The sequence below is a fragment of the Chiloscyllium plagiosum genome, unplaced genomic scaffold, assembly GCF_037043375.1.
Source record: "Chiloscyllium plagiosum isolate Xiang-an unplaced genomic scaffold, Cpla_swu_hap1 HiC_scaffold_42, whole genome shotgun sequence".
Lineage (NCBI taxonomy): Eukaryota > Metazoa > Chordata > Chondrichthyes > Orectolobiformes > Hemiscylliidae > Chiloscyllium > Chiloscyllium plagiosum.
Window position 1 is genome coordinate 70,444,287 of NW_028270180.1, and position 144,179 is coordinate 70,588,465.

Below are 144,179 nucleotides of genomic sequence, written 5' to 3' on the forward strand. Positions count from 1 at the left end.
AAAAGACATTCTGGCTATTGAGGGAGTGCAGCATAGATTCACGAGGTCAATTCCTGGAATGGCGGGATTACCTTACACTGAAAGACTGAAGCGACTGGTCTTGTATACCCTTCAGTTTCGAAGACTGAGAGGGGATCTGATTGAGACGTATAAGATTATGAAAGGATTGGACACTCTGGCAGTAGGAAACATATTTCCACTGATGGGTGAGTGCCGAACCAGAGGACACAGCTTAAAAATACGGGGTAGACCATTTAGGACAGAGATGAGGAGAAACTTCTTCACCCAGAGAGTGGTGGCTGTGTGGAATGCTCTGCCCCAGAGGGCAGTGGAGCCCCAGTCTCTGGATTCATTTAAGAAAGAGTTGGATAGAGCTCTCAAAAATAGTGGAATCAAGGGTTATGGAGATAAGGCAGGAACAGGATACTGATTAGGAATGATCAGCCATGATAATATTGAATGGCGGTGCAGACTCGAAGGGCTGAATGGCCTACTCCTGCAGCTATTGTCTATTGTGTGTGTGTGTGTTTGTGGGGGGGGGGGGGGGGGGTAAGGGATTCACTCAGGCATCCATCCTGCTGAGACACCAGTGAATTTACTCATAACCACAAGTTGAAGGATTTTTTTTCTCTTATTATCACCAAGTAATGAACAATGGTATTGGCAGTTCATAAAGTTTTTTGCATATAGAGAACTTAGTTTTGGAAATGTTCACAACATCGTTGAACATGTACAGATTCACACTGGGTAGAGACTTTTATTTCCCTTTATTCATTCATAGGATAAGGGTGTCGCTGACCCGGCAGCATTTACTGCCCATGCCTAATTGCCCAGAGGGCAGGTATGAATCAACCCTATTGCTGTTTATATTGATATTAATCAACACGAATGTCAGACTAGATTAATTATCATCAAACTCAAATCCATTTGATATTCATATATTTACAATCAGTGTTCAATTCACCAAATGTAGCTGAAGGTAATAATCTTCAAGTGATTCGAACAGAGAATACATCTGAATGCTTGTTCAGCAAATTAAAGCCTGTTGTGTTTAGATAGTAATAATTTTAAAAAGTAAGGTGACTTGAGAATAATGGAACAAGTTGATTGTTGGCTATCTGATAATCTTGTCTTAATCTGGAGTTAATTTAGGATTAGTTAACAAATGGTAGGGAATCCCAGCCCCATGGAGTGCACATCCAGTTCCATGTGGGAAAACCAGGACACTTCTTGTATCAGCGACAACCACAAGAACACGGAGGTGACATGGGAAATGTCAGGAACACCAGTTAATCCATGGTTAAAGTACTGCACTCACTCCTAGTCCCCACGTTGATGTGTTCTCACCAGAGAGGGTACAGAGGAGATTGATCAGAATGTTTCCATGATTGGAGAATGTCTGCTCTGAGGAAAGGTTGGATAAGTTGGGGATGATTTCCGAGGAGGATGAGCTGAGATTTAATTGAAGTGATAAGATGCTGAGGAATCCAGATCGAGTGAATAGGAAGGAGCTATTCATAACAGAGAGGGCAGAAACTGGAGGTTTTAGATTGAAACTAATTCTCAGAAAGAAGGGGAGTGGATGGTGGGGAGCAGGAACTCACTGATGGGGTGGTAGAGGCAGTAGCCAGCATCACATTAGAATAAAAGGACAAGGATGTAACTGAAACGCTAGAACATGCAGGGCTATGGACTAAAGTCTGCAGAATGGGATCATTGTGATTTATTTGACATTTTTCCAGAATATTAAACTCAAGTCCAATTTGAGAATTTATGAATATCAGCCGACCTGAATTCCAAAAGTCAGAATAAATTTGTCAGTAAGTTACAGCACAGACCGAGGCCACTTTGTCCATCCTGTATGTGTTGGCTGTAATAGAACGATCCAGACTTTACAGCGTTCTGTACTCACCAATGACAGCAACAATTTCAGACTGTGAACTCTGTCCTCTATGTTGTTATAATCTGTTTTTTCAAAGTATTTCTTTGGCAGCTGCTCACCTTGTTTCCTTGTTTCTTTCCCAGCCCTAACTCCATTCCCTGTGGCCTTGAGGCACTACCATTTCTGCTGTTTAATTTCTCCTGCCTTCCCCCGTGTGACAGAATGTATTTTTGTCCTTGTCTCACCCCCACCTTGCTCACACCCCGTTACATTTCTGATGGTTCCCAGACATCTGTAACTATCACTGCGCCCCCTGGGTCAATGGCACGAGTTTTGAATTCTCTTCCTCCTGAGATAATCAGAAATCTTTCCGGTTGCAGTTTCCCCCAGATTTTATTTTGAAAAAAAAAAGAGCATTTGTGTCAGAGTTAAGTATTTGTGAGCCTTCATCCACAATTCTGAGCACTTAGACATAATCTATGACTCTCCCACAGATGTGCAGGTTTACTGGATTGGCTGTGCTAACATGGCCTGTAGTGTGTAGGTTAGGTGGGTTGGGCTAACCATGGTAAATGTGGGGTTATGGAGGTAGGGTCATTGCAGACTCGATGGACTGAATAGTCTCTTTGTGCACCTCAGAGATCCTGTAATTCTAACTAGTTGTGATTGTCGACACGTTTTCCTCATGCCAGGTTCATTCAGCTCAGGTACACATGCTGCCTTTGTGTTTCTGTGGGTGCTCTCTCACTTCTTTCCTTCTGTTTTACAGCAATTTCACACTGTACGTGAGGGTGAGAATAAATTTGTAAATATAAATACTCCAACCGAAACCCGTACAGGTCAGGACCTGTTTCTGCTGCTGATGTCGCTCACAGGGAACAGGAAAATAAAGATTCAGTCATACATCTTACAAGGACACAGAGGTTTCAATCACCAGGAATGTCTACACAGCTTAAAACCCTTTTCTCAAGAACAAAAGGACGCTGGAGAGACAACCTGGTACAAGTAGGAAGCTTTGTGTCTGTATTTTCAGAGATTTGAGGCTGAAATCATTGGGTTTGAAGCATGTTTCATTGCCCCAGGTCATCAAAAGTGCTATCTCAATGTGCCTCTTTCTTTGTGTCTTTTTGTCTGAGTTAACAATCAGATGGACAGGTCAGTCAGTGTCTGAGTGCTTTTCCAAATCCCTGATCCCAAATCTGCCTCCCCCACAGTCTCAGGTGCCTCACCACTCACTGGGTCACGGAGAAACTCTGCCATTACAATGAGAACTACCTTTGCTGTCAGCTCTCCTCATTCTTCTGCCTAATCCCCACTTCCCTTCATTAAATCCCAGCTGCCTCTAGTCCACCCACATGGACATGTTGAAGAGCATGACAGGAGATTGGATTGAAACTGAGAATTCAATAGCCAGAATGAAATAGGAAGAAATAAATAAATGGGGTTTGTGGATCTCAGGGATACAGACTCCAGGCTGAGTCCTTTGTGGGTATTCCCGCAGTAATACGAGACAACATTCCATGATGAGAGTTAAACCCGTGTGGCAGGAGAGGGAGCCACTGAACATTAGCAGGTTTAGTTCAAACACAGGAGATTTGTTCAGTCAGTAACAGTGTGTTAGACATGGATGTGAAATGAACAGTGAGGGGGAATGTTACCACAAGCTGCAGATGGACAACTTTCATTGGAACAGGAGGAGGCCATTCAGCCCCTCAACCCTGCTCTGCCATTCAGGATGATCATGGCTGATTTGTGGCCTAACTTGCAATTTTCAAAACCCTCCAAACTCATTAATAAACTCCTCTGCAACAGACAAGATCAATATTGAAAAACTAACCATCTGCAAATGCTGGGAAATCAGGAACAAAAACAGACATTGCTGGAAAAAGTCAGCAGATCTGGCAACATCTGTGGAGAGTGAACCTTTGGGTCCAGTGACTGGTCAGGTGACCAGCTGCAGCTGACCATTCTGCCTTTTCTGTAACACTGGAACAGGTTCTGGTGCGAGGGGAATGAGACGGTCAATAACAACTGAGAAAATAGAAGGACGTGCTCAATCAGACTAAAACCCATTTTGGTCTTTCACTTTTAATTCAACTGCAAAAATTATTCCTTCTCATTTCTGAAATAGGATAATAGACCAGAAAACAACTCTACATGTCATTGGTTCGGGAAACTGTTTATTCTGACCTGGTCCAACCGACATGTGAATCCAGACCCTGAATAATGTGGTTGACTCTGAACCATCTCCTGAGCAGTCAGAATGGATGACAAATGCTGCCCCAGCAAGTGATGCCGTGATCCCGTGAACAAACAAAACAAATCCAATCACTGTGGTTACTTGTGAACTCGCTCGTGTTTCATCAAGCTGGATATCGGAGTGAATTGCTTCCCACACTCAGGGTAGGTGAATGGCCTCTCCCCAGTGTGTATTCACTGGAGTACAGTGAGGCTGGATGGTGTACTGAACCCAGTCCCAAAGTGAGAGCTCCTGAGTGGTCTCGCACTGGTCTCCTGTGACTGGGAGAGATATTCACCATCCCAGAGGATACTGGGTAAAGATACCTTCAAGAGGGGTCTCGTGAGAGTAGATCAGGACAAACTGTTCACATTCAGGAAAGAATCAATAATGAGGAGGCACCGATGTAAAGGGATTGATAAAAGAAGTACATGTGACATGAGACAAAATGTTTTCATGCATAAAGTTTATGGTCAGGAATGCACTGCCAAATAGTGTGGTGGAGCCAGGTACAATGAAGAGGATAGAATTGAACAGTCATTGGAAGGGGATGAATGGGAATGTTTATGGGGTAAAGGTAAAGAATGGCATTTGGTGAGGTGATCCTTTGGAGAGCTGATGAGCCAATCAGCCTCTTTTTGTCCTTCTGTGAACATTTCATTCTCAGCCCTCTAAGGAAATATCAGAGCAGGGATTGTGAAGAGGTCAGATTGATTGAGAGTCTCTGTGAACAAAAGTGAGACACCTATACAGAAAGACTTTGGGATGGATTGAATCAAATGTTATAAATTTGCATGGCCCCCAACAGTACAGCCATTACAAATGGGAGTGATCAAGAGAGTGGAATTAGAGCAGCAAATACATCTTAAACATTGATGCAGCTAAAGGGGATGCTGGGTAAAGATACCACAGTTAGTGCTGACTTCATTCCAGATACACCAGCCAGGGAGCACATCCTTCCTGTATCTGTCCTATCGAGCTTTTGAAGAATTTTGTTCATTTCAAGTGTTTCATTTTAGATACTCCAGAGAAGACAGTTTCATGCTCTTCAATCTCTCCTGCCAGGGCAACACTGTCGTCAGAATTCAAGTCACTGGTGTGTGTAACTGGCTGCTTCATGGACTGGAACTGGCAATTGAGACTGTAAGGCTACTGTATAAAATATCTTCAATTGTATTGCCAGATTGACAGAAGCATGAGGGGCTTTAAGAAAAAAAACCAGAACTTATGGGCATTGAGTGTCAGAGCACTTCCTGTTGTGGGGGCATCCTGGTTAGATACAATCTATTGATAATTGTTAGAATTGACTTACATTAGCTCTGTAGAAGTGGTCAGAACATTATAACGGTCATTGGAGAAACTAACAAATTTCCCACGGGTTAAAACTTGTAAATGATAGAATAGGTATGGGTTCTTCTGGTAAAGTGTGCAAAGTTATTCAAAATGTTCCTAATTTACTTTCAGAAACAAGTGAGAGAAAGGCACATTACTGAGGTCATTGCATTAGTCCAAATTTAGAAGTTCAGGAGAACTGAAGGGAGAGCGGGTGTTGGGAGTTGTAATATTGATAGGGAAAAAATGTTTTACAGAGAGAGAGATTTCCCAGATGGGAAACTCAGCTTTAACATCACATCAACTGCAGAGTCATCCAATTGCACAGGTCCAGATCCTTATCGGTAATATGGAAGGAGAACGCAGCATTCTCAGCCCAGACAAATCATTCCCATGTTTTGCTTGTGGTCGAATATTTAACCAGTCATGTGATCTGGGAAGACACCATTATGATGGGACCAGGGCGAGGGTACGCAAAAGTGGGGATTGTGGGAAGGAATTTACCTACCCTTCCCAGTGGACACTCACTGACAGTCACACTGCGGAGAGGCCGCTCACCTGCCTCACGTATGGGAAAGGATTTACTCGATCTTACAATCTGCTGAGACAACAGAGATAGCACAGTGGATTTAGATCCTTCACCTGCTCCATGTGTGTCAAAGGATTCATTCAAATCTCCCATCTGCGGAGACATCAGTGTATTCCCATCGGGGAGAGGCCATTCATCTGCTCAGTGTGTGGGAAAGGATTCACGCAGTGACCTGCTGAAACACCAGCGAGCTCACTCTGGGGAAAGGTCATTCACTTGTTCCCAGTGTGGGAGAAGAGATACACACAAATGCACCACCTGCTGAGACCCCAGTGAGCCCACACAGGGGAGAGACCATTCAGACGGTCAGTGTGTGAGGGGGGATTCAGTGATTCATCCTACCCCCTGAGACCCCAGCAAGCCCACACAGGGGGAGAGGCCAATCATATGGTCAGTATGTGAGAGAGGATTCAGTTATTCATCCTGTCCCCTGAGACCCAAGCGGGTTCACACTGGGTAGAAGCTGTTTCCCTATCTGTGTGACAAAGGATTTGCTGAGTCTTCAACACGACTGAGAGCCCAGTGAGTGCTCACAGGGAAGTGGTCACCCACCTGCTCCGTGTGGGGTAGAGTTCAGACATCACTGCAGGACTCTGATTCTGGAGTTACTGTCCATCAGAATCAGCACAGGACCTTGTATATGACGACACTGTTGGAGTTTTGATGTTGTGGTTGTTCATCACATTAACTGGGCTGGAGTTGACTGAATTTATTTTGCCACTTTCTGAACCTCAGGGTCTCTCTCTGTGCAGTTAGTCTCCACAAACAGCAATGTGACAATAAGCAATGATAATCTGTTTTGATTTAAATTATGATCATAGCACTGCTGCTTCACAGCACCACGTACAAGGTTGGAGTCCAGCCTTGGTCAATGTCGAGTTCCCACATTCTCCCCATGATAGTATGGGTCCCCTCCAGGTGCTTCCTCCCACAATCCAAAGATATGCGGGTTAGGTGGGCCAGTCGTGCTAAGTTGTCCACAGTGTCCAGGAATGTGCAGACTAGGTGGATCAGCCATGGGAAATGCACTGTTGCAGGGATGGAGTGCTCTGGATGGGATGCTCTTCGGATGGTCGGTGGGATTTGATGGGCCAATGCTCTGCTTCCACAGTCGGGATTCTATTCCATGATTGAGGATAAAGGCTACACAGCAAGGTGTCCTTGGAGAAGGAGCATGTGCTGCGTATCAATGCTCTCGATGCTTTGAGATAGAGGTGGGCACCGCAGGGGATACAGTGCTTTATCTCCACCGCTGCCCCCTCCATACAACTCTACTTTGATTTAGTCCCTTCTCACTTTGTCACTTATAATGGTTTGCTTGGCCGCAATGGGCTTTGTTTGGAAATATTCAATTGGTTACACAAATGATTGGTTACTGCTGGTGATGATATGTCTAGATTAGAGTGGTGCTGGAAAAGAACAGCAAGTTAGGCAGGATCCAAGGAGTAGGAAAAGCAACGTTTTGGTAAAAGCCCTTTTCCTGCACCACTCTAATCTAGGCTCTGGCTTCCAGCATCTGTGGTCCTCATTTTTCTCTGCGAGTGATTATATGTTAACCAAAAGCAAAATGGCGTAATGATGATTTTGATGGTGGGAAAGTTACTGTGATAACATTTCTGGGTCGGAGAAATGGGAAAAAAATGCTTCACAGCTCACAGAACGAGAACTGAAAAGCAGTTAAATCAAACCAAAGGTTCAGACAGGGAGGGAATATTTTCCTGGAGTTTGAGTAGCTGGAAAGTGATGGGGTCCGGGAATAGACAGGATTTTGTTTTACAGGAGGTTGAAAGTTTTAAAACTTATATTCAGACAGTTTAATTTATTTTCTTTAATTTTATTTGCTGTGCAAAAAACTTTTACAACATTTTAAAACCAAAATTTACAAACCTTGTGTTAAAGGTCAATGTTAAATAAAATCCATCAAACCATCCCTCACTGAAAAAAAGATGTGGAAGTTCAATCTCCTGGAAGATAGCAGCAGGAGGAGACCATTCAGCCTTTCAATCCTGCTCCACCATTCAATGGGAAACAGCTGACCAGACAGTTCAGTCTCCTGTTCCTGCTGTGTTCCAATCCCCTTTCATAACTTTACCTCGAAGAACTATATCTAAGTCCTCCTTTGGCTTCACTGCCTTTTGTACCAGTGATGTTGCTGTGTTACTGTGTGGGTGTAGGCAGGGGAATTGTGATGGTGCTGCCTCCTGCAGGATGTAATCAGCCTCCCTCATCATCCTGCAGTAACATCAACTGGGTTTTAGCAACTCGAGACAGAAACCGTTTCCAGGATATGGGCATCACTGGCTCAGCCAGTATTTATTCCCCATCTCTCGTTACCATTGAGAAGATGGTAGTGAGCTGCTGTCTTGAACCATTCACAGTCCATTTGGTGCAGATAGACCGACAATGCCGTGAGGAGAGTGCTGCAGGATTTTGACCGAGTGATTCTCTATCTTTGGTTCTTCAAATGCTGGTTAACTTAATCATGATCTGCACATGATTCTGAGATTTCAGTTGCAAATCTTCACCATCTAGCACCCTGTATAAAGGAATATTTACAGATTAGAAATTCAGAACAGACAATGTAGTTTCTCTGGAATATCTTTTTCCCCTTTCTTCCCTCAAAGCTGTAACCCTCCAGCCCACTTACTCTCTCCCACCATTCTGACTCTGCTGCCCCTAATGTACACCTTCCCCATTCTCATGGAGTTGCTGATAAACAGATCCATGCCACCACTTCCCATCCCTGGTTAGACTCTGCACCCTTTCCGGGTTCACTTCCTTTCCCTTCAGTTGCTGCAAGTCAATAATGTAACAGCAGAATGAAACAAAAGGAAACAGAAAGGGAGGTGGCAGATCCTGGACAGAAGAGGAACCTTCAGTCTGGGAGAATGGGTCAGATCCTTCTTCGTTCCCCATTATTTGATTCCCACCATTACAATGAATTGGGAATAGAGAATGGTCCTCCATGGGTGTAGTGACACTTTGACCCCCCAACTGATCAATACTATGAGCAGATGCATTCCTCCTCCAGCCAATCACAGTGTGAAATACTTTTCGCAAAGTATACTTACCCAAAGCACATGCTCCAAAACCCACCCATTTTCTGTACATGGACAGTGCTGGGTTTCCCCACACATGCGTGGTCCCTGCCTCAGGGTTTGTGGGAGTTGTAGTCCCCATGAAGCCACTGGAGCCCTGTCTCTGGGAAGTGATTATAAAGTGTAGGCTGGAGGGTTGTGTGTAGGATCACCATACAGACACACAGAACATATGGACTGTCACTGGGTTTTACTGAGACATCTGCTTCCACAACCTGATTTTTTGATGTAAGGAATATAGATTCAGCCAACTGGGGCGTGGGGTGTTTAATAGGAGGAGCAGGTTTTAAGCAGAGGTGGCTCAATTGTTAGCATTGCTGACTCACAGCGTCAGGGACCTGGATTTGATTCCAGCATTAGGCGACTGTGTGGAGTTTACACGTTCTCCCCGTGTCTGTGCAAGTTTCCTTTGGGTGCTCCAGTTTCATCCCACAGTCCAAAGATGTGCAGGTTAAGTGGATTGGCTATGCTAAATTCCCACAGTGTCCATGAATGTGCAGGTTAAGCCATTAACCATGGGAAATACAGGGAATGGGTGTCTGAATGGGATGCTCATTATAGGGTTGGTGTGGACTCCATGGACGAATACCCTGTTTCTGCACTGTAGGGATTCTATTCTATTCTCATGAAGAATAATGTACCTATCTCAATGTGCTGTGAATCTGGGGAATTACTTATTCAAAATACAGTGGATGCCAGGACAATAAGCAAATTTACTGAAGAGATACAGATGTTAAATTTGCAATGAGATGAAGGGCGAGAGAGGGAGCAGGTGGGAAAAATCCAGCTGAGACCGAGGTGAGCTCAATCATCATGGTATTAAATGGTGGAGCTGGTTCAAAGGGCTGCATTGCCTCTCCTGGGCCCAGGGCTTATCTTTTTACGGTAATAACTGGAAAGCTGAATCCAAAACTCACTACCTTCACCAAAGGAGATTTTCGGAAAAAGCAGGATAGTCAGGTGGATTAGATAGTGAGGAAGTATGTGGGAGATAATGATTTTGCAATTTTAAACTGAGGTGAGTTAAAAATCACACAACAACAGGTTATAGTCCAGCAGGTTTAATTGGATCATGATGAAGGAGCGACATTCCGAAAGCTAGTGTGCTTCCAATTAAACCTGTTGGACTATAACCTGGCGTTGTGTGATTTTAAAAATTTTGTACACCCCAGTCCAACACCAGCATCTCCAAATCATGTGAATGGAGGGGAGACAGTGATGTATGGTTTTAGACTGTGTAGTACATTCACACTGTCCAGAATACTCTGTTGTGAATATCTATCCTGTACTTTATTACAAAGCCAAGGTCTCTGACAATGAAAACCAAAACACCCAGGTAACGTCGCCTCACCTCATAATCTGATAAAAGACTTGTGTTAAGTATGATTGAATTTAGAATACAGTTGGAAAGCGGGAAGATTGAATCCAATCCCAAGATCCTGTGCTTAAACAAAGGAGACTACAATAGGATGAGGCAGGAGTTGGCTAATGTAGACTGGAAGACTTTAGGGTGGGACAGTTGACAGACAGTGGAGGAATATCAAAAAATTTTTCAAACTGCTCAGCAAAAGTATATATCAGTGAAAACAAAGTACTGTAGGAAAAGGAGTAATCTGTCATGGGTGGCTAAGGAAATAAGGGAGTTTATCAAATTGAAATAGAAAGCATACAAATTGGCAAAGACCAAGGAGAAACTAGGAGATTAGAAAAACTTTAAAGATCCACAGAAAGCTAGATGGGATTGAGTAGCTATTCCCAGGGTCAGAATAGCAGTTGACACTGCTAGAGGGGAACCTATTGTGTGGGGAACATATGGCCTCTGTAATTGTTGAAGCACTTAACTGTTACCATAGAGATAATCCTGATCAAGTTCAAACTCACAGCACACTGCAAAAGCTTATAGTCCAACAGGTTTATTTGGAAGTACAACTTGGTGATGTGTGGTTTTTAAACTTTGCCTACCCCAGTCCAACACCAGTTCTTCAACATCAGAATCCTGACAGACAGCCCCACTGAAACTGAAGTGCCTGTCAGATACCTGACTGAGCGACAGGGGTGTGGGGGAGCGGTATGTGATTCCACACAAAGTGTTGAGCTGAACTCGACTTTTTAACTGCCGTTGCTATGGAAATAATATTGAGAGACAGCCTCCATTCAAAACCACAAAGGTATAAGAATGGGAGTGGCACATCGGACAGGCGGGGGGTTACCTGATGCTGCCTGGAGGTGTTTTGCATGTACACTATCAAGGTACCTGCCATGTCTCATCAATAAAGACTCAAAGAAGACCTCTCAGAGTTCTGTACCTAGTTATTCCTATCCAGCAGGGTTGAGGAATATGAGCACACAGCAGTCTTCACAGTGGAGGATACGAAGAACATGCCAGTAATTGATAAAGAGACAAAGGAAGGTGAGGAGCAAGAAACAACCATCATCACGAAAGCGTTAGAACTGGGCAAGCTAATGGAGCTAAAGGTGGACATGTCTCCTTGCTCAGATGAAATCCATCCCAGGGTGCTACCAGAGATAGCAGGAGAAATAGCAAATATACTTGGAGTCAGAGCATCCTATAGCAGAGGCTGGCCCTTTGGCCCAAACTGGCCCATGCCCGCCAAAATGCCCATCACGTGAACCACATTTTCCTGCACTTGGCCCATCTGCTTTTGACCCTTTGCTATCCATGCATTTGTCCAAATATTTTTTACATGTTATTAATGTACCCACCTCAACCACTTCCACTGGCAGCTCAGTCCATATACATACCACCCTCTGTGTAAAACTGTTGCCCCTCAGGTTCCCTTTCATTCTTTCTCCTATAACCTTAAAATGATGCCCTCCAGTCCTTGATTCCCTGGGCAAAAGACTGAGTGCATTCACCTTACCCATGCCTCTCATTGTCTTATAGACTTCGAGAAAAGATTCCTCCCCTGTTTCCTCTGCTCTAAACAAAAAAAAAATCCTTGCTTGTCCAACCTCTTCCTATAACTCAGACCCCTGAGCCCTGGCAAAAATCCTTGTAAATTTCTTCTGCACTTTTTCCCGTTTAATAACTGAAACCTACATTAAATTCATCACATTTCCACTAATTCCCAAAGGCGCTGGAACCGACGTGACAACGCCAATGAATTACAAGCCATGATCGATAATTAACTCCTTTACAACAATCCCGTTTTCATCGTTTGTTCCATGGTGTAGGTATCCTTGTCTCTTTCTGGTTGCTTGGTTAATTAAAACGTTGTCCTCATACAAAACAAATCTGTAGCTTAATTGTTCCTGGGAAATGTGCCATGTTTTTCAGACGTTTAAAAACAAATGAACTCTCTCTCCACAGTCACCACACTAACATGGACTTGGCTGTGTCTCAGTAATGTTTCCAGTCACAGTGATATTTGAAATATTCACCAATGGACAGAATACACACCTTTCCTTCCACATGAAAAGGTCAATGATATCCAGATCGGCACGGAGCAAGTAACTATCAAAACTGAACAGGAAGTTCAATTTGAATTTCTCATCCGCGAATCCGCCATTTCAGTTCCGTACAGAGAAAACAAGATACCGGATGGATCTTTATAAGACAATGATAGTATTAAATTGTAGTTTCCTTGTTGCCCCAAAGCTTTAAATTTCAGTCTCACAAATTCTCTCTCGTTAACCAATCTCCTCACTCCTTTCCTCCACACCCAGTTCTCACACTCTCTCCCCTCTCCTTAGATTCAGCTTCCTAGCTCCTGCCTGCAGGCTAAGAACCAAAAAAAAAGGGGGTGGCACGATGGCACTGCTGTCCCACAGCACTAGGATCCCAGGTTCGATTCCAGCCTTGGGTGACTGTCTGTGTGGAGTTTGCACATTCTCCCCGTGTCTACGTGGGTTTCCTCCGGGTGCTCCGGTTTCCTCCCACAATCCAAAGATGCTCAAGTCAGGTGAATCGGCCATGGGAAATGGGTCTGGGTGGGTTACTCTTCCGACGGTCAGTGTGGACTGGTTGGGCCGAAGGGCCTGTTGCCACACTGTAGGAAATCTAATCTAATCAAGTCTATTCCTCTGAATCAGAGCCTCCTGGGTGTTGGTGAATCCTCCTCCCACCTCCCAGGGTTTCCTTCCTGGTCAGACCCAAACTGATTTTTTTTTCCCAATCTGGAATCTCTTATTTATTTTCCCCACACCGACCCTCTGATAAGAACCATCCTGCACACACTGGCCAAATCATATCTGGTTGAACTAAAATGAACCAAATTAGAACTTTAATTGCAGGCCCATCCTTGATCCTTTCCATAACATTCCTGAATCTTCACACGAGTTCTGATAACGTTCTGCAAAATGCTCCCCCCACTGATACGCCGACCACTTGTCACGATACCAGGGCTGGGACCATTCCCCTGGGTCCTGTTCCCAGAGGAGGAAAGGAGTGAGCTGCTCAATGACAGATTAATCCCACACACCCACAGCCTCCCTCCCTGGCACTGTCCCACCCTGCACATATGCCAACAATTGGCCAGCACTGCGCCCGTGCACTGATTGCCCCTCCTACAGAGCATGCTCCAGATCACATAGGACCCTGGGTGATTGACAGCAGTTGCTGCCCAATAGGGTGGAGGGGGCGGGGCTGGAGGACTGGAGTACTGGGACAATAGGATGGTAAACAATGAATGAATGTGGAGGACACTGGGGGGATGGACAGCTCAGTGAGGGACAGGAGCAGTGCAGCAGCAGGAGGGGATCCTGGACAAACTGAGCAATGGGAGAGTCTGACAGGAGAGAAACTACAGGAAGGTTCTGTTTGGAGGCTCAGGCAGGGACAGTTGGGAGCTTGGGCATGTTTTCCAAACAGCCTCTTCAAAGATGCTGTTACTCAACTTTGAACCCAAACCTCGTGGTTCAGAGGTAAGGACACTACCACTATTTCCTGGTGGGCTAGTGGAATGAAGGGAAGATTTTCTCAATTTCACTCACATGGAAACTCCATGAGCTCCTCCCACTTACTGTCTACGGTGGGGGTGGAGGAGACAAGCAGAACGGAAGGGACTGCCTTTCAAAAGGAACTAACCGGCATTGGTGTTATTAACAAGATTCATGACACAGTCACTAACACAAAGCTGATGTACGTGAACTTTATCCAGAATATTAACACCTATAATTGGGTGACGCAGACCCCAATGTACAGTTAAGTCGTGGATATTAATAACTGCTTTGTTTGTGAGAAATCACCTCTCATGAACATGAGTCATTTTTTTTGAAGATGTAACAAAGAGGATTGATGAGGGCAAAGCGGTGTAAACGATCTACATGGATTTCAGTAAGGTGTTCAACAAGGTTCCCCATGGGAGACTGGTTAGCAAGGTTAGATCTCAAGGAAGATAGAGAGAACTAGCCATTTGGATACAAAACTGGCTCAAAGGTAGAAGACAGAGGGTGGTGGTGGAAGGTTGCTTTTTAGATTGGAGACCTGTGACCAGTGGGGTGTCACAAAGTATTGGTTCTGGATCCACTAATTTTCATCATTTATATAAATGATTTGGATGTGAATATAGGAAGCATTGTTAGGAAGATGACACCAAAATTGCAGGTGTAGTGGACAGTGAAGAGGATTACCTCAGATTACAACAGGATCTTGATCAGAGGGTCAAATGTGCTGAGGACTGGCAGAAAGAGTTTAATTTAGATAAATGTGAGGAGCTGCATATTGGAAAAGCAAATATTAGCAGGGTGTATACACTTAATGGTGAGGTCCTCGGGAGTGCTCCTGAACAAAGAGACCTTGGAATGCAGGTTCATAGTTTCTTGAAAGCAGAATCGCAGGTAGATAGGATAGTGAAGTAGGTGTTTAGTATGCTTTCCTTTATCGGTCAGAGCACTGAGTATAGGAGTTGGGAGGTCATATTGCGGCTCTACAGGACATTGGTTAGGTCAATCTTGGAAGATTGCATGCAATTCTGGTCTCCTTCCTGTCAAAACAATATTGTGAAACGTGAAAAGGGTCAGAAAAGAATTACAAGCATGTTGCCAGGGTTGAAGGATTTGAGCTACAGGGAGAGGCTGAATACACTGTTTTCCCTGGAGCATTAGATGCTAATGGGTGACCTTATAGAGGTTATAAAATCAGTAGGGGCATGGATAGAGTAAATACACAAGGTCTTTTCCCTGTGGTGGGGAGGAGGCACCAGGGGTGTGGGCGACCGAGGCGGGGGGAGAAATCGAGAGGCGAGAGAGACAGTTATTTTATAGATCTGCAACACAACCCTGCTCCTGTTTTTTCCCTGTCCCCTTCAATACCTCTGAAGGGCTCAGAACAAGTGCACAGTCCCTGGAAAATGGAGCTTCAGGGTGGTCAAGTGCTGAAGGTTGCATTTGGGACACTGACCTTTATTGGTCTGTGCACTTATCAATAAAGGGACCTGGGTTCAATTCCACTGTTTGGATTCATGTCTGTGGCCACAGACACGCCTGTCTTTGACCCTGACTACTGGATCCCCTGTCACTACAGCTCTGCCATTCTCCCTCCTCCTGTTCTGTGCAGTGGAGCAGTGTCATGAACCTGGCTGTTGCTGATTTCCCCTGAGAGGCCACCCCACCTGTTGCCCCCTTTATAGAATTCCAAGTGGTGCATAGTATCTGTATGAGAAGGGAATAACCGCTGGGGAGTCCTGCATTTCCTTCCTGAGCCTTTTACTTGATCTGATGGTCACACATTCCCTTTCTGCCTGTGTAACTCTCACCTGCAGTGTGACTAACTCATTAACCATGCTGTCCATAACAATCTCAGCATTGCTCCACAGCGAGTCCATTCTCAGTTCCAGGTCTGAAAAACAGTTTCTCAGTAGCGACAGGTGGGCACACTGCCTGCACACATAGCTGTAAGGGACACTGGAAGCATCCCTTATGTCCCACATTGTGCAAGAGGAGCACACCACGGGTCTGAGGGCTCTTGTAACAACATCTCACTACATTCATCTAGTTACTCCCATTAAGAGAATTTAAATGAGTGAGCAACCTTCCTTCACGTCAAACATGCCCATTATAATAAAAAAAATCTTTAGTTAAGCTGATATGTTGTCCTTTTCTAAACTTAAATACTCCGCAGGTGTCACTGACAAATTGGCTATTCCCATTGGGACTGTGAATTTCTGAAAGGCCTGAAGTAAAACGGAGTTTCAGCTTCACCTTCTCCCTGTCTCACCTCACTCTGTTTACACCCAACTCCAAAACACTCTCATTGATCCAAGTAGCCCTCACAGTGCAGCCCTGTCATTTTCATTGTCTGCTCACACCTACACTGCCCTCAGCCTCCTGTACTGTTACAATGCACCTCAATGGGAGCTCAGGACCAGCATCTCATCTTTCAATTCAGCCCTATGTAACCCCAGAGTCAAAATGGACTTCAGCAGTTTCCGAATGAACAGACAGTTGTCAGAATCTGGAACGTTCCACCTGAAATGGTGCTGGAATTTGAGTCCACAAGGAATTTCAATGAGAAATTTGCAGGGAATTGGAAGTAAGGAGTTTACAGGTTAACATCATAAAGTGGATGATTGAGACTAAATCTGACAGTTCCTGCAAAGAGACGAGGTGTAATATGGATAAATCTGTGCTCTCTCTCAGGTCAATACCTCCTTCCACAGCTACAGGGCCAAGAATTGAACACATACCCAAAGGGTGATCCAACCATGAACTTGAACATCGTTCTGCTTTTGGCTTGACAAAAATATTGAAGATATTTTCCCACAGACAGAACCGATAAATCTTTCTCCTTTCACAGTTAAATGTCAATGATATTCAGATCGTGCTGACTCTGTGGACTGTAGAAACATGCTTTTGAGATCACAGTCTCAATTATTCTCAACTAATATCCTATAAAATAAATTCACAAAAGAAAGCTCATAGTCAGTGCAAGATGAATAGTGAAGGCAAACACTTCTTTTGGTAGGTGTTGGATGCTCCTCTTCAAATCGCACCGCCCCCACCCAGGAAGACGACACGTGCATGCTCCTTGCTGTACCTTGGCCCCAGATAAAGATGGCAGCCATAACCCAGCACCTCTCACTGCCTGAGGCCCAAGCCATCTTCCACTTTGCTGCAAACCAGGGACCAGGAGTTTCTAATTCAGATTAACGACCTGCACAGAGTGTCACTCAACCCTCCTAGTCTACACTGATACATTTAATCCGGTTTCTGCTGCCACTCTCTCCTTTCCCGTTTCCTCCTCCTGCACACACAAAGGGTCATCATGGGTCCAGTGACCCTTCCTCAGAACCGATGGCAACTGGGAAAATTAGAATACCCACAGGAAACAGGCCCTTCGGCCCAACAATTCTACACCCACCCAGACCCATTCCCATTCCGTTTACTCACCATTTCCCCGGACGAATGCACATCCCTGAACACTACGGGAAATTTAGCTGGGCCAATTCTCCTAACCTGCACATCTTTGGACTACAGGAGATAAGGGTTAAAGAGTAAATAATAGGTGGGGACAGAGCCCAAAGAGAGACTGGAACATTTGGAAAGACAAAAGAGTGGATAACGATCCGGCTGGGAGGGCGGAAAGCTGTTAATGGAGGAGACAGGAACCTGGTAGCATCTCAGTAGCGGTGTTGGAAAAGGCGGCTGATGATTTATGTTCTGATGCAAAAAAAAACCCGGAGCATCCAGTTGCCCCCCACTTTAACACACAAGGCTGTTCCCAGGCCAACATCTCTGTCTCATGCTTACTGCAGTGTTCCAGTGAAGCTTGATGCAAGCTGGCAGAACACTTCAGAACATACCAAATGGCCTCCGATTTCAAGGACTGCAATTTCCCCTCCCGTGTATCTCCTCCACTTCCCACACCACTGCCCTTGGCACCCACACCTCCAACTGCAACAAGTATGGAATCCCCCTCGTCCTCAACTTCCACCCAGATACAATGCATCATCGTCTGCCATTTCCACCAACTACAATCAGACCTCACCACCAGAGATATATTTCCCTCCCCACCCATTTCAGCATTCCAGAGACCATTCCCTCTGTGACTTCCTCATTAGATCCATGCGACCCACCAAACTATCCTCCACTCCCAGCACCTTCACTTGCCACCTGTGCCCACACCTCCCCCCTCAACTCCATCCAAGGCACTGCAGGATCCTCCCACATCAAGCAGAGATTTTCCTGCACATCCAATAACACCTCACGTTTTGTGTCCTTTGCTCTCGATGCGGTCTCCTCTACAGTGGGGAGTCAGGATGCCAACTTGTGGAACATTTCAGGGAACATGCACCAACCAACCCCACCGCCTTGTGGCCAACCACTTCAGCTACCCCCCTCTGCCGCCACGCTGCCAAGGACATGCAAATCCTGGGTGTCATCCACCTCAAACTCCGAGCCACCCGACCCCTGGAGGAAGAACACCTCAGCTTCCACCTTGGGACCTTTCAACCACACGGCATCAAGGTTTCCTCATCTCCTCTCCCCCACCTCATCACAGATTCAAGCCTCCAACTCGGCACTGGCCTGTTGAACTGTCCCACCTGTCCATCATCCTTCCCAATTATCCATTCCACCCTCTCACCAATATCCCATCTACTGGATTAGTGGTGCTGGAAGAGCTTAGCAGTTCAGGCAGCATCCAAGGAGCTTTGAAATCGACGTTTCGGGCAAAAGACCTTCATCAGGATTCTGCCTGAACTGCTGTGCTCTTCCAGCACCACTAATCCAGAATCCGGTTTCCAGCATCTGCAGTCATTGTTTTTACTACCCCATCTACATCTACCTAGTCTCTTCCTAGCTCCCTTCCCCCCAACCCCACACACCCCTCCCTATTTATCTCTCAGCCAGCTTCCCCCACTCCCACATTTCTGATGAAGTGTTTATACGCCCAATATGTCGATTCTACTGCTCTTTGGATGCTGCCTGAATTGCTGTGCTTTTCCAGCGCCACGCTTTAAAGCAAGCTGGAAGAACAACACCTCATCTCCCACTCGGGGACACTGCAATCCCATGGCTTCAACATCGAATTCAATAATTTTAGGTCCTGAACTCTCCCACGTTCTAGTTTCTTTGCCCCCTACGTCACATACCAGGCCTTGTTATTACCTAGCCTGCTATTACACACTACCTATGGATAACCACTAACAGTCCCCATAAACAGGTATTTACTCTCCCCCAGCCAGGTTGATATCCACTCCTTTGTCCAACTGCTCCTCTCTCTCTCTCTCTCTCTCTCTCTCTCTTTGGACTCGATCCACACCTATCATTTACTCCTTAACCCCTACCTTCTGCATATAAACCAATAGTTTTTTCTCAGTAAGATCAGTACCTGAGGAAGCGTCACCGGATCCAAAATGAGAACTGATTTCTCTTCACAGATGCTGTCAGATCTGCGAAGCTTTTCCAGTACCTTGAGGTTGTTGTGTGTGATTTACAACATCCGCAGTTCTTTTGGTTTTAATTTACCCCGAATATTTTTTTCAGGTCGAGCAGACTGAAACAGAGTTTATCAACCCTCCCAGTCCACACTAACTCCATCTCTCTCCCAGTCCCTTCACACTCACTGAGACCCCTCCCCCTCACAGTGACACTGCGCTTGCAAAGCTCATGGTCAGGTGTTGGCCCGCTGGACCCACCCCTCATTCACTCCCATTGGCTGGAGGATCACGCCAACTGTCCTACTGGTCTGAAGCTGTGTCAATCAGCCAGGCTCCATTGTGACATAAGTGGTGGGATACTCCCAGATGCATCAGAGGCTGAGGGATGACCTCAAAGGTTTATTAAATCATGAGGGGCATGGGTAGGATAAATAGACAAGGTATCGTCCCTGGGGTGGGGGAGTCCAGAGCGAGAGGGCATAGGTTTAAGATGAGAAGGGAAAGATTTAAAATGGATCTGAGGGGCAATTTCCTTCACACTGGAGTTGGTGCGTGGATGGAATCTTCTCTCGGGAAGTGGGGGAGGTTGGTACAATTATACCATTTGACATCTGGATGGGTACATGAATAGTAAGGGAGTAGAGGGATATGTGCCAAGTGTTGGCAAATGGGACTAGACTAGGTTGGGATATCTGATCGGCATAGACCAGTTTAACCAAAGTGTGTGTTTTCATGCTGTACATGTCTATGGCCCTGCCCTGTGATGAGCTTCATCATTCACAGTGAATGGGACAGTATCTCAGAGCACAGGGGCTGGGGTCTATTCAGCCCAATGGGGCTGTACACGCTCCCTCTGGAGATGGTGCCAGTCAGTCCCAACTCACCTTCCATTTGGACATAGCCCTCCAAATCCTTCCTTTAAAAAGGAAAATTGCAAATTTGTTTTGACAATAACTACTGAATTTGCATCCAGCTGTCGATCAAACTGTTCCAGATGCTCAGAACTTACTGAGTGAAATAATGTTCACGTTTTTACGCTGCATTATTTGCCAGTTACCTGAAAGTAGTTCATAAAAATTGTGACAATGTTAATAATTTCTCATGCTGTCCCTCTGTAACTTAAATTTCCTGGAAACAATTCTGCTCCTCGTTGAAACCTTCTCAGCTCCAAGGAGAATTTTCTGACCTTCTGCTAACTCTCCAGAAAAGAGAAACCGATCTTAATTTTAATTTATTAGTGTCATAGAAATGTACGGCACAGAAACAGACCCCTTTGTCCAACTTGTCCATGCCCACCAGATATCCTAAATTAATCTCATCGCATTTGCCAGGACTTGGCTCATATCCTTCTCAAACTTGCCGAATTACATATCCAATCAGATGCCTTTTAAATGTTGCAATTATACCAGCCTCCACACTTTCTCTGGCAGCTCATTCCATACACATACCATGTTCAGCTTGAAAACATTGCCCCTCACATCCCTTTTAAATCTTTTCCCTCACACCTTAAGCCTGTGCTCTCTGGTTTTGGACCCACCTAACGTGGGAAAAAAGGCCCTGGCTGTTCACCCTAACCATGTCCCTCACCAGTGTATCAACCACTGAGGTCACCTCTCAGCATCCCATGCCCCAGGGAAAACAGCCCCCGTCAATTCAGCCTCTCCCTATATCTCAAACTCTCAACCCTGGCAACATCTTTGTGCATCTTTTCTGAATCCTTTCAAGGTTCACAACATCATTCCTATAGCGGGGAGACCAGGAGTGAAAGCAGAATTTGAGAAGCAGCTGAATCAATGCCCTGTGCAGCCCCAAAATAATGTCGCAACTCCTATACTCAAAACAAAACACCTTCTTCACTAGCCTAACTAAGGTTCCACTTTCAAGGAAGTGTGAATCTGCATTCCAAGGTCTCTTTGTTCAGCAACACTCCCCAGCACTTCCTCATTAAGTGTACAAGCCCTGCTCTGATTTGCTTTTCTAAAATGCAGAACTTCATATTTATCTAAATTTTCCCCATCTGCCATCCCTTAGCCCATTTGAGTGAAGTCCAATTGTACTTCACTCAACCTTCTTCACAGTCCATTACACCTCCAATGTTGGTGTATAGTGTAAACCTACTAACCATACCTCATATATTCACATAGAAATCATTGATAAAAATGACAAAAAGCAGTGGACCCAGCACCCATCCTGACAGCATATTTCTCACACAGTTGTTGGGTTCGGTAAGTTGTTGGCATGGACGGTACGGACTGAAGGGTCTGTTTCCATGTTATACATCTCTATGACCTTCTAGATAATTCTGTATCTAAATAGCTAGTCCTCCCTGTATTCTACAGTCTCAAACTTGTTAACCAGTCTGTTATGTAGAACCTTGTATCTTCCTGGAGTCCGAGTAATTGACTTCCGTATACGAAGCAACGCTGCCTCTCCCTCATCACTTCTTGCCTTTCCAATTACATGTAAATCATGTCCCTGAGAATCACATCCAACAACTTCTCTGCCACTGATTTCAGGCTCACTGGTCTATTGTTCCCTGGCCTTTCCTTCCCACCTTTCTCAAATAATTGCGCCCATCTTCCAACACCTCATCTGTGACTATCAATGACACAAATATCTCAGCGTGGGGTCCAGCAAACACTTCCCTAGCTTCCCACAAAGTTCTGGGTTACACCTGAGCAGGTCCCAGGGATTTATCCACCTTGATACCATTTAAGGCATCCAGTACCCCCCTCCTCGATAATATGGACACTTATCACGTTATCACTATTTATTTCTCCCAACACTCTTGCTGCCACATCCTCTTTCAGTAATAGAATCTCATATACAATCTCTCCCACCTCCTGCTGTTCCACAGACAGCCTTGATAATTTTTGCGGGTACCTATTCTCTGCCTGGTTACTCGTTTGTCCTTAGTGTATTTGTACAATCACTTTGGATTCTCCTTAAACCTATTTCCTAAAGGTATCTCATGTCCCATTTTTACCTTGTGGTTTACCTCGAGTATACTCCTACTGCCCCTACACTCCTCTAGGGAGTCACACAAACCCAGCTGTCTGTACCTGTCATATCCCTCCTTCATTTTCTTGACCAAGCCCTCAATTTCTCTCGACAGGCAGCATTCTCTACACCTACAAGCCTTGGCTTTAACAGGAAAATACAGTCTATGTACTTTTATCGTCGCAGGCCTATGGAGGCAATGGCAGATGAGGACAGAGAAGCAATCATTCCCAGTAAAGAGGTAATGTTGGGAAAGATAACAGCCTAAAGGTACATGGGTCTCCTGGTCCTGATGGAATGCATCCCAGGGGAAAAAAAAGGAGATGGCTGGGAGGGGAGGGGAAATAGCAAATACAACTCGTAATAATTCACTACAATTTGTTGGATTCTGGAATGGTTTTGACAGACTGGAAGCTGCAAATGTGGTGCCACTATTTTTCAAAAAGGACCTGTTACCCTAACTTCTGTAGTGGAGAAAATGCTTGAATCTCTCAAGGAAGTAGTGGTGAGATATCTGGGTAGAAATTGTCTCATTGAGCAGACACAGCATGGATTCATGAAAGGCAGGTCATGTATAACGCATTTACAGGAATTATTTGAAGATACGACGAGCGCATTGGACAAGGGGGACGCGGTGGATGTGGTATATCTGGATTTCCAGCAGGTATTCGACAAGTTGGCACACAAAAGGCTGCTGTGTCTGGTAAAGATGCATGGCATTGTGGGTAATGTATTCTCATTGATACAGGATCGGTTAACCAACAAAAAGTAAATAATGGGGATAAATAGGTGTTTGGATTACTTTTGGCACTACAACGGTTTATAATTTACACAAATGTTTTGGAGTTGAGGACCAAGTGTACCGTGTCAGAGTTCACATTTGATACAAAGATGAGGTAGAGCAATGTCTGTAGAGACCACTGTCAGACTGCACAGGGAGACAGATAGATTAAGTGAGTGTGTAAGGATCTGGCGGATGGAGGACAATGTTGGGAAATATGAGGTTATCCATTTTGGTTGGACTATCAGCAAACTGATGACGTAATGTTGAAAACTTGAAGCATGCTGCTGTACAGATGGAGCTCGGTGTCCTTGTGCATGAATCACAGGAAGTTGGTTTGCAGGTGCAGCAGGTAATTAAGACAGTGAAGGGAATATTGTGCTTCATTGCTAGAGGGATGGTTATGCTTCAGCTGTACAGGGTGCTGGGGAGGCCACACCGAGAGTACTGTGTACAGGTTTGGTCCCCTTACCTTAGCAAGGATGTATTGGCACTGGAGGGAGTACAGAGGAGGTTCACTAGTTTGAGTTGGGAGTTGAGAGGGTTGGCGTATGTGGAGAGATTGAGAAAACTGGTTCTATAGTCATTGTAATTTAGAAGAATGGGAGGTTGGAGATGAAAAAATAAAATTATGAAGGGAGTAGATAAGATAGAATCAGGGAGGTTATTTCCACTGAGGACGGGTGAAACTAGAGCATAACCTCAAAATAAGGGGGAGCAGATTTAGGGCTGAGTTCAGGCAGAGCTTCTTCAGCTAAAGGTTGTGAATCTGTGGAATTCCCTGCCGAGTGCAGCATTTGATGTTACCAACTTGAATGTCTTTAAGGCAAAATGTTGATTTGTGAACAGGAAAAGAATTAAGGGTTATGGTGAGAGAGCAGGAATGTGGAGCTGAGGCCATGAATAGATCAGCCCTGATCTTGTGGATGGCAGAGCAGGCTTGAGGGGCCAGATGGCCTCCTCCTGCTCGCATTCCTTATGTTCTCATGTTCCCACTTTCCAGCCGTCCCTTTCCCCGGGAATAACCTCCCGCAAACAAATTTTGAAAGTGCTTGCCTTGTGCTGTCAAAATTGGCCTTTGTCTAAATTAGAACCTTAACTTTTCGATCTGGTCTATTATTTTCTGTAACTATTTTAAAACTAGGAGAATTATCAGAGAATCCCGACAGTGTGGAATACGACCATTCATCTCAACACATCAACACTGACCCTCAGAGCCGCCGGACCTCCCCCGTAACCTCCCCCATTTCCCAGGGCCACACAACCTACACACCCCTGAACATTATGGGCAATTCAGCCTGGATAATCCACCCAACCTGCACATCCCTGAACATTGTGGCAATTCAGCAAGGATAATCGAACCTACCCAGCATATCTTTGCACTGTGGGAGGAAACCAGAGCACCCAGATTAAACCCACGCAGACAACCCCAATAAGGAGATCATCTTTCCTTATTTCCCAGTTCCACCCAAATAACTTCACTGGACATACTCCCAGGAATGTCCTCCCTAAGCACAACCATAACGCTGTCCCTAATCAAAAATGCCACTCCCCCTCCTCTTGTCCTCCTTTCTATTCTTCCCATAGCATCTAAACCTGGAAACATTAAGCTGCCAGTCCTTTCCATCCCTGAGCCACGTTTCTATAATACCTATGATATCCTAGTGCCATGTTCAAAACCATACCCTGAGCTCATTTGCCTTCCCTGTCAGGCCTCTTGCATTGAAATAAATGCAGTGTAACTGCTAAATCCCACCTTGTTCTGTGCTTTTCCCTTGCCTGCAATGACTATTTGCCTTCTGAACTGTACCAGCCTCAGAGACACCTCTTTTCTCACTATCGATTTGCGATCACATCCACTCCTCGCTGGTTTACTGCCTCCCGAGTAGCATTAACAAATCTCCCTGCCTCGATGATAGACACCTTCCAAATCAGGTAAAATCCATCCTTCTTATGCAGGTCAACTCTACTCCAGATTCACAACATCCTTTCCAGAACAGGGAATTTCGAACTTAAAACAGAATTCCAGAAATGGCTTAATCAATGTCCTGTCCAACCACAATTTGACATCCCAGCTTCTGTACTCAATGCATTGACCAATAAATATAAGCATACCAAACCCCACCTTCACTAGTCTGTCTACCTGCGACTCTACTTTCAAGGAACAATGAACCTGCACTCCATGCCCTCTATGTTCAGTAACATTCCCAAGGACTTTACCATTAAGTGTACAAGTCCTGCCCTGACTTGCCTTTCCAAAATCCAACAGCTTACATTTGTCAAAATTGAACCCAGTCTGCCATTCCTCGCTCCAATGGCCCATCTGGTCAAGATACTGTTGCATTCTGAACTAACCTTCTTCATTGTCCACGACACCTCCAATTTTGGTGTCGTCTGTAAACCCACTGACCATATCTCATATATTCACGTCCAAGTCATTTATTTAAGGACCCAATATCCATTCCTGCAGCACACTGCTGCTCACAGGCCTCCAGTCCGCATAGCAACCCTCCATCACCACTCTCTGCCTCCTACCTTCAAGCCAGTTTTGTATCCAAATGGCTAGTTCTCCCAACATTTCATGTTATCTAACCTTGCTAACCAGTCTGCTTTGTGGAACATCGTTCAGTGTCCATATAGACAACGTCCACAGTCTGCCTTCATCAATCATCTTTGTCACATCTTCAAAAAAACTCAATCAAGTTAGAGAGAGAGAATTTCCCACACACAAAGCCATGTTAACTATCCCTAATCAATCCTCGTCTTTCCAAATACATGTAAATCCTGTCCCTCAGAATCCCTTCCAACAACTTACCTACCACTGACGTTAGGTTGACTGTTCTCTTGTTCCCTGGCCTTTCCTTACCACCTTTTTAAAATAATGGCACCCATCTTCCAACATCTCACCTGTCACAAACAGTGATATAAATACTTCAGGGAGGGGCACTGCCATCACCTTCCTAGCTTTCCACAGATTTCTGGGATACACCTGATCAGGTCCCAGGGATTTAGCCACCTTGCTATTGTTTAAGACATCCAGTACTTCCTCCTCTGTAATATAGACACTTTTCAAGTGATCACTATTTATTTCTCCAAACTCTCTAGACTAGAATAGCATAGTATTTCTCCCACCTCCTGTTGTTCCATAGAGGGCCTTGTCGATCTTTAAGGGATCCTATTCTCTGTCCGGTTATTATTTTATCCTTAATGTATTTGTAGAATCTCTTTGGATTCTCCTTAAACTATTTCCAGAGATATTTCAAGTCCCCTTTTTGCTCTCCTGATTACCCTCGAGTATATTCCTGTAAAAACGTGATCCTGTGCTCCCAATTATTCCGTCTCTGCCATATCTGCTCAGAGCAGAAGCAATTCCACTCAGGACATCCCAGAAAGGTTTCCTCTTTCAAGGACCACATTTCCCTTCCTCTTGATCAACAATGCGCTCCAACGCATATCCTCCACTTCCTGTACCTCCACCTTCCCCCCACCCCTCCAACCACAATAAGAATATAAACCCCCAGTCCTCACCTGCCACCCACTAATCGCCATTAACCTCTGCTATGTCCGCTACCTACAGTCAGACCCCACCACCAGGGATATATCTCCCTCCCCAGCCCTTTCTATCTTCCGCAGAGACCATGGGATCTTTGGTGCTGATGTGCTGCCCCACGGATACCTCAGTCACTCACCCTGCCAAATGGCCTCGTGAGATTATCACTAGATGGATAATCCAGACACCCAGATAACAATCCGGGGCCCAGGGTTTGGATCCTATCATGGCAGAGAGTGGAATATGAATTCAATAAAAATTTGGAAGTAAGAATCTATTAAAGACCATGAATCCATTGTTGATTATTGCGAAAAAATACCCTCATCAGATTCGCTAATATCCTTCAGGGAAGGAATCTGCCATCCTTACCTGGTTTGACCTACATGTGACTCCAGACCCACAGCAATGTGGTTGACTCTTTACTGCCCTTTGGGCCCAGCCAGTGACACCCTCATCCTGTGAATGAATAACAAAGAAGGTCAAGTCTTGGACACAACCATACTATTCTTTTCGATAAGTGATCTCTCAGTAAATTTGCTTCTCAACTCCCGGCTGACTATTGGGGAGTAGGGGTGGGGGGTCAATAGTACCAACCCAATAAGGAGATCATACCTTTCTTATTTCTCAGTTCCACCTGTATAACCTGCCTGGAATACCCTCTTGAAGCCTTGCTGTAATGTTATCCCTAATCAAAAATACCTCTTCCCCTGCTCTGTTGCCCCCTTTCTATCTTTGCTATAGCATCTATACCCTGGAACATTAAGCTGCTGGTCCTATCCATCATTAATTCATGCCTCTGTAATTGCTATAATATCCCAGTGCGATGTTCAAAACCATACCTGAGCTCCTCTATCGGGCCTCCTGCATTGAAATAAATGCAGTGTAACTGCTCATTCTATGCCTTGTCCTTGTCTGCCTTGACTGTTTGACGTCTGAACTGTACCAGCGTCAGGCTTTTCTCTTCCCTCACTCTCTCTCTGGGTTTACCCACATTCCTTCACTGGTTTAATGCCTCCTGAATAGCACTAGCAACTGCTCCCTTCCACTCCCAGTACAATCCATCCTTCTGATGGAGGTCAATTCTACCCCACAAGAAATTCAATGATGATCCAATAATGTGAACTCTTCTATTCCTATGTCATTGATACCAATAAACTATAGCCTCCTCTCAAAATGGTTATTCTCCTCTTTAAGAATATTCTGCTCCCTCTCTGAGACGTCCTTATACAAATATTACACATTCGAATAAAAAACCTTACAATCATCAGGTCATCATAAAAGGATTACATGACACATTGAAGGTTTGGGAGAATGCGATGATTCAAAGGAGAATTTTTAAGCAGCAAATGGGATTGATCTGGAACACAATACTCACACACACAATGCGAATATCCAGGTCCTGATATACTGAGTAATTCAATCAGAGTTTAGCAGAATATTTGCTGAGATTACCATCTGAATGTCCACCTGTAATATCCTGTAATACAAGTTTATATAATCTGTCACTCTCAGTTCAAGGTCGAAACCCACACCATCCCCTCCTCGTGGCCCAGGATGACTGTACATATTACCCTTGAGTACATCAGCAGTCAACTCAGGGGGAAATCTGTGGGTTTCCGGGACATTCCAACTTGAGATCTCATGTGACTGAACAGAGCAGTTCTTTGACACGTTGGAGAAAATGATCCAAGCGTCAGTGAGATATGGGGAACAAGAATTACTTTCTTTTCTTTCATTCCGTGCTGCTGCTCTGCCTCATTAATAAGACATGGGTGTGAAAGGCTAATGCCTAACGATGGGCAAGTTGTCTCCACCCTGACCAATGGGGAGAAAGATCCTCTTAATAACTCCAATGCGTATATCTAAAAAGATAGCAACTCTGTCTGCTTCCCACTGCCCAGTGCTCCCAGTAAATGTTTGGAAGAATGGGAAGGGGGTTATCTCCTAGAAAAGGCATAACTGTAAAGGTCGAAGAAGATTATGAAAAGATAGAGATGCACAGGAGAAGGGGGCAACAAGTTGCCAGATGGGATGTAACTTGGGAAAATGGGAAGTTGCTCATTTTGGAGGAGATAATAAAAGAACAAAGTTTAAATGGTGGAAACTGTAGAAAGCTGCACAACAAAGGGACCATGGGTAATTGTTCAGGAAACACAGAAAGCTACCACACAGTTACAACAGGGAATCAGGAAGGGGAATGGAATGTTTTGTTTCAAAGGTTTTTAGTATTAGAGTTTGGAGTATATACCTGAGAGTAACGTGTGGAAGTTCTGGTGAGACCACCATATCTGCAGTAATGAGAGCAGTTTTGGTCCCTTTAGATAAGGAAATGTGTCACTTTATTGGAGGCATTTCAGGGAAGATTCAATTAGATGATTCCTGGTTTGGATGGATTATCTTTTAAATAAAGGCTGAAAAGGTTGGGACTCGACTCACTGGATTTTGGAGAAAGAGAGGTTATCTCATTGAGACAGATAGGATTCTTAAGAGGTTTGACAGGATAAATACAGAGAGGATGTGTCTGAGGGTAAATACTGAGAGGGGAGTCTGAAACCAGATTCTGAGTCACGGAATCAAGGGTTCTGTTTTGGATTCAAGGTTAAGGCAACACAGACGCGGGTAAGCAGTTTCAGTAGCAATGGAGTGGGGGTGAGGTGATGAAAAGCAACTTTTAAGAGATTGGAATTCCTGCTGTTGTGATTGTGTGGATGTCTGATCAGAAGGTCACCTTGGGGTCAGATATAACAGCAATATTGTGAAGAGTGTCGTTCTGCCTCAGAGAGTTCCCAGTGGGAAGGAGGGGCTCAGGAGAAAGGTAAAGGTAAGACAATGGGTTTAACCGTGACAATGTTTCATTGGAGGAAACTGCAACTAATCGAGTAGTGGGAATGTGGTAAGCCGTTTGGTAACTGAGTAACAGTGGAGTAATGGAGAGGGATGATGGGGAGGGAGAGCTGGGTATCGTCAGCGTACATGTCAAACCTAACACAGCGTTTTTGGATGATATCACCTCCTGGCACTATGTACGTGAGATACAGGAGAGACCAAGGATAGATCGTTGAGGGACACCAAATGCAAGGAATTCAGAAAGTAAAGGGAGAGTGGAGATGGAGCAGGATTTTCCAACAATGGAGAGGTCAAATATTAGTTTTTCACAGAATGGGAGAGAAGGACATAACCAAAAAAGACCAACAGACAGAACAAGGAACAATATCTATGAATTGGCGACGGGAAGTGATGAGGCGGCAGCGGAGGAAAGAGAGTTGGAAAGTGAGTTCAGCGAGATTAGGGTAAAGGATCAAGATGAGCTCTGATAAGGCTTGACAAGAGGTTGGAGAAATTTGTAGGTTTAGGACAAAAACCAAGAACATCACGTGAGGTAGTTTGGCTCAGTGGGCCAGCGGGAGGGAGAGAAGCAGCAGATCGGATTATCTCAGTCTTAGTGACAGAAAAACTCCATGTGCTCCTCACTCGTTGTTGGAAGGGAGGATGGTGGGGGCATGGAATGCGCTGCCTGTGGGAGTGGTAGAGTCAGAATCATTGGTGACCTTTAAGCAGCAATTGGATAGGTACATGGATGGGTGCTTAAGCTAGGACAAATGTTTGGCACAACATCGTGGGCCGAAGGGCCTGTTCTGTGCTGTAATGTTCTATGGAGGAGACAGTATGATGAAAAGTGTTTTACACAGAAACAAAACCAGGGTTAATGATATTTTGATATTTAAAATGAGTGAACAAACATGATGTATTTAGCTTTTATCCAGAATATTAAAACAAACGACTGAATTCCAGGTTCGAATCCCGTCTTGGCAGATGGTGGAATCTGAATTCAAGAAAAATAACAACGTATTAGGAATCTCCTGATCTCCATGAAACCATTGTCAATAGGCAAAAAAATCCTGCCAACCTGACAGTGACCCAGCCAGCTACTCACTGTACTAATCACTGCAAAGTTTCAATAAAGGAATGAAACTGGATGGACCAGTTGGCACCTAACAAAGCACTATAAATTACAACCACAGAATCAGCCCTCTCGATGGTGCAACGTCCTCCTCACTAACATATGGTTTTTGGTGCCAAAATGTGGAGAGCTGTCTGACAGACTAGTCAAGGAACAGCCTGACATACTCATACTCATGGAATCATCCCTTACAAACAATGACCAGACACCACCATCACTATCCCTAGATATCGAGAGTGTGGTGCTGGAAAAGCACAACAGTCAGGCAGCATCCGAGGAACAGGAGAATCGACGTTTCGAGACTAAGCCCTTCATCAGCCTGACCTGCTGGGTTTTTTTCAGCAGCAGACTCTTGACTCTGATCTCCAGCATCTGCAGTCTTCACTTTCTCCTAAAATCTCTGGATATGTCCTGTCCCACTGGCAGAACAGACCAGGCAGAGGTGGTGGCACAGACAGGGAGGATTTGCCCTGGGAGTACGCAGCATTTGGCACTGGAGACCAGAAAGTCTCATGGCTCCTGTTGATCCCACAGCTGATGGATCAGTTCTCCTTCATGTTGAACAACATTTGAAGGAAGCACTGAGGAAGTAAAATGGTGTCAAACGTACTCTGGGTACAGGATTTCAATGTCCACAATCGAGACTAGTTCTGCAACAGAATTCCTGACTGAGCTGGTCAGGTCCTAAAGGATATAGCCGCTCAACTGAGTCTGCAGCGGGTGGTGAGGGAACCAACAAGAGTGTAAAACATACTTGATCTCATTGTTATGAATTGACCAGCTGCAGATACATCTGTCCATGACAGTATCGTTAACAGTGACCATCACACATTCCTTTTGGAGACAAAGTCTTGCCTTAAAGTTGAGAAAAACCTCCATTGTGTTGAGTGGCACTATCACAGTCCTAAACGGGACAGATTTGGAAGAGATGTAGGATCTCAAACTGGGTATCTCTGAGGCACTGTGGGACATCAACAGCAGTCGAACTGTTCTCCAGCACAATCTGTAATCTCATGGGTTTGTAAATCCTGCTCTCACCCATCACAATGGACAGTAAAGGAGGGCATGCCATGAGCAGCACCAGGCAGTCCTAAAAATGAAGTGCCAACCTGGTGAAGCTATCAAACAGGACCATCTGCATTTCAAACAGCATCAGCAGCAAGCAACAGAGCTAAGTGATCCTACATTCAATGGAACAGATAGGAGCTCTGCAGTTCTGCCACACCGAGTTGTGAACGGTGATGGACAATTAAACAACTCACTGGAGGAAGCATCACAGAAATCCCCACCCTTATTAAAGGAGGGGCCTCACACATCCATGCAACAGATAAGATGACAGCATTTGCAGCAACCTGCAGCCAGAAGTGCAAAGTGGGATGATCTATCTTAGCCTTCTCCAGTGGTTTCTAACATCACAGATGTGAGTTTTAAGTCAGTTCGATTCAGTTTGTATAACATCAAGAAATGTTATAAAGGTTAAGTAGTGCAAAGGCTACGGGCCCTGCCAATATTCTGGCAATAATACTGATGGCTTGTGCTCCAGAACTTGCCACCCACCAAGCCTCGTACCGCTCCAGCACTGGCATCTACCGACAATGTGGAACATTGCCCAGGGATGTTCAACACAAAAGCACAGGGCATCCAACCCAGGCAATTTCCATCCATCAGCCCCCACTTGATCAGCAGTCAAGTAAGGAAGATGTCATCAACAGGGCTACTAAGCATCAACTGCTCAGCAACAGCCAGCTGAGCGACACTCATTTTAGGCACCACCAGGGCCACTCAGCTTCCGATTGTGTTACTGCCCTGATTCACAATCTGGCAACCAGCTGAATCCCAGAGGTGAGGTGAGTGTGATAACTCAGTCCCACTCCAAGACCACTATTCCTAGCTGATTCCATCCTTGTCTCTGCTCATATACATTCATCCACCTTGTGTTATCCCCAGACTTCATTTTCCAAACACACTCATAGCCAGGTTCCCACATTCAACCTCCCTATAATCTGAAGAAAGTCTAAATCTCTGCTTGTTGATTCATCAAAAGGCTCCTAATTATCATCAGCAGCATACAGACATAGAGATGTACAGTAAGGAAACAGACCCTTCAGTCCAACCCATCCATGCCGACCAGATATCCCAACCCAATCTAGTCTCACCTGCCAGCACCTGGCGAATATCCTTCAATTTAGAATTCTCACACTTGATTTAATTCATCCCTAGCTCCCTGCACTACACACACTTTGAGACCTCGACAACCCATTTTCTTTAAGAATCCCAACCATTTGTTAATTCATTACTTCACCTGTGTGGCTGTTTCTACTGTTGCTGAAGCAGCATGGTCTGAAATTTGCAGCCAAAACTCAAAGGTCTGCTTTCCACCTTTAAGACATCCCTCAAAACCTGCTTTTTGGCAATGCTTTTGGTCACCTGACCTAATATCTCCATCTCTGGCCTAAAGTTCTCAATAGTACTTTTGTGAAATTATAAGTATGATAACAAAAATACAAACTGTTGCTGATTTGGACATTATTTTCAAATCATCACTGTTGCTGAATGAATAATCTATAATGCCACTTACCCAACCACATTGTAGGAGCACCTTCACCACACAAACTGCAGCTGTACAAGAAAGTCAAACATCATCCTCTCCAAAAGCAACAGGGCTTTGTCATTAATCACTTGAATCTGTGGAAGGAGAAACACAGTTGATGTTTCAGGGAGTGCAAAATCGATTACAGGGAATGAAAATGGTGCAGAATTTGACAGTCAGAACTGGAAGGAAAATACACTTGCTTGTTGGAAAAAAAAAGTTCTTGACTGTCAAAAATCTTCAAGAAAAAAATAATCTGATAATAGAGCAGCACGTGGTCAGCGGCTGGGCTGCAGTGAAAAACTCATTTACAAATGGTCTAAAAAAGTAATAATATAGTAGCAAACAGACCAAAAATATACCTAAGGAAGCCAGATATTGACAAAGTGGTCATGAGGGAACCCAGAGGTGAATCAGAGCAGTATTGGCTGCTGTGATCCCAAAGACTCTCGACGAAAGAAAGGCTGCACATGCGCCTGGCTGCATCTTGCCCCCTACAAAGATGGCGGCTCCGCACGTGTCCAGTGAATCGTTGTCCCGAATAAAGATGGCGGCGCTCACTCAGGCCTGCAGCCGCGCTGAGGCAATTCCCCGTTTACTGCAAACACGGGACTGGGACGTTCACATTTGTGTTTTCCGACGTGCATAATTTGTTTGAAAACCTCTCCGCTCATCCCGCTAGATCATCCAGCTCCGCCCACCGTCCTTTGATTGGTCCGGTGCTGACATCAATCACCCGCGGGTCACTTTGTCGGCTAGAGCATGCGCAGTGTGTCCTGCTTTAGCTGATATGTTGGGTTATGTGATGGGAGAGTTTACTGAGGGTAAGAATTCCCTTTGTGTGAGCTCTGCAGTAGACTTCCTTTATTCATGGAGGGAATTACCTTCCTACTCATGACTGTATAGCTATGATTGATGAATCAACGCCATCTGAATCAGTACATAAACACCCCATTTTCACAACATCTGAAATGTTTAGCACATTGTATCACGGTCTTCTTTGGAATAAAAAAAACATGAAACGGAGCCTCAAGGAATCGGAGCAGGAGTAGGGCATTCATTCCCTTCAGCTTGTTCCCCCATTCTATCAGATCATGGCTGGGCCAACCCAGACCTCAACACCTCTTTTATGCTTGATCCGCATAGCCCTCAACTGCTCAATATTTCAAAAATATATCTGCCCTCTTTCAAAATAATTTGAGATAGAATCATAGATTGCCTACAGTGTAGAAACAGGTTCTTCAGCCCAACAAGCCAGAACAACCCTCTGAAGAGTAACCCAACCATTCCCCTCCCACATTTAACTTTCAAAATTGTTTGGTTGATAAAATTCTTGCCGTTCAATGAGAGAAAAAAATCTTTACTTTTTATAAAATGAATGTTCCCTTATGTAATATCCCCTGGTTTCAGACTTCACTGGTGCTAGAAGATCTAGTCAACATCAACCCTGTCAACCTCCTCAGAATCTTGTTTCCATTATATCACCCCTGCTTATCTATTTTTGATAGGTCAACCCTTTCGTCCTCGAAGCACGTAAGTGAATCTTTTTTGAATGGTCTCTGATGTTGGTTTATCCTTTATTAAATATGGGAGCGAACATTATATACAGAATTGCAAATGAGGACTCAGCAACAGCCAGTGTGGTTAACCAATCCTCAATCCATGCTAATACATTACGCCAATACCATGAGCTCCTAAATTGTGCAATTAACTGTTATGTAGCACCTTATCATTTGCATTTTTAAAATCCAAATACAGAACATCATTGGATTGCCCTTTATCAGCCCTGCTTGTTATCTCCTCAATGAACTGTCGCAAATTTGTCAAATATAGTTTCTCTTTCACAAAACCCAGTCTACCATGTTTAATGATAAGCTTTTCTAAATGTCCTGCAATTTCTTACTTTAATATTTGACTCTGTAGATTCTTTCAGTAGCTTTGCTAAGTATGATTTCCCCTCTCTTAAATCCATGCGGACTCTGTCCAATCCAGTCACTGTTCAGTAAGAAACTTGACTGTACTCCAATGTAGTAAGTAAATTTATCTGGATTTATTTTTAAAAATCGATTACTTATCAATGTTGGACCCATACAATATCAATAAATTAGTGACTCTGAATTTGGGTTATAATGTTTTTTTTTGTTAATTCTTTTTCTACTGTGTTATGCAGACAGCACCAAGTGATCACTCTTAATTGTGGGGAACTTTGAAAATAATGTATTTTAAAAATGACTTCCCAAATTGCTGCCTCATTATTGGGCAAGGAGGATTTTGCATTAAATAGTTTGCAGATAACATTGAACAGATGTTTGCTGCAATTTGGCCAGACTGCAGGTTACACCAAAGTGGCAACTCTGCTCTCAAATTCTTATTTGACACTGCCCAAGGCGATACTGATGGGACTTCACTTTGCCATTCTTGTTCACCAGCTTTATTTCCAGATTTAATCGTAGAATCATTCTAGAGCTTGTAATTTTAGACAACTTCTCTTTTAGGTACATATGTAAATATCATACTGAAATGTTGCACTGAATGGTATCAAATCTGAAATTAGTCTCTAATCTGATAGTAACGTGCTTTGACCATTCTACATATGTATTGTCATAAGTCTATGCCAGTTATTTTTCTGAAGCCTATAATTCCTGATGAAGGGCTTATGCCCGAAACATCAACTCTCCTGCTTCTCGGATGCTGCCTGACTTGCTGTGTTTTTCCTGCATGACACTTTTCGGCTCTGATGTCCAGGTTCTTTGATCATCACTTTCTCCTTTGTGTAGATTAAACCAAGAATAACTTTTGTTGATCAAAGTGCAATAGGAACCAATTCATGAAATTCAGAATCTCACATTTACCTTAACGATGTGAAGGCTAAGACATTACTAAATTATTGTCAGTAATTGAAACCGTGCTGACAAACTTGTGCAGTATCAGTGCCTCACCTTTAGAGTGTTCCCAGATATCGCGCAGCTGCAGTATTTTGTTTTGCACTCAGCTATATGTTGTTCTCACTTGTTTCTTTGTGAAAGATTACAAAATTAACTTCGATGAATGACATTTTGACATCTTTAAGCAATGTTGGGAGAACAAAAATGTCAGTATTTCAAGTGCTGAAAAAGTAAAATAAACTGATAATCAGTAGAAAGGGTTTAAGGTTGATATGGAACAAATTCTGGCAAATGGGATTAGATTAATTTTTGATATCAGGTAAGCATGGGCAAGTCGGACTGAAGAGTCTGATTTTGTGTTGTACATCTGTGACTTTATTCCCTCAATTATTCAAGAAGTTAAATACTTCGAGGAGAAAAAGGAGAATTTATGCAGACAGCACTTGGAATGATGATTGAGGTATATCAAACTCACATTATTTCATAACTTTTTCCTCTGAGTTCTTCAATGAACAAACTTGTTTTATTATCTGAATACATATGTATCATGTGATTTGTTACGCAGAAAATATTTCATTAGGATCTAGTGAACTATTAAGAAGTGCTCATTTTTAAAATTTAGGCAGCTCGATTGTTAAGCAAGAAAACGTTCAATCCCTTCCCACTGTTTTACTCCCACTGAATCATTGCTCTATAAAAGATAACAAGCTTTTTAGCTTTTCTGGGCACTGAATATATTTTCTGGGCACTGAAATCAATTCTGAAGGAAAAACACCTCGTCAGTAATGGAGTAATTGCTTCTGGTCACTCTTCAGGCTATAGAGGCTAGGAAAGAAATGAGTTGGCCAAAGTTAGCAACATCATTTGGATGGACTGTGCTCATTGGGGAAACTTGCAAGATCTGTAGAAGAAACTCCTATTTCAGAGTGTATGCAATAAACCTGAATATTGTTATTTTTTCACAGAGCTTGAGACCTGACTGGAGCAGTAATGAACCTTGTATTGTTTCTTACATTTCCGAGCTTGCAAAATTATTGTTGGTAAATGCAGGTGACTTTATCAAAGCAGATTTCACATGCCCCAGCTAGGAATTTGGTCCCAATTCTGTCAGTCCATCCATTCCTATGGATAAGAGGTATTTTAAATGTGAGCACTCCATTTAACTATTTGAATTGAATACTTCAGTCGTTAAGTCCTTTTGGATTCTTAATTTCTAATTACTCAATGTGATTTTTTGTCCCCCCTGAATTTGCCAAGCACTGGGCAGATCTGGAATATTCCAAATATTTACAATAGATGGATTTACACTATTGAAGGCAAGCTGGTAGATTTGAATACCATTCGGGTAGTCAACAACAATACATAAGTAACTTTATGAATTGCTTACTGTACAACGCAAGCCAAGTACTATTGAAACCACAGATTGTCTCTAAAGGATTCCCAAATCTAAAAAGTGCAATCCAGATATGCTCACTGTCACCATCTGGGAGCAGTCTCTCAAAGTGCTCCCAGAATTTAGAAAGCGCACACACTGCCCTCCAAAGCTAAACCTGCTGTCACAGGCTTCACTCTTATTGTATACAATGATATTTATTGTCCAGTTCTTTAACGTGACAAATGATTTTACAAACAATTTAGAAAATACTTTAAATCCTGAAGAAATGTGGTGTCAGCCCTTTGTAGGGGTGATAGGAAAGTGTGATGTTTGCTTGACCTTTGGCTCTATGTATCAGGCCTAAATGAACCTTTAGGAAAATGTGGGATGTTTCCCACACACTTTGTTTAAAAAAGCAAAGATTTTGCTCTGAGATGTAAATGTTCAATGAGGTTTAATAAAAATCCTTCCAAAAATTGAGAGTTTGACTTCAGCTCCTTTAAAGAGACATGCTCTTGGCCTTCAATTTTGTGACATGTGATCATTCCTTGGTAAAGGTGGCTGTGTGCAACACTGCAGGATGTTGTGCTGAAGTGCCTCATTAGGTGGATGAGCTTTATTACTGCTGTAACTTGGCTAATTTTGAGACAGAATGTCACTTTGAGTAAAATCTTGTTTTTAAACTGAGACGTGCTTGTGTAACTCAAGTGTGGAAACAATGCTCATGTTTGCAATGAACCTTTCACTTTTGGAGATTAGTATTTTTCCGATCTGTTTTGTAAATAAAGTTCACTATAGAAAGCACAGTGCTGGAGAACCGCAGGTCCAGCAGCATCTCTAAGGGGAATTAAACATTGTAAGTTTCACGTCCAGTGACCTTTTCTCCATTCAGACAAAGAGTCAATAATGTAACATTATTTTCTCTTCACCGATGCCCTCAGAACTGCTGAGTTTCTCCAGCACTTTGTTTCTGGGGTTCAGATCTCCAGCACCTACAGTTTATTATTTTGTTATAGATCCTATGATTTAACTTGGGGAGCGAAAGGCAGTAACTGTGATCAACGAGGATAAAATTCTCCAACCACTGAAAACAAACTGGTTCTTTATACTTTGCAAAACACGACTGTAAATAAGAAATGCAAATAAGCTCAGTGCAAGGTCTCATCCCACCGCCCTTGTCTCAAACTTGCTTCTCATCTTTGAGGACTAATCTGTCAGAATTGTGTTTGCTCGCTTCCTTTGAGATCACAGTCCACAAATGTCCCAGTTCTGTGAATTTTAATTTTGTCCATTCTAATCCAACACCAGCACCTGAAAGTCAAGAGTGAGGGAGGAATGCAAAATATAACAACAAAAGAACTAGGAACACGATAAGGCCGTCCTGCCATTCATTAAGATCATGGCTGATCATTTTGTGGGCGCAGAACCATTTACCAACGTTCTCATCATATCCCTTAATCAATTATTTATTTAGTTATTTTTAAAAGAGTTATCTTAGCTTTAAAAATGTTTACTGAACTAGCATCAACTACTTCCCTGGGCCATGAATTCCATAGAGGTTAAGAAGTTTCTTCTTAATTCAGTCTTAAATTTGCTGCCTCTAATCTTGAGGTGATGCCCTCTTATCCTGGCTTCACCAGCCAGTGGAAACATTCTCTCTACTTCTATGTTATCCATTCCATTCATTAGTTTATATGTTTCCCATTCTTCTGAATCCCAATCAATATAATCTCAATCTACTCAGTCTCTGTTAAACCAACCCCCTCAACTCTGGAATCAATCTAGTTAACCTCCTCTGCACCTCCTCTAGTGCCAGTACATCCTTGAGACAGAAACTGCATGCAGTACTCCAGGTGTGGCCTTAACAGCATCCAATATAGCTGGAACATAAACTCTGCTTTTGAACACAATCCCTTCAGCAATGAAGGTCAAAATTCCATTTGCTTTCTGAATTGATTGTTGTACCTGGTAAGGTAACCAACTCCCATTCCTAGACGAGATGGTACAGAGAACACCGAACGGAGATTTCACCACAAAGGTATACAGGAAAGCCACACACATTGACCAAGTCCTGAATTATGAAAGCAACCGCCCGAACACACACAAACGAAGTTGCATCAAGACACTATTCAAAAGGGCCACAACACACTGCAGCACACCAGTACTGCAAAAAGAGGAAGAAGAACACCTCTACAATGTATTCATCAAAAACGGATACCCCCGCAATTTCATCAACGGATACCTAAGAGAAAGACAACGGAACGAGGACATGCGCAACCCAAAGGACTAGCCATACTAGCATACATCAGGAGCATTTCCGAACTGACAGCCACACTACTACTCCCATTCCGACTTATAACTGCACACAAACCAACAGCCACTCTCAGACAACAACTCACCAGAACGAAGGACCCGATACCTAGCATGAGCAAAACTGATGTAGTGTACAAAATCCCATGCAAGGACCGCACAAAACACTACATAGGACAAATGGGAAGACAGCTAGCGATCCGCATCCATGAACATCAACTAGCCACGAAACGACACTACCAACTATCCCTAGTAGCCACACACGCAGACGACAAGCAACATGAATTCGACTGGGACAACACTACAATTATAGGGCAAGCCAAACAGAGAACAGCCAGGAAATTCCTCGTAGCATGGCACTCATCCACAAACTCTATCAACAAGCACATCGACCTGGACCCAATATACCGGCCACTACAGTGGACAGCTGAAACTGACAACCGGAAGCGGAAGGGACAGACCACTATAAACACCGGCAGAAACACCACAGAAGCGCTTCACAGGAGGCTGCCGAGCACTGAGGATGTCACCTAGACAGGGGACGAAACGTTTGCAACGCAAATTTCCAGCACGGCAAATAAAACTACAACAACGAGCACCCGAGCTACAAATCTTGTCCCAAATTTTGAAGTTTCCAGTCTCGACAAGGGCGTGGGTTCGAATCCCACCGCTGCCATTTCTGCTGACAAGCTCCAACGACGGAGCTTCTAAAAATACGATGAGGATCCCAGCTGTTTTGATGTTTAAACAGAATAAAAATGGCTTTGCTTCCCGGGGAATTAACTGTCGTGTGGGGAAGTATCTGTGCTGTCATGATCGTGTTCGCCTCCCGTTTGAAAAATCGCCAGCACCTCTACTGTTGCTTTATGTTCCAGGCATTTTGAATTTTTACTGGAAATGAATGGAGACAGTTACTTCACCGCTGTTGTGAAACAAAGTCTTACGGTGACTCGACTCGTCGTTATTTGGTTTTCTGGCCAATGGGAAAATCGCTCCAATGAATTTCGATGTCATATATTATTGAATTTCTCCCAATTCCTTCAGTTACGTCCTGGAAACATCGGAAGGGGAAGGTAATTTAATCGAGACTGTGATTGGTGAAATTCACTTATTATGGCCAATTCTTATGATGCTCTTTCTTTCTCTCTTTTCAGCATTGTCTGGGAAGTGGAGGTGCACTCAGGCTCCAAAATGTTTGAAAGAGTAGTTTCGAATTGCCCTGTTGGAAGATGTGAGAATACTTTATAACTCATGCCCCCGGACTGTCTCACATTTAGCATTCATGCATCTCTGTGTCTGAAAATGCATGAGGTATGCCAGTTTTGTTTCTGTTCTGTGTTAAATGCTTTCTGTTTTGCGATTCGCTCAATACATTTCGATTTAACAGGGTTTCTGAGGTAACTTCCAGCAGCAAAAATCCTCAGCTGAGGATCTGGGAAAATATCACAGAGTATGGTCAGTCGGAGCTAAAGTAAGGAAGTCGTTCGTTTCTGCAGTGTTTCACAATACTACCTTTCCCGTGAGCAGTCGAACAGACTAAATGATTGTGCCACAGACTGCGATGGCAAACTCCGCTAAAAAGTAATCCTTTAAAGCTGGTGGAAGCAACATGACGTTATTGGGGTACACCGTGGAAAAAGATACTTCGGTGGACCTCGTCCATGCTCACCCCACAGCCAAAATTAAACAAGTCGCGTTCCCCAGCATTTGGCCCCAATCCCTTTAAACGCATGCTATCCAGAAACTCACCAGATTACCTTTGCAATTTTCTGAGTGTAATAGCCTCCTCCAATTCCTCTGGTAGATCATTCCAAACACGCACAATCTTCTTTGTGAGAAATGTGCTCAGGTCCTTTGTCACTTTCAGCCCACTCACCTTAAAGCTATGCTGTCGAGTTTTCAACTCACACCAACTTGGGTAAAACACATAAATACTCAGTTTACCACCCTTCCATAAGGTCATGTCGCAGCTGTTACGCTGAAGGGAAAGTCGTCCCATCCTATTCCACCTCGCCCTACGGTACAAACATTGACGACATCTTTGCCTATATTTTGTCATCACTTTAACGTGTCTTTTTTGTACGTTTTCAAGATGTCAATTACGCTGGACAACAACGAGCTATTGGAAACAGAAAGGTAAAACGGAGAACGGATTCAGCTTTCAGTGCTGGACGCCACTGAGCCGCAGCACGGCCGGCTATTGTTGTTTCTGTAGTGTAGTGGTCATCGCGTCCGCCTAACACACTAAAAGGTCCCCAGTTTGAAACTGGGCAGAAACTGCTTTGTTTTTCAACTGCAGCCTTTTACATGGACAAGAGCTGAGCTTTCTTGCATGCTTTCCCATCTGCAAACCGGCCTTCGAATCTGCTGGAACAAATCTGCTCTCGCAGTGAAATGTAATGCAATTTCATTTCATGACTGTGCAGAGCATTGTAAAGTTTTTTTCCAACCTGGTTCTGATCATATGCCATTCTGTTTGAGAGTGTAGTTACCGCTTTCTGATCGTTCCACGAAAAGCAGTGCCGCATTTGCATTCCTTGAGCAGGCGGCTCAGTTCAAAGACTGGGAAGAAGCTGATGCTCTGGTGTCACAGCGCACCACGAATTCCTGAACTTGTCTGCCTGTCAAATATACCCCAAGGTCGTCTCTGAAAGACCTCATTTGGAAGCTGTCTGTCGTTATTCACCGTGCGAGAATTGGCACCAGAGGTCCTGTCTCATATTTTGGAGCAGTTCGCACGTTAGTGACTCATTCAATCAGCAACAGCAATGAAAGAAATAACACTCTCAGAGGAACCTTTGGACTTGTGCTTTCATAGCGTCGCTATTATTAAGGTTCGTCCCGAGATCTGAGCCATGTTGGAACTGAAACGGAGGAATCGACAGAGAGGCGACAGAGAGGCTACAGAGAGGCTACACGAAAAGCCCGGGCCTCATACGGTTCCACTCCTGCTTCATATTCCGGCCAAGTTGTGTTGTTCACTGTTTTTGCTGAAACCGAACGGAGATTGATATTACATCGCTGGTGTGAAACAAAGTCCTGCAGTAACTTTACTTCTCGTTATTTGGTGTTCTGGCGAATGGGAAAATAATTCCGGTTAGTTGTGATGTCATATGGTCTTACATTTCTCTCATTTCCTTCACTTCTGTCCTGGAGACGTGGGCAGCAGGCACTGCCGCATTGTTGATCGGATGGGCTAACTCATCTAAACGAGACTGTGTTTGGGAATATTCACTTTTCATGGCTCATTCATATTCGGTTCTTTGTTTTCCCTCATTTCAGAGTTTTTCGGGAGGTGACAGTGCACTCAGATTCCAATATATGTTGGGAGCATAATATGGAATTCCTCTGCTGAAGGATCTGGGAGTCGTTTATGGCTGATTGTCCTCGGACTGTCCCCGAGCATTAATGCTTCGAAATCTCTGAAATTGCATTTTAAACAATTTCTCAGCATTTAGCCCCTATCCCACTAAACCCTTCCTATCCAGAAATTCATCCAATTGCCTTTGAAATCTTCTGAGTGTACTAGCCTCCACCACTTCCTCTGGTAGCTGATTCCTTACACGCACAGCCTTCTGTGTGGGAAAGGTGCCTCAAATCCTTTTTATATTTTACCTATTTCACCTTAAACCTATGCTCTCCAGTTTTCAACTCACCGTATATTGCCGAAAGCAAAAACTTAAGTATTCCGTTGACAAACCTTCCTTAAGGTCATGCCTGACGATGAAAGGAAAGTTGTCCCAGCATTTTCAGACTAGTCCTACATTCCAAACTTTGCGCCCCTGACAATTATACTTTGTGAGCAATTTCACGTGATTTTCTTAATATTTCAATGATGCCAGTTACGCTGGAGAACAACCAGCTCCTGGAAACATAAAGATGAAGCGTTGAACGGCTGTAAATTTTAGCACTGGACGACTCTGAAGAGCAGCTACTTGCGGGGATGCTTTCTGTCTTGTGGTGGGTGTTGGGGTCACCTCAAACACATAAACGCCCCGCGTCAAAATCCGGCACGAGTAGCCTTATTCCCGATGGCAGCCTTTCAGACTGACATGAGCAGAGCTTTCTAACGTGCTGTTCATATCAGCAAACGTGACTTTGAATTTTCTTGCTCGTACATGCTCGAGTGGTGAAAAATAATGCAATCCTGTTTCATTACTGGGTGAAACATTGTTACGGTTTTCTCCAACCTGGTTCTGAATATGCACAGATGTGTGCAACACTGATGACCATTCTATTTCAGAGTTGACTTACCGTGCTCTGATCCTTCCACGAAAAGCAGTACCACATTTACTTTCCTTGGGCAGACGGCCCGGTTCAAAGCCAAGGAGCTAAGGTTCCCCGCAAAATTCCTCAGCTGAGGACCTGGGCATGTTTCATGGAGAATGATCAGTGGAGGCAACATTCTGGAAGTCCTCGGTTCTGCAGTGTTGCTAAACACTAAATTGAAGCGCGATTGGATTTTAGTATTCTGAGACATAATTTAAACTGATTGGTAAAATAGGAATTGTTTCCTAATTAGAAACCAACTCAGATTTGTTTCACAGCCAAATGTTACATCTTTCCAATTTTCCAGGGCAAGCTGAGACTGCTAGCTGGTCATCACAGATATTTGTCAGCTGTCAGTTCTGAACAGCATTCACTCTCAGTTAAAGGTGGAGGGCACACCTTCAACGTCATAACACTGTTCTCATCACAAAATCCTGCAGCTTAGAAGCTGTCTTGGGGACAGGGGTTGGATTGCAGCCGTAACCGTATTAAATGTAAAATTTTCACACGGGAAGCGCCGTTCATGAGGGGGGAGTTTCTGTAAGCTGTGTCCCAGGGCTGTGCAGGGAGCTGCAGTGGCCACCTTTTGTTGACAGCGGGGGGACTGGAGAGAGCAGTGTTTGTCCTTATCGTACTCCGTGTGGGGTCAGGAAACACAGAATCATCAATGGTTTGGGTTGCAATTCAATCTTGCCATGGATGTTCCGGTTTAAATGGAGGTAGGGTGGTATTCCCATAGTCTGATCTGGAACAACCCAAGCTCCATACCTGGATGGTCTCAAACTACCAACCTTTATCTTGCAGCCCGCTGCTGCCCGTTTGAGCCACACAGCCTGCCACCAACCAGGCATGCCGATTTCTCTAAAGCAGGAAGGTTAGTGGGGATCTGAACGGCGGTGAACAGCTGGAGCTCTCACTGTCTTCAGAGTCTGTCACCAATTTTCTGCTTTCGTCACCGAGAGTGTCAGAGAGTTTGAGGGGTCTGCAAACACACAGAGGAAAAGGAACATTCACAAACTGGAAATTACCCAGGCCCATCGATGTGACTATGTGACGTACATCACTTGTGGTTCTGGTACTGGGATAATTCAAACCCATGGTTTGACGGAAACTGGAGATTAAATACAGCGCTTCACGATGCTCAGCTCCACTATCTATCATTAAGATACAATGGGTATAGAATCCCTTCCGCGTAACCACTTCATCAAATCCACCCTGTCAATCACTCCAAAATCTTAACGGTTGTATCTAATCGTCAATTTCCTTCAGTTGATAGGAATAATCCATTTTCATCTACATTATCTACACCGATCATCAGCCCATAAGCTCTGTCAAAACTCCCTTCAACTCTCCAATTCGCCAATGTGGTTGATCTGTTCCTCTCAGGGACACTGCCATCCTTCCCAATTTGCGAGGGATCTGCCCCCTCTCAGGTGCCCTGCCATTCTTCCCAATGTGTGGGTGATCGGTCCCCCTCAGGGACACGGCCAACCTTCCCAATGTGCGTGATCGGTCTCTCTCAGGGGCCCTGCCATTCTTCCCAATGTGTGGGTGATCTGCTCCCTCTCAGGGGCCCTGCCATCCTTTCCAATGTGTGGGTGATCTGTCCCCTCTCAGAGACAGGGCCATCCTTCCCAAAGTGTGGGTAATCTGCCCCCTGTCAGAGAACCTGCCATTCTTCGCAATGTGTAGCTGATTTGCCCGCTTTCAAGGACCCTGCCATCCTTCCCATTGTGTCGGTGATCTGCCCTCTCTCAGGGACCCTGCCATCCTTCCCAATGTGTGGGTTATCTGCCCTCTCTCAGGGACCATGCCAGCATTCCCAATATGTTGGTGATCTGCCCCCTCTCAGTGACCCTGCCATCCTTCCCATTGTGAGGGTGATCTGTCCCTCATTCAGGGACCCTGCCATCCTTCCCAATGTGTGGATGATATGTCGCTCTCAGGGGCCCCGCCATCCTTCTCAATGTGCAGGTGATCTGCCCTCCTCAGGCACCCTGCCATCCTTCCCAATATGTGGGTGATCTGTCCCTCTCTCAGTGACCCTGCCATCCTTCCCAATATGTGAGTGATCTGTCCCTCTCTCAGTGACCCTGCCATCCTTCCCATTGTGAGGGTGATCTGTCCCTCTCTCAGTGACCCTGTTATCCATTCCAATGTATGGGTGATCTGTCCCCCTCTTAGTGACACTGCCATCCTTCTCATTGTTTGGGTGATCTGCCCTCTCTCAGGGACCCTGCCATCATTCCCAATGTGTTGGTGATCTGTCCCTCTCTCAGTGACTCTGCATCCTTCCCAATATGTCGGTGAGCTGCCCTTCTCTCAGTGACCCTGCCATCCTTTCCAATGTGTGGGTGATCTGCCCCCTCTCAGGTAAACTGCCATTCTTCCAAATATTTGGGTGACCTGCCCCCTCTCAGGGACACAGGCATCCTTCCAATTGTGTGGCTGATCTGCCTCTGTCAGAGATACTGCCAACCTTTCCAATTGTGTAGATGATCTGTCCCTCTCACGGACCCTGCCATCGTTCCCAATGTGTGAGTAAGCTGCCCGCTCTCAGGTACACTGCCATCTTTCCCAAAGTGTGGGTGATCTACACCCTCTCAGGGACTCTGCCATCCTTCCCAATGTGTGGGTGATCTGCCTCCTCTCAGGGGCACTGCCATCCTTCCCAATGTATGGGTGATCTGCCCCCTCTCATGGACCCTGCCATCCTTCCCAATGTGGGTGATCTGCCCCCTCTCAGGGAACCTGCCAACCTTACCAATGTATGGCTGATCTGCCTCTCTCAGAGATACTGCCAAACTTCCTAATGTGTGGATGATCTGTCCCTCTCATGGACCCTGCCATCGTTCCCAATGTGTGGGTAAGCTGCCCGCTCTCAGGCGCACTGCCATCTTTCCCAAAGTGTGGGTGATCTGTACCCTCTCAGGGAACCTGCCAATCTTCCCAATGTGTGGGTGATCTGCCTTCTCTCAGGGATACTGCCATCCTTCCGAATATGTGGGTGATCTGTCCCCCTCTCAGTGACCCTGCCAACCTTCCCAATGTGTGGGTGATCTGCCCTCTCTCAGGGACACTGCCATCCTTCCGAATATGTGGGTGATCTGCCCCCTCTCATGGATACTGCTCTCCTCCCCAATGTGTGGGTGATGTGCCCCCTCTCATGGACCCTGCCATCCTCTGCAATGTTTGGGTTAATCAGCCCCCCTCAGTGACTCTACCATCCTTCCCGTTGTGTGGGTGTTCTGTCCCCCTCTCAGGGACCCTGCCATCCTTCCCAATCTTTGGGTGAACTGTCCCCTATCAGGGATCCTGCCATCCTTCCCATTGTGTGAGTGATCTGTCCCTCTCAGGGACACTGCTATCCTTCCTAATGTGTGAGTGATTTGTCCTTCTCAGGGACACTGCTATCCTCCCCAATGTGTGCGTGATCGGCCCCCATCTCAGGTACACTACCTTCCTTCACATTGTCTGGGTGATCTGCCCCCTCTCATGGATTCTGCCATTCTTTCCAATGAGTGGATAATCTGCCCCCTCTCAGGCACCCTGCCATCCTTCCAAATGTATGGGTGATCTGCCCCCCCGCCCCCTCAGGGAACCTGCCATCCTTCCCAATGTGTGTGTAATCAGCCCCTCTCAGGGTAACTGCCATCCTTTCCAATGTATGGGTGATCTGTCTCCCTCTCAGTGACCCTGCCATCCTTCCCAATATCAGGGTGATCTGTCCCCCTCTCAGGGACCCTGCCATCCTTCCCGTTGTGTGGGTGATCTGTCCCCTCTCAGGGACCCTGGTATCCTTCCCAATGTTTGGGTGATCTGTCCCCCCCTCTCAGTGACCCTGCCATCCTTCCCAATATGTGGGTGATCTGTCCTCATCTCAGGGATACTGCCATACTTTCCAATGCGTGGATGATCTGTCCCTCTCAGGGACCTGCGATCCTTTCCAATGTATGGGTGATCTGCCCCCTCTCAGTAACCCTGCCATCCATCCCAATGTGTGGGTGGTCTGTCCCCTCTCAGGGACCCTGCCATCCTTCCCAATGTGTGGATAATCTGCCCCTTCTCAGAGACCCTGCGATCCTTCTCAATGTATGGGTGATCTGCCCCCTCTCAGTAACCTTGCAATCCAACCCAATGTGTGGGTGGTCTGTCCCCTCTCAGGGACTCTGCCATCCTTCCCAATGTGTAGGTGGTCTGCCCTCTCTCATGGACCCTGCCATCCTTCCCAATGTGTGGATAAACTGCACCCTCTCAGGGTCCCTGCCATCCTTCCAATTGTGTGGGTGGTGTGTCCCCTCTCAGGGACCCTGCCATCCTTCCCAATGTGTGGGTGATCTGTCCCCTTCTCAGGGACCCTGCCATCCTTCCCAATGTGTGGGTGATCTGCCCCTCTAAGGGACTCTGCCATCCTTCCCAATGTGTGGGTGATCTGCCCCTCTCAGGGGCCCTGCTATCCTTTCCATTGTATGGGTGATCTGCGACCTCTCAGGTACACTGCCATCCTTCCTAATGTGTGGTTTATCCAAAACCTCAGACCAGTTTTGGGATATGGAGTTTGTTGATTTTAGGTGATTCATGATTAAAATTACTGATGATATGCAGTTGGCAATTTATCGCAATTTCCAAAGAATTTATAGAGTTTAAGAATGAATCATTTAACTAATTAAGAAATGAATGATATATGAAGAAAGTATCCCATTGTGACAGTTGGAAATGGTTCACTGCTACAGAAGACAAACTGGCTGTTGGCGAATAATGGGGCAGTCTTGTTATGATTGTAGGTCAGCTTCCTGCTCTCCAATCTATTTCTATATGCTATTCAAATATATATAACATATCCAGGACTGAACCCTGAAATACTCTGCTTCTCAGGCCGGTTTGTTACTGTGTCAATCAAGTATTTGAACCCTCTTGTCTCATGGCTATGTGAAATAGAATCTGGATAGTTAACTACTGGTGTAAGAGCTGATCAACAAAACTGCATGCTCACCATACATAGCAACAAAACTTTTATTAACCTGCACCTATCGAGACCAGGAGTGTGCCATTTGATCAACTGCTCCAGGTAATCATGTGCTCCATAATCAGTGTAAAAACACGCACACAATATTTAAACATAATGAAGCAGGTATACTGTTATACCTTATTAACAGTATAAGTTGCTTAAACAATAATGCAACTTTGCCTGAAATAAAACTTTGCTGTCCCGGTAAAATTGTGTGGTTAAGGAACTCCAACTGACAGTAGTTTGCAAATAGTGAAATTCGCATGTAATATAATTCTTTTGTTTAAAAAAGGTTCGCCTCATGGTATCCTGTCAATTGGTTTGAATTCCCATTTGCTTCACTCATACCCTTTCATGAAGGGAAGCTGCCATCTTCACCTGGTCGGGCCGACATGTGAATACTGAGACATGACAATGTGGTTGATTATTCAATATCCTCGGAATAGTTTGAATGGTTGTTAAATGCTGCCCCAGAAAGGGATGCGATGATCCTGTGAACAAACAAAATCAAAAATCCAATCATTGTCATTCCGTGGGAACTCGCTGGTAATTAATTCACCTGAATGACAGTGCATTTCTTCCCACATTCAGAGCAGGGGAACAGTCTCTCACCAATGTGGACATACTAGTGTGTCTGCAGGTGGGAGTTCTGAATGAATTCCTTGTCACACACAGAGCAGGGGAACAGTCTCTCCCTAGTGTTAACTCACTGGTGTGTCAGTAGGTGGGGTTTTGGAATGAACTTCTCGTCCCATTCAGAGCAGGGGAACAGTCTCTCCTCAGTGTGCTTTCATTGGTGTGTCAACAGGCTGGAGGTCTGAATGAATTCCTTGTCACACACAGAGCAGCAGAACGGAGTGAAGTCACTGCTGAGCCTGGAGGTGAGTGGACTTTATGAATGCTTTCCCTCACTTCGACCAGGTGAACATTTCTCCCTGATCTGACTGTACCAATGTGTTTACAGGTTGGATGGGTAATTGAAAGCCTTCCCACAGTCCCCCCGCCATATCCACAGTTTCATGTCCATATGACATTGGTTTAGTTTCAAAAAGGCACATATTAACATGAAGCCCAGACCATGCAGAATAAGTACAGTTTCTCCTCACTTTAAATGTTCTAAAAGCTAGCACTATTCATTTTATATTAAATGAAGTATCTCTCTTTGATCTTGGGGTGATGTTTGATCTGTCTCTTAACTGCATGTGTCCATTTTATAAAACACTTTAGAATTGACATAATTTTTTTCAATGTTTGAGATAAAGAATAAACTGAAAGGCAGCTTGTGAAATCAGGGGGAATTAATGTAGTAATTTTTGGGTTTGTCTGTAAGGAATAGTGACCATAAAACCTATTAGATTGTTGTTTAATTACCAAAGGATTCACTCATGTTCACCAGGGATGGGAAGCTGTCACCCAGTCAGCACCCTCACCAATGTGAAAGGAGAGAGCACTCGGCAGGGGCTGAGAACAGTCCATTGGCTTTTTATACAGTCAGTGGGAGAGCTTACAGCCTCTGTATAGCGACCTGAAGGGGCTTCTTGTTCGCTGTTTTCTACACTTAATTTTTAATCCAATCAATGTAAAATAAACCATAATTTAAAATAAACCAAAATCAGCAACAAAGTCCAAAACAACGGAATGGGACATGGGAAGCTGTCTAATTTAATCAGAATGTGTTTCTCCGTGTCTGTTAGACACCCTGTGTCCTAAGGGTCCAATAGATCTGGAAGGTATCAAGTCCACTGCTTGTCCCCGCACACTTCATCTCGCTGGATAACCAGGTATCAAGTCCACTGCTTGCCCCCACTCACTTCATCTCGCTGGATAACCAGGCACAGACAAATGAACAGAGAAGAAGCAAATCCTGCCAGGAAAATGAAGGGAAGGCCACAATTGGGTGAGCTATGACTTTGATGAATGGCAGAGTGGACTTGATGGGCCAAGTGGACTCTCATATTCTCCTCTCACTCTTGTTCAGATAGTAACCCGCCTCTCTCACGCTGTGCATTCTGGTTCTACAGATTAGTTTTAACCAAGTGAAGACCCTTCAACATCCCTGTGGCTTCCACCGTGCACAGCTCAGGATCAGGAACATGGAACTGATATGTCACTGAATGTTCGGAAGCTGACCATTCAGGGAACTGCACAGAGGCTAGAACCTGTCACAGTGAATATGTACACTGTCCATGGCCTCCTCCTGACTGCAAACATAACCTGCAGCCCGGATGGAAGGGAAGCTGTTAAAAAGGAATCCTAATCCAACTGTTCACATTTCTGAAAGAATCAAGAATGGTGAGGCACCGATGCAAGGTAATTGGCAACGATGCACATGCGACATTTAGATAAACCATTTTCATTCTGCAAAAGGTTGAGAATAGGAATCCACTGCTAATGGGGCCAGGTACAATGAGGTGAACATTAGATTCCCTACAGAGCGGAAACAGGCCCTTCGCCCCAACAAGTCCACACCAACCCTCCGAAGAGCAACCTACCCAGACCCATTCCCTTACACCTAACACTACGGGCAACTTAGCATGGCCAATTCGCCTAACCTGCACATTTTTGGACAGTGGGAGGAAACCTACGCAGACATGGGGAGAATGTGCAAACTCCACACAGACAGTTGCTCAAGGTGAGAATTGAACCCGGATGGTAGGCGCTGTGAGGTAGCAGTGCTAACCACTCTGCCACCATGCCTTCCTTCAACATCGGAAAAGGAAGAATGGGGAAAAGATAGAAGAAAAGTTTGAGGGAAGAGGATTCTTTGGGGAGCTGATGAGCCAAATCGCTTCCTTTTACACTATAAAACTTCTGTGGTCACTTAATTCTGAGCCAGATAAGGGAAAATCAGAGCAGGTGAAGGAAAGTTTGGTAAAGAGGGCAAATTGAAGGAGTGTCTCAGTGAGTAAAAGTGAATGACAGACGGTTGAGGTTTGGGAATAGAATTCCAAATCTCATGAATTTGCATGGCCCCCAACATTCCAGCAGTTAACAATGGGAATGCTCAAGAGAGTGAAACTGGATGAGCTCAGAAATACATTGATGCAGCTGAAGGGGACGCTGGTTAAAGATACCACAGTTAGTGTTTTTTCATTACAGACACACCAGCCAGGGAGCACATCCTTCCTGTATCGATCCTATTGAGCTCTTTAAAAATTGTATTCATTTCAAGTGTTTCATGTTAAGATACGCTCAGGAAGAGAGCTTCATTCTCCTCAATCTCTCCTGAGAGGGCAATGCTGCTGTTAGAAATCAATTCACTGGCGTATGTTACTGGCTGCTTCATGGATTGGAAGTGGCTACTGAGACTGTCAATTTACTGTATGCTGTATTGTCAGGTTGCCAGCCATGTCAAGTGTTTTCAAAGAAAAAAAACACATTTGGGAAATGAATGTCAGTTGAGGGGCACCCTCTTTTGATACGATCTATTAATAGTTGTTGGAACTGACTTACCTGGCTTTTACCAATTGGTCAAAGAATTATAACTGTCATAGAAGCTGGTATCATGGGTCAAGAAGTGTATGTAATGGAAGAGGTGTCAGTTCTGCTGGTTAAGTGTACAAAGTTGTTTAAAATGTTGCTGACTTACTTTCAGCATCATGATGACAGTAGGACACATAACTGAGGTCATTGCATTGTTCAAGTTTTCCACGTTCAGAGAACTAAAGGGAAAGCTGGAGCTAGGCGTTGTGGGATGAGCTAGGTGTCAGAGGGACAAAAAAAAACAAACGTTGCGATTGATAAAAAAAAACTTAGTTCCACTCAGACTCTGTCCTGCAGTTTTGTCTTTGCTTCTCCAAAGCCTGGGAAATTCACTTCCTTTCAGTGATCCAGCCTCTTTCCAGCTTCTCCCCATTCCCATGGACACACGAAAGCATAGCTCCAGCTTTAAGTTGCTCATTTGAGCCATTGGAGCATGTGCAGAGGCTGGCTGTTTAAAGGAACACTGTCTTCACTGCTGTTCTCATTTAAAGGGATAGAAACAATGTGTGAGACAGACTGATGTCAACATTGAGACCAGAGAAATCAGATCCTGATCAGAAACGAACAATAGAGTAAATTACGAACTGTTCTCAATTCCTCCTGCAATATTATTGCAATAAGGACAGAGATAAACTTGTTTTACTACCAAAGGATTCACGGATGGGAAATTCACATTTGAAAGCGATATGAGAGCCACCCAATTCCACAGGTCCTGATCATTATGGGTAATATGGAAGGGAAAGCAGCATTCCCAGCCCAGAGAAACCATTCCCATGTTGTACGCATGGTTGAGGATTTAACTGGTCATGTGATCTGGGGAGACACCATGATTACAGGACCAGCGTGAGGCTGTGTAAATGTGGGGAAGGAGGGAAGGAATTCACCTACCCCTCCCAGTGGGACACTCACCAACACAGTCACACTGCGGAGAGGCTGCTCACCTGCCTCACGTATTGGAAAGGGTTTACTCGGTCTTGCAATCTGCTGAGGCACCAGAGAGGGCACAGAGGATTGAGAACCTTCATTTGCTCCATGTATGATAAAGGATTCATTCAAATCTCTTCTCATCTGCAAAGACATCAGTGCATTCCCACTGGCGAGAGGCCATTCACCTGTTCAGTGTGTGGGAAAGGGTTTACTCAGTCCTCTGACCAGCTGAAACACCAGAGAACTCACTCAGGGGAAAAGGTCATTCACTTGCTCCCAGTGTGGGATTAGACACACTCAAATGCCGCAGCTGCTGAGACCCCAGTGAGCCCACACAGGGGGAGAGGCCATTCAGATGCTCAGTGTGTGAGAAGGGATTGAGTGATTCATCCCTCCCCCCAGACCCCAGTGAGCCCACACAGGGGGAGAGGCCATTCAGATGCTCAGTGTGTGAGAGGGATTCAGTGATGCATCCTGCCTCCTGAGACCTCAGTAAGACCACACAGAGGAGAGGCCATTCAGATGCTCAGTGTGTGAGAAGGGATTCAGTGATTCATCCTTCCCCCCTGAGACCCCAGCGAGACCACACAGGGGAGAGGCCATTAAAACGCTCAATGTGCAAGGGATTCAGTGATTCATCCGGCCTGCTGATACCACAGCGAGACCACACTAGGTAGAAGCTGTTTACCTCTCTGTGTGACAAGGGATTTGCTGCATCTTCAACAGGACTGAGAGACCAGTAAGTGCACACAGGGAAGTGGTCATCCCCCTTCTCCATGTGGGGTAGAGTTCACACATCACTGCAGGACTCTGATTCTGCAGTTACTGTTCATCAGAGTCAGGACTGGACCTTGTACATGATGACACTGTTGGAGTACTGATGTGTGGCTGTTAATAACATTAACTGGGCTGGAGTTGACTGAATTCATATTGCTACTTTATGAATCTCAGGATGTCTCTCTGGGCATAAGTCTCCACAAACAGCAATGTGACAATGAGCAGGTATCATCTGTTTTGATTTAAATTGTGATTGTAGCACTGCTGCTTCACAGCATCAGGTACAAGCTTGGAGTCCAGCTTTGGCCAACGACCTGTGTGGAGTTCCCACATTCTCCCCATGACAGTGTGGGTCCCCTCCAGGTGCTCTGGTTTCCTCCCACAGTCCAAAGATGTGAAGTTCAGGTGGATCGGTTGTGCTAAATTGTCCACAGGATCCAGGAATGTGCAGACAAGGTGAATAGCCATGGGAAATTCAGTATTACAGGGATAGAGTGCTCTGAGTGTTATGTTCTTCAGATGGTCGGTGGGGTTTGACGGGCCAATGCTCTCCTTCCACACTGTCGGGATTCTATTCTATGATTGAGGATAAAGGCTACACCGCAGGGTGTCCTTGGAGAAGGAGCACGTGGTGTGTGTCAATGGTCTCGATGCCTTTAGATAGAGGTGAGCACTGCAGGGGATACAGTGCTTTATCTCCACCGCTGTCCCATCCCCACAACTTTACTTTGATACAATCTCTTCCCATTCTGTCACTTGTAATGGTTTGCTTGGCCCGTAATGGGCTTTGTTTGGAAATATTCAATTGGTTTACAAATGGTTTACTGCCGGTGATTATATATTAACAAAAACCAAAACGGTGGAATGATGATGTTGATGGTGGGAAGGTTGCTCCGCCGTATGTGATAACACTTCTGTGTAGGAGAAAAAAGAACGCTTCACAGCACAGAGAACGCGAACTGAAAAGCGGTTAAAGCAAAACAAAGGTTCAGAAAGGGAGGGAATGTTTCCCTGGAGTGTGAGTAACTGGGTAGTGATGGTGTACGGGAGTAGACACGATTTTGTTCTAAAGGGCATTTGAAATATTAAAACTTTTATATTTAGATATTCCGTGTCTTTTCTTTTAGATTTATTTATTGTGGAATAAACGTTTACATTTAAAGCAAAACAAAGTCACAAACCTTGTGTGAAAGACCTAAATGTTAAATAAAATCCATCAAACCATCCCTCACTGAACACTGATGTGGAAGTGCAATCGCCTGGAGAATCCCTGCCTTGCCTACTTCTTCCTACCCGGGCAACATGGTTATGTACATACCTGGGAGATAGCAGCAGGAGCAAACCTTTCGATCCTGCTCCAGCATTCATTGGGAAGCAGCTGACCATCCAGCTCAGTCTCCTGTTCCTGCTGTGTTCCAATCCCCTTTGATGATTTTATCTCGAAGAACTATATCTAAGTCCTCCTTTGGCTTCACTGCCTTTTGTTCCAGTTACGTTGCTGTGTTACTGTGTGCGTATAGGCAGGGGTTATGTGATGGTGCTCTTCCTGGAGGATGCACTCAGCGTCCCTCATCATCCTGCAGTAACATCAATTGGGTTTCAGCAACTAGAGATAGAAACCGTTTCCAGGATATGGGCATCACTGGCTCAGCCAGCATTTATTCCCCATTTCTCGTTACCCTTGAGAAGATGGTAGTGAGCTGCTGTCTTGTGCCATTCACAGTCCATTTGGTGCAGATCGACCGATAATGCCGTGAGGGAGAGTGTTGCAGGATTTTGGCCGAGTGATTCTCCATCTTTGGTTCTTCAAACGCTGGTTAACTTTATCATAATCTGCACATGATGTTGAGATTTGAGTCTGCAAATCTTCACCATCTAGCACCCTGTATAAAGGAATATGTACAGATTAGAAATTCAGAGCAGACAATTCTCGTTTCTCTGGAATATTTTTCCTCTTTCTTCCCCCCACTTACTCCCTCCCACAATTCTGACTCTGCTACCCCTAATGTACACCCTCCCCATTCTCACGGGAGTTATTGATAAACCACCACTTCCCGTCCCTGGTTAGACTCTGCACCCTTTCTGGGTTCACTTTCTTTCCCTTCAGTTGCTGCAAGTCAATAATGTAACAGCAGAATGAAACAAAAGGGAACAGAAAGGGAGGTGGCAGATTCTGGACAGAAGAGGAACCTTCAGTCTGGGAGAATGGGTCAGATCCTTCTTTGTTTCCCATTGGTTGATTCCCACTATTACAATGAATTGGGGATGGAGAGTGGTCCTATATGGATGTGGTGACACTTTGACCCCCCAACTGATCAATACTATAAGCAGATGCATTCCTCCACCAGCCAATCACACAGTGTGAAATACTTTCCGCAAAGCATACTTACCCAAAACACATGCTCCAAAGCCCCCCCACATTCTATACATGTACAGTGACGGGTTTCCCAACACAGTATGGGCCCTGCTTCAGGGATTGTGGGAGTTGTAGTCCCCATGAAGCCACTGGAGCCCTGTCTCTGGAAAGAAAATGAAAAGTGTGGACTGGAGGGTGTTGTGTATAGGATCCCCATTCAGACACACAGCACATATGGACTGTCACTGGGTTTTACTGAGACATCTGCTTCCACAACCTGATTTTCTGATTGTAAGGAATATAGATTCAGCCAACTGGGGCATGGGGTGCTTAATAGGAGGAGATGATTTTAAGCAGAGGTGGCTCAATGGTTAGCATTGCTGACTCACAGCGTCAGGGACCTGGATTTGATTCCAGCCTTAGGCGACTGTGTGGAGTTTACACGTTCTCCCCGTGTCTGTGCGAATTTCCTCTGGTTGCTCCAGTTTCATTTCTCAGTCCAAAGATGTGCAGGTTAAGTGGATTGGCTATGCTAAATTCCTACAGTGTCCATGCCTGTGCAGGTTAATCCATTAACCATGGGAAATACAGGGACTGGGTGAGTCTGAATGAGATGCTCATTATCGGGTTGGTGTGGACTCCATAGACGAGTACCCTGTTTCTGCACTGTAGGGACTCTATTCTATTCTCATGAAGAAGAATGTACTTATCTCAATGTGCTGTGAATCTGTGGAATTCCCTATTCAAAATGCGGTGGATGCCAGGACAATGAGTAAATTTACTGAAGAGATACAGATGTTGAATTTGCAATGAGTTGAAGGGTGAGAGAGAGCAGACAGGAAAATCCAGCTGAGACCGAGGTGAGCTCAGTCATCATGGTATTAAATGGTGGAGCTGGTTCGAAGGGCTACATTGCCTCTCCTGTGCCCAGTGATTATCTTCTTACGGTAATAACTGGAAAGCTGAATCCAAAACTCACCACCTTCGCCAAAGGAGATTTTTGGAAAAAGCAGGATAGTCAGGTGGATTAGCGTTCCAAACTTAGATAGTGAGGAAGTATGTGGGAGATAATGATTTTGCAATTTTAAACTGAGGTGAGTTAAAAATCACACAACAACAGGTTATAGTCCAACAAGTTTAATTGGATCATGATGAAGGAGCGACACTCCGAAAGCTAGTGTTCTTCCAATTAAACCTGTTGGACTATACCTGGCGTTGTGTGATTTTTAAAATTTTGTACACCCCAGTCCAACATCTGCATCTCCAAATCATGTAAACTGAGGGGAGACAGTGATTTATGGTTTTAGACTTTGTAGTACATTCACACCGTCCAGAATACTCTGTTGTGAATATCTATCCTATAATTTATCACAAAGCCAAGGTCTCTGACAATAAAAATCCAAACACGCAGGTAACATCGCCTCACCTCGTAATCGGAGAACAGACTTGTGTTAAGTCTGGTTGAATTTAGAATACAGAAGGAAAGCGGGAAGATTAAATCCAATGCCAAGATCTTGTGCTTAAACAAAGGAGACCTACAATAGGATGAGGCAGGAGTTGGCTAATGTAGACTGGAAGCAAAGACTTTAGGGTGGGACAGTTGACAGACAGTGGAGGAATATCAAAGAATTTTTCAAATTGCTCAGCAAAAGTATATATCAGTGAAAAGGGAGGACTGTAGGAAAAGGAGTAATCTGCTAAGGAAATAAGGGAGTCTATCAAATTGAAATAGAAAACATACAAATTGGCAAAGACCAAGGAGAAACTAGGAGATTAGAAAAAACTTTAAAGATCAACAGAAAGCTAGACGGGATTGGGAGAGAAAAGTGATGAGCAGCTATCCCCAGGGCCAGAATAGCCGTTTACACTGCTAGAGGGGAACCTTTTATGTGGGGAACATATGGCCTCTGTAATTGTTGAAGCACGGTGGCGCAGTGGTTAGCACTGCTGCCTCATAGCGCCAGAGACCCGGGTTCAATTCCCGCCTCCGGCGACTGACTGTGTGGAGTTTGCACGTTCTCCCCGTCTCTGCGTGGGTTTCCTCCGGGTGCTCCGGTTTCCTCCCACAGTCCAAAGATGTGCAGGTCAGGTGAATTGGCCATGCTAAATTGCCCGTAGTGTTAGGTAAGGGGTAAATGTAGGGGTATGGGTGGGTTGCGCTTCGGCGGTTCGGTGTGGACTTGTTGGGCCGAAGGGCCTGTTTCCACACTGTAAGTAATCTAATCTAATCACTTAACTGTTACCATAGAGATAATCCTGACCAAGTTAAAACTCACAGCACACTCCAAAAGCCTGTACTTCCAAATAAACCTGTTGGACTATAACCTGGTGATGTGTGGTTTTTAACTTTACCCACCCCGCTCCAACACCGGCTCCTCCACATCAGAATCCTGATAGACAGCCCCACTGAAACTGAAGTGCCTGTCAGATACCTGACTGAGTCACAGGGGTGTGGGGGAGGGGTATTTCGTTTAACCACAAAGTGTTGAGCTGAACTCGACTTTTTAACTGCCGTTGCCATGGAGATAATACTGAGAGACAGCCTCCACTCAAAACCACAAAGGTATAAGAATGGGAGCGGCACATCGGACAGGCGGGAAGTTACCTGATGCTGCCTGGAGGTGTTCTGCATGTACACTATCCAGGTAACTGCCATGTCTCATCAATAAAGACTCAAAGAAAACCTCTCAGAGTTCTGTGCCTAGTTATTCCTAACCAGCAGGGTTCAGGAATATGAGTACACAGCAATCAGTCTTCACAGTGGAGGATACGAAGAACATGCCAGTAATTGATAAGGAGACTAAGGAAGGTGAGGACCAAGAAACAACCATCATCACAAAAGCGTTAGAGCTGGGCAAGCTAATGGAGCTAAAGGTGGACACGTCTCCTTGCTCAGATGAAATACATCCCAGGGTGCTACCAGAGATAGCAGGAGAAATAGTCAATATACTTGGAGTCAGAGCATCCTACAGCAGAGGATGTAGGATGCTCCAAAGCATCCTCTTTGGCCCAAACTGGCCCATTCTAGCCAAAATATCCATCTGTGCTAACCCGAATTCCATGCACTTGGTCAATATGCTTCTGACCGTTTCCTATCCATGTGTTTGTCCAAATGGTTTTTATACATTTTGTTAATGTACCCACCTCAACCACTTCCACTGGCAGCTCATTCCATATACATACCACCCTCTGTGTAAAACAGTTGCCCCTCAGGTTCCCTTTCATTCTTTCTCCTATAACCTTAAACTGATGCCCTCCAGTCCGTTATTCCCTGGGCAAAAGACTGAGTGCATTCAACTTCCCCATGCCTCTCATGGTCATATAGACTTCGAGAAAAGATCCTCCCTTCTGTTTCTTCTGCTCTAAACAAAGAAAAAAAAATCCTCGCTTGTCCAACCTCTTCCTATAACTCAGACCCCTGAGCGTGGGCAAAAATCCTTGTAAATTTCTCTGCACTTTTTACAGTTTAATAACTGAAACCTACATGACATCCATCACATTTCCAGTATTTCCCCACGGCGCTGGAACCGACGTGACAACGCCAATGGATTACAAGCCATGATCGATAATTAACTCCTTTACAACAATCCCGTTTTCATCGTTTGTTCCATGGTACAGGTATCCTGGTCTCTTTCTGGTTGCTTGGTTAATTAAAGCCTTGTCCTCATACAAAACAAATCTGTAGCTTAATTGTTCCTGGAAAATGTGCCATGTTTTTCAGACTTTTAAAAATAAACAAAATCTCTCTCCACAGTCACCACGGTAACATGGACTTGGCTGTGTCTCAGCATTTTTTTCCAGTCACAGAGAGATTTGAAATATTCACCCACGGACAGAATACTCACCTTTCCTTCCACATGAAAAGGTCAATGATATCCAGATCGGCACGGATCAAGTAACTATCAAAACTGAACATGAAGTTCAATTTGAATTTCTCATCCGCAAATCCGCCATTTCAGTACCGTACAGAGAAAACAAGATACCGGATGGATCTTTATAAGACAATGATAGTATTAAATTGTAGTTTCCTTGTTGCCCCAAAGCTTTAAATCTCAGTCTCACAAATTCTCTCTCGTTAACCAATCTCCTCACTCGTTTCCTCCACACCCAGTTCTCACACTCTCGTTAACCAATCTCCTCACTCCTTTCCTCCACACCCAGTTCTCACACTCTCTCTCCTCTCCTTGGATTCAGCTTCCGAGCTCCTGCCTGTCGGCTAAGGACCAAAAAAAAGGGGGTGGCACGATAGCACTGTTGCCCCTCAGCACTCGGGTCCCAGGTTCGATTCCAGCCTTGGGTGACTGTCTGTGTGGAGTTTGCACATTCTCCCGTGTCTGCGTGGGTTTCCTCCGGGTGCTCCGGTTTCCTCCCACAATCCAAAGATGCTCAAGTCAGTTGAATCGGCCATGGGAAATGGGTCTGGGTGGGTTACTCTTCCGACGGTGTGGACTGGTTGGGCTGAAGGGCCTGTTTCCACACTGTAGGAAATCTAATCTAATCAAGTCTAATAATCTGACTCAGAGCCTCCTGGGTGTTGGTGAATCCTCCTCCCACCTCCCAGGGTTTCCTTCCTGGTCAGACCCAAACTGATTTTTTTCCCCAATCTGGAATCTCTTATTTATTTTCCCCACACCGACCCTCTGATGAGAACCATCCTGCACACACTGGCCAAATCATATCTGGTTGAACTAAAATGAACCAAATTAGAACTTTAATTGCAGGCCCATCCTTGTTCCTTTCCATAACATTCCTGAATCTTCACACGAGTTCTGATAACTTTCTGCAAAATGCTCCCCCCACTGATACGCCGACCACTTGTCACGATACCAGGGCTGGGACCATTCCCCTGGGTCCTGTTCCCAGAGGAGGAAAGGAGTGAGCTGCCCAGATTAATCCCACACACGCACAGCCTCCCTGGCACTGACCCATACTGCACATACGCCAACAATTGGCCAGCACTGCGCCCGTGAACTGTCTGCCCCTCCTACAGAGCATGCTCCAGATCACATAGGACCCTGGGTGATTGACAGCAGTTGCTGCCCAATAGGGTGGAGGGAGCGGGGCTGGAGGACAGGAGTACTGGGACAATGGGATGGTAAACAATGAATGAATGCGGAGGACACTGGGGGATGGACAGCTCAGTGAGGGCCAGGAGCAGTGCAGCAGCAGGAGGGGATCCTGGACAAACTGAGCAATGGGAGAGTCTGACAGGAGAGAAACTACAGGAAGATTATGTTTGGATGCTCAGGCAGGGACAGTTGGGAGCTTGGGCATGTTTTCCAATCAGCCTCTTCAAAGATGCTGTTACTCAACTTTGAACCCAAACCTCGTGGTTCAGAGGTAAGGAGACTACCACCATTTCCTGGTGGGCTAGTGGAATGAAGGGAAGATTTTCTCAATCTCACTCACATGGAAACTCTATGAGCTCCTCCCACTTACTCTCTACGGTGGGGATGGAGGAGACAGAGCAGACGGAAAGGACTGCCTTTCAAAAGTAACTAACCGGCATTGGTGTTTTTAACAAGACTCAACACACAGTCACTAACACAAAGCTGGTGAATGTGAACTTTATCCAGAATATTAACACCTAGAATTGGGTGATGCAGACCCCAATGTACAGTGTTAAGTCGTGGATATTAATAACGGCTTTGTGTGTGAGAAATCACCTCTCATGAACATGAGTCAATTTTTTTTGAAGAATTAACAAAGAGGATTGATGAGGGCAAAGCGGTGGAAACGATCTACATGGACGTCAGTAAGGTGTTCAACAAGGTTCCCCATGGTTGACTGCTTAGCAAGGTTAAATCTCCCGGACGATAGAGAGAACTAGCCATTTGGATACCAAACTGGCTCAAAGGTAGAAGACGGAGTGTGGTGGTGGAAGGTTGCTTTTCAGATTGGAGACCTGTGACCAGTGGAGTGTCACAAAGTATTGGTGCTGGATCCACTAATTTTCATCATTTATATAAATGATTTGGATGTGAATATAGGAAGTATTGTTAGTAAGATGACACCAAAATTGGAGGTGTCGTGGACAGTGAAGAGGATTATCTCAGATTACAGCAGGATCTTGATCAGACGGTCGAATGTGCTGAGGACTGGCAGATAGAGTTTAATTTAGATAAATATGAGGTGCTGCATTTTGGAAAAGCAAATATTAGCAGGGTGGAAACACTTAATGGTAAGGTCCTCGGGAGTGCTGCTGAACAAAGAGACCTTGGAGTGCAGATTCATAGCTCCTTGAAAGCAGAATCGCAGGTAGATAGGATAGTGAAGAAGGTGTTTAGTATGCTTTCCTTTATTGGTCAGAGTACCGAGTACAGGAGTTGGGAAGTCATAGGAGTTGGGAGGTCGAAATGCTGCTGGACAGGGCATTGGTTAGGTCACTCTTGGAATATTGCGTGCAATTCTGGTCTCCTTCCTATCAAAGCAATATTGTGAAACTTGAAAGGGTTCAGAAAAGAATTACAAGCATGTTGCCAGGGTTGGAGGATCTTAGGTACAGGGAGAGGCTGAATACACTGTTTTCCCTGGAGCGTCAGAGGCTGATGGGTGACCTTATAGAGGTTTATAAAATTAGTCGGGACATGGATAGGGTAAATAGACAAGGTCTTTTCCCTGCGGTGGGGGAGGAGGCACGAGGGGTGTGGGAGACTAAGGCAGGGGGAGAAACCGAGAGACGTGGGAGACAGTTATTTTATAGATCTGCAACACAACCTTGTTCCTGTTTTCTCTCTGTCCCCTTCAATCCCTCTGAAGGGCTCAGAACAAGTGCATAGTCCCTGGAAAGTAGAGCTTCAGGGTGGTCAAGTGCTGAAGGTTGCATTTGGGACGCTGACCTTTATTGGTCTGTGCACTTATCAAGAAATGGACCTGGGTTCAATTCCACTGTCCTGGATTCATTTCTGTGACACACCTGTCTCTGACCCTGATTACTGGATCCCCTGTCACTACAGCTCTGCCATTCTCCTTCCTCCAGTTCTGTGCAGCGGTGCTATCTGTGGTGTCATGAACCTGGCTGTTGATTTCCCCCGAGAGTCCACCCCACCTGTTCCCCCCTTATAGAATCCTAAGCGGTGCACAATTTCCGTTTGAGAAGGGGAATGATCACTGGGGAGTCCTGCACTTCCTTCCTGAGCCTTTTACTTGATCTGATGGTCACACATTCCCTTTCTGCCTGTATAACTCTCACCTGCAGTGTGACGAACTCACTAACCGTGCTGTCCATAACATTCTCAGTATTGCTCCACAGAGAGTCCACTCTCAGCTCCAGGTCTGAAAAACAGTTTCTCAGTAGCTACAGATGGGCACACTGCCTGCACACATAGCTGTAAGGGACACTGGAAGCGTCCCTTATGTCCCACATTGTGCAAGAGGAGCACCCCACGGGTCTGAGGTCTCCTGTAACAACATCTCACTACATTCATCCAGTTACTCCCATTAAGAGAATTTAAATGAGTGAGCAACCTTCCTTCACTTCAAACATGCCAATTATAATAAAAAAATCTTTACTTAAGCTGATATGTCGTATTTTAAAAACCTTTAATACTCCGCAGGTATCACTGACAAATTGGCTATTCCCATTGGGACTGTGAATTTCTGAATGGCCCGAAGTAAAACGGAGTTTCAGCTTCACCTTCTCCCTGTCTCATCTCACTCTGTTTACATCCAACTCAAAAACACTTTCATTGATCCAAGCAGCACTCACAGTGCAGCCCTGTCATCTTCATTGTCTGCTCACACCTACATTGCCCTCAGCCTCCTGTACTGTTCCAATGCACCTCAATGGGAACTCAGGAACAGCATCTCATCTTTCAATTCCGCCCTTTGTAACCGCAGAGTCAAAATGGACTTCAGCAGTTTCTGAATGAATAGACAGTTGTCAGAATCTGGATCATCCCACCTGAAATGGTGCTGGAATTCGAGTGCACGAGGAATTTCAATGAGAAACTTGCAGGGAATTGGAAGTAGGGAGTTTACAGGTTAACATCATAAAGTGGATGATTGGGACTAAATCTGACAGTTCCTGCAAAGAGACGAGGTGTAATATGGATAAATCTGTGCTCTCTCTCAGGCCAATACCTCCTTCCACAGCTGCATGGCCAAGAATTAAACACATACCCAAAGGGTGATCCAACCATGAACTTGAACATCTTTCTGCTTTTTGCTTGACAAAAATATTGAAAATATTTTTCCACAGACAGAACAGACAAACCTTTTTCCTTTCACAGTTAAATGCCAATGATATTTAGGTCGTGATGACTCTGTGGACTGTAGAAACTTGCTTTTGAGATCCCAGTCTCAATGATTCTCAATTACTATCCTATAAAATGAATTCACAAAACAAAGCTCATAGTCAGTGCAAGATGAATAGTGAAGGCAAACACTTCTTTTGGTATGTGTTGGATGCTCCTCTTCAAATCGCACCGCCCCCACCCAGGAAGAGGACACGTGCATGCTCCTTGCTGTACCTTGGCCCCAGATAAAGATGGCAGCCATAACCCAGCACCTCTCCCAAGCCATCTTCCACTTTGCTGCAAACGTGGGACCAGGAGTTTCTAATTCAGATTAACGACCTGCACAGAGTGTAACTAAACCCTCCCAGTCGACACTGATACATTTCATCCAGTTTCTGTTGCCACTCTCTCATTTCCCGTTTCCTCCTCCTGCACACACTAAGGGTCATCACGAGTCCAGTGACCCTTCCTCAGAACCGATGGCAGCTGGGAAAATTAGAATCCCCACAGGAAACAGTCCCTTCGGCCCAACAATTCCACACTCACCCAGACCCGTTCCCATACCCTATCACTCACCATTTCCCCGGACTAATGCACATCCCTGAACACTACGGGAAATTTAGCTGGGCCAATTCTCCTAATCTCCACATCTTTGGACTACAGGAGATAAGGGGTAAGGAGTAAATAATAGGTGGGGACAGAGCCCAAAGAGAGACTGGAAAAATTGGAAAGACAAAAGAGTGGATAACGATCCGGCTGGGAGGGCGGAAAGCTGTTAATAGAGGAGACAGGAACCTGGTAGCATCTCAGTAGCGGTGGTGGAAATGGCGGCTGATGATCTACGTTCTGTTGCAAAAAAGACCTGGAGCATCCAGTTGCCCCCTACTTTAACACACAAGGCTGTTTCCAGGCCAACATCTCTGTCTCATGCTTACTGCAGTGTTCCAGTGAAGCTTGATGCAAGCTGGCAGAACACTTCAGAACATACCAAATGGCCTCCGATTTCAAGGACTGCAATTTCCCCTCCCGTGTATCTCCTCCACTTCCCACACAACTGCCCTTGGCACCCAACCTCCAACTGCAACAAGGATGGAATCCCCCTCGTCCTCACCTTCCACCCAGATACAATGCATCATCGTCTGCCATTTCCACCAACTACAATCAGACCTCACCACCAGAGATATATTTCCCTCCCCACCCCTTTCAGCATTCCAGAGACCATTCCCTCTGTGACTTCCTCATTAGATCCATGCGACCCACCAAACTATCCTCCACTCTCAGCACCTTCACTTGCCACCTGTGCCCACACCTCACCCCTCACCTCCATTCAGGGCACCACAGGGTCCTCCCACATCCAGCAGAGATTTTCCTGCACATCCAAACACCTCACTTTTTGTGTCCTTTGCTCTCGATGTGGTCTCCTCTACAGTGGGGAGTCAGGATGCCAACTTGTGGAATATTTCAGGGAATATGCACCAACCAACCTCACTGCCCTGTGGCCAACCACTTCAGCTACCCCCCTCCGCCGCCACGCTGCCAAGGACATGCAATTCCTGGGTGTCATCCACCCCCAAATCAGAGCCACCTAACGCCTGGTGGAAGAACACCTCATCTTCTACCTTGGGACTTATCAACCACACAGCATCAAGGTTTCCTCATTTCCTCTCTCCCACCTCATCACAGATTCAAACCTCCAACTCGGCACTGGCCTCTTGAACTGTCCCACCTGTCCATCTTCCTTCACAATTATCCATTCCACCCTCTCACCACTACCCCATCTACCTCTACCTAGTCTCTTCGTAGCTCCCTTCCCCCCAACCTCACACACCCCTCCCTATTTATCGCTCAGCCCGCTGCCCCCACTCCCACATTTCTGATGATTTGCTTATATGCCCAATATGTCGATTCTCCTGCTCTTTGGATGCTGCCTGAATTGCTGTGCTTTTCCAGTTCCACACTTTAAAGCAAGCTGGAAGAACAACACCTCATCTCCCACTCGGGGACCCTGCAATCCTCTGTCTTCAACATCGAATTCAATCATTTTAGGTCCTGAACTCTCCCACGTTCTAGTGTCTTTGCCCCCTACCCCACATATCAGGCCTTGTTATTACAGAGCCTGCTATTACACACGACCTATGGTTAGCCACGAACAGTCCCCACAAACAGCTATTTACCCTCCCCCAGCCAGGTTAATATCCACTCCTTTGTCCAACTGCTCCTCTCTCTCTCTCTCTTTGGACTCTATCCCCACCTATCATTTACTCCTTAACTCCTACCTTCTCCATATAAACCAATAGTTTTTTCTCAGTAATATCAGTACCTGAGGTAGGGTCACCGGATCCAAAATGCAAACTGATTTCTCTTCACAGATGCTGTCAGATCTGCGGAGCTTTTCCAGTACCTTCTGGTTGTTGTGTGTGATTTACAGCATCCGCAGTTCTTTTGGTTTTAATTTACCCCGAGTATTTTTTTCAGGTCTAGCAGACTGAAACAGTGCAAATCAACCCTCCCAGTCCCTTCACACTCACTGAGACCCCTCACAGTGACACTGCGCCTGCAAAGCTCATGGTCAGGTGTTGACCCGCTGGACCCACCCCTCATTCACTCCCATTGGCTGGAGGATCACGCCAACTGTCCTATTGGTCTGAAGCTGTGTCAATCAGCCAGGCTCCATTGTGACAGAAGTGGTGGGATCCTCCCAGGTGCATCAGAGGCTGAGAGGTGACCTCAACGGTTTATTAAATCATGAGGGAAATGGGTAGGATAAATAGACAAGGTCTCTTCCCTGGGATGGAGGAGTCCAGAGCGTGAGGGCATAGGTTTAAGATGAGAAGGGAAAGATTTAAAATGGATCTGAGGGGCAAATTCTTTCACAGTGGAGTTGGTGCGTGGATGGAATCTTCTCTCGGGAAGTGGAGGAGGTTGGTACAATTATACCATTTGGCATCTGGATGGGTATATGAATAGTAAGAGAGTAAAGGGATATGTGCCAAGTGTTGGCAAATGGGACTAGACTAGGTTGGGATATCTGGTCGGCATAGACCAGTTTAACCAAAGAGTGTGTTTTCATGCTATACATGTCTATGGCTCTGCCCTGTGATGAGCTTTGTCATTCAGTGAATGGGACAGTATCTCAGAGCACAGGGGCTGGGGGCTATTCAGCCCAATGGGGCTGTACACTCTCCCTCTGGAGATGGTGCCAGTCAGTCCCAACTCACCTTCCATTTGGACATAACCCTCCAAATCCTTCCTTTAAAAAGGAAAATTGCAAATTTGTTTTGACAATAACTACTGAATCTGCATCCAGCTGTCGATCAAACTGTTCCAGATGCTCAGAACTTACTGAGTAAAATAATCTTCACGTTTTTACCCTGCATTACTTGCCAGTTACCTGAAAGTAGTACATAAAAATTGTGACAATGTGAACAATTTCTCATACTGTCTCTCTGTAAATTAAATTTCCTGGAAACAATTCTGCTCCTCGTTGAAATCACTGCTTAACCTTCTCAGCTCCAAGGAGAATTTTCTGACCTTCTGCTAACTCTCCAGAAAAGAGAAACCGATCTTAATTTTAATTTATTAGTGTAATAGAAATGTACAGCACAGAACCTGACCCCTTGGTCCAACTTGTCCATGCCCACCAGATATCCTAAATTAATCTCATCCCATTTGCCAGGACTTGGCTCATATCCTTCTCCAACTTGCCTGATCACATATCCAATCAGATGCCTTTTAAATGTTGCAATTGTACCAGCCTCCACACTTTCTCTGGCAGCTCATTCCATACACATACCATGTTCAGCTTGAAAACATTGCCCCTCTTATCCCTTTTAAATCTTTTCCCTCACACCTTAAGCCTGTGCTCTCTGGTTTTGGTCCCACCTAACGTGGGAAAAATGACCCTGGCTGTTCACCCTCACCATGTCCCTCACGAGTGTATCAACCACTGAGGTCAGCTCTCAGCATCCCATGCCCCAGGGAAAACAGCCCCAGCCAATTCAGCCTCTCCCTATATCTCAAACTCTCAACCCTGGCAACATCTTTGTGCATCTTTTCTGAATCCTTTCAAGTATCACAACATCATTCCTATAGCGGGGAGACCAGGACTGAAAGCAGAATTCGAGAAGTAGCTGAATCAATGCCCTGTACAGCCCCAAAATAATGTCGCAACTCCTATACTCAAAACAAAACACCTTCTTCACTAGCCTACCTAAGATTCCCACTTTCAAGGAAGTGTGACCTGCATTCCAAGGTCTCTTTGTTCAGCAACACTCCCCAGGTCCTCCTCATGAAGTGTACAAGCCCTGCTCTGATTTGCTTTTCCAAAATGCAGAAATCCATATTTATCGAAATTAAACCCATCTGCCACCTCTTAGCCCATTTGATTGAAGTCCCATTGTACTGAGGTAACCTTCTTCACTGTCCATTACACCTCCAATTTTGGTGTCTAATGTAAACATACTAACCATACCTCATATATTCACATAGAAATCATTGATATAAAATGACAAAAAGCAGTGGACCCAGCACCCATCCTGACAGCATATTTCTCACACAGTTGTTGGGTTGGGTAAGTTGTTGGCATGGACGGTACGGACTGAAGGGTCTGTTTCCATGTTATACATCTCTATGACCTTCTAGATAATTCTGTATCTCAATAGCTAGTCCTCCCTGTATTCTACAGTCTCAAACTTGCTAACCGGTCTGTTATGTAGAACCTTGTGTCTTCCTGGAGTCCAAGTTAGTGACTTCCATGTACAAAGCCATGCTGCCTCTCCCTCATCACTTCTTGCCTTTCCAATTACATGTAAATCATGTCCCTGAGAATCACATCCAACTACTTCTCTGCCACTGATTTTAGACTCACTGGTCTATTGTTCCCTGGCCTTTCCTTCCCATCTTTCTCCAATAATTGTGCCCATCTTCCAGCACCTCACCTGTGACTATCAATGACACAAATATTTCAGCGAGGGGTCCAGCAAACACTTCCCTAGATTCCCACAAAGTTCTGGGTTACCCCTGAGCAGGTCCCAGGGATTATTCCACCTTGGTACCGTTTAAGACATCCAGTACCCCCTCCTCTGTAACATGGACACTTATCACGTTATCACTATTTATTTCTCCCAACACTCTAGCTGCCACATCCTCTTTCAGTAAAAGAATCTCATATAGAATCTCTCCCACCTCCTGCGGTTCCACAGACAGCCTTGATGATTTTAGCGGGTATCTATTCTCTGCCTGGTTACTCGTTTGTCCTTCGTGTATTTGTACAATCACTTTGGATTCTCCTTAAACCTATTTCCTAAAGCTATCTCATGTCCCATTTTTGCCCTCGTGGTTTACCTCGAATATACTCTAACTGCCCCTACACTCCTCTAGGGAGTCACTCAAACCCAGCTGTCTGTACCTGCCATATCCCTCCTTCATTTTCTTGACCAGGCCTTCAACTTCTCTCGACAGGCAGCATTCTCTACACCTACTAGCCTTGGCTTTAACAGGAACATACTGTCTATGTACTTTCATCGTCGCCGGCCTATAGAGGCAATGGCAGATGAGGACAGAGAAGCAATCATTCTCAGTAAAGAGTTTATGTCGGAAAAGATAACAGCCTAAAGGTAGATGGGTCTCCTGGCCTTGATGGAATGCATCCAAGGGAAACAAAAGAAATGGCGGGGGGGGGGGGGGGGGGGGGGGTGGAACAGCTAATACAACTCGTGATAATTCACTAAAATTTGTTGGATTCTGGGATGGTTTTGACAGACTGGAAGCTGCAAATGTGGTGCCACTATGTTTCAAAAAGGACCCGTTAGCGTAACTTCTTTAGTGGAGAAAATGCTTGAATCTCTTAAGGAAGTAGTGGTGAGATATCTGAGTAGAAATTGTCTCATTGAGCAGACACAGCATGGATTCATGGAAGGTAGGTCATGTATAACACATTTACTGAAATTATTTGAAGATAATTATTTGAAGAGCGCGTTGGACAAGGGGGGCGCGGTGGATGTGGTATATCTGGATTTCCAGCAGGTATTCGACAAGTTGCCACACAAAAGGCTGCTGTATAAGGTAAAGATGCATGTCATTGTGGATAATTATCATTGATACAGGATCGGTTAACCAACAAAAAATAAAGAATGGGGATAAATAGGTGTTTGGATTACTGTTGGCACTACAACTGTTTAGGAGTTGAGGACCAAGTGTACGGTGTCAGAGTTCACATTTGATACAAAGATAAGGGAGAGCAATGTCTGCAGAGGCCACTGTCAGTCTGCACAGGGATACAGATCGGTTAAGTGAGTTGGTAAGGATCTGGTGGATGGAGGACAATGTTGGGAAATGTGAGTTTATCCATTTTAGTTGGACGAACAACAAACTGATGACGAAATGGTGAAAACCTGCAGCAGGCTGCTGTACAGAGGGAGCTGGGTGTTTTTGTGCAAGAATCACAGGAAGTTGGTTTGCAGGTGCAGCAGGTAATTAAGACAGTGAAGGGAATATTGTCCTTCATTGCTAGAGGGATGGTTATGCTGCAGCTGTACAGGGTGCTGGCAAGGCCACACCTGGAGTACTGGGTACAGGTTTGGTCCCCGTACATTAGCAAGGATGTACTGGCACAGGAGGTTCACGAGCTTGAGTTGGGAGTTGAGTGGATTGGCGTATGTGGAAAGATTGAGAAAACTGGTTCTATAGTAATTGTAATTTAGAAGAATGGGAGGTTGGAGAGGAAAAAATAAAACTTTGAAGGAAGTAGATAAGATAGAAGAAGAGAGGTTATTTCCACTGGGGATGGGTGAAACTAGAGCATAACCTCAAAATAAGGGGGAGCAGATGTAGGACTGAGTTCAGGCGGAGCTTCTTCAGCTAAAGGATTGTGAATCTGTGGAATTCCCTGCCGAGTGCAGCATTTGACGTTATCAACTTGAACGCCTTGAAGGCAAAATGTAGATTTGTGAACAGGAAAGGAATAAAGGGCTATGGTGAGGGAGCAGGAATGTGGAGCTGAAGCCATGAATAGATCAGCCCTGATCTTGTGGATGGCAGAGCAGGCTTGAGGGGCCAGATGGCTTACTCCTGCTCTTATTCCTTATGTTCTTATGTTCCCACTTTCCAGCCGTCCCTTTCCCTGGGAATAACCTCCCGCAAACAAATTTTGAAAGTGCTTGCCTTGTGCTGTCAAAATTGGCCTTTGTCTAATTTAGAACCTTAACTTTTAGATCTGGTCTATTATTTTCTGTAACTATTTTAAAACTAGTAGAATTATCAGAGAATCCCGACAGTGTGGAATAAGACCATTCATCTCATCACATCGACACTGACCCTCAGAGACAGGGCCACCCTGCACATCCCTGAACACTGTGGGCAATTCAGCCTGGATAATCCACCCAACCTGCACATCCCTGAACACTGTGGCAATTCAGCCAGGATAATCGAACCTACCCAGCATATCTTTGCACTGTGGGAGGAAACCAGAGCACCCAGATGAAACCCACGCAGACAACCCCAATAAGGAGATCATCCATTCCTTATTTCCCAGTTCCACCCAAATAACTTCAGTGGACGTACTCCCAGGAATGTCCTCCCTAAGCACAACCATAATGCTGTCCCTAATCAAAAATGCCACTCCCTCTCCTCTTGTCCTCCTTTCTATTCTTCCTATAGCATCTATACCCAGAAACATTAAGCTGCCAGTCCTTTCTATAATACCCATGATATCCCAGTGCCATGTTCAAAACCATACCCTGAGCTCATTTGCCTTCCCTGTCAGGCCTCTTGCATTGAAATAAGTGCAGTGTAACTGCTAAATTCCACCTTGTTCTGTGCCTTGCTCTTGTCTGCAATGACTATTTGCCTTCTGAACTGTACCAACCTCAGAGATACCTCTTTTCTCACTATCTATTTGCGATCACACCCACTCCTCGCTGGTTTACTGCCTCCCGTGTAGGATTAACAAATCTCCCTGCCTCGATATGAGACACCTTCCAAATCAGGTACAATCCATCCTTCTTATGCAGGTCAACTCTACTCCAGAGTTGATCACAATGATCCAAAAATGTGAATCCTTTTCCCCTGCACCAGCTCCTTAGCCACTCATCCAGCACCTCCTCCTCCTCTGTAATGTGGACTTTTTTTCAAGATGTCACCATTTATTTCCCCACATTCTATATCTCCCATGTACTTCTTCACAGTAAACACTGATGCAAAATACTTGTTTCCTATCTCGCCCATCACCTGCAGCTCCACACAATGGCTGCCTTGCTGATCTTTGAGGGTCTCTATTTTCTCCCTAGTTAGCCTTTTGTTCTTCATGTATTTATAAAAGCCATTTGGATTATCTTTAACCCTATCTTCCAACGCTATCTCGCGTCCCTTTTTTTGCCTCCTGATTTCCCTCTTAATTATACTCCTACTGCCTTTATACTCAAAGGATTTTTGGATTGGAATAAATGCAAAATATTACATCTTGATAAAACAAACGAAGGCAGGACTTACACTCATTACAAGTAAGGCGTTGAGTAGTGATATGGAACAAAGGGACCGAGGGCTTCATGTCTTTGAAGTTCGTGTTACATGTAGACAGGGTGGTTAAGAAGGTGTTCAAGCACACTTACCTTCAGTGTTCACGCACACTTACCTTCAGTGTTCACACCTTTGAGTATAGGAATTGGGACGTTATGTTCAGGTTGTACAGGATGTTGGTGAGGCCAGTTCTGGTTGTGCTGTTATAGGAAGGGTATCATTAAATCGGAGCAGGTTCAGAAGAGATTTACTGGAATGTTAATGGGAATGGAGGGATTGTGTTATCAGGAAAGGGTGGGACTTTTTTCACTGGAGTTTAGGAGGTTGAGGGGTGACCTTATTAAAAAGTTTATGCAATTATGAAGAGTGTAGATAAAGGTGAATGGCCGGGAGAGAGGGGAATTCAAAATTCGGGTGCATTCATTTTGAGAAGAGATGAGAAAGATTTGAGAAAAGACATTAGGGTTTAAAACAAAAATTATACGTATGAAATGAACTTCCAGAGGAAGTGGTAGCTGTGAATACAATTACAATATTTAAAAGACATTCAGATAAGTATGTAAATAGGAAATATTTGGATGGATGTGGACTAAACGGAGGCAGGTACAATTAGTTCAGTTTGGAATTATGGTCGGCATGGACTAGTTGGACCACAAGGCCTGTTTCCTTGCTGTATAACATTAGGACTCCAATTATCACTGTCTCCAAATTCCTCGATCCTCACAACTCTCCCGATCACTGTCACCTCATCCAGCCTCACAACTCTTCCTTATTTATATAATTCCTCTCCAGCCACAGAACGCTCCCTATCTCTAATCTCCTCCAGTTTCTCAAACCTCTGCTACATGTGCCTTTCTTTAATTCCCGCCTTCAGGATACCCTCGTTCACTCCGATTGGTTGGAAGATAAACTGGTACTGCCTCGTGTACAAGTCCCACCCTCTGCCTCCTATTGGCCTGTGCTGACATCAATCACCTGAGGCCCATTGTGAGGTGAGTGGTGGTATCCTCCCTCTCTGCCCTGGGATGAGCTTCATCATTCACAGTGAATGGGGCAGTATCACAGAGCATGGGGCTGGGGGCTATTCAGCCCATTGGGGCTATACTCTCTCCCTCTGGCGATGCTGCAAATCTGTCCCAACTCCCCTCCCATTTGCCCTTAGCCCCCCAAACCTTTGCTTAAAAAGTAAAATTCCAAATCTGTTTATGAATAACTGCTGAATCTGTGTCCAGCTGCCATTCAGACTGTTCCAGCTGCTCAGAATTTACTGAATAAAATAATGTTCACATATTCACCCTGCATTAGTTGCCAATTACTTGAAAATAGTTACTAAAATTGTGACGCTGTTAACAATTCCTCTCTCTCTCTGCAAATTAAATACCTTGGAAACAAATCTGCACCTGGTCGAAATCATTGCTTAACATTCTTAGCTCCAAGGATAATTATCTGTGCTTCTGCTAGCTCTCCACAAAAGAGGAACACATCTTATTTTCATTTATTAGTGTCAGATGTACAGCACAGAAACAGACCTTTGGTCCAATTGGTCCATGCCAACTAGGAATCCTAAACTAATGGAGTCTCGTTTGCCAGCAATTCGTCCGTATCATTCGAAACACTTCGTATTCATGTACTCAATCGGATGCATTTTAAATGTTGTAATTCTATCAGCCTCCACTACTTCATCTGGCAGCTCATTCCACACATACACCATGCTGAGCTGGACACAGATTCAGCAGTTATTCATAAACATATTTGGAATTTTACTTTTTAAGCAAAGATTTGGGGGGCTAAGGGCAAATGGGAGGGGAGTTGGGACAGATTTGCAGCATCTCCAGAGGCCCCTTAGATCCCTTTTAAATTTTTGCCCTCTCAACTTAAGCCCATGTGCTCTTGTTTTGGACCCATCTAACCTGGGGGGAAAAGACACCAGCTGTTCACCATATCCATGCCCCTCATGATTTTATAAATCTCCGTAAAATCACCTCTCAGTCTTTGACTCTCCAGGGCAATTAACCCCAGCCTATTCAGCCTCTCCCGATAGCTCAAATCCTCCAACCCTGGCAAAATTGTTGTAAATCTTGTCTGAACTCTTTCAAGATTCACAACACCCTTCCCAAAACAGGGAATTTTGAACTTAAAACAGAATTCCTGAATGGCTTAATCAATGTCCTGTCCAGCCACAATATGACGTCCCAGCTTCTGTATTCAATGCATTGACCAATAAATATAAGTGTACCAAACGCCACCTTCACTAGCCTTCCTACCTGCAACACCACTTTCAAGGAACAATTAACCTGCACACCATGGTTTCTTTGTTCAGCAACACTCCCCAGGATTTTACCATTAAGTGCATGCGTCCCGCCCTGATTTGCCTTTCCAAAATACAACAGCTCACATTTATCTAAATTGAACTCCATCTGCCATTCCTTGCTCCTTTGGCCCATCTGATCAAGATCCCGTTGTATTCTGAACTAACCTTCTTCACTGTCCACTACACCTCCAATTTTGGTGTCTTCTGACCATACCTCATATTCACATCCAAGTCATTTGTTTAAGGACTCCATATCCATTCTTGCAGCACACTGCTGCTCACAGGCCTCCAGTCCACAAATCAACCCTCCGCCACCTACCTTCAAGCCAGTTTTGTATCCAAATGTCTGGTTCTCCCAACATTCAATGTTATCTAACCTTGCTAACCAGTCTGCTCAGTGTCCATGTAGACAACGTCCACAGTCTGCCTTCAAAAAAACTCAATCAAGTTAGAGAGAGAGAATTTCCCCCACACAAAGCCACGTTGACTATCACTAATCATTCCTCGTCTTTGCAAATACATGAAAATCCTATCCCTCAGAATCCCTTCCAACAACTTGCCTGCCACTGACGTCAGGATGACTGTCCTCTTGCTCCCTGGCCTTTCCTTACTACTTTTTAAAATAATGGCACACATCTTCCAACCTCACCTATCATAAACGATGATATAAATATCTCAGGGAGGGGCACTGCTATCACTTTCCTAGCTTTCCACAAGTTTCTGGGATACACCTTGCTACGATTTAAGACATCCAGTACGACCTCCTCTGTATTATGGACACTTTTCAAGTTATCACTATTATTTCTCCAAACTCTCTAGAACAGAATAGCATAGTATCTCTCCCACTTCCTGTTATTCCATAGATGGCCTCCTTGATCTTTAAGGTGTCCTATTCTCTGCCTGGTTATTCTTTTATCCTTAATGTATTTGAAAAGTCTCTTTGGATTCTCCTTAAACTATTTCCTAGAGATATGTCATTTCCCCTTTTTACTCTCCTGATTACCCTCGAGTATATTCAGTAAAAACGTGATCCTGTACTCTCATTCCTCTGCTTCTGCCATATGTGCTCCCAAGAGAAGCAATTCCACTCCAGGACATCGCAGAAAGGTTTCCTACTTCAAGCACCACATCTCCATTCCACGTGATCAACAATGCCCTTCAATGCATATCCTCCACTTCCTGCACCTTCACCTTTACACCACCCCTCCAACCACAAGAAGAATTTAATCCACCGGTCCTCACTTGCCACCCCACTTATCACCAGATAAAGCGACTTTTCCGCTACCTACAGTCAGATCCCACCACCAGGAATATATTTCCCTCCCTAGCCCTTTCTATGGTCCGCAGAGACCATGGGAATTTTGGTGCTGATGTGCTGTCCTACGGATACCTCAGTCACTCACCCTGCCAAATGGCCTAGTGATATTTTGGCTAAACGGATAATCCAGACACCCAGATAAAGTTCTGGAGCTCTGGGTGTGAAGCCTGCCACGGCAGATGGTGGAATGTGAATTCGATAAAAAATTTGGAATTAGGAATCGATGAAAGACTATGAATCCATTGTCGATTGTTGCGAAAAAAAAACCCATCAGATTCACTAATATTCTTCAGGGAAGTAATCTGCCATCCTTACCAGGTCTGGCCTACGTGTGACTCCAGACCCACAGCAATGTGACTGTCCTTTGGGCCCAGCCAGTGACACCCGCATACTGTGAATGAATAAAAAAGGTCAAGTCTTGTATACAACCATGCTATTCTTACAGATAAGTGATGTATTTATACATTTGCTTCTCAATTCCCCGCTGACTATTGGGGAAGGGGTGAGGAGGGGTCAATAGTACAATCCCAGTAAGAAGATCATCCCTTATTTCTCAGTTCCACCTGTACAACTTGCCTGGATGTACTCCCAGGAATACCCTCTTGAAGCCCAGCTGTAATGTTATCCCTAATCAAAAATACCTCATCCCCCTGCTCTGTTGCCCCCTTTCTATCTTTGCTATAGCATCTATACACCGGAACATTAAGCTGCTAGTCCTATCCATCCCTGAGTCATGCCTCTGTAATTGCTATAATATCCCAGTGCCATGTTCAAAACTATGCCCTGAGCTCATCTGCCCGACCTATCGGGCCTCCTGCATTGAAATAAATGCAGTGTAACTGCTCAGTCCTACCTCGTTCTCTACCATGCCTTTGCCTGCCTTGACTGTTTGACATCTGAACTGTATCAGCCTCAGACTTAGCTCTTTCCTCACTTTCTCTTTTGGTTTACCCACATTCCTTCACTATTTTAATGCCTCCTGAATAGCACTAGCAACTCTTCCTTTCCAGTGCCGGGACAATCCATCCTTCTGATGGATTTCAATTCTACCCCACAAGAGATTCAAATGATCCAACAATGTGAACTCTTCTATTCCAATGTCATTGATACCAATAAACAACAGCTCCCCCCCCCCCCCAAAAAAAAAGGTTATTGTCCCCTTTAAGATTATTCTGCTCTCTCTGAGGCATCCTTACACAAAAATTACACATTCGAATAATAAACCTTACACTCAACAGGTCATCATAAAAGGATTACATGACACATTGAATAGACAATAGACAATAGGTGCAGGAGTAGCCATTCAGCCCTTCGAGCCTGCACCGCCATTCAATATGATCATGGCTGATCATTCCTAATCAGTATCCTGTTCCTGCCTTATCTCCATAACCCTTGATCACACTATCCTTGAGAGCTCTATCAACTCTTTCTTAAATGAATCCAGAGACTGGGCCTCCACTGCCCTCTGGGGCAGAGCATTCCACACAGCCACCACTCTCTGCGTGAAGAAGTTTCTCCTTATCTCTGTCCTAAATGGTCTACCCCGTATTTTTAAGCTGTGTCCTCTGGTTCGGCACTCACCCATCAGCGGAAACATGTTTCCTGCTGCCAGAGTGTCCAATCCTTTCATAATCTTATATGTCTCAATCAGATCCCCTCTCAGTCTTCTAAACTCAAGGGTATCCAAGCCCAGTCGCTTCAGTCTTTCAGTGTAAGGTAATCCCGCCATTCCAGGAATTGACCTTGTGAACCTACGCTGCACTCCCTCAATAGCCAGAATATCTTTCCTCAAATTTGGAGACCAGAACTGAACACAGTACTCCAGGTCTGGTCTCACCAGGGCCCTGTACAGCTGCAGAAGCACCTCATTGCTTCTATACTCAATTCCTCTTATTATGAAGGCCAGCATGCGATTAGCCTTCTTCACTACCTGCTGTACCTGCATGCTGGCCTTCATTGACTGGTGTACAAGAACACCCAGGTCTCTCTGTACTGCCACTTTGCCTAAATTGATTCCATTGAGGTAGCAATCTGCCTTCCTGTTCTTGCCACCAAAGTGGATAACCATACATTTATCTATTGTCTATTAACATTTACTGAGATTACCATCTGAATGTCCACCTATAATATCCTGTAATACAAGTTTACAAAATCTGTCACTCTCAGTTCAAGTTAGAAACTCACACCATCCCCTCCTCGTGGCCCAGGATTACTGTACATATGACCCTTGAGGACATCAGCAGTCAACTCAGGGGGAAATCTGTGGGTTTCTAGGAGATTCCAACTTGAGATCTCATGTGACTGAACACAGCAGTTCTTTGACACATTGGAGAAAATGACCCAAGCGTCAGTGAGATATGGGGAACAAGAATGACTTTCTTTTCTTTCATTCCGTGCTGCCGCTCTGCCTCATCAATAAGACATGGGTGTGAAATGCTAATGCCTAACGATGGGCAAGTTGTCTTCATCCTGACCAATGGGTAGGAAGATCCTCTCAATCACTCCAAAGCGTATCCCTAAAAAGATAGCAACTCTGCCTGCTTCCCACTGCCCAGTGCTCCCAGTAAACGTTTGGATGAATGGGAAGGGGGGAATATCTCCTAGAAAAGGCATAACTGTAAAGGTCTAAGAGGATTATGAAAAGAGAGATGCACAGGAGAAGGGGGCAACAAGTTGCCAGATGGGGTGTAACTTGGGAAAATGGGAAGTTGCTCATTTTGGAGGAGATAATAAAAGAACAAAGTACTATTTAAATGGTAGAAACTGTAGAAAGCTGCACAACAAAGGGACCAGGGGTAATTGTTCAGGAAACACAGAAAGCTACCACACAGTTCCAACAGGGAATCAGGAAGGGGAATGGAACGTTTTGTTTCAAAGGTTTTCAGTATGAGAGTTTGGAGTATATACCTGAGAGTAACATATGGAAGTGCTGGTGAGACCACCATATCTGCAGTAACGAGAGCAGTTTTGGTCCCTTTAAATAAGGAAATGTGTCACTTTATTGGAGGCATTTCAAGGAAAATTCAATTAGATGATCCCTGGTTTGGAGGGATTATCTTTTAAATAAAGGCTGGAAAGGTTGGGACTCTACTCACTGGATTGTGGAGAAAGAGAGGTTATCTCATTGAGACAGATGGGATTCTTAAGGGGTTTGACAGGATAAATACTGAGAGGATGTGTCTGAGCGTAAATACTGAGAGGGGAGTCTGAAATCAGATTCTGAGTCATGGAATCAAGGGTTCTGTTTTGGATTCATCAAGATAAGGCGACACAGACGCTGGTAAGGGGTTTCAGTGGCAATGGAGCTGGGGTGAGGTGGAGAAAAGCAATGTTTAAGAGATTGGAATTCCTGGTGTTGTGATTGTGTGGATGTCTGATCAGAAGGTCACCTTGGGGTCAGATATAACAGCAATATTGTGAAGAGTGTCATTTTGCCTCAGAGAGTTCCCAGTGGGAGGGAGGGGCTCAGCAGAAAGGTAAAGGTAAGGCAATGGGTTTAACCGTGACAATGTTTCATTGGAGGAAACTGCAGCTAATCGAGTAGTGGCAATGTGGTAAGCAGTTTGGTAACTGAGTAACAGTGGAGTAATGGAGAGGGATGATGGGGAGGGAGAACTGGGTATCGTCAGTGTACATGTCAAACCTAACACAGTGTTTTTGGACGATATCACCTCCTGGCACTATGTACGTGAGATACAGGAGAGACCAAGGATAGATCGTTGAGGGACACCAAATGCAAGGAATTCAGAAAGGAAAGGGAGAGTGGAGATGGAGCAGGATTTTCCAACAACGGTGAGGTCAAATATTGGTTTTCCACAGAATGGGAGAGAAGGACATAACCAAAAAATACCAACAGACAGAACAAGGAACAATATCTATGAATTGGCGAAGGGGAGTGATGAGGCGGCAGCGGAGGAAAGAGAGTTGGAAAGTGAGTTTACCGAGATTAGGGTAAAGGGTCAAGGTGAGCTCTGATAAGGCTTGACAAGAGACTGGAGAAAGATGTAGGTTTAGGATAAAAACCAGGAACACCACGTGAGGCAGTTTGGCTCAGTGGGCTAGTGGGTGGGAGGGAGGGAAGCAGCAGATCGGATTATCTCAGTCTTAGTGACAGAGAAACTCCATGAGCTCTTCACTCGTTGTTGGAGGGGAGGATGGAGGAGACAGGATAATGGACAGTGTTTTACAAAGAAACAAAACCAGGGTAAGTGATATTTAAAATGAGTGAACAAACCTGATGTATTTAGCTTTTATCCAGAATATTAAAACAAACGACTGAAGTCCTAGTTCGAATCCCATCTTGGCAGATGGTGGAATCTGAATTCAAGAAAAAAAAACAATGTATTAGGAATCTTCTGATCTCCATGAAACCATTGTCAATGGCCAAAAAAATCCTGCCAATCTGACAGTGGCCCAGCCAGCTGCTCACTGTATTAATCACTGCAAAGTCTCAACAAAGGAATGAAACTGGATGGACCAGTTGGCAACTAACAAGGCACCAGAAATTACAACCACAGATTCAGCCCTCTCAATGGTGCAACGTCCTCCTCACTATCATATGGTTTTTGGTGCCACAATGTGGACAGTTGTCTCACAGACTAGTCAAGGAACAGCCTGACATAGTCATATTCACGGAATCATCCCTTACAAATAATGACCAGACACCACCATCACCATCCCTAGATATCGAGAGTGTGGTGCTGGAAAAGCACAACAGGTCAGGCAGCATCCGAGGAGCAAGAGAATCGACGTTTCGAGACACAGCCCTTCATCACCCTGACCTGCTGTGCTTTTCCAGCACCAGACTCTTGACTCTGATCTCCAGCATCTGCAGTCTTCACTTTCTCCTGAAATCTCTGGATATGTCCTGTCCACCGGCAGGACAGACCAGGCAGAGGTGGTGGCACAGTGGTGTACAGACAGGGAGGATTTGCCCTGGGAGTACACAGCATTGGCTCCGGAGACCAGGAAGTCTCATGGCTCCTGCTGATTACCACGTCCCGTCCTCCCTTGGCTGATGGATCAGTTCTCCTTCATGTTGAACAACATTTGGAGGAAGCACTGAGGAAGTAAAATGGTGTCAAACGTACTCTGGGTACAGGATTTCAATGTCCACAATCGAGACTAGCTCTGCAACAGATTTACTGACAGAGCTGGTCAGATCCCGCTGCTCAACTGAGTCTGCAGCGGGTGGTGAGAGAACCAACAAGAGTGTAAAACATACTTGATCTCATTGTTATGAATTGACCAGCAGCAGATACATCTGGCCATGACAGTATCAGTAAGAGCGACCATCACACATTCCTTTCGGAGACAAAGTCTTGCCTTAAAGTTGAGAAAAACCTCCACTGTGTTGAGTGGCACTATCACCGTTCTAAATGGGACAGACTTCGAAGAGATGTAGGATCTCAAACTGGATATCTCTGAGGCACTGTGGGACATCAACAGCAGCAGAACTGTACTCCAGCACAATCTGTAATCTCATGGGTTTGTAAATCCTGCTCTCACCCATCACAATGGACAGGAAAGGAGGGCATGCCATGAGCAGCACCAGGCAGTCCTAAAAATGAAGTGCCAACCTGGTGAAGCTACCAAACAGGACCATTTGCAAACAGCATCAGCAGCAAGCAACAGAGCTAAACGATCCTACATCCAATGGAACAGATCGGAGCTCTGCAGTTCTGCCACACCCAGTTGTGAACGGTGATGGACAATTAAACAACTCACTGGAGGAAGCATCACAGATATCCCCACCCTTACTGATGGAGGGGCCTCACACATCCATGCACCAGATAAGATGACAGCATTTGCAGCAATCTGCAGCCAGAAGTGCAAAGTGGGATGATCCATCTCAGCCTTCTCCAGTGGTTTCCAACATCACAGATGTGAGTTTTAAGCCAGTTCGATTCAGTTTGAATAACATCAAGAAATGGTTAAGTCGTGCAAAGGTTACGGGCCCTGCCAATATTCTGGCAATAATACTGATGGCTTGTGCTCCAGAACTTGCCACCAACCAAGACACGTACCGCTCCAGCACTGGCATCTACCGGCAATGTGGAACATTGCCCAGGGATGTTCAACACAAAAACACAGGGCAATCCATCCCAGCCAATTTCCATCTATCAGTCCACACTCGATCAGCAGTAAAATGATGGAAAATGTCATCAACAGGGCTATCAAGCAGCAGCTGCTCCGCAACAGCCAGCTGAGCGACACTCACTTTAGGCTCCACCAGGGCCACTCAGCTCCCGATGGTGTTACCGCCTGATTCACAATCTGGCAACCAGCTAAATCCGAGAGGTGAGGTGAGAGCGACAGCCCAGTCCCACTCCAAGATCACTATTTCTAGCTGATTCTACCGTTGTATCAGCTCATATACTCTCATCCACCTTGTGTTATCTCTAGACTTCATTATCCAAACACACTCCTGGCCAGCTGCCCACATTCAACCTCCCTGTAATCTCAAGAAACACTATATCTCTGCTGCCCAAGTACTCCCTCGTACCAAAATTTGTCGATCCATCAAAAGGCTCCTATTCATAATCAACAACATAGAGCCACAGAGATGTACAGCATGGAAACAGACCCTTCAATCCAACCCGTCCATGCCGACCAGGTATCCCAATCCAATCTAGTCTCACCTGCCAGCATCCGGCCCACATCCCTCAATTTAAAATTCTCACTCTTGATTCAATTCCTGCTTGTGATCATCCCGAGCTCGCTGCAACACACACCCTTTGAGATCTCGACAACCCATTCTGTTCGAGACTCCCAATGATCTGTTAGTTCATTACTTCACCTGTGTGGCTGCTTTTACAGTTGCCAAAGCAAAAAGGTCTGAAATTCACAGCTAAAACTTCACAGATCTGCTTTCCTCCTTTAGACATTCCTCAAAACCTGCTTATTTGGCAATGCTTTTGGTCACCTGACCTAATATCATCCTTCTCTGGCCTTATGTCTCAAGTTCCCAATAATATTTTTGTGAAATTATAAGCAGGATAACAAAACTACAAACTGTTCTTTAATTGGACATTATCTTGAAATCATCACTGTTGCTGTAATGAATACTCTGTAATGTCTCTTACCCAACCACATTGTGGGAGCACCTTCACCACACAAACTGCAGCTGTACAAGAAAGTCAAACATCACCCTCTCCACAGGCAACAGGGCTTTGGCATTAATCACTGGTATCTGTGGAAGGAGACACAGTTGATATTTCAGGGAGTGCAAAATGGATTACAGGGAATGAAAATGGTGCAGAATTTGATAGTTAGAAATGGAAGGAAAATGCACTTGCTTATTGGAAAAAAAGAATTCTTGACTGTCAAAGATTTTCCAGAAAAAAATTAATAAGCAGCACATGGTCAGGGGCTGTGCGGCAGTGAAAAATAAACTTACAAAAATGTCTGTAAAAGTAATAGTAAAATATTAAACAGACCAAATATACACGCATTGTTCGAGACTGAGGAAGCTAGATATTGACAAAGTGGTCATGAGGGAGCCCAGAGATGAAGCAGAGCTGTATAAGCTGTTATGATCCCACATAGAGATGTATAGCACCAACACAGACCCTTCGGTCTAACTCATTCATGCCAACCAGGTATCCGAACCTAATCTATTCCCATTTGCCAGCACTTGGCCCATATCCCTGTAAACGCTTCCTAATCATATCATGTGTCTATTTAGATGCCTTTAACATGTTTTAATTGTACTAGCCTCCACCACTTCCTCTGGCATTCATTCCACCCACTGCATGAAAGAGTTGTCCTTTAGGCCCCTTTGAAATTTTCTCCGTTCACCCTAAATGCCCTCTACATCTGGACACCACCACTCCAGGGTAAATCCCTTGTTCATTTACTCTATTCATGCCCCTCATGATTGTATAAACCTCCATCACATCACCACTCAGCCTATGGCACTCCAGGGAAAACAGCCCCAGCCTTTTATGCCTCACCCTACAGCTCATATCCTCCAACCGCAACAACATCCTTGTAATTCTTTTTTGAAACCTTTCAAGTTTCACAGAACCCTTCTGATAGGAGGCAGGCCAGAACTGCACACAATATTCCAAAAGTGGCCTAACAAATGTCCTGTACAGCAACATGACCTCCCACATCCTATACTCAATGCTCGAACCAATGAAGGAAAATATACTGAACACCTTCTTCATCATCCTATCGACCTGCAACTTGACTTGCAAGGACTATGAACCTGCAGTCCAAGGTCTCTTTGTTCCGCAAACGTCTCCAGGGCCTTGCCATTCAGTGTGAAAGTCCTGCTCTGATTTGCTTTTCCAAACTGCAGCACCTCATATTTATCTAAATTAAACCCCATCTGATCAATATCTCATTGTAATCTGAGGTAACCTTCTTCATTATCTACAATACCTCCAATTTTGTATGACCTGCAAACTCATTTACGATACCAAATCATTTAAATGAATGGTGAAACAAATCCAGAAATAAACATCCGTTTTCTGAGTTTGAATGTGCTCTGTGTAAATCCTGCCCAATGACTCTGTACCAGAGACAGGCTGCACCTGCGCCTGGCTGCACCTTGCCCCCTACAAAGCTGGTGGCTCCGCACGTGTCCAGTGAATTTTTGCCCCAAATAAAGATGGTGGCGCGCACTCATGCCTGCAGCCACACTGAGGCAATTCCCCGTTTACTGAAAACACGAGACTGGGACGTTCAAATTTGTGTTTTCCGACGTGCACATTTTGTTTGTAAAACCTTTCCGCTCATACAGAATCGCTCTCACCTCCTGCAGTTCCACAGACAGCCTTGATTGCTGTGGGTACCTATTCTCTGCCTGGTTACTCGTTTGTCCTTAGTGTATTTGTACAATCACTTTGGATGCTCCTTAAACCTATTTCCTCAAGCTATCTCATGTCTCCTTTTTGCCCTCCTAGTTTACCTCGAGTATACTCCTACTGCCGCTACACTCCTCTAGGGATTCACACAGAAACAGCTCTCTGTACCTGCCATATCCCTCCTTCATTTTCACGACCAGGCCCTCAATTTCTTTCGTCAGGCAGCATTCTCTACACCTACCAGCCTTGGCCTTAACAGGAACATACTGTCTATTTACTCTCATTGTCGCAGGCCTATGGAGGCAATGGCAGATGAGGACAGAGAAGCAATCATTCTCAGTAAAGAGGTAATGTTGGGAAAGATAACAGCCTAAAGGTAGTTGGGTGTCCTGGCCTTGATGGAATGCATCCCAGGGTCTAAAAGAGATGTTTGGCCGGGGGGGGGGGGGGCGGCAGAGAGAGAATAACACATTGACCTCGTGATAATTCACTAAAATTTGTTGGATGTCTGGTTTTGACAGACTGGAAGCTGCCAATGTGGTGCCACTATTTTTCAAAAAGGATCCGATGGCTTAACTTCTGTCGTGGAGAAAATGCTTGAACCTCTCAAGGAAGTAGTGGTGAGATATCTGGGTAGAAATTGTCTCATTGAGCAGACACAGCATGGATTCATGAAAGACAGGTCACGTTTAACGCGTTTATTAGAATTACTTGAGGATACAACAAGTGCGTTGGACAAGGGGGACTCGGTGGATGTGGTGTACCTGGATTTCCAGAAGGCATTCGATAAGTTGCCACATAAAAGGCTGCTGAATAAGGTAAACATGCATGGCATTGTGGGTAATTATCATTGATACAGGATCAGTTAACCAACAAAAAGTAAAGAATGGGGATAAATGGGTGTTTGGATTGGTGTTGGCACTACAACTGTTTGCAATTTACACAAATGTTTTGGAGTTGAGGACCAAGTGTACGGTGTCAGAGTTCACATTTGATACAAAGATGAGGTAGAGCAATGTCTGCAGAGGCCACTGTCAGTCTGCACAGGGATACAGATCAGTTATGTGAGTGGGTAAGGATCTGGCAGATGGAGTTCAATGTTGGGATATGTGAGGTCATCCATTTTGGTCGGACTAACAACAAACTGGATGATGAAATGGTGAAAACGTGCAGCAGGCTGCTGTGCAGAGGGAGCTGGGTGTCCTTGTGCATGAATCACAGGAAGTTGGTTTGCAGGTGCAGCAGGTAATTAAGGCAGTGAAGGGAATATTGTCCTTCCTTGCTGGAGGGATGGTGATGCTGCAGCTATACAGGGTGCTGGGGAGGCCACACCTGGAGTACTGTGTACAGGTTTGGTCTCCTTACTTCAGGAAGGATGGACTGGCACTGGAGGGAGTACAGAGGAGGTTCACTAGTTTGAGTTGGGAGTTGAGAGGGTTGGTGTATGTGGAGAGATTGAGAAAACTGGTTCTATAGTCATTGTAATTTAGAAGAATGGGAGGTTGGAGAGGAAACAATAAAATTATGAAGGGAGTAGATAAGACAGAAGCAGGGAGGCTATTTCCACTGGGGGGGGGGGGGTCAAACTACAGAGCAATATCTCAAAATAAGGGGGAGCAGATTTAGGACTGAGTTCAGTAGGAGCTTCTTCAGCTAAAGGGTTGTGAATCTGTGGAATTCCCTGCCGAGTGCAGTTGACGTTATTAACTTGAATGCCTTTAAGGAAAAATGTAGATTTGTGAACAGGAAAAGAATTAAGGGTTATGGTGAGAGAGCAGGAATGTGGTGCTGAGGCCATGAGAAGATCAGCCCTGATCTTGTTGAATGGCAGAGCAGGCTTGAGGGGGCAGGTGAATGTTCTTGCCTTGTGCCATCAAAATTGGCCTTTGTCCAATTCAGAACCTTAACTTTTAGATCTGATATATTATTTTCTATAACTATTTTAAAAATAGTAGAATTATCAGAGAATCCCAACAGTGTGGAAACAGGTCATTCAGCCTATCACATTGATACTGACCCTGAGAGCCTCTTAACCTCCCGCTGTAACATTGCATTTGCCAGGGCTACCCAACGTACACATCCCTGAACATTATGGGCAATTCAGCCTGGACAATCCACCCAACCTGCACATCTTTGGTCTGTGGGAGGAAACCAGAGGGACCAGACGAAATCCATGCAGAAAACCCTAATAAGATGATCATCCCTTTCTTATTTCCCAGTTCCACCTAAATAACTTCACTGGGCGTACTCCCAGGAATATCCTCCCTAAGAAAAAACATAATGCTATCTCAAATCAAAAATGCCACTCCCCCTCCTCTCTCGTCCCCCTTTCTATTCTTCCTATAGCATCTATACCCTGGAACATTAAGCTACCAGGCCTATCCATCCCTGAGTGATGCCTCTGTAATTGCTATAATATCCGAGTGCCATGTTCAAAACCACACCCTGAGCTCATCTGCCTTCCCTGTCAGGCCTCTTGCATTGAAGTAAATGCAGTTCAACTGCTCAGTCCGACTTCATTTTGTGCCTTGCCCTTGCCTGCCTTGACTATTTGATTTCTGAACTGTACCAGCCTCAGACATATCTCTTTCCTCACTATCTTCTTGGGTTTATACCCACTCCCTCACTGGTTTAATGCCTCCCGAGTATCACCAGCAAGTCTCCCTGCCTAGACATTAGACACCTTCCAATTCAGGTACAATCCATCCTTCGTATGCAGGTCAACTCTACTCCAGAGGAGATCACAACGATCCAAAAAACGTGAATCCTTTTCCCCTGCACCAGCTCCTTAGCCACTCATTGAGCACCTCCTCCTCCTCTGTAATATGGACATTTTTCAAGATGTCACCATTTATTTCCCCACATTCTATATCTCCCATTTACTTCTTCACAGTAAACACTGATGCAAAATACTTGTTTCCCTATCTCGGCCATCGCCTGCAGTTCCACACAATGGCTGCCTTGCTGATCTTTGAGGGTCTCTATTTTCTCCCTAGTTAGCCTTTTGTTCCTCATATATTTACAAAAGCCCTTTGGATTATCCTTAACCCTATTCGCCAAAGCTATCTCACGTTCCTTTTTTGCCTCCTGATTTCCCTATTAATTATACTCCTACTGCCTTTATACTCAAAAATTTTTTGGATTGGAATAAATGCAAAATATAACACCCTGACAAAACAAACGAGGGTAGGACTTACACTCAAGAAAGGTACGGCCTTGAGTAGTGATATGGGAACAAAGAGACCAAGGGGTTCATGTCTTTGAAGTTTGTGTCACATGTAGACAGGGTGGTTAAGAAGGTGCGTAGGAGAAAGTGAGGTCTGCAGACGCTGGAGATCAAAGCTGAAACTTTATTGCTGGAACAGCACAGCAGGTCAGGCAGCATCTAGGGAACAGAAGATTCGACGTTTCGGGCACATGCCCTTCTTCAGGAATGAGCAGAGAGTGTTCAGCAGGAGAAGATAAAAGGTAGGGAGGAGGGACTTGGAGGAGGGGCGTTGGAAATGTGATAGGTGGAAAGAGGTCAAGGTGAGGGTGATAGGTCGGAGTAGGGTGGAGGCGGAGAGGTCAAGAAGAAGACTGCAGGTCAGGAAGGCGGTGCCGGGCTGGAGGGATTCGGCTGAGACAAGGTGGGGGGAGGGGGGATGAAGAAACTGGTGAAGTCCAAGTTCATCCCCTGTGGTTGGAGGGTTCCCAGTCGGAAGATAAGACGCTCCTCCTCCGACCGTCGCGTTGTTGTGGTTTGGCGGTGGATGAGTCCAATGACCTGCATATCCTCGGTGGAGTGGGAGGGGGAGTTGAAATGCTGTGCTACAGGGTGATTGGGTTGGTTCGTCCGGGTGGCCCAGAGGTGCTCTCTGAATCGCTCCGCAAGTAGGCGGCCTGACTCCCCAATATAGAGGAGGCCACACCGGCTGCAGCGGATGCAGTAGATAATGTGGGTGGAGGTGCAGGTGAATCTGTGGCGGATATGGAAGTTTCCTTTGGGGCTCTGTGGCGGATATGGAAGTTTCCTTTGGGGCTCTGTGGCGGATATGGAAGTTTCCTTTGGGGCCCCAAAGGAAACTTCCATATCCGCCACAGGCCCCAAAGGAAACTTCCATATCCGCCACAGGCCCCAAAGGAAACTTCCATATCCGCCACAGGCCCCAAAGGAAACTTCCATATCCGCCACAGGCCCCAAAGGAAACTTCCATATCCGCCACAGGCCCCAAAGGAAACTTCCATATCCGCCACAGGCCCCAAAGGAAACTTCCATATCCGCCACAGAGGCCCCAAAGGAAACTTCCATATCCGCCACAGAGCCCCAAAGGAAACTTCCATATCCGCCACAGAGCCCCAAAGGAAACTTCCATATCCGCCAAAAATTCACCTGCACCTCCACCCACATTATCTACTGCATCCGCTGCAGCCGGTGTGGCCTCCTCTATATTGGGGAGACAGGCCGCCTACTTGCGGAGCGATTCAGAGAGCACCTCTGGGCCACCCGGACGAACCAACCCAATCACCCTGTAGCACAGCATTTCAACTCCCCCTCCCACTCCACCGAGGATATGCAGGTCATTGGACTCATCCACCGCCAAACCACAACAACGCGACGGTCGGAGGAGGAGCGTCTTATCTTCCGACTGGGAACCCTCCAACCACAGGGGATGAACTTGGACTTCACCAGTTTCTTCATCCCCCCTCCCCCCACCTTGTCTCAGCCGAATCCCTCCAGCCCGGCACCGCCTTCCTGACCTGCAGTCTTCTTCTTGACCTCTCCGCCTCCACCCTACTCCGACCTATCACCCTCACCTTGACCTCTTTCCACCTATCACATTTCCAACGCCCCTCCTCCAAGTCCCTCCTCCCTACCTTTTATCTTCTCCTGCTGAACACTCTCTGCTCATTCCTGAAGAAGGGCATGTGCCCGAAACGTCGAATCTTCTGTTCCCTAGATGCTGCCTGACCTGCTGTGCTGTTCCCGCAATAAAGTTTCAGCTAAGAAGGTGCGTAGCACACTTACCTTCATTGTTCAGACCTTTGAGTACAGGAGTTGGGACGTTATGTTGAGGATGTACAGGACGTTGAAAAGGCCTCTTCTGGAACACACTGTCCAGTTCTGGTTGTGCTGTTATAGGAAGGATATTATTAAATTGGAGGAGGTTCAGGAGAGATTTACCTGCATGTTGCCATGAATGGAGGGATTGTGTTCTAAGGAGAGGCTGGATAGGCTGGAATTTCTTCACTGGCGTGCACGAGGTTGAGGGGTGACCTTATTAGAGGTTTATAAAATCAGAAAGAGTGTAGATAAGGTGAATGGACGAGGGAGAAGGGGATTCAAATCTCGGGTGCATTCATTTTGAGAAGAAATGAGAAAGGTTTCAGAAAAGACATTAAGTTTTTTTTTAAAATGTATACGTGTGAAATGAACTTCCAGAGGAAGTGGTAGCTGTGAATACAATTACAATATTTAAAAGATTAGTACATAATTAGGAAATATTTGGATGGATGTGGACAAGTACACTTAGTTCAGTTTGGAATTATGGTTGGCATGGACTGGTTGGACCACAGGGCCTGTTTCCTTGCTGTATAACATTATGACTCTAATCCTCACTAACTCTAAATTCCTCCATCCTCAACTCTCCCGATCACTGTCACTTCATCCAGCCTCACAACTCTTCCTTATTTACATAATTCCTCACCAGCCACAGAACGCTTCCTATCTCATGTCCCCCAGTTTCTCAGATCTCTGCGACATGTGCCTTTCTTTCGTTCCAGCCTTGAGGATGCCCTCATTCACTCCGATTGGTTGGAAGACAAACTGGTACGACCTGGTCCTCTAGTACTGCTCTCTGCCCCCTATTGGCCTGCGCTGACATCAATCACAAGAGACCCATTATGAGGTGAGTGGTGGGATCCTCCCTCTATCTGCCATGGGATGAGGTTCATCATTCACAGTGAATGGGGCAGTATCACAGAGCACAGGGGCTGGGGGCTATTCAGCCCGTTGGGACTGTACTCTCTCCCTCTGGAGATGTTGCACATCTGTCCCAATTCCCTTCCCATTTGCCCATAGCCCCCCCAAATCTTCCCCTGAAAAGTAAAATTCCAAATCTGTTTATGAATAACTGCTGAGTCTGTGTCCAGCTGCCAATCAGACTGTTCCAGATACTCAGAACTTACTGAATAAAATAATGTTCACATATTATTTGCCAATTACCTGAAAATAGTTACTAAAATTGTGACATTGTTAACAATTCCCTTCTCTCTGCAAATTAAATATCCTAGACTCAAATTTGCAGCTGGTCAAACTCACTGCTTAACCTTCTCAGCTCCAAATACAATTATCTGTGCTTCTGCTAGCTCTCTACAAAAGAGGAACACATCTTATTTTCATTTATTCGTGTCATAGAGATGTACAGCACAGAAACAGACCTTTGGTCCAATTTGTCCATGCCAACTAGGAATCCTAAACGAATGGAATCCTATTCCCAGCTATTGATCCGTATCCCTCGAAACCCTTCCTATTCATGTACCCAATCAGATGCCTTTCAAATGTTGTAATTGTATCAGCCTCCACTACTTCATCTGGCAGCTCATCCAATACACACACCACACACAGCTTGAAAACTTTGCTCCTCAGATCCCTTTTAAATCTTTGCTCTCTTGACTAAAGCCCATGTGATCTTGTTTTGGAACCACCTAACCTGGGGGGGAAAGACCCTGGCTGTTCACCTTATCCATGCCCCTCATGATTTTCCAAATCTCCATGAAGTCACCTCTCAATCTTTGACTCTCCAGGGAAATTACCCCCAGCCTCTCCCTGTAGCCCAAATCCTCCAACCCTGGCAAAGTCTTTGTCAATCTTGTCTGAACTCTTTCAAGATTCAGAACATCCTTCCCAGAACAGGGGATTTTGAACTTAAAACAGAATTCCTGAAATGGCTTAATCAATTTCCTGTCCAGCCACAATATGATGTCCCAGCTTCTGTATTCAATGCATCGACCAATAAATATAAGCATTCGAAACACCACCTTCACTAGTCTGCCTATCTGCGACTCTACTTTCAACGAACAATGAATCTGAACTCCATGGTCTCTTTGTTCAGCAACACTGCGAAGGACTTTACCATTAAGTGTAGAAGTCCTGCCCTGATTTGCCTTTCCAAAATGCAGCACCTCGCATTTGTCTAAATTGAACACCGTCTGCCATTCTTTGCTCCAATGGCCCATCTGATCAAGATCCTGTTGTATTCTGAACTGACCTTCTTCACTGTCCACTAAACCTCCAATTTTGGTGTCTTCTGTAAACCCACTGACTATATCTCATATATTCACATCCAAGTCATTTATTTGAGGACCGAATATCCATTCCTGCAGGACAATGCTGCTCACAGGCCTCCAGTCCTCAAAGCAACCCTCCATCACCATCCTCTGCCTCGTACCTTCAAGCCAGTTTTGTATCCAAATGGCTAGTTCTCCCAACATTCCATGTTATCTAACCTTGCTAACCAGTCTGCTTTGTGGAACATAGTTCAGTGTCCACATGGACAACGTCCACAGTCTGCCTTCATCAATCATCTTTGTCACATCTTCAAAAAAACTCAATCAAGTTAGAAAGAGAGAATTACTCACACAAAGTCATGTTGACTATCCTTAATCTTTCCTGGTCTTTCCAAATACATATAAATCCTATCCCTCAGAATCCCTTCCAACAACTTGCCTACCACTGACTTCAGGCTGCCTGTTCTCTTGTTCCCTGGCCTTTCCTTACCACCTTTTTAAAATAACAACACTTGTCTTCCAGCACCTCACCTGTCACAAACGATGATATAAATACCTCAGGGAGGGGCACTGCTTTCCTAGCTTTCCACAAATTTCTGGGATACACCTGATCAGGACCTAGGGATTTATCCACCTTGATGCCATTTAAGACATCCAGTACCACCTCCTCTGTAACATGGACACTTTTCAAGTTATCACTGTTGGTAACTATCAAGTTCTCCAAACTCTCTAGAACAGAGTAGCATAGTATCTCTCCCACCTCCTGTTGTTCCACAGATGGCCTTCTTGATCTTTAAGAAGTTGTATTCTTTGTCTGTTTTTTCTTTTATCCTTGATATATTTGTAGAATCGCTTTGGATTCTACTTAAACCATTTCCTAGAGATATTTCATGTTCCCTTTTTGCTCATCTGATTTCCCTCGAGTATATTCCTGTAAAAACATAAACCTGTACTCCCAATTCCTCCGCCTCTGCCATATCTGCTTCCAGGAGAAGCAATTCCACTCCAGGACATCCCAGAAAGGATTCCTATTTCAAGGACTGCATTTCCCTCCCACGTGATCAACAATGCCCTCTAATGCATATCCTCCACTTCCTGTACCTCCACCTTCCCCCCACCCCTCCAACCACAATAAGAATATAATCCACCGGTCCTCACCTGCCACCCCACGAATCTCCAGATACAGCGCATTAACCTCTGCAATTTCCGCTACCTACAGTCAGACCCCACCACCAGGGATATATTTCCCTCCCCAGCCCTTCCACAGAGACCATGGGATATTTGGTGCTGATGTGCTGCCCCACTGATACCTCAGTCACTCACCCTGCCCAATGGTCTAGTGATACTATCACTAGATGGATAATCCAGACACCCAGATAACGTTCTGGGGCTCAGAGTTTGGATCCCGTCACAGCAGACAGTGGAATGTGAATTCAATAAAAATGTGGAAGTAAGAATCTATTAAAGACCATGAATCCATTGTTGATTGTTGCAAAAAAAAAAACCCATGAGATTCACTAATATCCTTCAGGGAAGGAATCTGCCATCCTTACCTGGTCTGGCCTACATGTGACTCCAGACCCACAGCAACGTGGTTGAATCTTAACTGCCCTTGAGGCCCAGCCAGTGACACCCTCATCCTGTGAATGAATTAAAAAAGGTCAAGTCTTGTATACAATCATACTATTCTTACAGATAAGTGATCTGTTAGTAAATTTGCTTCTCAATTCCCGGCTGACTATTTATTTCTCAGTTCCACCTGTACAACTTGCCTGGATGTACTTCCAGGATTATCCTCCTGAAACCCAGCCATAATGTTATCCCTCATCAAAACCATCTCACCCCCCTGCTCTGTTGCCCCCTTTCTATCCTTGCTATAGCATCGACACCTTGGAACATTAAGCTGCTGGTCCTAACCATTCCTAAGTCATACCTCTGTAATTGCTGTAATATCCCAGTGCCATGTTCAAAACCATACCCTGAGCTCCTCTGCCCGACCTATCGGGCCTCCTGCATTGAAATAAATGCAGTGTAACTGCTCAGTCCTACCTCATTCTGTGCCTTGCCCTTGCCTGCCTTGACTGTTTGACGCCTGAACTGTACCAGCCGCAGACTTGGCTCTTTCCTCACTCTTTTGAGTTTACCTCCATTCCTTCACTGGTTTAATGCCTCCTGAATAGAACTAGCAACTCTTCCCTTTCAGTGCAGGTACAATCCATCCTTCTGATGAAGGTCAATTCTACCCCACAAGAGATTTGAATGATCCAACAATGTGAACTCTTCTATTCCTATGTCATTGATACCAATAAACAACAGCCTCCCCTCAAAATGGTTATTCTCCCCTTTAAGAATATTCTGCTCCCTCTCCGAGGCATCCTTGTACAAAAATTACACATTCGAATAATAAACCTTACACTCATCACATCATTATAAAAGGATTACATAACACATGATGGTTTGGGGAGACCTTTTGAGAGAATGTGATGATTCAAAGGAGAATTTTTAAGCAGCAAATAGGATTGATCTGGAACGCAATACTCACAATGCGAATATCCAGGTCCTGATGTACTGAGTAATTCAGAGTTTGGCAGAACATTTACTGAGATTACCATCTGAATGTCCACCTGTAATATCCTGTAATACAAGTTTATAAAATCTGTCACTCTCAGTTCAAGTTAGAAACCCACACCATCCCCTCCTCCTGGCGCAGGATTACTGTACATAGTTACAACAGGTCATCAGGAAGGGGAATGGAATGTTTTGTTTAGAGGGTTTTCAGTATGAGAGTTTGGAGTATATACCTGAGAGTAACGTGAGGAAGTGGTGGTGAGACCACCATATCTGGAGTAATGTGAGCAGTTTTGGTCCCTTTAGATAAGGAAATGTGTCACTTTATTGGAGGCATTTCAGGGAAGATTCACTAGTAGAAAGTGCGGACTGCAGATGCTGGAGATCAGAGCTGAAAAATGTGTTGCTGGAAAAGCGCAGCAGGTCAGGCAGCATCCAAGCAGAAGGAGAATCAACGTTTTGGGCATGAGCTGAAGAAGGGCTTATGCCCGAAACATTAATTCTCCTGCTCCTTGGATGCTGCCTGACCTGCTGTGCTTTTCCAGCAACACATTTTTCAGCAGGGAAGATTCACTGGGATGATCCCTGGTTTGGAGAGGTTATCTTTTAAATAAAGGCTGAACAGGTTGGGACTCTACTCACTGGATTTTGGAGAAAGAGAGGTGATCTCATTGAGACAGATGGGATTCTTAAGGGGTTTGACAGGATAAATACTGAATGGATGTGTCTGAGGGTAAATACTGGGAGGGAAGTCTGGAACCAGATTCCGGGTCAGTCACGGAATCAAGGGCTCTACTTCAGATTCGTCAAGTTTAAGGCGACACAGAGGCGGGTAAGGGGTTTCAGTAGCAATGGAGCTGGGGTGAGGAGGAGACAAACAATGTTTAAGAGATTGGAATTCCTGGTGTTTGGGATTGTGCAGATGACTGATCAGAAGGTCACCTTGGGGTCAGATATAACAGCAATATTGTGAAGAACGTATTTCTGCCTCAGACAGTTACCAGGGAGAGGGAGAGGGAGAGGCTCAGCAGTAAGAGAAAGAAATTTAGAATAACAACTGAAGGCAATGGGTTTAACCATTACAATGTTTCATTGGAGGAAACTGCAGCTAATCGAATAGTGGGAATGTGATAAGCAGTTTGGTAACTGAGTAACAGTGGAACAATGGAGAGGGATGGTGGGGAGGGAGAGCTGGACAGTGTCAGTGTACATGTGAAACCTAACATGGTGCTTTTTCACAATATCAACTCCTGGCAATATGTAGGTGAGATACAGGAGAGAGCAAGGATAGATCCATGAGGGACACCAAATGCAAGGAATTCAGAAAGGAAAGAGAGAGTGGAAATGGAGCAGGATTTTCCAAAAACCGTGAGGTCAAGAGGAAGTTTTTCAAAGAAGGGGAGAGAAGGGCATAACCAGAAAAGACAGACAGACAGAACAAGGAACAATATCTGTGAATCGGTGAGGAGGAGGAGGAGACAGAGTGTTGGAAAGTCTGTGATTTAGCAAGCTTGGGTAAATTGTAAATATGAGCTCTGATAAGGCTTAACAAGAGACTGGAGAACGATGGAGGTTTAGGACAAAAACCAGGAACACCACGTGAGGCAGTTTGGCTCAGTGGGCTAGTGTGAGGGAGGGAAGCAGCAGATCGGATTATCTCAGTCATGGTGACAGAGAAACTCCATGTGCTCCTCACTCATGTTATTGGAGGGGAGGATAGAAGAGACAGGATGATGGACAGTGTTTTACAAGAAACAAATCCAGGGTAAGTGATATTTAAAATGAGTGAACAAACCTGATGTATTTAGCTTTTATCCAGAATATTAAAACAAACGACTGAAGTCCTAGTTCGAATCCCATCTTGGCAGATGGTAGAATCTGAATTCACGAAAAAATAACTGGAATTAGGAATCTCCTGATTTCCATGAAACCATTGTCAATGGTAAATAAAATCCTGCCAACCTGACAGCAGCCCATCCAGCTACTCACTGTACTAATCACTGCAAAGTCTCAACACAGGAATGAAACTGGATGGACCATGTGGCATCTAACAAGGCACCAGAAATTACAACCACAGAATCAGCCCTCTCGATGGTGCAATGTCCTCCTCACTAACATCTAGTTTTTGGTGCCAAGATGTGGAGAGCTGTACCTCAGATTAGTCAAGAAGCAGCCTGACATAGTCATATTCACGGAATCATCCCTTCCAGACAATGACCAGACACCACCATCACCATCCTAGATATCGAGAGTGTGGTGCTGGAAAAGCACAAAAGTCAGGCAGCATCAGAGGAGCAGGAGAATCGATGTTTTGAGCCTCAGCCCTTCATCAGTCTGATCTGGTGTGCTTTTCCAGCACCACACTCTCGACTCTGACCTCCAGCATCTGCAGTCTTCAATTTCTCCTAAAATCTCTGGATATGTCCTGTCCCACCGGCAGCACAGACCAGACAGAGGTGGTGGCACAGTGGTGTACAGACAGGGAGGATTCGCCCTGGGAGTCTCATGGCTCCTGCTGATTACCACGTACTGTCCTCCCTTGGCTGATGAATCAGTTCTCCTTCGTGTTGAACAATATTTGAAGGAAGCACTGAGGCAACAAAATGGTGTCAAACGTACTCTGGGTACAAGATTTCAATGTCCACAATCGAGACTACCTCTGCAACAGAATTACTGACTGAGCTGGCCAGGTCCTGAAGGACACAGCTGCTCAACTGAGTCTGCAGCGGGTGCTGAGGGAACCAACAAGAGGTAAAAAACATACTTGATCTCATTGTTATGAATTGACCAGCTGCAGATATGTCTGGCCATGACAGTATCGGTAAGAACGACCATCACATGTTCCTTTTGGAGACAATGCCTTGCCTTAAAGTTGAGAAAACCTCCACTGTGTTGAGTGGCACTATCACCGTTCTAAATGGGACAGACTACAAAGAGATGTAGGATCTCAAACAGGGTATCTATGAGGTACAGTGGGACATCAACAGCAGCAGAACTGTACTCCAGCACAATCTGTAATCTCATGGGGTTGTAAATCCTGCTCTCATCCATCACAATGGACAGTAAAGGAGGGCATGCCATGAGCAGCACCAGGCAGACCTAAAAATGAAGTGCTAATCTGGTGAAGCTATCAAACAGAATTACCTGCATATCAAACAGCATCAGCAGCAAGCAACACAGCTAAGTGATCCAACATCCAATGGAACAGATCGGAGCTCTGCAGTTCTGCCACACCCAGTTGTGAACGGTGATGGACAACTAAACAACTCACTGGAGGAAGCATCACAGATATCCCCACCCTTACTGATGGAGGGGCCTCACACATCCATGCACCAGACAAGATGACAGCATTTGCAGCAATCTTCAGCCAGAAGTGCAAAATGGGATGATCCATCTCAGCCTTCTCTAGTGGTTTCTAACATCACAGATGTGAGTTTTAAGCCAGTTCCATTCAGTTTGAATAACATCAAGAAATGGTTAAGTAGTGCAAAGGTTACGGGCCCTGTCAATATTCTGGCAATAATACTGATGGCTTGTGCTCCAGAACTTGCCACCCATCGAGCCACGTACCGCTCCAGCACTGGCATCTACCAAAAATGCAAAACATTGCCCAGGAATGTTAAACACAAAAACACAGGACAATCCAACCCAGGCAATTTCCATCTATCAGTCCACACTCGATCAGCAGTAAAGTGATGGAAGATGTCATCACCAGGGCTACCAAGCAGCAGCTGCTCTGCAACAGCCAGCTGAGCGACACTCACTTTAGGCTCCACCAGGGCCACTCAGCTCCCGATTGTGTCACTGCCCTCATTCACAACCTGACAACCAGCTGAATCCCAGAGGTGAGGTGAGGGTGATAGCTCAGTCCCACTCCAAGATCACTATTTCTAGCTGATTTCACCCTTGTCTCAGCTCATATACTTTCATCCACATTGTGTTATCTCTAGACTTCATTATCCAAAATCACTCCCTGGCCAGCTTCCCACATTCAACCTCCCTGTAATCTCAAGAACATCTAAATATCTGCTTGTTGATTCATCAAAAGTCTCCTATTCATAAGCAACAACATAGAGTCATAGAGATGTACAGCATGGAAACAGACCCTTCGGTCCAATCCATCCATGCCAACCAGATATCCCAACCCAATCTAGTCTCACCTACCAGCATGTGGCCAATATCCCTCAATTTAAATTTCTCACACTTGATTTAATTCCTGGCTGTGATAATCCCTAGCTCCCTGCACCACACACACTTTGAGACCTCGACAACCCATTTTCTTTGAGACTCCCAACCATTTGTTAATTCATTACTTCATCTGTGTGACTGTTTCTACAGTTGCTGAAGCAGCATGGTCTGAAAGTCGCAGCCAAAATCTCACAGGTCTGCTTTCCACCTTTAAGACATCCCTCAAAACCTGCTTTTGGTCACCTGACCTAATATGTCCATCTCTGGCCTTCTGTCTAAAGTTCTCAATAGTATTTTTGTGAAATTATAAGCATGATAATAAAAATACAAACTGTTGTTGATTTGACACTACTTTCAAATCATCACTGTTGCTGTAATGAATAATCTATAATGTCTCTTACCCAACCACATTGTAGGAGCACCTTCACCACACAAACTGCAGCTGTACAAGAAAGTCAAACATCACCCTCTCCACAAACAACAGGGCTTTGGCATTAATCACTGGTATCTGTGGAAGGAGAAACACAGTTGATGTTTCAGGGAGTGCAAAATCGATTACAGGGAATGAAAATGGTGCAGGTTTTGATAGTCAGAAATGGAAGGAAAAGACACTTGCTTGTTGGAAAAAAGAATTCTTGACTGTCAAAAATATTCAAGAAAAAAGTAATCTGATAATCGAGCAGTACATGGTCAGGGGCTGGGCCGCAATGAAAAACTCATTTGCAAAGGGTCTATAAAAGTCATAATACAGTAGTAAACAGACCAAAAATACACCCATGGTTCGAGACTGAGGAAGCTAGATATTGACAAAGTGGTGATGAGGGAGCCCAGAGATGAATCAGAGCAGTATTGGCTGCTATGATCACAATGACTCTATACTGGAGAAAGGCTGCACATGCGCCTGGCTGCACCTTGCCCTCTACAAAGATGGCGGCTCCGCACATGTCCAGTGAATCGTTGTCCCGAATAAAGATGGCGGCGCTCACGCCTCATTTACTGCAAACACGGGACTGGACGTTCAAATTTGTGTTTTCCGACGTGCACAATTTGTTTGTAAAACCTCTCCGCTAATAGCAACACAGTTTTTCTCCCATTTCCCTGTTTATTTCTTTCCTTACCGTATCCTTTCTCTCCATAACTTCCCGAGCATTCATTACAGCGACTGTGCGCGCCGCACGCGAGGGTGATCACATGGTTTAGTTTAGCTCCGCCCTTCATTCACTTTGATTGGTTGGAGGACCAACATCCCGCTAGGTCATCCAATACCGCCCACCGTCCTTTCATTGGTCCGGTGCTGACATCAATTACCCGGAGTCCTTTGTTGGCGAGAACATGCGCAGTGTGTCCTGCTTAAGCTGATTTGTTGGGTAATGTGATGGGAGAGTTTGCTGAGGGCAAGAATTCCCTTTGTGTGAGCTCTGCAGTAGATTTCCTTTATTCATGGAGGGAATTGCCTTCCTACTCATGATGAATCAATGCCATCTGAATCAGTACATAAACACCACTTTTTCACTCCTTTTCACAACATCTGAGATCTTTAGCACATTGTATCACTCTCTTCTTTGGAGACAAAAAAGCATGAAATGGAACCTCAAGGAATTGGAGCAGGAGGAGGGCATTCATCGCCTTCAGCTTGTTCCCCCATTCTATCAGATCATGGCTTGATCAACCCAGACCTCAACACCTCTTTTATGCTTGATCCACATAGCCCTCAACTGCTCAATATTTCAAAAATCTATCTGCCCTCTTTTAAAATAATTTGAGATAGAATCCCAGATTCCCTACTATGTGGAAACAGGCCCTTCAGCCCAACAAGCCAGAACAACCCTCCGAAGAGTAACCCAACCATTTCCCTCCCACATTTAACTTTCACAATTGTTTGGGCGGGAAAATTCTAGCCATTCACTGAGAAAAAACATTATTTACTTTTTCTAAAATGAATGTTCCCTTATGTAATGTCCCCTGGTTTGAGACTCCACTGGTGCTAGAAGATCTCGTCAACATCTACTCTGTCAAGCTCCTCAGAATCCTGTTTCCATAAGATCAACCCTGCTTATCTGTTCTTGATAGGTCAACCCTTTTGTCCTCAAAGCAGCTAAGTAATCTTTTTTGAATGGTCTCCGATGTTACTTTATCCTTTATTAAATATGGGAGCTAACATTGTATACAGTACTCCAAGTGAGGACTCAGCAACAGCCAGTGTGGTTAACCAATCCTCAGTCCATGCTAATACATTACCCCGATATCATGAGCTCCTAAATTGTTCAATTACCTTTTATGTAGCGCCTTATCATTTACATTTTTAAAATCCAAATACAGAACATCATTGGATTGCCCTTTATCAGCCCTGATTGTTATCTCCTCGATGAACTGTCGTAAATTTGTCAAATATAGTTTCTCTTTCACAAAACCCAGTCTACCATGTTTAATCATAAGCTTTTCTAAATGTCCTGCAATTTCTGTCTTTAATATTTGACTTTGTAGATTCTTTCAGTAGATTTGCTAAGTATGATTCATCTCTCTTAAATCCATGCGGACTCTGTCCAATCCCGTCACTGTTCAGTAAGAAACTTCACTGTACTTCAGTATATTTATTAAATGTATCTGTGTTTATTTTTTAAAATTGATTACTTATAAATGCTGGACACATGCAATATCAATGGATTAGTGACTCTGAATTTGGGTTATAATTTTTTTTTGTTAATTCCTTTTCGTACTGTGTTATGCAGACAGCACCAAGTGATCACTCTGAATTGTGAGTAACTTTGAAAATAATATATTTTAAAAATGACATCCCAGAATGCTCATTATTGTGCAAGGAGGATTTTGCATTCAATAGTTTGCCGATAAAATTGAACAGATGTTTGCTGCAATTTGGCCAGACTGTAGGTTACACCAAAGTGGCAACTCTGCTCTCAAATTCTTACTTGACACTGCCCAAGGTGATACTGATGGGACTTCACTTTGCGATTCTTGTTCACCAGCTTTATTTCCAGGTTTAATCGTATAATCATTCTAGAGCTTATAATTTTAGACAACTTCCCCTTTAGGTACATATGTAAATATCATACTGAAATGTTGCACTGAATGGTACCAAATCTGAAATTACTCTCTAATCTGATAGTAACATGTTCTGACCCTTCTACATATGCATTGGCATCAGTCTATGCCAGTTATTTTTCTGAAGCCTGTGATTCCTGATGAAGGGCTTATGCCCGAAACATCAACTCTCCTGCTTCTCGGATGCTGCCTGACTTGCTGTGCTTTTCCAGCATGACACTTTTCGACTCCAATGTCCAGCTTCTTTGGTCATCACTTTCTCCTTTGATCAACAAAAAATATTCTTGGTTTAATCTTCTCAAAGTGCAATAGGAACCAATTCATGAAATTCAGATATCTCACATTTACCTTAACAATGCGAAGGCTAAGACATTACTAAATTATTGTCAGTAATTGAAACCGTGCTGACAAACTTGTGCAGTATCAGTGCCTCACGTTTAGAGTGTTCCCAGATATCGCGCAGCTGCAGTATTTTGATTTGCACTCAGCTATATGTTGTTCTCACTTGTTTCTTTGTGAACGTTTACAAAACTAACCTGGATGAATGAACTTATGATTTCTTTAACCAATGTTGGGAGAAAAAAATGTCAGTATTTCAAGTGCTGATATAGTAAAATAAACTGATAATCCGTAGAAAGGGTTTAATCCCAATGCTGGCAAATGGGATTAGATTAATTTTTGATATCTGGTCAGCATGGGCAAGTTGGACTGAAGGGTCTGATTTTGTGTTGTACAACTGTGACTTCATTCTCTCAATTATTCAAGAAGTTGAATACTTCCAGGAGGAAAAGGAGAATTTATGCAGAGAGTGCACTTGAAACGATGATTGAGGTTTATCAAACTCACATTGTTTCATGACCTTTTCCTCTGGATTCTTCAATGAACAAACTTGTTTTATTATCTGAATAACTATGTATCATGTGATTTGTTTCGCACAAAATATTTCGTTAGGATCTAGTGAACTATTAAGAAGTGTTCATGTTTAAAATTTAGGCAGTGTGATTATTAAGCAAGAAAATGTTGGTGTTTTTCTCCCACTGAATCATTGCTCTATAAAAGGTAACAATCTTTTTATCTGTTCTGGGCACTGAATATATGGAAGTCAATTCTGAAGGAAAAAATCCTCGTCGGTAATGTTCCCACATATGTGGAGTAATTGCTTCTGGTCACTCTTCAGGTTATAGAGGCTCGGAAAGAAATGAGTTGGCCAAAGTTAGCAAAATCATGTGGATGGACTATGCTCATTGGGGAAACTTGCAGGATCTGTAGAAGGAACACGTGTTTCAGAGTGTATGCAATAAACCTGAACATTGTTTTTTTTTCACAGAGCTTGGGACCCGACTGGAGCAGCAATGAAGCTCATATTGTTTTTTTTTAAATTTCCGAGCTTGCCAAATTATTGTTGGTAAATGCAGGTGACTTTATCAAAGCGCATTTCACACTCCGCAGCCAGGAATGTGATCCCAATTCTGTCAGTCCATCCATTCCCATGGATAACAGGTATTTTAGATGTGTGCACTCCATTTAACTATTTGAATTGTATACTTCAGTGGTTACATCCTCTTGGATTCATAATTTCAAATTACTCAGTGATTTTTTTTGTCCTCCTGAATTTGCCAAGCACTGGACAGTTCTGGAATATTCCAAATATTTACAATAGATGCATTCACACTATTGAAGGCAACCTGGCAGATTTGAATACCATTCAGGTAGTCAACAACAATACATAAGTAACTTTATGAATTGCTTACTGTACACCAACAACGCAAGCCAAGTATTAGTGAAACCACAGATTATTTTCCATGGATTCCCAAATATAAACAGTATATTCCGGATATGCTCACTATCACCATCTGGGAGCAGTCTCCCAAAGTGCTCCCAGAATTTAGAAAGCACATAAACTGCCCTCCAAAGCTAAATCTGCTGTCACAGGCTTCACTCTTATTGTATACAATGACATTTATTGTCCAGTTCTTTGATGTGACAAATGATTTTACAAACAATTTATAAAATACTTTAAATCCTGAAGAAATGTGATGTCAGCCCTTTGGAGAAGTGAATGGAAAGTGTGATGTTTGCTTGACCTTTGGGTCTCGGTATCAGACTGAACTGAACCTTTAGCAAGATGTGGGATGTTTCCCACACACTTTGTTTAAAAAAGCAAAGATTATGCTCTGAGATTTAAATGTTCAATCAGGTTTAATGCAATCCTTCCAAAAATTGAGTTTGACTTCAGCTGCTTTAAACAGACATGCTCTTGGCTTTCAATTTTGTGACATGTGATTATTCTTTGCTAAAGGTGGCTGTGTGCAACACTGCAGGATGTTGTGCTGAAGTGCCTCATTGGGTGAGTGAGCTTTATTACTGGTGTAACTTAGCTAATTTTGAGATGGAATACTTTTTGGAGTTAAATCTTGTTTTTAAACTGAGACGTGTTTGTGTAACTCAAGTGTGGAAACTATGCTCATGTTTGCTATGAACCTTTCACTTTTGGAGATTAGTATTTTTCCGATCTGTTTGTAAATAAAGTTCAATATAAAAAGCACAGTGCTGGGGAACCGCAGGTCCAGCAGCATCTCGGAGGGGAATAAAGCATTGTAAGCTCCAAGTCTCATGAGGAGAAAGTGAGGTCTGCAGATGCTGGAGATCAAAGTTGAAACTTTATTGCTGGAACAGCACAGCAGGTCAGGCAGCATCCAGGGAACAGGAGATTCGACGTTTCGGGCACAGGCCCTTCTCATGACCATTTGTTCGTTCAGACGAAGAGTCACCAAAATTGAAATGTGACATTATTTTTCTCTTCACCAATGCCCTCAGAACTTCTAAGTTTCTCCAGCACTTTGTTTCTGGGGTTCAGATCTCCAGCACCTGCAGTTTATTGTTTTGTTATCGATCCTATGATTTGACTTGGGGAGCGAGAGGCAGCAATTGTGATCAACTAGAATAAAACTCCCCACCCATGAAAAAAAGACACATAGTTCTTTATACTTTGCAAAACATGACTGTAAATAAGAAATGCAATTAAGCCAAGTGCAAGATGATATACCACCTGCCTTGTCTCAAACCTGCTACTCATCTTTGAGGACTACTCTGTCAGAATTGCGTTTGCTCGCTTCCTTTGAGATCACAGTCCACAAATGGCCCAGTTCCAATTCGTGGGCCGGGCCCAGTTACCACTTTGCAGTGGGGTGGGGAGCTTTGTGTCAACCTGAAGTTTTTGTTAATAACAACATTGCAGGTTGAAGTTGACGGTTTTGACGAATATTGCGTCATCAAACTTGGAGGAAATCCTTCCGAATGTATTGATTAACTGGACTGATCCTGTTTACATGCAGCCCTGTTAGTAGTGCTGTAATATTCTCAGTTAATAATCACACAACATCAGGTTATAGTCCAACAGGTTTAATTGGAAGCACACTAGCTTTCGGAGTGCCACTCCTTCATCAGGTGATTGTGGATGGCACAATTCTAAGGCACAGAATTTAGAGCAAAAATTTAGTGTGATGTAACTGAAATTATCCCATTGAAAAATACCTTGATTGTCTTTTGAGTCTTTCATCTGTTCAAATACCATGGTAGTTTCACTTCTTTCATGTGTAAATCACAAAACCTTTTTTGAAAAGTTGTATTCCCGTCAGTGGCCCATCAAATTACTCATTGTGCAGTGATTAATACAGTCTCAACAAAAGAATGAAACTGGACGGACCACATTACATCTACCAATGCACTGGAAAATACAACAACACAATCAGCCCTCTTGACACTGCAACTTCTGTCTCACTGTGTGCCAACATCAGCAGAACTGTACTCCAGCCCAATCTGAAATCTCATGGCCTGGTATATCCCCCATTCAATTATTAACATCAAGCCAGGGGATCAACCCTGGTTCAATGCAGAGTTCCGCAGGGCATGCCAGGAGCAATACCAGGCATACCTAAAAATGTGGTGCCAACCTGGTGAAGCTACCCAACCTACATGCCAAACTGCGCAAGCAACACCAAATAGAACTATGTGATCCAACAACCAATGGATCAGATCTGAGCTCTGCAGTTCTGCCGCAACTAGTCAGGAATGATGATGGGCAATTCAACAACTCACTGCAGGAAGCATCACAGATATCCCCACCCTTACTGATGGAAGGGTCTCACACATCCATGCAACAGACAAGACAACAGCATTTGCAGCAATCTTCTGCCAGCAGTGCCAAGTGGATGAGCCTTCTATATTGGTCCCTGACATCACAGATGTGAATCAACTTGGTTGAAAACTTATTTCAAATCAGATCAAGAAATGGAGAAGTAGTGTAAAGGCTGTCGGCCCTACCAACATTGTGGCAATAATACTGATGGCTGTGCTCCAGAAATTGCTGCCCACCAAAACAAGTCCATCACTAGCACCTACTGACATTGTGGAACATTTCCCAGGGATGTTCAACACAAAAACGCAGGACAGAGCCAACCCAGACAATTTCCCTCCATCAGTCGACACTCGCTCAGCAGTGAAGTGATGGAAGGTGTCATCAACAGTGCTGTAACACAGCTGCTCAGCAATAACCTTCTGTGACACCCAGTTTAGGTTCTGCCAGGGCCACTCAGTTCCTGATCTTGTCACAGACTCGATTCACAAACTGACAAACAGCTGAATTCCAGAGGAGAGGTGAGGGTATAGCCCAGTCCCACTCCATGACCACTATTTCGACTTCAGTGATCTCACCTGACCTCACCACAGTCTCAGCTCATTTACTGAAACTCTCATTCATTCATTTTGTTAACTCTAGATTTCATTATCTAAACCCACCCCTGGCCAGAATCCCACAAGCACCCTCCCTATAGTCTTCAGAATATTGAAAACTCTACCGCCCAAGTGTTCACTTGTACCAGAACATGCTGATCCATCAAAAGGTTCCCATTTATAAGCAACAACAATTTACTTTCACACCCTTGACTTAATTCCTGGCTGTAATCATTCCTATCTTCCTGCACCACACACCCTTTCACATCTCAATAACTCATTTTAGTTTAGACTCCCAATGATATGTTTATTTTTGAGTTCAGCTGTGTGACTGTTTCTATCGATTCCAAGGCAACACGGTCTGGAATTCCCACCCTCTAAGATCTGCTTTCTTCCTTTCAGGCATTCCAGAAAAATTGCTTATTTGGCAATGGTTTTGGTCACTGGACATAATATTCTCGAGCTGTGCCCTTATGTCAAAAGTTCTCATTATTTTTGTGAAATTAAAAACATGTTGATTTGTACAGATATCTTCTACTTTGCACTATCGCTGAGTGAATAATCTGTAATGACTCTTACCCAACCACGTTGTGGGAGTGCCTTCACCATTCAAACTGCAGCTGTACAAGGAAGTCAAACATCATCCTCTCCACAGGCAACAGGGCTTTGCCAATGATCACTGGTATCTGTGGAAGGACAAATACACATGATGTTTCAGGAAGTGCAATATGAATTATAGGGAATGAAAATGGTGCAGAATTTGACTGTCAGAAATGGAAGAAAAATTCACTCACTTTTGGAAAAAAGAATTCTTGACTGTCAACGATATTGTGGAAAAAATAACCTGATAATGGAGCAGCATACGGTCAGGAGTCGGGCAGCAGTGGACAATCCATTTCCAAAAAGGTCTGTGAACGTAGTAGTAAAATCTAAACATGGCAAAAATACATGTGAGACTGAGGAAACTAGATAACGAACAAGTGGACATCAAGGAGCCCAGAGGTGAATCAGAGCAGTGTTCACTTTTATGATCCCACGGCCAGAGATGTCTTGCACAAAAACAGACTCTTCAGTCCAACCCATCTTTGCAAACCAGATATTCTAACCTAAACTATTCCTATTTGCCAGCACTTGACCGACATTCCTCCGAACCCTTCCTATTCAAATGCCTTTTAAATGTTACAAGTTTGGTTGCTCTTTAGGTTCCTTTTGAAGTTTCCCCTCTCACCCTAAACCTATATCCTCTAGTTCAGGGCTCCACCATCCCAGGGTAAACACCTTGTCTATTTACGCTATCCATTCCTCTCACGATTTTATAAACCTCTTCAACATCACACTCAGCCTATGACACTCCAGGGAAAATGGCCCCAGCCTATTATGCCTCTCCCTGCAACTCAAATCCTCGAACCCTGGCAACATCCTTAAAAAAAATCAATTCTCAAACCTTCCATGTTTCAGTGCCTCTTTCTGATAAGAGGGAGACCAGAATTGCACACAATATTCCAAAAGTGGCCTAACCAATGTCCTGTACAGCTCCTTTACTCAATGCTCTGATCAAGGAAGGGAAGAATCCCAATCAATTTCTTCACTGTTCTATCTATCTGTGACTCTACATTCAGGGAACTATGAACATGCACTACAAGGTCTCTTTGTTCAGCAAGACTCTCCAAGACCTTACAATTCAGAGTGAGTCCTGCTCTGATTTACTTTGCTAAAATGCAGCACCTCACATTTATCTAAATTAAACCTGATCTGCCACTCCGCAGCCCATTGGCCCATCTGATCAATATCCCATTGTATTCTGAGACAACCTTTATCACTGTCCACAATACCTCCAATTTTGGTGTCATCTGCAAACTTACGAACCGTACCGGCTGTATTCACATCCAAATCATTTAAATGGATGAAGAAACAAATCTAGAAATAAAACGTCCATTTCTCTGGGTTTGAATGTGCTCTGGGTAAATCCTGCCCTATGTCTCTCTACCAGGGAGGGCTGCACATACACACCTCTGAACTTTGCCCCCGACAAAGCTGGCGGCCGCCCACGTGTCCAGTGAATATTTGCCCCAAATAAAGATGGCGGCGATCACACGATTAGGCTATTTTCCCGTTTACTGCAAAAACAGGACTGTAAGTTTCAAATTTGTATTTTCCGATGTGCACCAAATGTATGTAAAACCTCTCAGCCCATACCAACACCATTTCCCTCCCACTTCCTGCTGTTTATTTCTTTCTTTACCAACAGCTCTCCTTCCACACGTCCCGCACATCCGCGGCCACCGTGAGGATAATCACGTGGTATAGTCTAGTCCCGTCCCTCATTCACTCTGATTGGTCGGAGGACCAATTGCCCCGCCAGGTCCTCCAGCCCTGCCCCTGCCTTTCCATTGGTCTTCCGCTGACATCAATCACCGGGGCCCATTGTTGCTTGGAGCATGCGCACTGCTTCATGGCTTTTGTTGCTATTTATCAGTTACAAGAGTGAGGCACAAAGTTAAAAAATCACACAACTACCTGATGTAGAAGCTGCAAAGCGAGTGCTTCCAAATAAACCTGTTGGACTATAACTTGGTGTTCTGTGAATTTTAATTTTGTCCATCCTATCCAACACCAGCACCTGAAAGTCAACAACAAAATATAACAACAAAAGAACTAGGAACAGCAGAAGGCTGTCCCGCCCTTTGAGCTTGCTCTGCCATTCATTAAGATCATGGACGCAGAACCATTTACCAACGTACTCACCATATCTCTTAATTAATTAGTTATTTCTTTAAAAAAAAAGTTACCTTAGCTTTAAAAACGTTGACTGAACTAGCATCAACTACTTCCCTGGGCAATGAATTCCATAGACATCAAGAAGTTCCTTCTCAATTCAGTCCTAAATTTGCTGCCTCTAATCTTGCGGTGATGCCCTTGTTGTCCTGGCTTCATCTGCCAGTGGAAACATTCTCTCTTCTTCTATTTTATCCATTCCATTCATTGTTTTATATGTTTCCCATTCTTCTGATTTCCAATGAATATAATCCCGATCTACTCAGTCTCTGTTAAGCCAACCCCCTCAACTCCGGAATCAACCTAGTTAACCTCTTCTGCACCCCCTCTAGTGCCGATACATCCTTGAGCAAGCAAGGAGACAGAAACGACATGCAGTACTCCAGGTGTGGCCTTACCAGCACCCATTATAGCTGGAATACAACCTCTGCAATGAAGGCCAAAATTCCATTTGCTTTTTGAATTGATTGTTGTTAATGGTGACCAATCTTCATGCAGAAGGTTACTCAGGTGCCCCTGCATAGCAAATGTTGCAATTCTTAAAAATTCAAGTAATAATCTCTTTTTTAATGTTACTCCAATCAAACAGTAGGACTTTACATTTATGAACATTCTATTCCAAATGTCAGACCATTGCCCACTCACTCAATGAATTTATGTTCCTCTGCAAAGTTTCACAGTCCTCCACACACTTTGTTCTGCTACTCATCTTAGTGTCATATGCAAACTTTGACACCCTACATGTAGTTGCCAACTCCAAATCATCTGTATCAATTCTAAATAATCACAGTCCCAACCCTGAGGCACACTATTAGTCACTGATTGCCAGCCAGAATAATACTCATTTATCCCCACACTTTGCTTCCTGTTAGTCAACCACTCTTCTATCCATGCTAATACTCTACTCCTAACGCCATGCACCTTTAAATTATGCAACGGCCTCTTGCACAGCACCTTGTTGAAGGCCTTTTGGAAATCCGGGTACACCGCATCCACTGGTCCCCGTTGTCCACCTTGCTCGAAATGTCTTCATAGAATTCCAAAAGATTTGTGAAGCATGACCTGCCCTACATGAACCCATGCTCTGTCTGTCCAATGGGACAATTTCTATCGAGATTCCCTGCTATTTCTTCCTTGATAATAGACCAAAGCAGCTTTCCCACTACAGAGAATAAGCTAACTTGTGTATAATTCCCCACTTTTGTCCACCTCCTTTTTAAAAACGTGGCATCACTTTTGCTGCTTTCCAATCTGCTGGGACTGCCACAGAGTCCAGTGAATTTTGGAAAATTACTACCAGTGCATTTGTTATTTCTCCTGGCGTCTCCTTTAGTACCCTGGGATGCATTCCATCAGGGTCAGAAGACTTTTCTGTCTTAGCTCAATTACCTCCAACAGTCCAACACTAGCTGTTCCGTAATAATGATAGTTTCCAAATCCTCGCCTATCTTTGCTAATTATTGGCAAGATATTAGTTTCCTCCACTGTGATACCCCATAATTAAATGTTTCTACTCATTTTCCAAAGGACCAACATTTACTTTAGCCACTCTTTTCTCATTCAATATAAAATTTTGCTATCTGTCTTTATAGTCTATGCTAGTTTATTTTTCTCATGTTCTATCTTACGTTTCTTTATAGCTCTTCTGTGGCTTTCTGTTGACCTTTAAAGTTTTCCCAGTTCTCGTGTCAGGCTGGTTTTGGCCACTTTGCATGCCTTCTCTTTCAATTTGATCGCTTTCCTTAGATACCCATCGCAGAGTATGTCTTTTCTTACAGTCCTTCCTTTTCACTGGAGTATACCCTTGCTGAGCACTTTGTAAAGTGCATTTGAAAATCTTTCACTGCTCATCAACTGTCCCACCAGAAAATCTTTGTTTCCAGTCTACTTTATCCAGGTTCTCGCTCATTCTATTGTAGTTCCCTGTGTTGAAGCACAGGACCCAGGTATTAGATTTTATCTTCACACTCTCCATATGTATTCTAAATTCAACCATACAGTGATCACTTCTTTCAAGAGGATCCCTAACTCTGAGTCATTAATTATTCCTGTCTCATTGCACAGGGCCAGATCCTGGATAGATTGCTCTCTTGTCGGTTCCATTTCGTACTGTTCAAGAAAACTATAATGGATATACTTAATAAACTCAAGGCTACTTTGACTGAGCTGGTTCGACCAATCTACATGTAGATTAAAATCACCCATGGTAATAGCTATACTATTTTTACAGGCAATAGTTATTTCTTTGTTTATTGCCCATCCCAATGTGATGTTATTATTTGGTGGCCTGCACACTACACATGTCAATGACTTTCTTGTTAGAATTTTGAATGCATCTTTCCTGTTTCTCCTAATGTACGGCAATAACAACAACTACTTGCATTGTATGGAATCTTTCACAATGGCAAATCTCCTAAGGTGTTTCATGGATGATCAAAACTTTGATTAAAGAGAATAATTTTAAAATACATCTTAAAGGAGGATAGAGAAGGTTAGGGAGGGTATTCCACAGACTTCTGCCCTTGACAGCACCATTCGTGGAGTGATGCAGCTGGAGTGGGATGGAAAGGGAACGTGCAAAGGAAAAATGGAGGAGCACAGGCAGTGCATAAGGTCTTAAGGACAGAGGAGGTTCCAGACTGAGTCTGTCTGTCAGAGAGTATGGCTGCCTCATGGAGTTTGAAGCTCTGCAATGGGTCCATGCATGTCATATTAGTCGAGGAGAGTATAACGGTGGCTGAGAGAACTTTTGATGAGAACTAGTCTCCTGAGGTAGTGTGGGCTGAGGTTAGAAACAGGAGAGGAGAGGTCACGCTGCTTGGAGTTTTATTTTTATAGGTCTCCGCAGAGTTCCAGGGAGGTGGAAGAGAGGATTAGCAAAATTATTCTGGATAGGAGTGAAAGTTACAGGGTGGTCATTTTGGGGTCTTTAACTTCCCCAACATTGACTGGAAATGCTATAACTCAAATACGTCGGATGAACCAGTTTTTGTCCAATGTGTACAGGAGGGTTTCCTGACACAGTATGATGAAGGACTGACAAGAGGGGAGGCCACATTGGATCTGGTCCTTGGTAATGAACCAGACTAGGTGTTTGATTTAGTTGTAGGTGAGCACTTTGGAGAGAGTGACCATAATTCAGTTTAGTTTAGTTTAGTGATGGAAAGGAATAAGTACATGCCACAGGTCAAGAGTTATTGATGGGGCAAGGGCAATTATAGTGCTATTAGGAAAGAATTAGATGCACAGAATGGGGTAGCAAAATGCAGGGGATGCAGACAATGGAAATGTGCAGCTGGTTTAAGGAACAGATATTGCGTGTCCTTGATTGGTATGTCCCTGTCAGGCAGGAGGAAGTGATAAGGTAAGGGAACCTTGGTTTACTGCGGAAACTGCATCTCTTGTTACGAAGAAGAAGGAGGCTTAGGTGTTGTTGAGGCAAGCTTGTTCAGATGAGGCGATGGAGAATTACAGATCAGCTAAGAAGGATTTAAAGAGAGAGTTTAAAAGAGCAAAGAGAGGACACGAGCAGTCTTTAACAAATAGAATAAAGGAGAACCCTAAAGCTTTCTATAGGTATGTGAGGAATAAAAACATGATTATGGTAGGAATAGGGCCAATCACAGACAGAATGGGAAGATGAGTGTTGACCCTGTGGAGATCGGAGAGATGGTAAATGAACATTTCTCATCGGTTTTCACTCAGGAAAAGGAGAATATTGTAGAGGAGGACAATGAGGTATGAGATATTAGACTAGAAATTATCAAGGTTAGTTACGAACAGGTGTTATCAATGCTGGAAGGAGTGAAAATAGACAAGTCCCATGGGCTGTATGGGATTTATCCGAGGATTCTCTGGGAAGCTAGGGAGAAGGTAGCATAGCCTTTGGCTTGGATATTTGAGTTGTCATTGTCTGCAGATTTGGTACCAGAGGACTGGAAGATTGTAAATGTTGTGCCCTTGTTCAAGAAGAGCAGTAGAGATGACCCAGGTCATGATAGACCAGTGAGCCTTACTTCTGTTGTAGCAAAGGTTTAGGAAAGGATTATGAGAAATAAGATTTATAATCATCTGGCAAACATCGATTTGATTTCAGATAGTCAACTTGGTTTTGTCAAGGGCAGGTCATGTCTCACAAACCTCAGTGAGTCTTTTGAGAAGGTCACCAAGCTTGTAGATGAGGGTAGGGCATTTGACGTGGTATACATGGACAAAAGTAAAGTCTTTAACAAGATTCCTCATGGTAGGCTGTTGCAGAGGCATAGAATGAGGGTGATTCCGCAGTTTGGATTAGAAACTTGCTTTCTGAAAGAAGGCAGCGAGTGGTGGTTGATGGAAAATATTCAGCCTGGAGTCCAGTTACTAGTCATGTGCCACCAGGATCTGTTTTGAGACTACTGCAAGTATAGGTGAATGGATTAGGAAATTTGCAGACCACACTAAATTCAGTGTAGAAGAATGTTACAGGTTGCAAGGGGACTTGGATAAACTGCAAAATTGGGCTGAGGAGTGGCAAATAGAGTTCAATGCAACTAAATGTGAAGTGATGCACTTTGAGAAGAATAACAGGAAGGCTGAATACTGGGTCAATGGAAATATTCTTGGTAGTGTGTGTGTGCAGAGGGATCTTTGAGTCCATGTACAAAGATCCCTGAAAGTTGCCACCCAGGTTGATAGTCCTGTTAAGAAGGAAAACGGTGTGTTAGTGGAGGAATTGAGTTCCGAAGTTGAAATACCATACTGCAACTATCCTAAACGTTGGTGCTGCCATACTTGGAATATTGTGTTCAGTTCTGGTGCCCATATTTCCGGAAGGATCTCAAAACATTGGAAAAGGTGCAGAGGAGATTTACCAGTACGTTGCCTGGTCTGGAGAGAAGGTCTTGTGAGGAAAGGCTGAGAGATTTGAAACTCTTCTCATTGGCAAGAATAAGACTAAAAGGGATTTGATAGAGACATACAAGATGATCAGAGGATAAGAAAGGTAGACAATGGAAGTATTTTTCCAAGGATAATGACGTCTGCTTTGGGGAATGGGGGTGGAACCCTGCTCATGACTCAACATCCATTCCCCCACTCCAGTTACAGGCTCCGCCCCACTCCCAGCTCCACACCCACACCAGATCCCAGCTCCCAGCCCTGCCGAGTTTTCACCATCCCTCCAGACCTTCCCCTCACTGAGGACGAACAATCAGTTCTCAGCAAAGGCCTCACCTTCATCCCCCTCCGTCCACACGTCAATGATTTTAATGCACGCTGTGACGTCGAACACTTCTTCCGCCTCCTCCAAGTTTACTTTCACAATCACGACTCCCACACACCTTCTGAGGACCCCTTCACCCACCTCCAACACACTGCATCCACCTGAACAACCCGCGCTGGCCTATTACCTGCCCTCGACCTCTTCATTTCCAACTGCCGCCGGGATATTAACCGCCTCAACCTGTCTACACCCCTCCCCCACTCCAACCTCTCACCCTCACAACGCGCAGCCCTCCAATCCCTCTGCTGCAATCCCAACCTCACCATCAAGTCAGGAGATAAAGGGGGCGCAGTAGTACTCTGGCGCACTGACCACTACACCGCTGAAGCCAAACGCCAAACACCTCTTCCTACCGCCCCCCCTGACCATGACCCCACCACCACATCACCAAACCATCATCTCCCAGACCATAAAGAACCTCATAACCTCAGGAGATCTCCCACCCACAGCTTCCAACCTCATAGTCCGGGAACCCCGAACTGCCCGGTTCTACCTCCTTCCCAAGATCCACAAGCCTGACCACCCTGGCCGACCTATTGTCTCAGCATGCTCCTGCCCCACTGAACTCATCTCTACCTACCTCGACATTGTCCTATCCCCCCTAGTCCAGGAACTCCCCACATATATTTGAGACACCACCCACGCCCTCCACCTCCACCAAGACTTCCGTTTCCCCGGCCCCCAACGCCTCATCTTCACCATGGATATCCAATGCCTCTACACCCCGATCCAGCATGACCAGGGCCTCCAAGCCCTCCATTTTTTCCTCTCCCGACGTCCCCAATAGTATCGTTCCACTGACACTCTCATTCATTTGGCCGAACTGGTCCTCACCCTTAACAAGTTCTCCTTCGAATCCTCTCACATCCTCCAGACCAAAGGGGGAGTCCTGGGAACACGTATGGACCCCAGCTATGCCTGTCTCTTTGTTGGCTACGTAGAACAGTTGATCTTCCGTAATTTCACCGGCACCACTCCCCACTTCTTCCTCCGCTACATTGATGACTGCATTGGCGCCACCTCGTGCTCCTGCGAGGAGGTTGAGCAATTCATCAACTTCACCAACACATTCCACCCTGACCTTAAATTTACCTGGACCATCTCTGACACCTCCCTCCCCTTCCTGGACCTCTCCATCTCCATTAATGACGACCGACTTGACACTGACATTTTTAACAAACCCACCGACTCCCACAGCTACCTGGATGACACCTCTTCCCACCCTACCTCTTGCAAAAATGCCATCCCGTATTCTCAATTCCTCCGCCTCCGCCGGATCTGCTCCCAGGAGGACCAGTTCCACCACAGAACACACCAGATGGCCTCCTTCTTTAGAGACCATAATTTCCCTCCCACGTGGTTAAAGATGCCGCCCAACGCATCTCGTCAACATCCCGCACCTCCCCATTCAGACCCCACGCCTCCAACCGTAACAAGGACAGAATGCCCCTGTTGCTCACCTTCCACCGCACCAACCTTCGCATAAACCAAATCATCCGCCAACATTTCCGCCACGTCCAAACAGACCCCCACCAGGGATATATTTCCCTCCCCAACCCTTTCCGCCTTCCGCAAAGATCGTTCCCTCCGTGACTACCTGGTCAGGTCCACGCCCCCCTACAACCCACTCTCCCATCCTGGCACTTTCCCCTGCCACCGCAGGAACTGTAAAACCTGCGCCCACACCTCTTCCCTCACCTCTATCCAAGGCCCTAAAGGAGCCTTCCACATCATCAAAGTTTTACTTGCACATCTTTCTAATATCATTTATTGTATACGTTGCTCCCGATGTGGTCTCCTCTACATTGGGGAGACTGGGTGCCTCCTAGCAGACCGCTTTAGGGAACATCTCTGGGACACCCGCACCAATCAACCACACCGCCTCGTGGCCCAACATTTCAACTCCCCCTCCCACTCTGCCGAGGACATGGAGGTCCTGGGCCTCCTTCACCGCCGCTCCCTCACCACCAGACGCCTGGAGGAAGAACGCCTCATCTTCCGCCTTGGAACACTTCAACCCCAGAGCATCAATGTGGACTTCAACAGCTTCCTCATTTCCCCTTGCCCCATCTCATCCTAGTTTCAAACTTCCAGCTTAGCACTGTCCCCATGACTTGTCCGGACTTGTCCGACCTGCCGAGCTTCTATTCCACCTATCCACTCCACCCTCTCCTCCCTGATCTATCAGCTTCATCTCCTCCCCCACTCACCCATTGTACTCTATGCTACTCTCTCCCCACCCCCGCCTTCCCCTCGCTTATCTCTTCACGCTTCAGGCTCACTGCCTTTATTCCTGATGAAGGGCTTTTGCCCGAAACGTCGATTTCGAAGCTCCTTGGATGCTGCCTGAACTGCTGTGCTCTTCGAGCACCACTAATCCAGAAAGGCATATCAGTCACATGGGCGATTGCCATTACATAGTTTAAAGCTGGTAATTATGAATTTACAAAGCTTGATGAATGCCAATGTCCTCTGATAATGTGTGATGGATTACAGAAACTGAGTATCGTATTGTCCATGATTATGTGTTGACGGGAAGAGATTAAGGCAGAAGGATTCTTCTTTCAGTAAATGGGGGATTCACTTAACTATGCTAATGTGGAGGGGAAGTGAGACAATGGGAGCAGGAGGCAGTTTAACAGGGTTGTGCCCAGGGCTCTCAGTTTTGTCTGGAAAGGGCAAATTGCTCTGTCTGGGGTTATGGTGGAATCCACATGTGTGGCTCCAAGAGGTTCTATTTCGAAGATACGGTCTGCCTCACCCCTACTGAGGTGTTCAGTCTGTATTGGAAGAGTACAGGCCTTGTACTCTTACAATACGGCAAGAAGACCTTTGGCAGGAGAATGTTTAACCCTTGAGTCGCCAATGCATCCTGAAAGAGAAGCAAAGTATGGAATAGGTCCCTCGGTGGTATTTTAACTTCCTCATCCTGACCAGGAATCTGTTGACCACAATTGGATGCAATGATTGACTGCGACCTAACTAGAACTTTGTCAACGGTCAGCATCCTTTCCATGAGTATGTTATCATTCCCTCTATTAATGAAGCCCAGCATCCTGTACGTTTACTCAAAACACTTTACGTTCTCTCTCCTTTTAAGATTTGTACACATTGTCCCGCATTCCTGCTGTCCTGCTCTCTATGTCTGTGCCATTCAAATATATATTGTCTTTATACATTGCTTCTCTCAAAATGCATCAACTTACTGTGTGTTCTAAAGAAGAGACATATTGTACTCAAAATATTCTCTCTCGCTCCACACATTCTCCCCCCTGGAAAACAGAACAGTACAGCACCGGAACAATCGGCCCATCATGTCTGTGCTGACCATGATGCTATTCCAATCTGATTTCATCTGCCTGGATATGATCCATATCCCTGCCAACCCAGGCCTGCTTATCTGTCTGTCCAAATGCCTATTAAACATTGTGATTGTTTCTGCTTTTACCATCTGTCAGGCAAGTACATTCTAGTCACTGACCACCTCCTGCATAAGAAACTTGTCTGACACAACTCCCTTTTAACTTGCACAGATGTTGTTGAAAATGTTCAGTAGGTCATGCAGCATCTGTGAAGAATAATCAGTTAATGTTTCAGGTCCGGTCCCCCTTCCTCAGAAATGTTAACTAATTTCTCTTCACAGATGCTGCTAGAACTGCTGAGCTTTTTCACAAACTTCTGTTTTTCTGTTTTTCTTTGTGGTTTACAACACCTGCTGTTCTTTCGGTTTTCATTCCCTTTAAACTTGCCCCCTCTCCCCTTAAATCTATGGCCTGTGGAATTGGTAATTTCCACTTGGAAAAATATTCAGATTATTCACTCTGTCTGTGCCTCTCGGATCACTCAACAGCCACCTCTCCCAATCCAGGCAACATCCTGTTAAACCCATTTCCAACCTCTCCAAAGCCTCCACATCCTCCTTATGCGGTGATCAAAACGGCTCACAATACCACAAAGATGGCCTAATGACAGTTTTATATTCAGTCCCCTGACAGAAGAAGGCAAGCCTGCCATCCACCTCCTTCACCACATTCAGGGAGCTGTGAACTTGCACCTCTGTATATCAATGCTGCTCAGGGCACTTCCTTTTAGTATATACATTCCTCTTACAATGAGCCGCCCAAAACGCATCACGTCACACTTGTCTGAATTAAAATCTATCTGCAATTTCTCTGCATAACATTCCAACTGATCGCGTCCTTGATGTTTCCTTTGACAACATTCTTCACGATTCACAACTTCTTCACTTTGTGCCATCTACAAACTTGCTAATTAAATCGTTTACATTTTCAGGCGAATCATTTATATGTATTACAAACAACAGATGTCCCAGCTCTGACCCTTGTGGAACAGAGGCACTGGTCACAGACCTCCAGCCGGCAACATACCCCAGCACAACTGTTGCGGGGAGAAGTATCAAAGAGGAGCCTTGAGTTCTGTGCTGAGCAGCATGACCAATGTTTATTCAGAGCTCCTTACTAATGCATGATGGAAGAGTTCCCTTTCTGGAATTCTGTGGCTCCCCCAGCCAAGTCCAGCATTTTGATGTGTTTCTTTCATACATTCCACTAATATTTCTCCCCTGACCCGATCTCCTGGGTTCGGGATGTCAGCTCGGATGTTTATGAGCTCCCTTTCCCAGTCTCTGATTCTCTGTCCGTCTGCAACTTCCCCTCTCAGCTCATGCAGTTGCTTTGTCAGTTCTTTCACAAATTGTTTCACCCTATCCTTGCCATTGTACATCTCCTCCCCTCCCATTACCATACCCTCTGGCAGCTGCATAGTCCATCCGGTCACTAATTCAAAGGGGGATTGCTCAGTTCCCTTTGCTGGGGTTGACGTCAGTTTCATTAGGATTGTGGGGAGTACACTAACCCATCCCTGCCTGTCTCTGTCAGGGCCTTAGTCAGACTAGTTTTCAGTGTCTGCTTCATTCCTTCTACTGTCCCTGAGCTCTGGGGGTGGTATGTGAGATGGGATTTCTGCTCAGTACCAAACAGGCCACAGAGCTGCTTAACTTTGTTTCCTGGAACATGTGTCCCTTGGTCAGAATCGGCAGGGGAATGCTCCCGCCCACTGAGTAAACCTGTTTATTAAGACCCAGCAGGATCTCCTTCCCTGGGATTGGGATGGGGAGTACGTAAAATCCATCTGTAATTGTTCTCGTGGGCCCCTGGGTCCCTGTGGCTTCCTGCATTTTATCCTGATTGTTTTCCCTGGCTCACACTGTGTACAGACTACACCCCTTCAACAAAACCTTCTTGTTCCAGAACACCCCTGTAGTTGATCATCCGATATTGCATTTTATCCTGCTCAATATGGGCCAGCCCATGATATGTTTTTCATAATGTTTGTCTTATACAGTGGCACTGCTGGATCATCCAGACTCTGTCTTGTCCTATTACTGCCCCACCCTTTTCCCATTCCTGTTTCTCCTGCTGTGGGACTGTTTCTGGAAATGTCTTACAACTTTCCTTTCTCGCTTCTGAAGCTACTGCCACTGCATCCTCTTCAAATGTCTGCACTGTTTCAGTAAGTATGCTCACCCATGCTCACTACCCCGTTGGTGTGGGCTTTCTACTTTCCTGTGAGCTCTAATCTTCATTATTGCTGCTTCACTGGGAAAGTTAGCTGCTTCCACTAACTCTCTGACCTGTTCTTCATGCTCAATGTGGCCCCCAGACAGAGTGATGTACCTTCACCGAGCCCAGTCCTGAATTATACCAAAGGCATGCTGACTGTGTGCATTTTGCCTCCCTCACCCCTGGTTAATGTCCGCGCTTCTGCCAGGGCTCGTGATGGTTCTCTATTTCTGGATAATTCCTCACAAAATTCCCACAATAATTAAACAATCCTAAAGTTTGCTTGATCCCTTTACAGTGTGCGGGTGGATAGTTTTATAATCATAGTTTTTGTTCCCGCTGGGACTACCCCCTCTCCATTCGTGATTTAATCTCCTCAATATGATGTCCCAGTTCCATCTCTCCCTACCTTCCCAGTTGCACTCTCTGTGCATTAATTTTAAGCCTGGCCTGGCTAACCTGATTCAATACTCTGTATAATATCTGGATATGTTCTTTGTCACTGTTTGAGGTGATGACGTGTTGGTAAGATCAGTGTGACTAAATCCATCAAACACACATCGGTGGGATATACTGGAATATTGCAGGATCCCTGAGGTAATAGTATCCTGGTCGCCTGTTCTCCTCAGTCAGTAAACACCACTTTCATCTGCCATTCAATGTCCACAGGTATGGACCCAGACTATTTCCAGCTTCTGTCAATCTGTCACTCTCACAATTATTGCCCCCTCATCCCCAGTTTTGTTGAGATCCTGTTTGTGTGGGGAGTGAGAGGGCCGTCGATCTCTACAGGGTCGATAGATAACAACCCACTTTCCTGTTTGAGTTACGCACACTGCTGAGTTCGTCCGAGCTATAACCCACCAGATTCTCTGATTGTCCCAGTCTCCCTGCAATGTAGCTACTCCGGAGAGGTTGCCTCTCCTTTTCTTTCTGACCCAGTCCTGGCCAGAGCATCCCCATGTTTAAATTCGGGTGTTGATGTCAATAGTTGCCATTTTAGAATAAATAGGAGCAACTCCCAGAAGGTCCCTTCTTGAGTTTCACACCTCCATATCTGAATACGTTTTGTCATACTCCCAGTCTACATCGGGGCAGGTTTGCTTCATCCAGCTTCCTAGGTTCCCTCTCCGACTGCTGTCATTTTAGTGATTGAAGGGGTGAGGGGTAAATGCTTATCGGTAACTGACAAAGATGCTCCGGTGTTAGCATCATGCAGTTTTGGCCCTTCAACAGCGCGTCAATGAATATTCATGGGCTATGCATATACTTAGATGAACACAGGCCACTCACAATATGAACACCTATCTCCATCTCTGTGCCTACGTTCCTTGTCTATGTGCCCTTTCCTGCTTCCCTTGTAACATTGTGGGTCTGATTACCCTCCCTGTACTGCAGCTATTCCCCTGTGTTTCTGCATTTGCCTCAGCTCTCATGACGCAATTCAGAGTGTGGTTAGAATTATCTCCCACTGGGAATCCCATGTTTATAATTACAGTTAAATAGAATCCCATGTCATCTTTTAAATACATCAAACCTATTTCATCATTACAGGTTGGGGTTTGGTAATCCCCCGTGGTCCCCACACACCTCAGGCTTCCTCTCTGTATAATCCTCGATATTATCCTTGGGCCCCTGAGTCACCAAGGTTATTTTAGCCCATTCAGCCTGTCCCGTCCCCAGTGTGTCCCTGCAATATCTGTTAATGCCTGGAGACACTGATCGGCTGTACTCTGGGAGGAACCGGCTTGTACCCCATCCTCTCATTGCAGGGACAATTTCTGTTGTACACTTCAGGGCATCTTGGCCCGAGGGAGGGCCCATACATCATCTTCAGTGAGACTGTGTACGTCTACTAATTCATCCATATTGTCCCAATAAGGCCCATTATTACTATTTCTCTATCAGGCTGGGTGTTCATTCACCAACATCTGTCTTTCAGCGGGTGAACGGTTCAGGTTTAGTTTCTGTCAGTTCCCTTTGTTGCCCCCCCCCCCCCCACCTCCTGTCTGTCCAAGTTTGAGCTTTGATGCCCAGCAATGCTATAGACATGGCCTTCTGGGCCTTACAGGGCGGTGGGTCATCCCACCCATTGCCGTCCCTCTGTCCATACGTAGGCGCTTTGTCATCTAACCCGTTCCTGCCAGTGTCACCATCCTCACTGCTTTCTGACGAGAGAGAGAGACTAGGTACCTCCCCCACTGTAACTACCACCTGGCCCTTTGGATTTAAGGCTTCATATCTGAGAGCTACCACCTTCACTTGTTCCTGTTTCTCATAATAACGTAATATATTCCATCATTCCTTGAATAAAACAGAACAAAATGTGAATTTGTTTTGACTTGAAATTTTAATAATTTGACATTCACTTCACTTATCTATAGAGGTGAAAATTGTACTGTGATTATTTAAGTGAATTTAACGTGATCATACAATGAAAATAACTCTGATAATCAACGACAATGAATGAACTGAATAATATGTGATTATTTGTACCAGTTCTTGCATTGAAAATTCGATTTTATTTTAAAGCTTGTCACTCATTACGTCATGCATTGTTATTAGGGAATAAAGTAATGGAAGGATATCAGAGAAAATAAATAGACTTTAATTTTAGCTTCACTACAATAATGAACCAATACAATATTTGGACATACGGTTAAACTACATAACAAAGTATCCAGTGTCATTATTGACATGAAAACTATTTTAGTTTGCAAGTTGTTTTGCTCTAAGTATAATTGAAAATGAATTGTGATTTGGAATTCACCATTTAAAATATATTTTGAAGAGAATAATCAGATGCATTTTTTGGAGGAAATTAGGAATGGAAATAAATATATATTCATTGATATTAATAGTTTTAAAATGTTTAGAAGTTGACTGGGATTATTTGATTGAGAGAGGCTGCATGATTATAAAGAGCAATTCGCCTTTTTCATTGCATTGTTGGTTTCACTACAATCTGTTGTGGTCTGAGCTCTTGTTGTGTGCAGTGGACTGTCACTAATAGCTTAATTAAGCTGCGAGTCCCTGATCAGGTTTCCTTTGTCTGTAAGTCAGTCTGTAACTGAGGTGAGCAACACACCTCCTTTTGTGAGGGGAAACAGATTCTCTTCAAAGGAAATAAGTGGCAGATCACTCTGAGAATGGGTTCTAGCACACACCATAGGCAAGGAAGGGTTTTTTTCCTAAAGATTTCCAATCTCTATCTACAAATCTGATTTGTCAGTTTGTGGAGGATTCAGCCCCTTTGTTCAGAGCTGTTTTATACAAGCAGTTGGTTCATTATGTCTTTGCCAAGAATGTTGTTTACTTTTCCCTTTTACTGTGATTCTGCAGGTTAGAATATTCTGTGAGTCAATAATGGTCAATAACTGAACATTGAATGGTTTTGTTCCTAACAGAGCAGTGGCCTTGTTTTCAGCTAATTATTCACTTTCCATTTCCTGGTTGTGTTGAATGTTCCAGAACCAGACTCTGAGCAATGTTTCCATTCACTTGTGTTGGCTTCACTGACAGCCACATGGTCAGTCAGTTTCAGGAGTTTGAATTCAATAATCATCTAGAATTATGAGTAAATTGATGAAATTATTCTCGATTGTCAGGAAAAACCCATCTCGGTCACTGATGTCCTTTAGGGAAGGAAGCTGCCATCCTTACCTGATCTAGTCTCCATGTGACCCCTGACCCACAGCAATGTGGTTGACTCTTACCTGCCCTCTGGGTAATAAATGCTGCCCATAGCCAGTGGCACCTACATCCAGTGAACGAATTTTCAACAAAGCTCTTAGTCCTGGGTCATGTGAGAAAGAAGCAGGAGGTGACCATTCAGCCCCTCAAGTCCAATCTATCATTCAATAAGGCCAGGCCTGGTCTGTTAGTGATTTGTGTTCCATCTTCCCCCAACGTCCCTTAGCAAGAATCTATCAACCTGTGTCTTAAAAATATTCATTGAGCCCACCTTCTGGGGCAGAGAGTTCCAAAGTTGCACAGCCCTCTGTGAGGAAATAAACCTCCTCATCTCTGTCCTGAAAGGGTGAATTAAATTTTAAAGCAGTTCTCTCCAGTTCACGTATGACCCACAAGAGGAAACATCCTTTCCACGTCCTCCTTACCAAACCATTCAGGATCTTAGACACTTCAGTCATGTCATCCCTCACTCTCACAAACTCCGGCTGAAACAAATCCAGCCTGTCCAACCGATCCACATTTTATTACTGTCACGCCGTGTTGAAATGTTGTGTTGTGTTTATTATGCAGTGATTGTGTTGTTCCACTCTGTGGGGTCTAAGAGTCAACGTGAGCCATACTAGCTTTCCTGTCTCACTGTATTACATATATCTTACATCACTGTGGTGATCCCATCCCTCCCTACCTCATATAACCAAAAAGACTGGCAGAGAGAGATCAAGAAACGTTGTTAGAAAATTTGTTGTCGCCTAAAAGGTACTTGGTCTGTTTGTAGAGATTGCATTGTAGTTGAAGTAACCAGTTAATGAAAAGTTACTGACAAAATATTTTAAGTGGAGTTGCTGCTGGTGATGGAAATGCTTCTGGTTGGTATAAGAGAAGGCTGGGTTGAATACTGTACTGATGAGAAAGTTGGGCAGGGTAACCTTTTATCTTTGTCAATAAGAAGAGGCAGAGATTGCAGCTAGGACAGAGTTGGAGCTGTTTTGATCTTGGAGACATTATTTTAATATTTATTTGATGTGATTTGGTTGTCACTGGCTGGGCCCAGCATTTATTGCCCATCCCTAGTTACCCTTGAGAAATTGGTGGTGAGCTGTGTTCTTAAACCGCTGCTGTCTAGCTGCTGTGGGATGACCCACGATGCCATTGGGGTGGGGATTTCCAGGACATTCACCCACCGACAGTGAAGGAATGGTGATTTATTCCCAAGTCAGGGTGGGTTAGTACCTTGGAGGGGAACTTGAAGGTAGTTGTATTTCCATATAGCTGTTGCCCTTGTCCTTCGAGATTGAAGCGGCCATGGGTTCCTTGAGTGTTGTTAGAGCTGCACTCATCCAGGCAAGTGGGGAGTATTCCATCACACTCCTGACTTGTGCCTGGTAGCTGTTGGGCAGGCTTTCAGGAGCCAGGAGTTGAATTACTCTTGTAGCCACTGTGTTTATGTGGTGAGACCAATTCAGTTTTTGATCAATGATTATCCCCAGGATAGTGTTGATAGTGGGTGTTCAGTGATTGTAACAGCATTGAATGTCAAGTGATGGTGGTTAGGTCATTTCTTATACGTGATGGTCACAGCCTGCATTTGTGTGGCATGTATGTTACTTGCCCCTTGTCAGCCCAAACCTGGATATTGTCCAGATTTTGTAGTTCTTGGGGTTGGACTGCTTCAGTACCTGAGGAGTTAATTATTTATCAACGTTCAATAATTACAAAATTATGCAAATTCCTTTTTCTATCAAATGTCATGGACTGTATCTTGTGGTCACTCTGATATTCACTTTCATTATCTCCTTACTTTCTTCCTAATTCAGACACAAATGGTTGAACATCGATCAGGATAAAATTAAATAAATTAAAAACATACGTTTCTACATGTAAGCTAATTGAATGAAATACATTACTTCTGTATTGTTTGCATTTTGATCAAAAGTCATTTCTTTTCAATAATTACTGAATGCCTCATTTTTTGTCCTCAATCCATCAATCTAGCTGTTATATTTTAGTCTTCAGTTTACCGATCTTAATGATGTCTAATCAACATCAGAGCAAAGTGCTTTTAAAATATTGAGTCAAATTATTTGTTCAGATTACAACATTTATTATGAATTCATTATCCTTATAATAATTACAGAATAATTTGTTTGTCTTTCTAACGGGTATAGTCAGATCCATATTTTAATTTAATCCATTGTTTCATTTAATCCATTGCAGCAATGCTATTGTTTTCAGGTCAACTATCCCACAGTGGAACCAATGATTTTGCATCCAACACGCTTTGAAAACTGACTTTTGTTCATTTGAATAATCACAGCAATCTCAGCCTTTTGAATTCAGAGAACTGTAATTACTTTTCACTGCAATGATTGCTGTCCATGTCTACACATTGCACAGTCACATAGTAACATTAAATATCTCCTTCTTTAAAGTGCACTGATACATTTTCAAAAATCTATGTGTTGCTAACCTATGTGGGTAATATGTAATTATTGTTCAGTTCAGTAAGGGGTATAAATGTGCAATAATAGCTCAGTACATGAACTGATGTGAATATATTGCAGTGTGTAAACTCTCAATCATTGTGAATATCAATTTTTGTTTTAACCATGGAAACACAGTTGAATTAATTTAATTATATTTCACTTTAATGCTCGGATTCATTGTATTTCTAATCACAATAAGAGTGAACTATTTCATGTGACACAATTATTTAAAATTTATGTCACTTTTTCATGGACAGAAAATAGAATTAACCCCCGTTTTTGCTTTCCTTTACCCAGCACAGTCAAGTTTGAATTGTAAAAAGTTAGACTGATACAGCACGGAAACAGGCCATTCAGCCCAACTTGGCATTCCGGCTAGGTTTCTGAAACTAAACTAGTCCCATTTTCCTGTGTTTGTCCCATATCCCTCTGGATGTTTTCTATCCATGTAACTGTCCAAATGTCTTTTAGATGTTGTAATCGTACCAGCCGCTGCCTTTCATCTCAAAATGCCAAACACGCGTTGTGAAAAGAGTTGCCCCTCAGATCCCTTTTAAAACTTTCCCCCTCACCTTAATAACATTCATACTTTAATCAGTGACCTCAAGCAAATAAATTCAAGATATTGTGATCATTATAATGAATAACAGATACAAGTTGAGAAAATGTTGGATTGAAAAGTAATTCAATTGACATTTAGATATTTTCTAATCAACTCTGAGGTGCTTTGACACATCTCTGTTTAAGGTAGGAATTGAACGCCTGCCTCCTGGTCTAATTGTACAGACATTACCAGAGCCCTCCATAATGTTCCCATGCAGGAAGGGCAGGACTATAATCACAAACTTACTGTGGTTACTCTCAGGGAAATCTGCTCAGATATTTATTGTGATAATTGGACTAGGATTGTATTAGACCGTTCCAGTGTGTAATGGATAAAAATAATTAGTAATTTCTAATAATGATGGAACGAAGCGACAATGATCTTAAATAAATATAAGTTTCATGATAATCAAATAATTCAATATGTTTGAAGCAGTTATTCACATACATAAATTAAAATTAAACTGCTTTGTAAAGCACATGATTTGGAAATAAAGCATTGGTCATTCAATGTGACTACTCAGCAAAAGACAACTTCCCTCAGTTTCACAAAATTGTGATTTCTAAGAATTCAAGATTTATTGTCAAAGAATAGATCAAACAGTTGTTAATTCTGGATCAGTGGTGCTGGAAGAGCACAGCAATTCAGGCAGCATCCGAGGACAGGCAAAATCGACGTCTCGGGCAAAAGCCTTCCTGATGAAGGGCTTTTGCCCGAAATGTCGATTTTGCCTGTCCTCAGATGCTGCCTGAATTGCTGTGCTCTTCCAGCACCACTGATCCAGAATCTGGTTTCCAGCATCTGCAGTCATTGTTTTTACCTAGTTGTTAATTCTGGTTTGTGTACACAAGAAACACATGAAATTTAAATAATGTTTAATGTGAAAAATGGTTAGCTCTTTTGTAATAATCAGAAATATAGAAATGTTAGCATTGAAGTGAAGTACAATCAGTACAAGAATGCAAAAAACTGTGGATGCTGCAACTCAGAAACAAAATCAGTAATTGCTGGAAACCAACTCAGCAGGTCTGGCAGCATCTGTGGGGAGCATTCAGTGTTAATACTTTGGGTCCAGTGACCCTTCCTCAGAATGTATTTTTGCTCAAGCCAATTCAATCCAACTAAGCTCCCGCACTGAAAATTATTTTGCTAAGACTAAGAGATTGTAGAGTGCAATATTATTTGTCAGTTGATGTATTGAGCCATTGTTCCACATCGACACCTGGATATATTGCATTTAAACAATGATTACCAGTTAGACATTAGCAATAATTAGTTTTAAAATGGCTGAAACCAAATTTACGGTTGATAAGAAAATCCTTATTGCAATGTAATTGTGCAGTATATCGGAAAAAACTAAATATTGAAGTGAAAAATAATTAGCCATCTCTTAATTGATAAGGCTGATTAATAATCCTTCCATTAATATGAGAATTCAAATGAAAGAGAATGAGATAGTTACTATGAGTGTAGGGTGAGAAAACTTTGGTTAATTGCAGGTGTGTTGACCTGAAAAGAATATTAATATTTCATTATGACACTGGCATTAAAAAATAATGGATTCAACTAAAATGTGAATCTCATGATGGCGTGAGAATTGAACTGACAATTAAATTAGATTAGATTAGATTACTTACAGTGTGGAAACAGGCCTTCGGCCCTACAAGTCCACACCGCCCCGCCGAAGCGCAACTCACCCATACTCCTACATCTACCCCTTACCTAACACTACGGGCAATTTAGCATGGCCAATATACCTGACGTGCACATCTTTGGACTGTGGGAGGAAACCGGAGCACCCGGAGGAAAGCCCACGCAGACACGGGGAGAATGTGCAAAATCCACACAGTCAGTCGCCTGAGGCGGAAATTGAACCCGGGTCTCTGGCGCTGTGAGGCAGCAGTGCTAACCACTGTGCCATAATGTTAGAACTCAACACTTAAAATGATTCAATATATTCAAAGCAGTTTGTACTGGATAATTAAAATAATTTAAATTATTAAAATATTGGGTTAATTTGAAAACAAAAATCACAACTTCAGAGAGTATTCATCAGAATTATTATGTCATTGAAAAAAAACCTCATTTATTCAAGAATTCTGCATTTCCCTCATTTTCTGTCTTTTTTCCACAGGGATCTGTACTGGAAGCCTTCTTTTCACGATACAAATATATAGAAGTGACATGAATTAAAATCTAATTGGGTGAGTTAATAAGCTTGCAGATGATACAAAGTTCAGTGCAGTTGTGAATAATGTAGAAGGTTGTCAAAGAATGCAGCAGGAAAAAGATAAACTGCAGCTATGGGTAGAGAAATTAAAGATAAAGCTTAATCCATACAAGTGTGAGGTGTCTCACTTTGGGAGCTCAAATGTTAAGGAAAAGTAGATAGTCAATGGCTGGACCCTGAACAACTTTGTTGTTCAAAGGGATCTTGGCATTCAAGACCATGGCTCCCTGAAAGTGTCCATGCAAGTAGATAGGGTGGTAAGGAAGGCAAATGGCATGCTTGCCTTTTTTGGTCAGGGAACTGGTTACAAAAGTCAGGATATCATGTTGCAACTTCATAAGACTTTGGTTAAGGCATACTTAAAGTATTGTATTCACTTCTGTTCGCCACATTACAGGAAGGATATGGAGGATTTGGAGAGGGTACAGAGGGCATTTACCAGGATGCTGCCTGGATTTGAGAGGCGAGAAAAAACTCAGGCTGCTTTTTTGTGGAGTGGTGGTTGCTGGGGGAAGAATTGATTGAAGTCTATACATAGTTACATAGATACATAGGTAGAGTTGTCAGTCAGAAAGTTTCTCACCAGAGTTGAAACATCAGAACTATGAGGCATGCATTTAAGGCTAGGGGGAAAAGTTCAAGGGGCATGTGAGGGGCAATTATTTTTTACACAGGGAGTGGTAGATGTCTGGAATGAAATTCAAGTTTTGGTGGTGGAGGCAGATACATTAAGGCTATTTAATGTTCATTTAGATAATTTGGATGGATATGGATCAAGGGTCGGCAGAAGGGATGAGTTTCTTTTGCAATATGTTCAGCATAACGTTATGGGCCAAAGGACCCATTCATGTGCTGCACAGATCTTTGAGAGAAAACTAATGTCTCACTCATATGACATTTAATCTAATCAATATTTAGCCACTGGTGTCAGAAATAGGAAGAAAATAAGTATAGAACGAACTTGACAATAATCTAAAGTTAGAGTCAATGACATTTACAGAGGTAATTTTATGATTTTTTTTAAATTATAAGATTAATAACTTTGGAGATGAGTTGAAACCTTTTGCAGTTACTGATGTACTGAGCCAAAATTACCCTTTTTAAACTGCAGATTGGACTAGAAACCTGTTAGAAAACTTGAAAATATTCAGTAAGGTGTGATGCACATCATAATTTAATCCATTGATTATTACTGCCAATACTACAATAAAAAAATCAGGTATACACCAAAAAGCACCGATTTTCAATCCAATGCTCATTGGAAATATTGGAATACTACTCATTTCAACAATCAAAGTAATCACAGCCTCATCGATTAAGAGATATCTAATGACATTTCACCAATAATTACTGTTTATTTCGAACAAACAGCATTGGGAAGTTTCTTATTAACATGCAGTTCACTGACAGCATATTAATAATTTAGTTATTGCTAATATCTAACCACTGATCAATCCAGTAAGGGATAGAAAAGTGGAATTATGGCTCAGTACATCAACTGATGGAAAGATATTGCAGTGTTGACTCTCCCAATTATTGTGAATATCGATGTATATTTTGATTGATTTGATTATATTTTTCTTCAACACAAAGATTTATTGTAATTCTGATCACCGTAAGATTTAAATATTTTAAAGCTAAAACAATTTAAATTTGTGACACTTTTTGTAAACAAAAAAATAGAATTTACAGGTGTTTGCTCTTTCCTTTATCAATCAGAATACATTTGGAATTGTTGCGAGTTATACATTTGTGGAAGGAAGAGAAGATGTCTGCAGCTGAATAGTCACAGTGAATGACCTTTTCTTCCGATTCCGTCCGACTGCTAAACATTCTCATTATCTTTTTCTCTATAAGAAAAACTGCTTTAAACGTATTCAGCAGTTGTATTTTTTATTAATTTACAATAAGCTCATGATATGTCGATTTATCTTTCTTCCAATTATTCTGATATTAATATGTAAGTAAGAGCATATGTGCTTAGTACCGTCATTATTGTGAATTACTAGTTCATTCTCAGTCCATTGCACAGAAACAGTCTAATTAGTTCCCAGCCCAATTATCGGAATGAACACTGGTTATTTTTCATTTGAGTAATCCCAATTGATAATAATCCCACCTTTCCTTGTTGGGAAGATCATGAAAGGCACTTGTGTAGCTCTAGTAGTGTGTCTCCGAAGAGACCAGATAACCAGATGCAGAGCCATAGCCTTGAAAGCTAGTGCTTCCAAATAAACCTGTTGGACTATAACCTGGTGTTATGTGATTTTTAACTTTGTCCACCCTAGTCCAATACCGAGATCTCCAAATTATTTTTGCACAAAGGAATTCTCGTAATTTTTAAAAGAAAATATGACTTTAATTAAGATCTTTAACACACGATTATTAATCCCTTCCTATATTAATATAATATAATTGTAATTGAAAAGAAATGCTCACTGAACACGGCATATACAACCACACAAATGTCTTCCTGGTCATCTAATTACTGCTCAAGAGAAAAAACCTGAGTAAATATCTTATTGTTTCTGAGAACAAGAACCACAATAAACATTTGGTGAGCAGTTCCATCCAATAAATGCACTTGATTTCTTACATTTCACTTCAGTAATTGCACACGAAATATTTCGCTAAAACCAATAACAATGAGCAAGGACGCTAACATCAGCATACATAGATTTCCAATCCAGTTGAAGTATCACAAAATAAAATAATGTATTTTGGCTTAGTACAACCTGTAGGTGAAAACATTTTGAGCTCGCACCTTAAAAATCTTTATCTGCTTATTCAGACAAAATAGTGAAACTTGGCACTGTAAATTTATTTTGACTTTCACTCACGAAAATACTCATGTGAATCGCTTCTCATTTTCTTCCTAGTTCTGATATAAATGTCGAAATATTTACGATAATAAAACTTTAGGAATAATAAGTGTTCTTTGCAAGGACGACATGAAGATGTTCCAGGTCCTCGAATTACTGTTGAGTAGAATACTCTTCATAAGGGTCTTATTGTCTCGAGCCGATGTTTTCTGTGACTGGTTTTTTTTTTGACTAGTGACTGATGTGTTTTCAAATCATGTGCACTGCAGAAGGATTTTTTTAATTTTCAATTTGTTATGAGCAAAAAAACTGCTTTGAACATGCTGATTTATTTTTTTACTCCAAAGTTATTTATCAATGTACAATCATCACAAAATTATGGAAGTTCCCTGTATCTTACATTCACTGTCATACGCACTTTCACTATCTACTGATTAACTTCCTACTTCTGACAGGAATGGCTAAACATTGGTCATGAACAAAAGTATATAAATCTGCAGACCTCACTTTCTCCTCTAAATTAAAAGCACGTCTCAAGAAGCAAACCAATGGATGGAAACATGTCATTCTTGTAATCCTGCATGTTTGACCCAAAAACAATTCTGCTGAACAAGAACTGAATGGATCATTTTTGTGAATCCATAAAGCTAGCCATTAGATTGTACTCCTCAGTTCACCGATCTTAATGAATATCCAATAATCATCACAGCAAAGTGCGTTTAGAATATTACATCATTTTTTTTTCAGATTATAATGTTATTTTTCAATTCACTGCCATTACAATAATTGCACAATTATTGGAGTTAATCTTTCTAACAAATATAGTGAGAATCGCATTTTAATTGCATCAATTGTTTCTGACTACGAACACTACAATATAAAAATCAATTTACTGTTCAGGTGAACGATCCCATACTGGAACCAATGACTTCCCATTCAATGCCTCATTGTAAATATTTGATGATTGCCCATTTGAATGTTCACGGTAATATCAGCCTGAAGCGTTCAGAGAACTGGAATTACTTTTCATTAGAATAATTCCTGGTCGTTTCTCCACATTGTTCAGTGAAATAATCAACTAAGATTTCTCAGTATTCTTAAATTAACTGATAGAATTTTGACAATCCAATTGCTGCTATTATCTAATCATTGTTCAATATAGTTCAGGGCATATCTGTGGAATATGGCTCATGTATGAAATAATGTAAAGATTTGCAGTGTGTGTTGTAAATATCAATTTTTATTTTAACTCTAGCAAAAGTTGAATTGACTTAATGATATTTTGCTTACATGTTAACATTCACTGTATTTATAAACGCGGTACAAGTTAATAATTTTTCATGGAACAAAATCATTTGAAATTCTTGCGACGTTTTGAAGTACAACGAAAGGAACTAACATCTCTATTGTTTCATGAAATAGTCACAATACATTTTGAATTTTGGGAAGTGAACATTTCTGGAAAGAAGGGAAGTTGTCTTCAGATGAATAGTCGCATTGTGTGACTAATTCATTTATTTTCCTATTCATTTATGTTGCAAAAGCATTTTAATTTTCTTTTTATTCTGTGAAAACTTGCTTTGAACATTTGGAACTATTTTATTGGTCTTTGTTCATCAGTGTACAATGATCAAATGATTAGGCATTTTTTTCCTATCATGGATCTTCATGAGATTCATATTTAATTAAAGTCATTATTGCTTTGTTACATCATTACTGTAAATTACTAATTCATTTTGTCAGTTCATTACACACAAGAAATATGTAATTAATTCCCATACAAATTATTACAATAAACATCTGATTCGTTTTCATTTGTGTTGCCACAGTAAGCATGTGAATATGGTCCTACCCTTCCGGGGTGGGAAAATTATGACGGGTCCTTGTGGAGCTCTGACAGTGTCTCTGCGACAAGATCAGGAGGAATGATTTAAATTCCCATCTTCAGCAGAGATGTGTCAGAGCGGCTCCAAATATTCCTGAGAAAATACCTGAGCGTAGACTGAACTGCTTTTCAAACAACATGAAATATACTTCAATCTGCTGTGCATTTCAATCATCACCATATCTACTACTTATTTTCTTAAGTTCACTAATAAAACAATGCATCTAATTCTGCTGGTTCGAAATTCCTTGGAAAAGTAGTTTAGAATGTTGAAATCTTAAGGTTGGAAGAGTCTAAGAAATGATACTCACTGATTTTTTTTTCTGTTTGAAAGAAGCTAGTTCAGACATTTCAAGCACATAACTCCTTATTCTCCAGTATTATAAAGATGAAAAAAATAAACAGTCGAAATTCCTCTTCAGCAAAATAACCAAATGCAACTTCATATTATTCATTGGTCAGTTAATCACCTACAATTGTAACTAAATATTGCAATTCATCTAAATATTGTGATGTGCTTTGAACAAATTAAATTTCTTATTACTATTCATTCATGAATTGTCAGGAATATGTTTTTATTTTCCATCCACCTATTCATAATTCATAAGATTGATCTGCTTTGAAAATATCGACGTGCTCATTTGAACATTTAATTTGTCTCTCTCTCACTTATCTCACTTCATGCATGATAGCTTCAATGCATTTTGCTAATTAACTCTACGAAACTTAAAAATGTTGTTGACTTTACTTCTTTTGGATGCAAGAAAACAATGTAGGTACAACCATTTGTTCTTTAGATCAAATGACATTAAATTTTAAATTATTGAAAAGACTACACTGGGGGACAAAGAACGATTCTTCATCTCAAATATCACATTAAATGACACTTTTTCAAACCATGTGACCTCTAAAATGATTTATATTTTAATTTCATTATAAGAAAAAATACCTGCTTTGGAAATGTTAGAATCTGTTTCTTTTACTTTCAGCATTAGTTGTCAATGAACAATAATCACGTAATTATCAGTCATTTTGTGCAAAATAATTTTCTGTACCAAATGTCATTTATTCGACCTTTTGTTCACAATAGTACTCACTTTCCCGGTCTAATTATTTTCTTTCTTATTCTGACATAGGTGTCTAAACATTTATCACGATAAAAATTAAAAGAATAAACATGACTCAACAAAAAAAAAACCCAATGTTGAACTGTGTCAATTGTTACTGAGTAATTTTTAGAATTATTAAAGCGACTTTTTATATATTAATTTTCTGTTTATCAATCTTAATTATTACGCAATCGAAGTCAGAGCAAAGTGCTTTCAAAATATCAAGTTAATTTATCTATCAACATTTTGGAAACAATTAACAATTACAATAATTTCACAGCACTTTGTGCTTGTTATGAAGTCTAAGTTAATGTGTTTTTAATATTTTCCATGTTTCTTATTGTGAATGCTACAATATAAAAACCTGTTTGGTTGGGCCAATACACCCAGAAAAGACCAATAACTGCCCTTGCGACATCCTTTGTAAATATCTGACTTTTGCTCATTTGAAAGATCACAGTCATCACAGTCATTGATATTCAGAGAACACCAATTACTTTACACTGCAATATTTCTCTTCATTTCTGCACATTACTCAGTGGAATAGTAAGATGATATATCTCATTATTCTTAAATTCATTAATAGTAGTTTTAAAATCAATTTGTTGCTAATATCGAATAATTGTTCAATTTGGCAAAGAATGTAAATGTGGAATTATGGTTCTAGATAATAACTATTGCAAGGACTTAGCAATGTACAATCTCTCAATCATTGTGAATATTGCTTTTCATTTTAAACTTGGAAACACTTTTGAAATGATTTGATTGTAATTCACTTCAATATTAACATTTATTGTGCTTCTAATCACAATAATAGTTGAATATTTTTCTTGTGCAAAATTATTTAAATTCCGATGAATTTTTTTGAAGTACACAAAAAAAGGATTGACATCTTTCTTGTTTCATTAAACAATCACGGGAAATGGTAGCTTCTTAGAAACCAGACATTTTCAGAAACAATGAAAGTTGTCTTCAGCTGTATAGTCACATTGACTGACCAATTCATCATTTTGTTCCAATTTACGTGTAGAACAAAAAAAAATTACGTTGCGTTTCATAAAATGAGAAACTATTATGAACATGTCGAATGATTGTATTCATTTGTATTTATCAATTTACAGTAATCACACAAATCTGTCAAGTTGTCATTCCACAAATTATCATAAAAATCATATTTAATTAAGACATATGTTAACTCCCATCATTATTGTAAATTACTATTTAATTTTAAGTACATTACACACAGGATCCATCCATTTAATTCCAATCCAATTATCACAATAAGCTTCTGATTAATTTTCACTTGAGTAACCACAGTGAGCATGAGATTGTAGACCTGCCCAGCCTGGTTGGGAACATTATGAAGGAATGTTGTGCAGCTCTGCTAGTGTCTCTGTTACCAGACCAGGAGGTACAGTTTCAATTCCCATCTTGCACAGAGTTGTGCCAGAGCAGCTCTAAATGTTGATTAGAAAATATCTAAGAATCAATTGAATTGCCTTTCAATTCAATATTAGATATGCTTCCATCTGTTGTTCATTCCAATAATCACAGTATTTGCTATTTATTTTCTTCAGGTCACTAATAACAGAATGTATCTAATTCCACTCAATCAATATTCGTTGGAAAATATTTGAGAATGTTGCAGTCATACGGATGAAATATACATAGTAATGACATTAATTTATTTTATTTTGTTCTGAAGAGCTGAGTTCAAACAGGACATAGAACTTGATGCTCCAGTGCTATAAAAATGAGCAGAAAAAATAAATTTCTTGCTCAGTCAAATAAACAAATGTCAATTCCTTTTATTTATCAATTTTTAATTATTGATCTTTTTATGAATTGTGTGAAATTAGTTTTTCGTTTTCCACTCGCCGATTTATATTGAACGTGAGATTGAACTGCTGTGAAAATATCCAAGTGAATTCATTTGAAATTTGACTTTGCATTTTTATCACTGTGGGATATAGGTAAAGCAGTGTTACTTCTGCAATCATAATTATTTATTCAAGGTAAATGAATTCACACCAATGTATAATTGTTTCAGCCAAGAGCTGAGTTAACAAGCATGAAAGCTATGTGAAGGGAATATATAATTGCTTTTGTATTACCTAAAATGTGCATATAAGAATGAAATGTGCCTGCAAATAATGGTAGATGTTATCGACAAATAGTTAAGGTGCTTTGAGGGGAGGGGGTGTAGGTTAAGGTAGATATGCCTGTACAAACAGTTACACGCATCTGTTTCCCGCTTCAGCAGGAACAAAAAAAAACACCATCCAAAAGATCATAAGGCTCGGTGTAAATAAAGAATAAAAGGAAATTATGCTTTGGTGAGCACGGAAATAGATGGCAGTGAAGAAGGATAAATAACAATAAGACCACAGAGGGAGGTGGTCAAACGGTCTTGTGAGGCCAGAAATAAACATTTTGTCGGGTCGAGGCTGGATGAGTTCAGAGATAAACAACCAGGTTTAGATTAGAAACAGATGTAAACAGGCGAGGAGCAATGTGAGGAGGGAAGAGAAACGAACTACATAAATATTGTGTACTCTTTAAATTCAGTGTGTGTGTGTGTGCCTTGTGGACAGTGGATACCACACCCCTCTTGCAACAGCGTAATAAACGATACTACTGATTCAGGTCTTGTTTCAGACTGAAGTTATTGAAGTGACTAAACTTCGTTTCTCACAATCAGTTATCTCATTTATTGCATGATGTCTGAAGTGTGTTTTGCTCAGCAATTATATTAACTATTTAAAAAGTCTAATCATAAATAAGATCCTTAACACCCAATTATTAATCTGTTCCTAATTCATCTCAATTTTCTTGAAGTCAATGTTCACACAAAACAGTGCACATAAAGCGACACAAAGATATTCATAATCAGCTGATTACTATTCAGTAGAACAACCTAAGTATCTTAATGTTCCCGAGACTAATGACAATAGTAAGCATTTATTTACTATTCCATGCAGTAAATGCATTTGATATCTTATAGTTCAGTTCCGTCGTTAACGACCATTTATGTTGTTTAAACCAATAATTCTAATTTGTCATGGATATTGACTGTAAGACAATAATACTGGAAACAATTTTTTAAATATTCTAACAATCTTTAAGCTCCTCTTCTTTGTGTGTGTGCAAGAGACAATTCAAATTATAACAATTTTTGTTGCAAATTCAACAAACGCTACATTTTGAACTTATGAACTTCTTATATTTTTGCAAAAAGGTTAGTCTTCACTGTGTGTCATATTAAAAGACTGCTGTTTCCAATCATGCGTGCTACAAAATGATTATTGCTTTCATTGCATTCTAAGAAGTGTTGATTTTTTTTTGTTTCAATTCCAACATTATTCATCATTGTACAATAATGACACAATTATTACAATCGCTTTATATACCACCCAGCAGTTGTTTAGTTTCATGCTCATTTCATGATCTATTAATTCTCTTCCTAATTCTGACACTTTGATTATAATATTAATCAACCTACCATCTCTACAAGGAATCCAGTGGAAAGAAATTCACAATTTTTATATTGCATATATTTTTGAGTTCAGAAAAGAATTTTGTTCAATAATCACTGAATGTCTCATTTTTTCTTTAATACGTAAAGCTAGCTACGATGTTTTATTCCTTAGTTTACTGATCTTAATAAATATTCAATCGACAACACAGCAAAGTGCTTTTGAAATATTGAATCATGTTATTTCTTCATATGTATTGCAGTGTACATTCTCTCATTCATTGTAATAATCAATATTTATTTTACCTGTTGAAACATCGTTGTATTAATGTAAATATATTTCACTTCAATGCTAACACGTAAGACTTAAGCATTTTTCATGCAACAATACCCAATGAAAAAGCATCAGCATCTTTTTATTGTTTCATTCAATAATGACAATAAATTTTGAATTTTTGGAAGTTGAACATTTTTAGAAAGAAGGAATGTTGTCTTCAGTTGAATATTCACATTGAATGACTTCTTCACTGTATCTGCTGTTTATTCTCTTCTTCGGGTTCCCAGGAAAAGAAATTAACTAGTTCTGCTGGTTCTAAATTCCTGAAAAATATTTGAGAATGTTGCGGTCTTAAAGGTGAAAAGCTAAGTGATCGTAACTGATTAGTTTTTTGTTCGGAAGAGCTTGATTCAAACATTTCGGACATTCACATTGTTATTCTGCTGTGTTACAAGGGGGGTGGAAACAAGTCGCTTTCTTCATCTGTAAAGTAAACATATGCCACTTCCAATTATTCATTAGTCAGCTAATTACCTACATTTGTTATTAAAAATTGCAATTCATCTAAATATTGGAATGACCTTTGATCAAATTAAATTTCTAATTATTTTTCATTCGTGAATTGTTGAGGATTGTTTCTTTTTGTTTTCCATTCATCTATTTGTATTGAATGCAAATTTTACATGCTTTGACAATAGCGGAGGGTGTTTATTTGAAATTTGTCTTTGCAAACTTCTCACTGATTTTACTTATTGCATATAGTTGCACAGTGGCTCAGTCATTAACACTGCTGCCTCACAGTGCCAGGGATCTCGGTTTGATCCCATCCTCGGTGACTGTCTTTGTGTACTTTGCCCATTCTCCCCAAGTCAATGTGACTTTGCTGTGGTTTCCTCCAACAATCCAAAGATGTGCAGGTTAGGTGAGCTGGCCATGCTAAATTGCACATTGTGTTCAGGGATGTGTATGTTAGTCAGCAGTAAATGTAGAGGAATATGGTTGGGAAAGTGTTTGGATGGGTTACTCTTTGGAGGGTCATTTATTTCAATGAAATGACCTGTTATCAAACTGTGCTAACAGGGATTCTACAATAGTTTAATTGCGTTTCTCTAAGCAATTCTAACTTTTTTAAAGTTGACTTTAGTTAATACCTTTAACACTTGATTATCAGTGTTCCTAAATCTTGTAAAATATCTCAATATTTATTAAATCTTTGCTCACACAAAACACTAAACATGAGGCCACACAAAGGTCTTCACGACCAGCTAATTACTGTTTAGTGGAATAATCAAGTAACTATCCGATTGTTCCTGAAATCAATCCCCACTGCCACAGTAAGGATCTGTTATCATTCCCTCCAATAAATGCAGCAGTTGTCCTGTGGGATTTCAGTTCAGTAATTACACACGATAATGAATGGTCAAAGCAGTGGTTATTCTTTAGTATGAATGGTCAAGGATTCTAACGGAAGAGATGTTCATATGTCCTGATGTGTTGCATGATCAAAACAATTTTCAGTCCAAATATTGCAAAAAGAAAGTGTAAATTTGGTTTTGTTCAACTGCCAAGGCTACCATTTTCTGTTCATGTCCATTACAAATATTTGGAGAAAGTGAGGGAAAGCAGATGCTGGAGATCAGAGTCAAGAATGTGGTGCTGGAATAGCAAAGTATATCAGGCAGCATCTGAGGACCAGTAGAAACCACGTTTCAGGCATAAGCCTTCATCGTCTTATTGAATTATTTCAGGAGGTGACCAAGCATGTGGATGAGGGTAGAGCAGTGGATGTAGTGTACATGGATTTTAGTAAGGCATTTGATAAGGTTCCTCATGGTAGGCTTATGCAGAAAGTCAGGAGGCATGGGATAGAGGGAAATTTGGCCAGTTGGATAGAAAACTGGCTAACTGGTCGAAGTCAGAGAGTGGTGGTTGATGGTAAATATTCAGCCTGGAGCCCAGTTGCAAGTGGAGTTCCGCAGGGATCAGTTCTGGGTCCTCTGCTGTTTGTAATTTTTATTAATGACTTGGAAGAGGGAGTCAAAGGGTGGGTCAGTAAATTTACAGATGATACGAAGATTGGTGGAGTTGTGAATAGTGAGGAGGGCTGTTGTCAGCTGTAAAGGGACTTAGATATGATGCAGAGCTGGGCTGAGGAGTGGCAGATGGAGTTCAACCCTGTAATGTGTGAGGTTGTCCATTTTGGAAGGACAAATAAGAATGTGGAATACAGGGTTAACGGTAGGGTTCTTAGTAAGGTGGAGGAGCAGAGGGATCTTGGGGTCTATGTTCATAGATCTTTGAAAGTTTCCACTCAGGTGGATAGAGCTTGTAAGAAGGCCTATGGTGTATTAGCGTTCATTAGCAGAGGGATTGAATTCAAGAGTCGTGAAGTGATGTTGCAGCTGTACAGGACCTTGGTTAGGCCACATTTGGAGTACTGTGTGCAGTTCTGGTCGCCTCACTTTAGGAATGATGTGGAAGCGTTGGAGAGGGTGCAGAGAAGATTTACCAGGATGTTGCCTGGAATGGAGAATAGGTCGTACGAGGATAGGTTGAGAGTGCTAGGCCTTTTCTCATTGGAACAGTGAAGGATGAGGGGTGACTTGATAGAAGTTTATAAGATGATCAGAAGAATAGATAGAGTAGACAGTCAGAGGCTTTTTCCCCGGGTACAACAGAGTGTTACAAGGGGATATAAATTTAAGGTGAAGGGTGGAAGGTATAGGGGGGATGTCAGGGGTAAGTTCTTTACCCAGAGAGTTGTGGGGGCATGGAATGCGCTGCCTGTGGGAGTGGCAGAGTCAGAATCATTGGTGACGTTTAAGCGGCAATTGGACAGGTACATGGATGCGTGCTTAAGCTAGGACAAATAGTCGGCAAAACATCGTGGGCTGAAGGGCCTGTTCTGTGCTGTATTGTTCTATGTTCTATCGTGAATTTCCGGCTCCATGGATGCTGCCTGGTCTGCTGTGCTTTTCCACCACCACACTTTCGACATAAAAAATATTTGTCAGCTTATTTGGAGCTAATACTCTCTTTTTCCTCTATAATATAAATTTACTGTGCTTTCTGTTCACTCAAGTTCTCATTTTAATAGCTCCTCGTTTTCTTCTTAACCTGATACAAATCTCAAAACTCTGGGCACAATAAAAGCGATATGAATTATAAATTAGTATCTGGACAAGAGAACCAATGAACAGCTACATAGACCTCTTGAACAGCCATGATATTTGAATGAACAAGCAATGCCTCCGAAAAAAAATCTCTGCACGTCTGTATCCTTTTTCAATTCAATAATCCTGCAAATAGCTTATAATTGTCAGTTGATCTCTCTTAATGAGTACCTAATCAATGTCATTGTAAACCACTGAAAAAATTGAAACTTTTATTTGTTAAAATGCAAAGATTCATTCTCAATTCGTTATTAAAAAAATAAGTGAACATATTTACCTGTCCACTAAGGTCAAGTGACCTGTCGCCCATAATTGAACATTCTAATTATTCCTAAAGCTTGAGAAATCAGAGCTAAAAAAGGTCAAAGTAAAGCAAACATTAGACAAAATAACCAGTTCCAAAAACCAGTGGAAAGCCCGGTTAAAGAGCTCACAACATTTCTGGAGATCCAGTTACAACCAGCCCGAGAGTTGTGTTTTGGAGAGGTTGAAGCAGACTTCCTGGCACCTTAACTTGCAGCGTTAGACACCTCGCTTGAGAATTACGACAAGTGAAGGGTGTTTACACGAATCCCATTGAATGCTTAGAACCCAGAATTTTGGTAAAATGTTGTGAAGCATTTCTTAGATCATGGAAATCAGCTCAACATTATTGAAATCAAAGTACTCATAATGGTCTTCAAGACAACCTAATTACTGTTCGGTGAAAAACACTTTGTACATGCCTTATTATTCACAGCAAACATCACAGTCTCACCGGATCCAAAGATATGTAAGAGACACCTTATTATAATTTACACACTACATCTTTCCCGGACCAATGATGACACCTTATTACTTCTGACTGAGGATACTGCTCGTACCATGTATCGAGATGAAGCAAGTCTTAAATATAGGAATCTTTTTCTGATAGATTTCCAATCCAAAAATTATGATAAAAATGTAATTGTGGCTCATTACATTGTCAACAGAACCCCATTAAATGTATTTATCCGTGTATTCAGAGAAAATATTGAAACAAATACCTTGATAAATGCTGTATGCTTC

At 43.4% G+C, this 144,179-nt stretch overlaps 1 long non-coding RNA gene across 1 annotated transcript; it reads right to left on the reverse strand.

Moving 5' to 3' along the window:
• Positions 1–27,179: 27,179 nt before the first annotated feature.
• Positions 27,180–100,472, reverse strand: LOC148137895 (uncharacterized). The gene is made up of 7 exons (XR_015754121.1): positions 100,372–100,472; positions 97,578–97,660; positions 95,757–95,848; positions 94,768–94,854; positions 84,218–84,324; positions 81,367–81,449; positions 27,180–27,267 (listed from the first exon to the last, which is right to left on the reverse strand). It is a non-coding gene; the product is annotated as an uncharacterized LOC148137895 (long non-coding RNA).
• Positions 100,473–144,179: the final 43,707 nt, after the last annotated feature.